The 139,250-nt window shown below is 45.6% G+C and overlaps 8 protein-coding genes, 2 non-coding genes and 1 pseudogene across 16 annotated transcripts in view; 7 read left to right on the top strand and 4 right to left on the bottom strand.

Annotated features, from left to right (window-relative positions):
- The window catches only part of Mrps17 (mitochondrial ribosomal protein S17), a 2,917-nt gene extending 1,138 nt beyond the window's left edge, over positions 1 to 1,779 (top strand). For 2 of the 3 annotated variants that reach the window (XM_041648967.1, XM_041648966.1), the window contains exons 2-3: positions 347 to 486; positions 1,402 to 1,779. In XM_041648967.1, the coding sequence (XP_041504901.1) occupies positions 364 to 486; positions 1,402 to 1,668 (390 nt within the window). In that variant the 5' untranslated portion in view covers positions 347 to 363 and the 3' untranslated portion in view covers positions 1,669 to 1,779. Of the gene's footprint in view, positions 1 to 91; positions 233 to 346; positions 487 to 1,401 lie in introns of those variants that run through there. The other variant, XM_041648968.1, reaches the window with a different exon arrangement.
- A 3,206-nt stretch (positions 1,780 to 4,985) lies between these two features.
- LOC121445915 lies at positions 4,986 to 6,551 on the bottom strand (annotated as a pseudogene).
- Positions 6,552 to 8,585: 2,034 nt separating this feature from the next.
- On the top strand, positions 8,586 to 39,265 carry Nipsnap2 (nipsnap homolog 2). The gene is made up of 10 exons (XM_041648952.1): positions 8,586 to 8,747; positions 18,941 to 19,080; positions 19,161 to 19,206; positions 23,475 to 23,569; positions 23,989 to 24,059; positions 25,897 to 26,037; positions 27,800 to 27,831; positions 32,715 to 32,809; positions 34,849 to 34,932; positions 38,041 to 39,265. The coding sequence occupies exons 1-10, from the start codon at positions 8,671 to 8,673 to the stop codon at positions 38,103 to 38,105; spliced, it is 846 nt and encodes a 281-aa protein (XP_041504886.1). The 5' UTR covers positions 8,586 to 8,670; the 3' UTR covers positions 38,106 to 39,265.
- A 6,561-nt stretch (positions 39,266 to 45,826) lies between these two features.
- Psph (phosphoserine phosphatase) lies at positions 45,827 to 67,380 on the bottom strand. Of its 4 annotated transcripts, XM_041648733.1 has the most exons (10): positions 67,310 to 67,380; positions 63,360 to 63,470; positions 62,423 to 62,478; positions 58,692 to 58,918; positions 55,172 to 55,295; positions 52,544 to 52,702; positions 51,474 to 51,608; positions 49,935 to 50,080; positions 46,870 to 47,018; positions 45,827 to 46,160 (listed from the first exon to the last, which is right to left on the bottom strand). In XM_041648733.1, exons 6-10 carry the CDS (start codon positions 52,681 to 52,683, stop codon positions 46,053 to 46,055), a joined length of 678 nt encoding a protein of 225 aa, XP_041504667.1. In that variant the 5' UTR covers positions 52,684 to 52,702; positions 55,172 to 55,295; positions 58,692 to 58,918; positions 62,423 to 62,478; positions 63,360 to 63,470; positions 67,310 to 67,380; the 3' UTR covers positions 45,827 to 46,052. The 4 variants fall into 4 exon arrangements, with proteins under 4 accessions (XP_041504667.1, XP_041504668.1, XP_041504669.1 ...); XM_041648734.1 differs by lacking the exon at positions 62,423 to 62,478; XM_041648735.1 differs by lacking the exons at positions 62,423 to 62,478; positions 63,360 to 63,470 and having other exon boundaries at positions 67,310 to 67,329.
- A 430-nt stretch (positions 67,381 to 67,810) lies between these two features.
- Cct6a (chaperonin containing TCP1 subunit 6A) lies at positions 67,811 to 80,012 on the top strand. The gene is made up of 13 exons (XM_041648041.1): positions 67,811 to 68,019; positions 68,629 to 68,692; positions 69,735 to 69,869; positions 70,484 to 70,657; positions 71,798 to 71,901; positions 72,068 to 72,178; positions 72,388 to 72,547; positions 72,624 to 72,706; positions 74,572 to 74,668; positions 76,648 to 76,795; positions 77,313 to 77,446; positions 78,145 to 78,247; positions 79,320 to 80,012. The coding sequence occupies exons 1-13, from the start codon at positions 67,883 to 67,885 to the stop codon at positions 79,463 to 79,465; spliced, it is 1,596 nt and encodes a 531-aa protein (XP_041503975.1). The 5' UTR covers positions 67,811 to 67,882; the 3' UTR covers positions 79,466 to 80,012.
- LOC121446678 lies at positions 70,229 to 70,362 on the top strand. The gene has a single exon (XR_005974109.1). It is a non-coding gene; the product is annotated as a small nucleolar RNA SNORA22 (small nucleolar RNA).
- Positions 76,844 to 76,973, top strand: LOC121446675. The gene has a single exon (XR_005974106.1). It is a non-coding gene; the product is annotated as a small nucleolar RNA SNORA15 (small nucleolar RNA).
- A 141-nt stretch (positions 80,013 to 80,153) lies between the features above and the next one.
- On the top strand, positions 80,154 to 94,998 carry Sumf2 (sulfatase modifying factor 2). Of its 2 annotated transcripts, none has more exons than XM_041648042.1 (9): positions 80,154 to 80,989; positions 83,509 to 83,665; positions 87,037 to 87,148; positions 88,058 to 88,102; positions 88,724 to 88,874; positions 89,931 to 89,986; positions 91,799 to 91,883; positions 92,011 to 92,155; positions 93,991 to 94,998. In XM_041648042.1, exons 1-9 carry the CDS (start codon positions 80,710 to 80,712, stop codon positions 94,466 to 94,468), a joined length of 1,509 nt encoding a protein of 502 aa, XP_041503976.1. In that variant the 5' UTR covers positions 80,154 to 80,709; the 3' UTR covers positions 94,469 to 94,998. The 2 variants fall into 2 exon arrangements, with proteins under 2 accessions (XP_041503976.1, XP_041503977.1); XM_041648043.1 differs by having other exon boundaries at positions 94,035 to 94,255.
- Positions 94,999 to 95,064: 66 nt separating this feature from the next.
- Phkg1 (phosphorylase kinase catalytic subunit gamma 1) lies at positions 95,065 to 108,736 on the bottom strand. The gene is made up of 10 exons (XM_041648044.1): positions 108,604 to 108,736; positions 106,381 to 106,497; positions 105,790 to 105,968; positions 105,364 to 105,418; positions 101,205 to 101,270; positions 99,093 to 99,256; positions 97,829 to 97,919; positions 97,536 to 97,689; positions 96,715 to 96,840; positions 95,065 to 96,343 (listed from the first exon to the last, which is right to left on the bottom strand). Exons 2-10 carry the CDS (start codon positions 106,461 to 106,463, stop codon positions 96,095 to 96,097), a joined length of 1,167 nt encoding a protein of 388 aa, XP_041503978.1. The 5' UTR covers positions 106,464 to 106,497; positions 108,604 to 108,736; the 3' UTR covers positions 95,065 to 96,094.
- Positions 108,737 to 111,814: 3,078 nt separating this feature from the next.
- Positions 111,815 to 119,583, bottom strand: LOC121446097 (coiled-coil-helix-coiled-coil-helix domain-containing protein 2). Its single transcript, XM_041648486.1, has 4 exons — positions 119,427 to 119,583; positions 114,336 to 114,588; positions 112,588 to 112,738; positions 111,815 to 112,042 (listed from the first exon to the last, which is right to left on the bottom strand). The coding sequence occupies exons 1-4, from the start codon at positions 119,474 to 119,476 to the stop codon at positions 112,032 to 112,034; spliced, it is 465 nt and encodes a 154-aa protein (XP_041504420.1). The 5' UTR covers positions 119,477 to 119,583; the 3' UTR covers positions 111,815 to 112,031.
- Positions 119,584 to 119,727: 144 nt separating this feature from the next.
- Positions 119,728 to 135,661, top strand: LOC121446098 (zinc finger BED domain-containing protein 5-like). The gene is made up of 4 exons (XM_041648487.1): positions 119,728 to 120,562; positions 130,396 to 130,648; positions 132,379 to 132,529; positions 133,177 to 135,661. Exons 1-4 carry the CDS (start codon positions 120,510 to 120,512, stop codon positions 134,994 to 134,996), a joined length of 2,277 nt encoding a protein of 758 aa, XP_041504421.1. The 5' UTR covers positions 119,728 to 120,509; the 3' UTR covers positions 134,997 to 135,661.
- The last annotated feature ends 3,589 nt before the right edge of the window (positions 135,662 to 139,250 follow it).

Genomic DNA, 139,250 nt, shown 5'->3' with positions numbered 1-139,250 from the left:
TCAAAGTTTAGATGATGTGTTGGAGCACTAGCCTTTGTGTAATTTCAGAGGATCCCCAGGAACTGGTCCTACAAAGGATTTCAGCCACCATGTGAGTGCTGGGAACTGAATCCAGGTCCTCTGGAAGAGCAGCCAATGCTTAGCTACTTGGTCATCTCTCCAGCCCAACTCAGGGGAGGCTAATATAGAAGGATCTTCCAGTTCAAGGTCATCCTGGGCTACAGCAGAAAAGGTAGACATCAGGGAGAAGAGGCAGAGCAATTGGTTTGTTAGATGAATAGGGAGGAAGACTGTCCTGACAATGTTAAGCTTTGGTGTTTTGGTTTTTTTTTTTTTTTCATGTTAGGTGCTCAGAGACACATAATGTCACTAATGCGTACATCCGTCCATGCCAAATGGGTCGTGGGAAAGGTGATTGGCACAGCCATGGTAAAAACTGCTAAAGTCAGAGCCACCAGACTTGTTTTGGATCCCTACTTGCTAAAGGTAAGGATCAGCACCTGGTTTAGGTGGCATTGGTAAGTTAGTAATGTGGTTTAGGGCCAAAGCAGAAAAGTGTCTCCAGATTGGTATCAGATAAGTTGAACCTCTGCAGCCGTCTTGACACTGCTGGGCTGTGGGTATAGCCTGTATCTTAGGAAGGTTTCAGGAACACGCCATTCATTTAAGTTCACTCTTTAGTCATGTGGGAAAGCAATGTGGGAACAGAGAGCAGGGCTCTTCATTCTTTCCTCTCAGATTGCTGTAAGAGAACATCTCAGTAAAGAGACATTTGCACTGACCCTCCAGTCAAATTCTCTTCCTGGACCAGGTGACGAGAAGTCACTCCAACTATGATGAATAGTTTGTGGTAGGGGGAGACACCTTTCGAGACAGGGTTACTCTGCGTAGCCCTGGCTGTCCTGGAACTAGCTCTGTAGATCAGGCTGGCCTCAAACTCACAAGAGATCGCCTGCCTCTGCCTCCTGAGTGCTGGGATTAAAGGTGTGTGCCACCACCACAGTCTTACTATAATGTTTAATTGTCTTAATAACTTTAGATCCGCTTTTTGTGGTGGGAAGAAACTGAGCCGGGAGTGGTTCCATGGCGCACAGCTAGTGGAGAGAGCTGTGTGTTTGTAGGCTGGAGTGGAGGCCTCGGCAGGAGGGTCAACATAGAGACGGGTAACCATTGATTTAGAGCCAGGATAGTTAAAGGAATGACTTCCATAGCTCAGAACTGTCTCTGGGAAAATCAGTGCTGGTTTTCAAAGATGAAGCTGCTAATCCCTTTGTACTAAAAGCTTCCAAAAGTATTTCTTCTCCCAGTGCCAAGCCCTGGCTGGTTTTCTGTACAGTATGTCTTTGCCCCACTGGGTCGCAGATGGGCGCTGCTGATTTGTTCCCCTCCTTCTCTCAACAGTACTTCAACAAGCGGAAAACCTACTTTGCTCACGACGCCCATCAGCAGTGCTCGGTCGGGGACATCGTGCTCCTCAGAGCCCTGCCGGTCGCGAGGTCAAAGCACGTGAAACATGAACTGGCTGAGATCGTTTTCAAAGTTGGCCGAGTTATCGACCCAATCACAGGAAAGCCCTGTGCGGGGACCGCCTTCCTAGAAAGTCCACTCAGTTCAGAAACTGCTAACCCAAGTAAAACTCCAGAAGAACTCAAGGCGTCTTCCACCTAGGGAAGAAGGAGCCAAAGGGATTTCTGTCTTTATGTCTCCTCTCTGACTTCCGTCACTAGCCGTCCAGTTTCTCTTGTGACATGAATGAAATAGTAAAGTAAATGAAACTAAGATCTTACAGTGTCCATAAAGGTTGATGTTATGTTTCAGATTCTCTGCATTGAACATACATTCCGGTTACACTGTCTGCCCAAGTATGCCGCATCTTTTTATGAGCTTTCTGTCCTAGAACATATGTTTTGTTTGTTTGTTCTGCTTTGCTTTTTGTTCACAGAAATCTTAGACTGATTCTAGTACTTTCATTTTGAAAGAAGAAAATCTTTTGATAAGAATACATAAGGTGCCAGGTTTGGTAGTGCACACCTTTAATTCCAGCACTAGGGCGGCAGAGGCAGGCAGATCTCTGAGTTCGAGGCCAGCCTGGTCTACAAGAGCTAGTTCCAGGACAGGCTCCAAAGCTACAGAGAAACCCTGTCTCGAAAAACCATAAAAAAAAAAAAAAACCATATAAGACTACACTCCATACTTTTATTATATGTGTGTCCATGATGCGTGTGGGAGTGCACATGTAGCCCGGGACACTGGTCAGAGGACACCTCTGTGGAGTCACTTCTCTGCTTCCACGTTTCCATGGTTTCCAGGTATCACACTCAGACTCCCAGGTTTGCACAGCTAGCACCTTTACCCATTGAGCCGTCCTGCTGGCACCAAGATTTAACAGTTTATATTCAAAGTGAATTTAATTTTTTTTTTCTCATTTCACCAACTCCCAAGGGGGACCCTTGTCAGTCTGAGCTGTATTCATAAGGATAGCATTGGGGACAGGAGAGATGGCTCAGCAGCACTGGCTGCTCTTCCAGAGGCCTTGAGTTCAATTCCCAGCAACCGTATGGTGGCTCACAACCAACTGTGATGAGATCTGGTGCCGCCTTCTGGCATTCAGACAGACTTGCAGGCAGAACACTATACATAATAAACAAATCCTATAAGAATAGCATTGACACGTAGAAAGTAAAAACTTCAGTTCTGAGTCATTACACCCAAGGCTATATGAGTTCTTAAGATTTGATAAACAGTCGCAGCCCTTTCTTCCGGGAGTTGAGAATGGGTCTCACATTTTAACCCAGGTTGGCTCAGACTTGCAGCAATCCTCCCTGTCAGTTCCCTGAGTGCTGGGACTGCAGGTGTAAGCCGCCATGCCCAGGATGTTGTAGGACTGTGCGTTTGAGGAGGAGGTTTCTGAGTTGCTCTTCACTAGTGTGATAACAGTAACACACACATTTTTTTAAAGCTTTATTTATTTATTTTGTATACAGTGTTCTGTCTGCATGTATGCCTGCAGGCCAGAAGAGGGTACCAGATTTCATTACAGATGGTTGTGAGCCACCATGTGGATGCTGGAAATTGAACTCAGGACCTCTGGAAGAACAATCAGTGCTCTTAACCTCTGAGCCATCTCTCCAGCCCCAACACACACATTTTAAATGCTGTAACTTAGATTCTTTGTTTCTTATTGCAGAAACTCTGGCCTTTGAATTTCAGTTTTCTGACTGCTAGAAAGAGTAAAACTTAGGGTATATCTCAATTTCTGCTATGATATATGTGTGTCTCTTTGGTTTTTTGGTTTGTTTTGTTGTTTGGAGATTGTGTCTCAGTTTATAGCCTAGGTGTGCCCTGAATTTACAGTCCTCCTACCTCTAGCCCCCGGGTAGCTGGGATGAGTAGATGGAAGCCACCAGGCTTAGCTTACGGATGTCAGGATGAGCACAGCCTTTGGTCATCAGGCTCACAAAGTGGGGAGGGATGCTAGGTGCCCTTGTGACAGATGGTACCCAGGGAGGGTAAGCAGCGAGGGACCAAATAACAGAGATGGGATAGTGCTAAAACTAAATTTTGAAGTCTGAAGACTAGTAAATGAGGTGGTATGGAGAGGACATCTCAAACAGAGGAAAAAGGTTAAACATCCTATGTAAAACCATGACCAGAGAGGCTGGAGAGATGGTTCAGTGGTTAGGAGCACTGGCTGCTTTTACCCAGGTTCAGTTCACAACACCCCGCATCCCACAACAGCTCAAAACTTTTAGGTTCAATTCCAGAGGATCTGGCGCCCTCTACTGGCCTCCATGAGCACTGCATGCCTGTGGTGCACAGGCATATATGCAAACTCACGTATTAATCTTTAAAAAAAAAACAGGAGTTCTTAAAACAGAAGAGAACTGCTGGGACATTTTGAACATAGGTAGATATCGGAGAAATAAGATAATGAATTATTTAAGGTTTTCAAAGAAAATTATGGTATTTGCATTGTTCTAAAGAACAGGATATATTATCAGATAAAGGGTTAGGAAACTGACTTTAAAAGGCTAATCCTGAGCCGGGCGATGGTGGCGCACGCCTTTAATCCCAGCACTCGGGAGGCAGAGGTAGGCAGATCTCTGTGAGTTCGAGACCAGCCTGGTCTACAGAGCTAGTTCCAGGACAGGCTCCAAAGCCACAGAGAATCCCTGTCTCGAAAAACCAAAAAAAAAAAAAAAAAGGCTAATACTGGGGCTGGAGAGATGGCTCAGTGGTTAAGAGCACTGGCTGCTCTTCCAGAGGTCCTGAGTTCAATTCCCAGCAACCACATGGTGGCTCACAGTCATCTATAATGAGATCTGAGGTGGATCTCTGTGGATTTGAGGCCTTCAAAATGGACAGGCTCCAAAGCTATACAGAGAAACCCTATCTCAAAAAAAAAAAAAAGACTAATCCTGCCACATGGTGGTGGTGCACGCCTTTAATCCCAGCACTCAGGAGGCAGAAGCAGATGACAGCCAGGGCTACACAGAGAAACCCTGTCTTGGAGTGAGAGGGGGCACACAGACGGGACTCCATGGTACTAATTCTAAAACGTAAACCTTGTACCAGGAAGTAGGATGGCTTATGTTCTTAAGGACGACTCTTGGCTTAATGCCAAGATATAGGATGGAACGTAGAGCCTGCACTACGGGACGGTACACGAGCCGGGAACTAAGCTGGGGACTTAAAAACACACGCACACGGGGACACGGGTCACCCTTGATACAAGAATGCCAACTTTATTGTGCTCAGGGGAAGCTTATATAGGGCTCTGGCCACAGCCCAGCTCTCGGGATCTTTCAGCTGCAAACTCATCAGAACCCACTCCCCTGCCATCAGGGTCTCGTGCTCAGAGCAGCTGCAGGCTGCTCAGAACACAGGAAAAAAAAACAGAAGTTCTTAAAACAGAAGAGAACTGCTGGGACATTTTGAACATAGGTAGCTATCAGAGAAATAAGATAATGAATTATTTAAGGTTTTCAAAGCAGAGTCGCAGCGAAGCGCACCCGAGGGAGGGCCGTGGGGTGTTCTCTTCCCCCACCCCCAGATGGCATCGACGCCAGCGATCCGGCTGGTGTCGAGGGCTGTAAGATGGTGTACTTGTTGGACCGGCACAGGAAGCTGTCTGAGCTCGGGGAGCGCACACTACAGGTCTCAGAGAGCGCAGGCTATGCGGGGGTTCTGCGCTTCTGTGGATCAGACAATTGTCATTTCATCTGAAGAAAAGTTCGTTATTACAACTACGAGCAGGAAAGATTACCTGTGGTAACTTTGATGAATCACTCTATACTTGCTACAGTCAGTTGACAATCACTAATAACAGCAACAGCCAGGTGGTGGCGGCGCAAACCTTTAATCCTAGAGCACGGGAGGCATAGGCAGGTGGATCTCTGTGAGTTCGAGGCCAGCCTGGTCTACAGAGCGAGTGCCAGGACAGGTTCCAAAGCTACACAGGGAAACCTTGCCTCGGGAAAAAAAGAAATCAGCAACAAAAGAAAGACTCGACTTCATACCTCACTATGACACTCTGGTTAAAAGTGTCATGTATGAATATTATGCAAGTGAAGAGATAATCCTTTGCCCTTTTGATGAGACACAAGGTCAATACCAGAAAAGGAATGACCTCTAAACAACTTGACAACTGGGCTGTGCGCAGGTTGTCAAAATTTACAAGAAAAGGCTGTGTGCCACCTGCAAGTTCTCCATCCTCAGGAGACAGCAGGTGTACCATCTTAAGGCATTCCGGATTGTCTCGAACTCACAGAGATCTTCCTGCCTCTGCCTCCCGAGTGCTGGGTAATCGCCCGGCCTCCGGATTGTCTTGAAAGAGCAGTCCAGCTTGTACTGTTTTACATAGGAAATTCTTAGATATAAGCGGAAGTCTGACATTTATCAACCATAAATGGCTGGCGATTAGGCGCATCATCAACCACCTCACTGTTGCATCGTAAGCCTGGTCATCCGCTCTAGCAGTCCGTGTCCCGGCTGAGAAGCTGTTACTCGCTTGACATCAAGTTGTAGAAATTCATCGGTTTTTTAAATTTTGGGAAAATGCTAGTTAATAAAGTCACCTGCTGCTACTTTCAGTTCGGGACAGCCCAGACACTCTGCACGCACCCTTATACCAAACAATCTGAAGCATCGATTTGTTCCTTCGAAAACCCAGCACACATTTTCTTCACGGGTTCAATCTGGTACCGATTTGCTGCCTCTAACAAAGATGGGACATTGTTGCTATTCCTGGAAATGCTAGCAGCATAAGCAAATTCCGCCAGTTGTTCAGTATCGGGCTCATCATCTTTGAGTTCTACTTCAAAGGACTTAGATTCCAGCGTGTTAGTTGTGGACATTAAGTTTAAAAGGGGGACTGGCTGCAGCAAGGCCAACACGGTGAGCGGGTATCTTCTTTCCGGGACCAATGTCCTCTGCTTTCTCATGTTGCTCATGACGTCTATGAAACCGGCGAGCAGCTTGGCTTCTGCAGGATCGGCAAGTCTCTTCTGGGTCTTCTTCTTGCTACTCTTCACCACACCGGAGGTGGTCATCCTCTTTTGCCCTCTGCATCTTCGCGACTTCACAGCAAGGGTTTGCCAGCTACATGCGAGGGTCGGGGCAGTGGCTCCCGGAACGCTACCAACTCCAGGGACTGCGGGACCGCCGGGTACTGCGGGATCGTCGTGGACTGTACATTACCGTGCTACAATTGAGCACACAACTTATTAAGCAGTCTATTACTTGACTAGTGATATAATGTTCACTTGGGGCATCCCAAATAAGTAATAGTTTATAATTAAATCATCTTATTTATTTAATATTAGAAATAATTAGGACTAATTAAATACTAAAATGACCAAAAACTACAGAGAAACCTTGTCTCGAAAAGAAAAAAAAAGAAAAAGAAAAAAATACTAAAATGTATGGTAGTGTATTATAGTACAAATGCCTGAATACTAACAGTGTGTTTTCCTTTGGGGGGGGGGGTAGAATTCAATTTTTGTTGACAGTCTTCCTTAACACACCATTCATTTCCTTAATATTTTATACAAATACTTTGAAACATAGAAAAAGATGAAATTCTATAGTGAATATACCCACCTGTGGGTCCTATCAGATGTTATTTTATGTGTATGGATGGGCCTTACTATGTCTATGTGTGTGTAGGTAGGTACCCATGGGCCCAGAAGAGAGACTCTGATCCCTTGGACTTGTCATTACAGATAGTTATGAACCATGTTCCGTTTCTAGTACCCATATATTCATATAAGAATATTGTATATATAGTGATATAATACTTGTGTTTTAATAAATAAAGCTTGCCTGAAGATCAGAGTTCAGAGCTAAGCCACTAGAGGGCAGGGAGTGGTGGCACACATCTTTAATCCCAGGACTCAAGGCCACCCTGGACTAAATGAGTTAAATCTGTCTAAAAAGAGAAGCAGAGTTCACACAAAGGTGATCCCAGCACTTGGGAGTCACAGGCCTTTAATCCCAGCACTAGGAAGGTGGAGACAGGAGAGATAGAGCTGGGCAGAGCCAGGAATAGAAGGCAGGAGGAGACAGGAGATCATTGCAATCTATAGCCTGCTGAGGACAGGATCAACCCTTCATCTGAGCCTTTGTAGAGGTAAGAACTCTCTAATGACTTGACTGATTTGCTTTTCTGACCTTCAGCTTAAAAAAGATAAAAGAAAAAAAAAGATTACAGGTGGTAGAGAACCAGGTCCATCCCACACCTCTTCTTTATTTCATGATCTCCTTCCATGCTCACTCCAGCCTGCGAAACGCTCCATTTTTAACTCTTGACACACTGATCTAATCGCGTCCCTAAACAGGGCCTCCCCATGGTCCACACCCAATGGATGCTTACTGTAAGAGTTCAGGTATCTGTCCACCCAGAGCCCATTTTAAAAAGTGTTAAATCGAGCAGGGCGGTGGTGGCTCTCGCCTTTAATCCCAGCACTAAGGAGGCAAAGACAGACAGATCTCTGAGTTTGAGGGCAGCCTGGTCTGCAGAGTAAGTTCCAGGACAGGCTCCAAAGCTACAGAGAAACCCTGTCTCGAAAAACAAAACAAAACAAACCACAAAATAATAGCCCGGTATGAGAGCTGTAATCCCAGCATGGAAGCTGAGAGGAGGGATTGCCATGGGTTTGAGGATAGCCTGGGCTACTGTGGGAAACCCTGTCTCAAATATGCACAAAGTATGTGTGCGTGTGTGTGTGTGTGTGTGTGTGTGTGTGTGTGTGTAATGAAAAGTGTTATTTTGGGGAAATGACATTTACCTGGTAAAAACTTCAAAAGTAGTTTGTAAAGAGTGGGTCCCTCCCATAGTTTCTGGATTCTCCTCTCCACAAACCTACTCCTTTCTTGGGGCTCTCCCGTGTCCACCCCAGCCAGCTCTGACCAGGTTCCTTTCTCACGTCCCTTTTCAGGACACTGAGCTCCCCTAAGGTTGTCTTCAGCCGCTGGCTGACGCGCCCCCTGGCGGCAGCACCGCGCGCTGCCGCAGCAGGACGCTGCTCCCCCTGGCGGCCGCACCCCCACACTACAGCGGCCTAGCGCCCTGCCCCGCCCTAGCCTGCTCTGCCCGGCCGGGGGAGGGGTCGCGGCGGCGGCGCCGTCAGCGGCACCCGGGCGCTGGGAGCTTCAGGCTCCGGAGCAAAGATGGCGGTACGGGTGCTGCTCGCGCGAGGAGGCCTGCTGCGGCCAGCCGCCCCTGGCAGCTTCCTGCCCGGGCTCCGGTGAGCAGCGCCGCCCTTTCCGGGGCCCGGCCGGGGAGGGGCCGCCGTGGGGCGAAGGACGCCGGGTCCCCCGGGGCGGGTGGAGGGCGCCGCGGGAGGGTGGGGGACGGCCGAGGGCCGGCGTGGCCGGAGCGCCTTTCCGGGCCCACGGGGCTCAAGGTCACGGTCCTGCCGCCGCCGCCCTTGCCGGAGCCTCCTCCCCGGCGCCGGCCTCGCGGGCCACGGCTGCCCGCAGCCTCCGCGCCCTGCGCTCCGCGGTCGCGGCGCTTCACCCCAGGTTGGGAAGAAGTGACAGGATGGCAGGTCCCCCGCCACCCTCCCGGGGAAGCTGCCCCGGGGTCCCGACTCGGAAAAGTCCTCTTTTGACTTAAATTTGAGAGCGGAGCGGATCGGAAAAGTAATCGACAGCGGCCAGCGGTGGTAGATGGCGGAGTTCACGTTCAAACTTTTTTTTCCCTTTCCCTAACCTCAGTGGATTCTGTGTTCAGTTGTCCGAATCTGTCACTGACATTTTGGCGAAATAGCCAAAAGCCGTCCTAATTTACCGGCAGATTCCTTGTCCCTTTCTTCCTTTGTATGGTTATTTTCTATTTAAGCGGCTTTTAGGGTTTGTTTTTATTTTGTGTGTATTAAGTGTTTGCCTGCGCGTATGTGCACCACGTATGTGCCCGGTGCCAGAAGAAGGTTTGGATTCCCCGGAACTGGAGTTACCGAGGGTTGTGAGCCGCCATGTGGGGGCTGGGAATTCTATCTGGGTCCTCTACAAGTGCAGCAAGTGCTCATATCCGCCGAGCCATCTCTCCCAGCCCCTAGTTATTTTTTGAGACAAAGTCTTGATACATGTATCCCTGGCTGGCCTGAACTTTCTGCAAACCGGTACCGGATTACAGATGTACACTACCAAGCCCACCCTTGGCTACTTGAAATGTTGCCTCTTTAAAACTTAGATTTATTTAGTGCACCTTTGTTTGCACGAGTGTGTAATTGGTTTTCTTCTACCATGTGGGTCTGGGAAATTGAACTTAGTTCATCAGACTTAGTTAGCAACCAGTGCCTTTACCCTTTACCAGCCCTGGAACAACAACGTCTTCTTTTTTAAGATTTGTGTGTGTGTGTGTATTTTTACTTGCACAATGCACATACCTGGTGCCTACAGGGGCGAGAAGAAAGCATCCCATCCTTTGGAACTAAAGTTACACAGGTGGTTGTGAGCCACTACATGGGTGCTGGGAATGGAACTCTGGTCCTCTGGGAAAGGAGCAACTGGTCTTAACCACTGAACCATCTCTCCATCCCTGTGTGAACGTTATATAATATGGCTTGTTTGTTTTAGTAGCAATCTTAAGTACGGGGCGTGTATTTCAGAAGATGGAGCCTCACAGAGACTTGGGAAAGTGTGAACTCTGGGTGTGGTGTCAGGCCTATTGCCTTTTCTAGGACAGATGCAATTTTTTTTTTCTTTGAGAGGGTTTCACTGTGTAGCCCTGGCTGTCCTAAAGCTTGCTCTGTAGACCAGGCTGGCCTCAAACTCACAGAGATCCACCTTCCTCTGCCCCCGAAGTGCTGATATTAAAAGCATGCACCGCCACTGTATGGAGGCAGATGCAACTTGTAGATGCAAATTACTTAAATCACGTGTAATGTATTTGCAAGTTGGATGAACAAGCAACTCTCACATCTGTGGCTACTGAGCAAGCCATCTGAGCCCCTAAAGTTTGTGTTTTGTCCCTTGGAAAACAGGTTTCAGGCAGCTGAAACTCAAGGTGTTCACGCAAGACCTAATGTAGAGTTGTAAAGCTGGTAACTTAAGAGATTTGGACCTACCAGGTACCCCTACTTCCTGCTGGAGCCAAATGCCCTGTAGTTCCTTGACACTTTCACCCTCCCCCCTCCCTTTCTGCCAGTCCTTTTTGGGAGCCATCCAGAGAGGAGGAAGGAGGGAGGATCCAGGGCAGTATAGAACCTTATAAAGTTTGAGGTGTTGGGCTGTTCAAATGGGAAAACCAAATGTCTGGGCTCAGGCAGCTGGTGAGAAATGTCAGCATATAGGAATGTGGATAGACACCTGGGTTCCATCATACCGTGCGTGTTTTTACTGAGTTTTTGTTTTCGGTGTTTTGTTTTTGAGCCACAGTGATGGATAGAATTGTTTTTAAAAAGACTCTGGCTAGGGCAGAAGCCGAGAAGCAAGCCCTAGTATGTGCCAACATTTGCGGGCTGATTGGGTCGTGGAGATTGAGCCAGCAAAGACAGGGAAAGAGCAGCCAGCACCGGCATTATGTGGCAGCTGTCGGGGGATTATTTATTGGACTGCTCAGCTGTGCCTGATATGGCTAAAAGGTTAAGATGACGTTAAAAAAAAAAAAAACCAACACAGATTTGCCTACAGAAATATTGGGGTGACCTTGCAGAGTGAGTTTCAGGAAGGAGTCAGGTCTGTGGGTTCCAGACTTGTGTTTTCTCCAGTTCATCTTATTTAGCTATGGTTTGTATTGGGCCCAGCGTTCTCAGCTGTCCACCAACAATCGCACTGATGCCTGAAGGCACTGGGAAAGGTTTATACCACCCAGGGTTTCATTCATGTCCCTCCCACAAAACTACTCTCCCTGGGCTGTGGCGGCGCACGCCTTTAATCCCAGCTCTTGGGAGGCCGAGGCAGATGGATCTCTGTGAGTTCGAGGCCAGTCTGGTCTACAGAGTAAGTTCCAGGACAGGCTCCAAAGCTACAGAGAAACCCTGTCTCGAAATTAAAAAAAAAAAAAGGAAAACTCTCTTCCCAGTAACGGAACGTCTCCCATTTTCCAAGCCAAAAATCAGGCCTTCTCCAAGCCTATGCTACCTCCCTCCCTGCCTTCTAATTGGTTGTCAGATCTGCTTCCAAATGTCTAGGCTCCACCGTCTCCGTTCCCATTACCCTTAACCAGCAGCAGCACTTGTCTGGATTCCTATGAAGAATGTGAACTTGATTCCATCATTGAAGGGGACAGATAAAAAAAATTCTAAGAGGACATTTTTCCCATTATAAAAAAAAAAAAAAAAAACACTAGCCAGGCTGTGGTGACTGGAGAGACGGCCCAGTGGTTGAGAGCGTGTACTATTGCAGAGGACCTGAGTTCAGATCCTAGCACCCACATCAAGCAGTTCATAAGCACCTCTAACTCTAGCTTCAGGGGAATCTGACCCCTCTAGGAAGCTGCACTCTCGTGCCCATCCCCCCATACATGTACACATAATTAAAAATAACTCTTTAAAAACCTGGTTACCATCAGGACTTGGGAAAGTGAGGTAAGAGGATTGAGACTCAGGCCAGACTGGACTATGTAATGAGACCCTGTCTCACCCTTCTGTATATGTATGCACACATTAGGATCCTAATCACCCCCTTCCTTCCCCAAGACCCCTCCCAAGAAAAGTAATAAGAGCCATTTGGAAGAGAATGGAAACATTTATTAGAGAGTGGGCATAGATGTTATGTTCCTCAGGTGTGATAACAGCATATGGACCTTTGTTCTCTAGAGATATATGTCAAAGTATTCATTTATTTGAGACAAGGTCTCATTGCATTGCTCCGGCTGGCCTGGAACTCTCAGTGTAGACCAGGCTGGTCTCAAACTCAGAGATCTGCCTACATCTGCCTCCTAAATGTTGGGATTAAAAATGTTTGCTACCGTGCCCAGTATATGCTGAAATATTAAGGTTTTATTATGTCTATACAGTTTTCAAATCTATAAAAGTTAAAAAGAACACATTTTACATGATCAAATTAATTTTTTTTTGATCTCCATGGAGTGCATAAGTTATCTTATTTCAATTTATCTGTGTTTGAAGTTTTTCTAAATGAAAAAATGGGGCCCGGCTGTGGTAGCGCATGCCTGTAATCCTAGCATGTGGGAGGTAGAGACAGGTGAGTTCGAGGCCATCCTGGTCTACAGAGAGTTCCAGGACAGGCTCCAAAACGACTCTAGCGGCAGATCAGGAGTTAGGTTTTGGGAGCATTGCTTTAATATGAAACTTCTTACAATAGATCTGCCCTGTCTCCTTCCCCCGCCTGTGCTTCCTCGCTGCAATATCTCCTCTTGGCCTTGGCCATTACTAGCTGTTTACAATGTTCTTTCTCCCGTGGCAAATGTCGTCTCATCCTCTACATCTTTAGCTCAATGGGTGCTTCTTCAGGTGCCTCTCATCTCCGGGCCAACCGAGACCCTGCCCTCCTTGTCTTTCCGCCCGTGCCTCTCTCTGTCCCAGAGCTCACGTCACACTGGCTGTGATCGTGTTTCCCTGCTCTCACTGCAGACTCAGCTCTGGCCAGGGCCAGGTTTGTTCCGCGTATCCTTCCACTCTGGCCCCACCCCTAACACGCTGTGCAGTTAGCAAACACTTGAGGGTCCCTGAGCAAGGCCCACTGCTGCTGCTGTGGCCTGAATGTTAAATGTGTCTCCTCTCTTCATTTTGCTCTGACTAAACCTTGGTGCTAGCTTCACCTGGCAAGATCCTCTCCACCTCAGGATTTTTTAGGTTTGGTTTTGTGAGGAGGTTTTGTTTTGTTTTGAAACAGGGTTTCACAGTATAGCTCTGGCAGACCAGGAGCTCAATACATGGATCAAACTAGCCTCAAACTCAGAGATCTGCCAGACTTTGCCCCTCCCACGTGCTAAGCGTCACACACTTGGCAGGATTGGTTTTTCCTCTAGTTCTGACCCCAGGCAGGACCTCACTCGTACTAGGTGTGCTTGCTCCCCTAGCTCTGCCTTAAGCTACGCCCCCAGTGCCAGGGGTATCTTTTGAAAATATTCTTTCTCTTCATCTCTGTATCAGACTGTCCTTTGTCCCACCCGCTGGGTATTTATTGCGTGCTACCTTCAACAGTAGAGTCCAGGAACTGCACTCCCTGCCTGTGTTGCTGGCTCAGTGCACCTCGGCTGCTTTCGGGCTTGTTTTGAGCCCCGGCTAGTACCACACCATGTCTAGGTGTAGCGCAGAAACTAGCCTCGTGTTGACCCCTTAAGCGGCTCTTGCTTCCCACTCTCTGCGCGCGTCTTTCTGAGCTCTTTGCTGTCCCAGAGTCCGTCCTCCGTTCCCATGACACTGTGTCCTGTACATGTTGTTCTGGCTAGGATGATCACCTGCCTTGTCCATCTGTCCTGCTTGGCCTCCGGGGCAGAGCTGCAGTATCGCTTCTGGATCCCTTGGGCTCCTGACTGCAAGCTGATGACTCATCCCCTTGAGCTCTGGCAGCCTGTGTCGGCTGTGGTATCTGTGTTCGTCCTGCCTGTTTTCCCCAGGAGACTGTATGGGCGTCTGCTTGAACTTGGTATCAACAGAGCCTAGTGCACAGACCTTATTCTAAAGTCCAGCATTTGGCAAAAAGTGGGGAACTCTGCAGCACACGCACACGTGCGCCCCTGTGTGTGTGTGTGTGTGTGTGTGTGTGTGTGTATGTGTATGTCTGTCTGGTTTTCAGTAAGAACCCAGGCCTTGCCTGGATCTTATCACTCCAGCAGCTCTTGGCATAGCCCTCTCCATATTTGGCTTATACAGTGAGATAGACTGGACAGTGTATCACACATCCTGTGCCCAGGACTGAACATTTTCTTTTTTTTTTAATTTTTTTATTATTTATTTAACTTTATTTTATGTACATTGGTGTGACAGTGTCAGATCTCTGGAACTGGAGTTACAGACAGTTGTTAGCTGTCATGTGGGTGCTGGGAATCGAACCTGGGTCCTCTGGAAGAGCAGTTAGTGCTCTTAACCACTGAGTCATCTCTTCAGCCCCATGGACTGAACATTTTCATACCAGCTTTAGTCAGCTGATAGCTGACACCCAAAGAAAGACTTCAAAGTTTGGCACACAAAGCCAGGCGCACACGCTCAGCCACAGAGATGCCTGTTTGGGAGGCATCCACGATTAGTAAAGACATTTTGAATGTTGTTTGTCCTTGCCACTTCTTAGCTCATCTTTTGGTCTCTCTAAGCCAGTCTTTTGCAAGACATACCTGGCTAAGTTGTTTTGAGGTTCTAGTGAACTGCCATAGGCAAATGACCTCAGCCAGTCCATGGAAAGAAATGTGGTCATTAGCTCTTAATACCCTTGAGCCCTAAGGAGAAAGAGAAAAGTGTCTCCGGGTTTTTCTACTCTATATTTAGCCTACAAATAGTTCTTTATTGGATTCACATATATAAAGTATTAAATGCAATAAGAATTAAATAGCCATGCATCTTTGCATTTCTGAAGGACACATTAAAAACAATTAGAGTGGAATTGGGGGCACATGCCTGCAATCTGAGCACCTAAGAGGCAGGGACCAGAAGGTTAAGAGTTCAAAGCTAGCCTTAGCTACATAGTGAATTTCAGGTCAGTCTGGGCTACATGAGACTGCTAGGCAGTTTGATTTTTTTTTTTTTTTTTTTTTTTTTTTAGATAAATAAAGGCCATGGGAAAAGCTAGCTGGTACTAAGCAAGCCTGTCTGGACTTCACCAGTGACAATCATGGCAAAAATCATAGATTTTGTGCTCTGTGTACAGTTCATAGAGGAATCCAGAAGAAGGAACTGGGGCTTTTGGTGCCAGAGGTCCCACCAAAGAGTGCTTTCCTCGAATATCCTACATAAAGATGAATGCAGGGGAGAGGGCTTGGGAAGAGACTAATACAGAAAGTTTTCGGGCACACTGATAGAACAGCTCATTCAGAGCAGACAGAAGGACCAGCAGAAGAAGGTGGAAAAATAGTACAAACTTTCCAAAGGGTGTAGGGGCAGGGACGGTCCCTAAGAAAGGAAAGAAATAGCGTAGTTTTTCTCTTCCAAACCCATCGGCATTACCTGGTGCAAGCGCAGGCAAGATGCAGTCAAGACTGATAACTCCAGTCAGCTCAACCACACAGTTTCTCACCCAGCTCCTTTGCTGGTGTGACTGCCCCGTGCTGCTTTCGGTGAGAAAGAACCATTGGAACAAGGGACTTCTCTGGCAAGAGTGACGTCAGGCCACCTGCCAATGAGCCGTCTTCCCAACTCTGGCCGCCTCTGGGTCTGAATGACCTACTGTATACTCTGAAGAATAGGAGAAACCGGTATTCACATGGCTTCATACATGTTTAAGAGACTTATATGTAACTAAATAAACAAGCTAAGGCTTAGAAAAAATATTTCAAAGATTTTATGTGTGTGTGTGTGCTTTGCCTACATATGTGTGTACCATTTGCATGCCTGGTGCCCATGGAGGCCAAAGGAAAGTGTCAGGTTCCCTCCCTGGAGCAGGAGTTACAACAGACAGTTGTGAGCTGGCATGTGGGCGCTAGAAATTGAACCCTAGTCCTCCAGAAAAGCAGCCAGTGCTCTTCACTGCTGAGCCATCTCTTGTCCAACTCATTAAAAAAATTTAATATGTGTTTAAAATATTTAAACATTGCCAAGCAGTGGTGGTACACGCCTTTAATTCCAGCACTCAGGAGGCAGAGGCAGGAAGATCTCTGAGTTCGAGGGCAGCTTGGTCTGCATAGCAAGTCCCAGGCCCCACCCAGAGAAACATAGTGAGACCCTGTGTCATATAACAACAATGAAACCAAGCTGGGCATAGTGGTTCACACCTAGATTCAGAAGACAGAAACTAGAGGATTGCCACAAATTTGAAGTCAGTCTGCATATACAGGGAGGCCCAGGCCATACAAAGATGCATAATGAGACTGTCTTTTTTTTTTAAAAAAAAAAAAAAAAAGTAAGTTCTGTAAATTAGCATTTTAAATTTTTCATTGAAATAAAATGTGCTATAATTCATTTAGAAATTCTTCAAAATAAGGTTTTTTTTTAATATTCAGAGAATGGGTTGATGACCAAAACAAAAACTATATGACGTTGAAGAAAAAGAATCTCTGTGTAGCCCAGGCTGCATCAAGCTCTCTGTCCTTCTGCCTTAGGCTCTGGAAGGTTGAGATCGTTAAGATTTATTGTTTACCATTTTTAGTTATGTGTCTGTGTTGGTATGTACCTGTGAGTGCAGTGCCCGCGGAGGTCAGAGCTGCGGGCTCCCCTGGAGCTGAAGTTACACAGTGGCCCACTGTGGACGCTGGGCCTGGGCTCAGGCCCTCTGCCAGCACAGCAGCACACACCTGCTCTACACTGGGGAGCCATCTCTCCACTCCCCAGAAGCAACGTCTAAGCCCTTTCTCGCTATCAGATGCTATTCTTAGTACTTTAAGTGTGTCATATAGAAGCATGTACGTTTTTGCACTTAAAAATGTACAAAAGCCGGGCGATGGTGGCGCACGCCTTTAATCCCAGCACTCGGGAGGCAGAGGCAGGCGGATCTCTGTGAGTTCGAGACCAGCCTGGTCTACAGAGCGAGTTCCAGGACAGGCTCCAAAGCCACAGAGAAACCCTGTCTCAAAAAAAAAAAAATGGGCTGGAGAGATGGCTCAGAGGGCTGGAGAGATGGCTCAGAAGTTAAGAGCATTGCCTGCTCTTCCAAAGGTCCTGAGTTCAATTCCCAGCAACCACATGGTGGCTCACAACCATCTGTAATGGGGTCTGGTGCCCTCTTCTGGCCTGCAGGTATACACACAGACAGAATATTGTATACTAAATAAATAAATATTTAAAAAAAAAAAAAAATGTACAAAAATGGGGGCAGCACGATAGCTCAGTGGGTAGAAGCGCTTACTACACAATCCTGATGACCTGAGTTCGACCCCCAATGCTCAACTTAAAAAAGTCAGCTGCAGGGATGGAGAGATGGTTCAGCGGTTAAGAACACTGGTTGTTCTTCCAGAGGTCCTAGGTTCGATTCCCAGCACCTACGTGGTAGCTCACAACCACCTGTAATGAGATCTGGTGCCCTCTCTGGTGTGCAGGCAGAACAGTGAATACATAATAAACAAACAAATAAATATGAAAAAAAAAAAAGACAGCTGCAGTGCTCCACAGCTGTAATCCCAGCCCACCTGTATTGAGATGGGAGGTGGAGACGGAAGTTTGAGGCCAGTTAGCCTGGAGGATGCAGTGTGTCAGAAAGGAGAGAAATGACTCTTGTCACTCTGCTCTCCACATGCTTGCTGCGGCACACACACCTATGCATAGACACACAGTATATACATTAAAAATAAAAATACAGCAAGTTAAAGTCCAGCCTGGCTTATACGAGCCCCTTTCTTGAAAGAAAGAAATGGACAGGCAAGATGGCTCAAAAAATCAAACAAAAAAAAAACACTTGCTGCTCAGGTCTGTCCCAAGTACCGGAACCACTGTGAAAGGAGAGAATTAACTCCCAAATTTGTTCCTCTAACCTCTGCACTTGTGAGTGAGACAGGAGGATTGCCCTGAGTTTTCTGCTAGCCTGGCCTACAGAATGATGGTGGCTAAAGTGCTCGCACAAGCAGCACAAAGAATGTATTTAAAGCTCCAAACCGCTCTTTTAAGTCAAGCCTCAGAAGGTTGAGTCTGAATCCTCAAAGCAAGCCTACTAGCTAGACTAGTCATATGGTGAGCTCTAGGTTTGCCGGAGAGACCCTTCCTCATTGAAGACGGGGGAAGCAGTCGGGGCAATTCGCACATCAGCCTCAGCCTCCAGGTGCACACCACAGGCATACATGAAAATGGAGGGGGACAGAAATCTTTCTTTCAAATTATGAAAAGTTTATATATGTAGAAAATTGTGTGTGTGTCTGTGGAGTTAGTTCAGTTAGAAAAGTCCTTGTAGAGGACTTGAATGTGATCTCCATTACCCACCCTCCCCTTCCCTCTCTCTCTCTCTCTTTCTCTCTCTCTCTGTTTTTCAAGACAGGGTTTCTCTGTGTAGCTCTGGCTGTCCTCACTCTTGAACAGACTGACCTCAGACTCAGATCTGCCTGCCTCTCCTTCTCAAGTACTGGAGTTAAAACTGTGCACCACCATGCCTCAGGAGGCGTGGCGGGGAGTGTTATGGAAAAAAACAGTGTGCTTCTGCAACTATGAAAGAAGTTAACGAACATTAAGGTTGTGAGAACATTCAGTCAGAATATTCTTTTCTTTCTTTCTTTTTTTTTTTTGAGACAGGGTTTTTCTGTAGCTTTGGAGCCTGTCCTGGAAGCAGCTCCTGTAGACCAGGCTGGCCTCGAACTCACAGAGATCTGCCTGCCTCTGCCTCTTGGGATTAAAGTGCTGGGATTAAAGGCGTGTGCCACCAGCGCCCGGCTCAGAGTACTGTTTTCATTCTTTCCTAGAAGAGTGACGTCCTCAAGTCACAGAGCTCGGGAAGACAGCTGGCTCAAGTCCTTATTTGTCAGGAAGGTGGATCCAAGAAAAGATGCGCACTCAAACCTCCTGGCCAAGAAGGAGACAAGCAGTCTGTACAAGTTACAGTGTGAGTATCGGCCAGCTGCTGTCCTTGTGCGTGGCTCTGTCTGTTCATACGCTCATCACTGCATTTTCTTTTCCTTTCAGTTCACAACGTTAAGCCGGAATGCCTAGACGCATACAACAAAATTTGGTGTGTATCTCAAACTGTCATTTCCTGGGGTGGTGGGAGGCACCTCTAATGATTTTCATGTGTTGGCTCAGCTAACACTCCATAGCAGAAGCGATATCTTTGATACCCCTAGAGCTGAGTGCTCAGAGGTTGGCCTGAGTTGGGGGGGCAGGCGTTTTGGTTCTGAGCACTCACAGCTCCCCCATCAGGACTCAGACGACCCTCCCATCTATCTGTGACTGACCTTGAGTCCCTTCAGGCCTTCCCGGCTGCCTGTGGTTAAAGATCTCCCTTTCTGGACAGCCTGGAGGGTTAGCAATTATAAGTGTGACCTCCACTGTGTAAGAAACTGGGGTGGCCTTGGTGACAAGGTCTGTATGCCAGCACATGAAAAGTGAACACAGAAAGATTAGGAGTTCCGAGTTGTTCTTGACCACATAGTGAGTTCCAGGCTGGATGGCAGCTTGGGCTGCAATGTGAAACTCTTTCTAAAACTTCAAAAAATTCAGCTAGACGTGGTGGTGCATGCCTTTAATGCCAGCACCCGGGAGGCCAAGAGAGGCCGATCTCTGTGAGTTCAAGGCCAGGTTGGTCTACACAGTGAGTTCCAGGCCAATTAGGAGTACATAATGACACCCTATCTGGCTAATTTTTTTTTTCCAGCAAGTTAAAAATAAAGAATCTGGAAGCATGGCTCAGTGGTTAAGAGCACTTACTGCTCCTGCAGAGGGACCTGGGTTCAGTTCCCAGCACTCACATGATGATAACTTAGTTACTTTTCTGTTGCTGTGCTGTAATGCCATGGCCAAGGCAACAGAAGAAACATTTTATTGGGGCTTCCCATTTCAGAGGGTGAGTCTGTGGCCATCATGGTGGGGAGGATGGCAGGCGGGCAGGTAGCTGGTAGAACAGTTGCCCCTAGCTTGCATCCTGATCCACAAGCATGAGGCAAAGAGAGGGAGGGAGCTAACTGGGAATGGCACTGACTTCTAAAACCTCAAAGTCTAACCCCCTCATGACACACCTCCTCCAACAAGGCCACACCTCCTCATTCTTCTCAAACAAAGTCCCACCAACTCAGGACCAAGCATTCGAATATATGAGCCTATGGGATCCTTTCTCATTTAAGCCCCACCAGGCCAATGGATATAGCGCCCTCTTCTGACTGCCACATAGTGCACAGGCAAAACTACATATACATATAAAATAAAAATAAATCTTTTTTAATATTTATTTATTTACTTATTATGTATACAGTGTTCTGTCTGTGTGTATGCCTGCAGGCCAGAAGAGGGCACCAGACCTCATTACAGATGGTTGTGAGCCACCATGTGGTTGCTGGGAATTGAACTCAGGACCTGTGGAAGAGCAGCCCCAAAATAAAAATAAATCTTGACTGCTTATGGTGGCGCATGGCTTTAAACCCAGCACCTGAGAGACAGAGGCAGGCGGATCTCTTGAGTTCGGTGCCAGTTTGGTCTACAAAGAGAGTACCAGGGATACAGAGAGAAACCCTGACTCAAAAAACACTAATAATAATAATAAACCTTTAAATAAATAAATATAACCAAAACCAAAAATGTTTATCTCTTAGTTTCTCCACACACACAAAATGACATTTTCTCTGTGCTTTTTCATTTGTTTTTTTCCTTTTCTTTAAAATTCTTAGCAGCACCTGATCCCATAACCTAACTGCTGCCTGGTCTTTAGGGGCCCCTGTCAAGAGCTCTGCCCAACCCACCCAGTTCTCAGTACAGATACCACCTGTCTCCCAGCGTCTGCTTAAATATGGCCTGGGCTTGTAAGAGCAATTTTGGGGCCCTGCACAAAGAACTGACTGATTTCCTATGTGGTTCCATGTAAATGAAAAGCTCCCCACTCCTACCACCCCGGACCTTTCCAGACCCCAGCTTGGTTGTCTGTGTTGATGCTGCTCCCCCACAGTAGCTATGCTGCACACATCAGGGCACAGAAAGAAACTCGTCCCAATTTATCCTCCCCACCCCAGATCTACATTATTTATGAACAGTCCTGGCTTATATATCAGGCATATTTAATACCATATCTCAAGTTTTTTTTTAAATCAATGTACACAAAAAAGTAAATGCCACCTCTCAAGAAATAGACTTGGGCTATCCTTGGTGCACGCCTGTGATTCTAAAATTCCAGAATCTGAGGCAGGATTGTGAGATCAAGGCCAGCCAGGAATATGTAGTAACAAGACCTTATCTCAAAAGCAACTATAAAGTTAGGTGGATGTGGTATCATGTAGCTCTAATCAAACACTGACATGCTGGGAGGGCAGTGGTCAGAGGCAGGAAACCAATGCAAGTTTGAAGCCTGTAGTTTACATAGCAAGTTCCAGGCTGGCTGGGGCTACAGAGTAAATCCTGTGTCAAAAACAAAACAAAACTCTGGGGGCTAGAGAGATGAATCCATGGTTAAGAGCACTGGCTGCTCCTCCAGAGGTCCTGAGTTCAATTCCCAGCAACTACGTGATGACTCAGAACCATCTATAATGGGATCTGATGCCCTCTCTGGCGTGCGGGCACACATGAAGACAGAGCACTCATGCCCCTCCCCCCCACACAAAAAACCCACAAAAAAACAAAACACTGAATAATAACATGTAGTGCCTGTCACCAACCACTGTAATTATGATGTATTGTCAGCAGATAAATGGAATCAGTAACATTTCTTTTTTTCTTTCAGGTTTTTTGAGACAAGGTCTAGTATTAATTTTCTATATAGCTAGGCAGGTAGCATATGCCTATAGTTTTTGGGAAAAATCAGTCCCGAGTTTAAAGTCATCAGCCACATGAGACCGTGTCTACATATAGGAAGGTTTCTGTGGAGTCAGGCTGGGATAAGACACCTGTTAAAAGTCACACATGGCTGTGTCAAGGCTCAGCACCAGCCCTGCTCTTGGTGGTCCTGAGTTGATTGGGTGTTCATTGTGATACTTCTGAGATCCCTGTAGCTGGCTGAATTATGTGGAACCCATTGTTGCTTCACGTGTATATTTTATTTTGATTCTTCCAGTTGTTAACCATGCTGGTGGCGTTGGGGACTTGGGGGTGCAGCTTGGTTCACATCACCACTATACCTGGCTGTCATCTTTCTTCCCAAAGGCCTTCCCACTGCTTTGCCCCACTGGGCAGCCAGTTGCTCACCTCTGGCTTGAATGCTTCTCCCCGCTTTCTGGTTTCTTCCATGATCTTGTATGTCATTCCCGACTTTCTTTCTTGATGGGAACCAGCAGAACTAACTTCTGTAAACATCGCATTCCTCAGCAGCTTTTTTCTCCTTTCTCCTGAAATAGCAAATAGAGCCCTGGCTCCTGGACTCTGGGACCTTGGTCCTTTGTAAACACCTTTATCACACCGCAGGAGTCTTGTAAATAATCTGGGGTTAAAACCTAAGCTGTTGGTAAGTGGGTGCTGACAGACAACGGAGGAATTTGGCTAACACTTCAGATCCAGACATGATCTTACAAAATGTTGTGGGGGACTGGAGCGATGACTCAGTAGTTTAGAGGATTTGTTACTCCAACAAAAGACTCTGTTTGACTCCTAGCACCCACACAGTGGTTCACAACCGTCTGTAACTCTAGTTACAGGGAATCCAGTGCTCTCTTCTGGCCTCTGTGGGCACCAGAGTTGTTGTAATAGGATCAGTGGGGCTGCGTCCCCAGCACCCTGGCCGCCTGCTAGCTTATGCCTTGAAATAATTACATGGACACTGTATTCTTTTAAACACTGCTTGGCCCATTAACTCTAGCCCTTACAGGCTAATTTTCATATCCCGATCAACCCATCTCTAATAATCTGTGTAGCATCAGTCTTACCGGGAAAGATTCTAGCCTACATCCATCCTGGGTCGGAGCTTCATCGATCGCGTCTGCCACAGAGAGCAGAGCTATCGCATCTGCCCGGGAGAGGGGAGCATGGCGTCTCTCTGAGGCGTCTTACCTCACTTCCTCTTCCTCCCAGCATTCTGTTCTGTTTACTCCTCCCACCTATGTTTTAACCTATGAGGCCAAGCAGTTTCTTTATTACTTAACCAATGACCTTCCTCCATCACAGAGTCACACATGGTACACAGACATACATGCAGACAAAACATTCATACACATGAAATAAATCTAAAACAAACAAAACATGTATGGATGGTACGGGCTCGGTTGCTAGAATACATAGGAAGTGGTTGTGTTTCAACTGACGCTCCCGTGCTGTCTACCGGGAAATCTCTCCCCAATTTAATCAGCATTGCTGTCTCTTCTCTTTAAGTCAAGAAGTATTACCAAAGATCCATGAAGGCAAGCAGTACCCTTGTACCTTGGTGGGGACATGGAACACGTGGTATGGCGAGCAGGATCAAGCCGGTAGGAAACAAAAGTCTTTGGGATAAATACCTTATTTTGTAAATGTGGTGCTTGTCTTTATAGTCCTTTTCAAGTTCCATTCTGGTTTTACGGATCAAGTGGTTTCTACAGTAACTCACTGTAAAAGTTACTTTTTTAATGTTCAAATCTGTTATGAAAACTTTGTAAAATAACTCAAGGGCAGATACAGGCACACTACAATGTTGTACTGTATTCCTGTGGTGGATACAAGGTGCACTACAATGTTGTAGTATGTTCATATGATAGATACAAGGTGCACTACAATGTACTATGTTCATGTGGTGGATACGAGGCACACACTACAATGCTGTACTGTATTCACGTGACATGCATTCTGTATTGTCAAGGTAAAAATGCTTCGAGACTCAATGTGTGCTATCTTTTAAAATGCATTTCAGTCCACCTCTGGAGGTACGAAGGAGGCTATCCAGCCCTCACGGAGGTCATGAATAAGCTCAAAGAAAACCAGGTAACAATTTGGGTGTGTGTGTATGTGTGTGTGGAGAGAGAGAGAGAGAGAGAGAGAGAGAGAGAGAGAGAGAATTTCTTGTGTAGTATAATGATTCAGGGTGTATTCACACAGAACTTCATAAAGACACCAGCTTGTTATAAACCGTTTAGTTTTCATAGTAGAAATTTCATCATATGAGTTCTTAAAATTGTATGTAAACATGAAATTACTAGTTTTTGTTGTTGATGTTTATTTGTTGGTTGGGGTTTTTTGTTTGTTAGGTCTTTGAGTTTTGTTGGGTTTTTTGTTTTGTCTTTTCAGAGTTTTGTTGTTTTGGGTTTGGGTTTGGTTTTTCGAGATAGGGTTTTCTCTCTGTAGTCCTGGCTGTCCTCACTTTGTAGACCAAGCTGGCCTCGAACTCACAGAGATCCACCTGCCTCTGCCCTCTGAGTGCTGGGATTAAAGGCGTGCGCCACCACCACACAGCCAAAACTACCAGTTTTAATACTATCACAATCAGAGCTCCTGCATGATAGCGCCTTGAAACTGACAAGCCTGGACTCTGACACTGGCCACGCTGCATGGTAAACTCAGCCCTGGATGACAAATAGAAGCTGTCAGCCACAGCATTGTTTGTTTTGTTTTTGAATGTTTGTTTGTTTGTTTGTTTGAGACAGACAGTTTCTTACAGCTTGGGCTAGCCTCAAACTCTTTATGTACCCAGGGATGTCCTTAAGTTTCTGATTTTCCTGGCTTTTCAAATGCTGGGCTCACAGGTGTGTGCCACTATCCCTGATTTAAGTGGCACTGTGGATCAAACTCCAGCTCAGTGTTTAGAGGACTTGTTGCTCTTCCAGAGGACTGTTGAGTTCCAGCATTCACATGGTGGTTCACAACCACCTGGAACTCCAGTTCCAGAGGACTGTTGAGTTCCAGCATTCACATGGTGGCTCACAACCACCTGGAACTCCAGTTCCAGAGGACTGTTGAGTTCCAGCATTCACATGGTGGTTCACAACCACCTGGAACTCCAGTTCCAGAGGACTGTTGAGTTCCAGCATTCACATGGTGGTTCACAACCACCTGGAACTCCAGTTCCAGAGGACTGTTGAGTTCCAGCATTCACATGGTGGTTCACAACCACCTGGAACTCCAGTTCCAGAGGACTGTTGAGTTCCAGCATTCACATGGTGGCTCACAACCACCTGGAACTCCAGTTCCAGAGGACTGTTGAGTTCCAGCATTCACATGGTGGTTCACAACCACCTGGAACTCCAGTTCCAGAGGACTGTTGAGTTCCAGCATTCACATGGTGGTTCACAACCACCTGGAACTCCAGTTCCAGAGGACTGTTGAGTTCCAGCATTCACATGGTGGTTCACAACCACCTGGAACTCCAGTTCCAGAGGACTGTTGAGTTCCAGCATTCACATGGTGGTTCACAACCACCTGGAACTCCAGTTCCAGAGGACTGTTGAGTTCCAGCATTCACATGGTGGCTCACAACCACCTGGAACTCCAGTTCCAGAGGACTGTTGAGTTCCAGCATTCACATGGTGGTTCACAACCACCTGGAACTCCAGTTCCAGAGGATCTGATGCCCTCTCTGACTTTCCAGGGCACCAAGCACTCATGTGGTGCACACACATACATGCAAAAATAAATAAATCTTTAAAAGAAAAAAAATTGGATACATTAGGAAGTGAGAGGGCACGCTCTATCCATTATTTCCATGCAGTAGATAAAAATTAAGATGGTCTTACTTATAACCGTGTTAGCCTTTGCAATTTGGTTGTTACTAAAGTCTATTTATAAGTATCCAAAGATTTCGTGAGCATTTTTTTTTCACCCAAAGGAATTTGTGAATTTCCGTAAAGCCAGAAGCGACATGCTTCTCTCCAGGAGAAATCAGCTGCTGTTGGAGTTCAGCTTCTGGAATGAGCCCGTGCCGAGATCAGGACCCAATATATACGAGCTCAGGTCCTACCAACTCCGAGTAAGTAGTGAATGCAGGCCAGGCCTCCCTGCACAGCTTCCGGATGCAGACAGTGAAATGGAAGTGAGCGTTTTGTTATGTATGTTTAGCATCTTACATATATTTTTCAGGGGTGGTGGCAGTGATTAGAAATAGGGTCTCCCATAGCCCCAGCTGGCCTTGAATTTGAGCTCCTGCAGCAGTCTCCCGAGCGCTGGCATTACAGATAGCCAGCATCACATCCGGCCTGTATTTTGATTTGACCTATTCTCTTCCAGTCTAGTCTTTTTGTTTTACTTTATTTTCTCTTTCTCATCTTTCTCATCCTTTTTCTTCTGCTAAATTCTTTTGTATTTATGGCATTATGTATAATGTTTATTACTTGATGTTTTTCCAAGCAATTTTCTTTTTTTTTAATTTATTTATTTTATATACAATGCTTTACCTGCGTGTGAAGGGGATTCTCAACCAATCACCTTGTTTGGGGGGCACCAGATCTCATTACAGGAGGTTGTGAGCTACCATGTAGTTGCTGGGAATTGAACTCAGGCTCTCTAGAATAACAACCAGTGCTCTTAACCTCTGAGCCATCTCTCCATCCCCCAAGTAATTTTCTTGAGGCTGACTTCAAACTTGGTATGTAGCCAGGGATAGCCCTGAGCTCTTGGTCCTCTTGCTTCTACCTCCTGAGCACGGGGATCAAATGTGTGCACCACCACACCTGATGTACACTGTGCTGACGGTCCAGCCTGGGGCTCTGTGTGTGCCAGGCAAACACTATTAACTGAGCTGTGTTACATCTCCAGCCCCAAACAACTTTCTGTTCAAGCGCAGAAAGCACAGATATGCAGCAACTGCCCTCGCTGAGGCAGGAGTGCCTCAGAAACCCTGAGTGCTGCACAGATTGTACAGCCCTGTCTGAGTGAGAACGAGAGGGAGCCAGGCCTGGCGGCGATGGCTTTTCATCCCAGCACTTGGAGGCAAAAGCAGGTAGATCCCTGTGAGCTCAAGTCACCCTGGTCTATATAGCAAGTTCCAGCCCTGGTCTATATATAACAAGTTCCAGGACAGCCACAGCTCCATAGAGAAATCCTCTCTCAAAAAAAGAAAATTAAATAAATAAATAAAATAAAATAAAAAAGGGGGCTGGAGAGATGTGAGGTTAAGAGCACTGATTGTTCTTCCAGAGGTCCTGAGTTCAATTCCCAGCAACCACATAGTGGTTCACAACCATCTGTAATGAAATCTTGTGCCCTCTTCTGGCCTGTAGGCATACATGTAGACAGAACACTGTAAACAAAGTAATAAATAAATCTTTTTAAAAAAAGATTAAAAAATGAGAATGTGGGTTTTTTTTTTTTTACAACTTTCTAGCTGTATCCCTTCTGTGACTAAAAGTAATGACCTAGATATAGCCCCATTTTTATTGGTACATTCTGGTTGTCCATCCAATAGAAAACATGGTTAATTATGTCCATTTACCATCTTCTTTCTATATACATCCTTCACCCTTGGCAGCCTCCAGTGGCAGCAGCATTACAAGGTGTACATCTCGGTGATGTAATGATCTCCTTTGTACTGGGGAAGGTGGAAAGAGGTCCTTCAGTGCATCAGGGGATGGACTGACCATGGTTTTATCATCGTTCGTGGATGATTACTCTTAGCGTATGTGTTGGTTGTTTTCTCAAATGACGCTACAGTGATTGCGTGGGAACACAGCAGATAATTATAGTTCCTAGTCTGTATTTTCATACAGCTAACCAAAATCTAAATTCCCTTTCAGCCAGGAACAATGATTGAATGGGGCAATTACTGGTGAGTATATTATTGTGTTGAGTCTGTATATCTCATTAATTATTTTAAGCCATGCCATGAATTATTTTTGTTTTGCCTTTTTGAGACAATCTCATGTCCCCGCCTACTTTCAAATTCACTGTGTAACCAAGACAGGCCTTGAACTCCTGATCCTTGTGCCTCCACCTCCCAGGTTCCTGGATTCCCAGGTGTGAACCACCACATCTGCCTCACACCATAATCCTTAGGTGAGAAACCATCAAATGCCTTGACTCAGTGCTGTGCTTTCTCAGAGTCTCACTGCTGCCAGGGCTGTCTTGAATGCTGGGCTCCAGTGCTCCTGCCTCCACCGCCAACAAACCTGGAAGTGCAGACACACACCACCGTCCTATTTTTAGGATTTAGTTTTCTTTTGTGTGTCTGGGCATTTTGTCTGCATGTATGTCTGTGTACTATGTGCATACAGTGCCCAGAGTCCAGGAGAGAGTGTTGGCTCCTCTGGAACTGGACTTTCAGGTGTTTGTTACCCACCGTGGATTGCCTAGGAGATGGGCAAGAGCCTTTAACTGCAGAGCCCGCTCTCCAGCCACCATGATTTGTCTTCTTTGTTCCCTTTGTCTTCTTCCTCCACTGTTGTTTGTTTATTGGTAGGGCCTGGTGCCTGAAGAGGTCAGAGGACAACTTCCTGGAGTTGCCTCTCTCTTCCTACGGCCTGGATCCCTAGGATGAAACTCAGGTCATCAGGTTTGGCTGCAAGTGCCTTTAACCCCTGAGTCATCTTGCTGGCCCCTGGTTTAGATGGCCTTTTTAAAATGCTTTTGTAAAAAATCTCAAACATGTACAAAACTAGAGAGAACGATACGATGGAGCCCCCATTCTATACTTATTTCTAAGTTTCCATAATTTTTTTAAAGTACTTTTTATTTTTATTTCATGAGCATTTATGTTTTGCCTACATGTATGTCTGTGTGAAGGTGTTGGATCCCCTGAAACTGGAGTTAAAGGCAGTTTATGAGCAACCATGTGGGTGCTGGAAATTTAACCCAGATCCTCTGGAAGAGTACCCAGTGCTCTTAAACACTGAGCCATCTCTCCAGCACTGCTTCTATAATTATTAACACAAGCCGAACATCATATAAAATTCTACCTCTTAGGAGGTTAAAGGACAATCACACGACACAGCAAGACCCTGTCTCAAGAAGCAAACAGACAACAAAAGAAAAATATGTACACAAAAGTAAATTACTAACACATGGCCAGTCGTGATTAGGTCTGACTCCTCCAGTTCAGCCTCTTAGGAATGACCAAGTCCACATGCTGTTTCATCCTTAACTGTTTCAGCATGCATCTCTCCAGAAAGGCTTGCTGACAAAATCCCAGTCCGAATGAATCCATTCTCTACTCTTCCTGAGGGGTAGCTCCTCGGAAACCTGGGGGTTTGTTACATTAGCAGGGCAGCTGGGATTGATGATGCAGCTGGTTTTTGTTTTTTGTTTTTCTGTAGTTTGAGTAGCAAAGCAGCAATGCAAGCTTAAATGGACACAGTAGGAAGACTGACAGTTCTCTCCGAGAGCCAGTACTTGAAGCCTAATGTTATGACTTATGCCTGTACTCCTAGCACTCAGGGAGGTCAAAGCAGGAAGATTTCCAAGGTTAGATGCAGGCTGGGATACAACGGAAGATGTCTTTAAACAAGTATAGTCTTGGCACATGGACAAACATATAATGTAGGTCAGTGGTCCAGAGCTGAAGGGCCAGAAGTTAACACTTGACTGCGTTTATGAGCAGGTGCTTTTTGAAAAATATGCCTTCAGTGAGGGAAGACAACTATTTCCTGGCATTGAAAGGTGCCAGGAAAACTGGGCATAGAAAAAAAAATGTTTGCACTCCTGGCTTATATTGTGTTTAAAAAAAAAAAAAAAAGAACCAACTCAAGGGCAGGAAAAGATGGCTCAGCAGTTAGTAGAGTACCTAGATTGGATTCTTTTTTTTTATTTTTTTATTTTTTACAAGACAGGATTTCTCTCTGTAGCCCTGGCTGTACTGGAACTCACTCTGTAGACCAGGCTGGCCTTGAACTCAAGAGACCTACCTGTCTTTATTTACCTCCTGAGTGCTGGGATTAAAGGCTAGTACCACCACACCCAGCATCAGGTTCGGTTCTTAACCATGACAGCTCACAACCATTTGTACTTCCAATTTCAGGGGGCTCTGATACCCTCTAATGGCCTCTAAGTGCACTGCATACACACAGTACACATACATGCACGCAGATGGACACTCATAAACATAAAATAAAAACAAACATTTTCTTTAAATGTAAGAAGTGAAACATGAAAAAAGCCCGGGGAAACTCTTTGTTAGTCTGAACTAGGCAAAAGTTCTTAGGTTCAGTACAAAAGCTCTAGCTAGCTAGGTATGGTAGCTTCCACTTCTCCCAACACAGGAGAGGGAGAGGGAGAGGTAGGAGGATCAGGAGATCAAGGCTATCCTCAGCTATATAGCAAGTTTGAGGCCAGCCTGGGCTACTGAGACTCTGCTTCAAGCAAACAAAAAAGAAATATATATTTGATTATATACTATAATAAGCACCTTTGTATCAAGGGGTTTTTATTTGTGCTTTTGGGCTGTTCGTGTTAGCTTATAGCAATTTAGATGTTTATACAACTAGGATGTTACTAATTAATTTTTTTTCACAGTGAATCTACAGGATATGTTGAGGTTACTCAGTTATTTTAAACTTTTCATATAGCCAGTTCAGCATTTGATTTGTATTCTGGTGTGTAGGTAACTGTTAAGATGGCGGTCTCCTCCGCAGCACACATTTCTGATTATTACCAGGCTACGGCAAGTATATTTTCTCTGCCTTCCATAACCAAATTAGAAAAGTCCAGAATGAAATTAATAATCCAGAATATTTTATCACAATCAATGAAAAACTCTTTCCTTCCTCCTCAGCAGTTACAGTGCACAGTTCAACTGATTTCCTTAATTCAAGACAATTGATCACATTTGTAATTTTTTGACGATATCGGTATAATTTGTGGGTAATCCATATGTGATTCACAACAGAGGAACCTGGAGGCCTTGGTGGGGGTCCCTGTGGATGAGAGTGGCGGCACACAAAGTGGTCCTCAGCAGCCTGGCCTCATCACTAACAGGGCAGGTTGCTGCTGTTTCTGAACCCAGTTAGGTGGAAGAGAACACACTGGTCAGGCCATCTGGAGAATCATACTCCTTCCTGGGCATAGTGACGCCTGCCTGTAGGTCTAGCATTCAGCAAGCTGAGGCAAGAGCATGATTTCAGGGCCAGCCTGGGCTAACATAGTAAGGCCCTATTTCAAAACACTTAAAGTATCGTGTCCCTTACTTGAGGGTTATTTTTTTCACTGTGGATATTCGTAGCTTATTTTTCAGGTTCTGATCATTTAAACAAATGAGGGTGAGTCTATCTCCCCAAATTTCATCAGTGCTAAGCCCTTCATGTGCCCGAAGCCAGGCCAGAGCACAGAAGTATTAATACAGACTTGCTGGGTAAACCATGGCGAGGACGCCCTTGGTAGACCCCAGCTTTGCTCTCCTGTGGGATGGGGTCTCTGTGTCATTGGAAACCCCTGCCTTCATTTCTATCCGGATGATAGAAAATTGGTTTGGGAAAAATTCATTTTAAACATTTTCAAGATTTCAGGTGATCTCACTAAATGTGAAGACAGAGTGCCTGGTCCCAGGAGAAGATGATGTTTAAGTTTAAAAAAACAAAACAAACAAAAAACCAAAAACCATGCTTTTTTGCAGTATTAAATCTTGAAAACGAAGAGGGGTTTTGTGTTTGGTGATTGGTTTTGGAAGGCTTTGGTTGTTTGTTTTTTTTTAATGATTGTTTTTAATCAAATTTTTATTGTTTCGGGTTTTTTTTGTTTTTTCAAAGCAGAGTTTCTTTGTATAACCCTGCTGTCCTGGAACTAGCTCTGCAGACCCGGCTGGCCTAGAATTCATGGAGATTCGCCTGCATGTTGACCAGTTGTGGGTCTCTGTGTTAGCTGCCGTTGCCAAGCAAAGCCCTGATGACGTTGTTAGGAGTCACTTTACTGCAGTGAATATTAGCAGCATGGTCACCGCAGGTATCCCCAGGGCATGTGATGTGTCTGTTCTCGGTGCTGGGCCTCGTTAGCAGTGTCTGGTATGGGGTCCATCTCATGGACGAGGCCTCAAATCCAACCGAACGTAGTTGATTTCCCCACTAGCGTTAGTGCCACCATCGCCCCAGTGGGCACATCTCATGAAGAAGTTATTGTGGGCTGCCCAGTTCACAGCCATGAAGCAGTTCCTTGTAAGTTCACAGGTCTCTTCCCTCCTATTTATTTCAAGAATCAGAAGTTTATATTTAAATTGAGGAGTAAGCAGAAGTGCAACCACATATCTTCATATTGCTGTTTTTGTTTTGAAAAGTCATAGTTAAATATTATCTACTTCTTATAAAAATAGTTAGCTTCCTTAGGAGGCTGAGGCAAGAAAATCACGAGTTTGAGGTCACCTGGCCTACATAGAATATTCTGAGCTAGCCTGGAGTATAGAATGAGATCCTAACTTCACACAAAAATAAAAATAAAAACTTGATTGTATATAATACTTTGATATGCGTTAAAAGAAAACAGTCTTCATTCCCAATAGCTGGCCCTGAGTTGAAGAAATACAGTCTGAGTCTTCGTGAAGAAAGGGTCTCACTATATAACATGGGCTAGCCTGGACTCACTGTGTAGCCCAGGCTGGTCTCTAACTTACTGCAGATCCTCCTGCCTTCCTTCGTCTCTGCCTTCCAAGTGCTGGGATTGCAGGTGTGCATCAGCATCCCCAGGCACCTCCTGACTCTCCTTAACTATCGGAACACTGCTTTTCTCTCATAGGGCCCGTGCCATCCGCTTTAGACAGGACAATAATGAGGCAGTTGGGGGATTCTTCTCTCAAATTGGGCAGCTATATATGGTGCATCATCTTTGGGGTATGTGTACTTTTCCTTCTTTTTTTTTTTTGTACTTTTCCTTCTTTTGAGACTTACTGGGATTGAAGACTTCATTACTAATGATGTAATAAACAGTGGGGTTAGTCTAGACTCAGTAACCTTAAACACAATAGCAGCCGCAAGCAACACAGGTGGATGGTGACTACTGGGCTAACTAGAACAAAAGAGGCCAGCAGCACGAAATCAGTGGGTCACTGGCCACAGGTCGGACCCAAGCCAGATAGATATGTTGGCACATGGCTGTAATCCCAGCACTCAGGAAGCCAAGGTAGGAGAACTGAGAATTCACTACCAGCAAGGGCTGCATGGAAGATTCCAGCCTTGAACTACAAAACAAGCCATGGACAAAAACAAAAACAAGCAAAAGAGGCTGTTGGGGAGGTTACTAAACATCGGAAGGGGGAGTGGGAGGATGGATAGAATTGTATTTATTTTATTGCATGCATGTACGTAAGTAAAAATTAAAACTGGGAAAACCACAGCAGTCAGGGTTTGGAAAGATGGCACAGCAATTAGAAATTCACTATTTTTCCAGAGAACCCGAGTTCAGTACCTCCAGCTTATGACATAAACATATATACCTACACATAAATAAATTAAAAATAGGGGCTGGAGAGATGGCTCAGCGGTTAAGAGCATTGCCTGCTCTTCCAAAGGTCCTGAGTTCAATTCCCAGCAACCACATGGTGGCTCACAACCGTCTGTAATGGGGTCTGGTGCCCTCTTCTGGCCTGCAGGCATACACACAGACAGAATATTGTATACATAATAAATAAATAAACATCTAAAAGTAAATTAAAAATAAAAAAAGGGTATGGCTGGGTAGTAGGACATGTGCAAGGCCCTGTGTTCAATCTTCATTAGAAAAAAAGATCCCCACAAATAGTGCAGACTGGTTACATAGTAGCATCTCGGCTAGGAAGCTAAGCCTCAGTGGTTACATTGAGGCAAAAAAGATAACTTCATCCCTGGCTTCCATCATCACTCCCAGAAATCCCTGCTACAGCCGGGCTCTTCTGCTCAGTGGAGCTTATGTAGAAACGGAAAGGCTGCACTAACAATACATTATAGCAGTGACCCTCCCTCTTCCTAGCGTCCACCAACAGCCTTGTCCTGGACAGTGTGTCATCTGGTGAGCTGAGATTTGGCTCCACAACGCATCTGCGTTTTCAAATGTTCAAATCAGAGTTTACGAAGAAATATAAAAAGCAGCAACAGGCCTGGAGAGTTGGCTCGGCAGTTAAGAGTGTTGCCTATTCTTCCAGAGGACCCAGATTCAGTTGCCAGCAGCCATGTGGCTGCTCACAACTGTCAGTAACTCCAGTTTCAGGAGATCTGACATCCTCACACAGACATACATGCAGGCAAAACACTGATGTGCATAAATAAATAAATAATAAATCATTAACAACAAAAGGTGTGTTCTACCGCTGGTGAAGTGATTGACTGGTTAACAGCCCTGGCCTATCTCACAGAGGACCCAGTCTGTTTCCCGCACCCACAGTGACTCACAGTCACTGTAACTCCAGTTCCAGAGGATCTGTGGCTCTCCTTTGGCCTCCATGACATGCACAGATACACATGCATACATACATACATGCAGGCAAACACATATACCTAAGATAAAAAATTAATTTTTAAAAAAAATCAAAATAAAAACATGTTCTATCCTGATCGTGTTGTACATGCCTGTAATCCCAGCACTTGGGAGAAAAAGGCAGGAGGAGTGTGAGTCTAAGGTTTTTCCAGTCTGAAGGTTCTCAGTCATAAATGGGCTGCTGTGTTATTGAAGAAGCTTCCTTGCCTTGTAGAGACAGCATGTGGTCACTGAAACCATGAGAGCAGGCAGCTTCACCGCTCCCAGAGGGCCGGCCATGGTTTCTCTCAGTCCATGCCCGCTCTTCCCCAAGTCAGTTACTGGGTGACCAAAACAGTGTCAGAAAGCAGGACAGCCACCTGAATGACTGTACTCCTAGAATGTGGGTGTTGTCTGATCGGGTCTTTTTCCTGTGTTTAAGCTTATAAAGATCTCCAGACCAGGGAGGACATACGGAACGCCGCGTGGCACAAGCATGGCTGGGAGGAGCTGGTGTACTACACGGGTAAGCTGCCAGAGACCGCTGACATCTCCCGCTTCGAGTCTTATTGTTAGAAATGCGATGTGACAGGAAGGTTAACAAGATGTTCTTTTCTCTTTCAATACTGACTTGGCTTTGTTTCAGATTAACAACCCTGATTCTGTAACCCAGGACGGTGCCTCATGACTAATCCCAGCTCTCTGGGAAGTTAATGCATTGAAAGTGTTGGGCCAGCCTAGGCTACAGTTAGACCCTGTCTGAAAAAAGCCAGAGAAGGGGCTGGAGATGGCCCACGAAACGGGCACTGGCTGCTCTCCCAGAGGACCTGGGTCTAATTCCCAGAACCTCACGGTGGCTCTCAGCTGCCTGGAACTCCTAGTCTAGGGAATCCAGTGCCTTTTTCTGGCCTCCGTGGGCACAACACATATAGTCATGCATGCAGATAAAACACCTCTATGCATATAATTAATAAATAAAATTATTTTTAAAGCAGAAGACAGACAAAATAAGAACATTGATTGTTTCAACTGTTATATTGCCTAGTAGAGGTTTTTTTTTTTTTCTTTTTTCTTTTTTAACTTCCAGTGCACTGGGGCCATATGTCAGAGGTCGGACTTCTGATATTCTGACAATGAAAGCAGGTTTTGAGTCTCTTCTTTTTTTTTTATTTATTATGTATACAGTATTCTGTATACATAATATTCTGTGTGCATGTATGTCTGCATGTATGTCTGCAAGCCAGAAGAGGGCACCAGACCTCATTACAGATGGTTGTGAGCCACCATGTGGTTGCTGGGAATTGAACTCAGGACCTTTAGAAGAGCAGGCAGTGCTCTTAACCACTGAGCCATCTCTCCAGCCCTCCTAGTAGAGTTTTGAGACTTGTGGGTAGCTTAATTTTTTTATTCAATTATTTTATTCCCTTGCTGTCCTGGAACTCACTATATAGAATGAGCTGGCTTCGAACTCACAGACAGAGATCCATCTGCCTCTGCTTCCCAAGTGCTGGGATCAAAGGCTTGCACCACCATGCTGAACTAGCTTAATTTTTTTTTAATTTATTTATTACGTATACATTATTTTCAGTATTCTGTCTGCATGTATGCCTGCAGGCCAGAAGAGGGCACCAGGTTTCATTACAGATGGTTGTGAGCCACCATGCGGTTGCTGGGAATTGAACTCAGGACCTTTGGAAGAGCAGGTAATGCTCTTAACCGCTGAGCCATCTCTCCAGTCCCTTTTTGTTTGTTTGTTTGTTTGTTTGTTTGTTTTTTCGAGACAGGGTTTCTCTGTGGTTTTGGAGCCTGTCCTGGAACTAGCTCTTGTAGACCAGGCTGGTCTCGAACTCACAAGATCTGCCTGCCTCTGCCTCCCGAGTGCTGGGATTAAAGGCGTGCGCCACCACCGCCCGGCCTAGCTCAATTTTTTAAAAATATTTTTTTAGTTAATTTGTTCTCTAAACGTTACAATTTTTTTCTAAATTCTTTTCATTAAAGCTATCACGTCCCCAAAATAATTAATACATCAATTAAAAAGAATATATTTGCAAATAGGTATGGTGGCAAACACATTTAAAAAGCTAAGGTTAAAAGAATGCCCCAAGGGGGGCTGGAGAGATGGCTCAGAGGTTAAGAGCATTGCCTGCTCTTCCAAAGGTCCTGAGTTCAATTCCCAGCAACCACATGGTGGCTCACAACTATCTGTAATGGGGCCTAGTGCCCTCTTCTGGTCTGCTAGCATACACACAAACAGAATATTGTATTCATAATAAATAAATAAATAAATATTTTTTTAAAAAAAAAGAATGCCCCAAAACGAACTGGGCTACAGAGTAACAAACAGCAGCAATAATAATAGTGACAATGATAATAACTTTGGGGTTGGGGATATGGCTCAACCCTGGGTTTGATCCACAGCACTAAAATTCAAGAGAAATATAAAGTTAATTTTTTTTTTAGTTGGTTGTTTTGCCAGACAGGGTCTCACTGTGTAGATCTGGTTGTCCTGGAACTTTCTATGTAGACCAGGCTGACCTCAAATTCATAGAGATCAGCATAAAGTTAAATTCGATGGCTATTTAAGCTGCATTCTGAGTAAGAAAATGAGATAGCAACCCAGAACATAGCTTGTTTTAGTTAAAAAAAAAAAAAAATCAGTCAACAGGCAGGCAGATCTCAGTGAGTTCAAGGCCAGTCTGGTCTACAAGAGCTAGTTCCAGGACAGACTCCAAAAGCTACAGAGAAACCCTGTCTCCAAAAGAAAAAAAAAAAAAACCCACATAAAAACAAAACACACACACACAATTGGGCCAGGACTATGCCAGGAAGTGCAAGTAGGATGGTCCCAGCTAAAGGTCTTTCTTGGCTACATAGGGAGTGTACACCAGTCACAAAAGAAACAAAATCCTGTAATTTTGTGTGTTATTCTGTTGTTTCGGTACACTCTCTCTCTGTTTTAAACTTGGCGACAAACTTGAGGGAGTCCTCCTGCCTGGGCCTCCCGCATGCTAGGATTACAGGTGTGGATCACCATGCCTGTTTGTAATTTCCACTTAGATTTACCGGTTCCCAGAATGAGTCTTAGTCCACAGAAGTGGTTTTTACAAAATTTTTAAATGGGAAAAAAATTTCTTTTGCATTGATTTCCATGAGCGCTATTGTTCCACTGGGGGTGGGCCGCCACAGCACACTTCACACATGTGTCTGTGGGCCGTTTGTGGGAGTCAGGTCTCTCTTCCGCCATGGTGGCTTCATGGATTCAACGCAGGTCTTCAGGCTTGGTGACAGGTGCTGTCACCCACTGAGCCATATCACTTTTCCTTTCTATGGGATACATCTCGATCCAGTATGATTTGAATTTTTGTTTGTTTTAGTTTAAAGAACCTTTTGAGAAAGCGCTATTTTTCACAACCGAGACTTTCCCATCAAGCCGCGCTCTCCAGTGGACTCTTTCAGTTTCGCTAACATCCTAGTCGGGGCTGTCACAGATTTCGGCCCTGGTAACCGCTCTCTTTTCTAGTGCTCCCCTGCCTTCAAACAGCATATGTCTGTGGTCTGAGCAGGCGCCTTGGTCATGTGTCTTTACCCCAGTGCGTTTAGAAAGTCAGCCAAGTAACCCCCGCCTTGTTTCCAGTCCCTCTCATTCAGGAAATGGAGTCCAGAATCATGATCCCGCTCAAGACCTCGCCCCTCCAGTGAAGCTTCCATGTGCCTACACGGATCTCCGTGACGAATATATGTCATGAATTCATTTCAGCCGTTCATCAAGTGAAAAAGAAACCGAGGTGTAAACTGCTGTACATAGCTTATAAATCTCTTTTCTTTAAGATTTGCATAATCACGAAGGGAAATCGGGGTTGGACTACGTGCAGCATCAACCTGCCACATCTCTGCTTACCAAATGTTACTTAAGCCTCCAGCCCCTCAGGAAAATATGATAGCCGGGGGTGGTAGCTTGGCATTCAGGGAGTCGAGGCAGGAAAACTACAGTAAGTCCTAGGTCAATCTGGGCTAAATAGAAAGTTTCAGACCAGCTTGGACCCCTGGGCTTGCATTGTGAGACCCTGTCTCTAAAACCAAAATTCAAATTCAAATCATCTCTGAGGAAAATTCCAGCTCTGAAAAAGAATTAGCTGTTGCTTTCTATTTTCAAAAATCTGTTTTATGTTTACAGATTCCTACAAATTTCCTTCCTTCAGGAAGAAATACAAATTACATCGTGTTTCCCAAGCAGTTTTTTTTTGTTTTGTTTTGAACAAATTATGAGTGTACCCAATGGCTGAAAATGTTCTGATTTTGTGACTCTTGGCCAGTCAGCAGGCTGAGCGGTGCGGGTGGTCACGGTGTACCTGACCAGAAATGCCAGAAATGTAGGCTCCACCAGGCACTGTGTCCGAAGGGCTTGGCACGAACCAGTGCACCACATGCGATTTGGGAGTAAACACCTCAAATAGCTCTAATTTTATTTGTAATATTTTTCTATGAAACAAGTAGCTCTTGGAAAAGAGGTTTTATTTTGTAAACCACCCTTTGTGACCTCTGACCTCTGGTTCTATTTTGGTAAGCTCACAGCAGACACTTCCAAGATCATGTATGAAGGGCAGAGCACGCTGGGTCTCAGTTGGCATAAAGCTTCATATTCTGTCTGTCTCCGTTTGGTTTTGTTTTTTAATATAGTGTGCCAATTCTGTGACTGTAATCATGTGGAAGTCCCATTGAACTGAAGAATTATGTCTGCCCTACAAATTGATATGTATAAAATAAAGTATGACTAAAACTCCTATCAGATGCCTAATTTTTACATGTGAATGGTTTTCTCTAAGAACATATAAAAGTAAATAAAATCCTCTTAATTTCCACATTTTGCATGATTGAAACCTTTTTGGGTTTGTTTTTGTTGTCATTGTTTTGTTTTTTTCAAGAAAGGGTTTCTGTGTGTAATAACACTAACCTTCCTGGAACTCACTGATTGACCAGGTTGGTCTTGAACTCACAGAAATCCTCCTGCTTCTGTCTCCCGAGTGCTGGGGTTAAAGGTGTACACTGTCACAGCCCGGCTCTCCCCCACCCCCCACAGAGTCTCACTCTATAGCCCATGTTGTCCCAGAGCCTTCAGAATCCTCCAGTCTTTCCTTTCCCAGGTGCAGGGATTGTATATATTAGCCGCCACACCATTAAAAAAAAACACATGCCTTTAATCCCAGCACTTAGGAAGAAGAGGCAGGTGGATCTCTGTAAGGGCAGCCTGGTCTACAGAGCGAGTTCCAGGACAGGCTCCAAAGCTCCAGAGAAACCCTGTCTCAAAAAACAAAAGAAAATGAAGAAGCCGGGGAGTGGTGGTACATGTCTTTGATACCAGCACTCGGGAGGCAGAAGTAGGCCAATCTCTGTTAGTTTGAGGCCAGCATGGTCTAAAAGTGAATTCCAAGCCAGGCAGTGGTGATCCCAGCACTCGGGAGGCAGAGGCAGGTGGATCTCTATGAGTTCAAGGCCAACCTGGCCTAACAAGAGCTAGTTCCAGGACAGGCTCCAAAGCAACACAGAGAAACCCTGTCTCGAACAAAAAAAAAAAAAAAAAAAGAAAGAAAGAAAAAGGGCCAGGGCTGACGATGCAGCTCACTTGATAGAGTGTTCACGCACAAGCTCTACTAGGTTCAGTCAGTCCCCAGCACCATACATATCCGTATATGGGTACAGTGGCAGGCGCTCTAATCCCAGCACGTGTGAGGTGAAGGCAGGAGGAGGACCAGGAATATAAGGTCATCCTCAGCTACTTAATAGTTTGAGGCCATCTTGAGCTCCGTGAAACCCTGTCTCCAAAAAAAAAAAAAAGGCAAAATCAAACAAAAAGCATGACATGCCTCCTGTCAGTGTTCCAGTCCGACTCATTCTCTGGGTAAACTGCTATTCTAGTGGATCTGTACAGGTAAGTATCTCTCCGTGAAAGGGAAGGAGACCCCCAAAGCAGCAGCAGTGAGTGAGGGTCCAGAGATTCAAGGAGCCACCTTAGTGGTAGTGGAGATAGGATAGGGTGGTTTTTGTTTTGTTTTGTTTCTTTGTTTTTGTTTTTGCCTCTACAGCCCTCAGGATCTTTTTTGTTTATTTATTCATAGTTTGGGTCCCCCCTACCCCAGACAGGGTTTCTCTGTGTAGCCCCTGCTACACTCTGTAGACCAGGCTGGCCTCAAACTCACAGAGATCCGCCTGCCTCTGATTCCCAAGTGCTGGGATTAAAGCCAAGCACCACCACCGCCTGGCAGGCCTCAGAATCTTAATTAATGGTCAATTTCATCTGGACAAGCGAGTGACCTGTCCACAGTCACGAGTCCTGTCCACAACCTCCAAAGTGTTTTCCCCGTCTCTCCTCATGCAGTTCCTCCAAGCCTGAGGTCAGCAGTACCAGAACTGCTGTCTTCAACAGATAGATCACCAGGTCACGTCCAGAGCTGGGGCCATTTCCACAGCATTCTGTATCTAATGCATTACTAAGGTTAACAATTGGCCTAAACTAGGCCCTTCCACCCTGGCCTACTACTTATTAACACTGGGTCCAGCATTAGCAATGTTAATACAGCCCAGGAAATCTTGCTCCCTAAGGCTCTGACTCTGTGATGAACAGTGCCAGGAAGACGGGCCTGTGCAAACACACCTGGTGATCTGTGGCGCTGGGGACGGACCCCTAGGGCCTCCTGCAAACTAGGCAAGCACTCTGCCAACTAGCTCCTCCAGCTCTTCACCCTGTGTGAGCCTGTCTACGAGTGCACGTGCCACGACATGCATGACACCAGAGGAAACCTTGCAAGAGTCTCTTCTCTCCTCCTATCATGTGGGTCCTGGGACTCAAACTCGGTGTCAGGCTTGTCAGCAAGAGCCTTTACCCACCGAGCTATCTCTGTGGCCCCCTTTTCTTTTTAATTATATTTTGTGGGTGTGTGTATGTAGGAATCAAACTCAAGTTGTCCTCAGGATTGACAGCAAGAGCCTTTACAAGTCCAGCCATCACACTGGTCCTCACCACCCTTTCCTTGTTTTGTTTTGTTTGGTTTTTGCTTTTCTGTGTAGCCCTGGCTATTCTGGAACTTTTTAAGACCAGTCTGGGCCTCGAACTCAGAGATCTACCTGCCTCTGCCTCCCAAGTGCTGGGATTAAAGGAGTGTTCACCACCACCACCGGGCCCTTTCTTCCTTTATAATATTTTATGTGTGTGTGTAGATGTGCCTAAGTGTAGGTATATGCAGGTGCCCGCGGGCCAGAAGAGAGTAGTGGATCTCCTGGAACTGGACTTATAGGGGTAAGCCACCCTGTGTGGATCCTAGGAACCAGGTCATCTTCAAGAGCAGTAACTACTCTTACCTAAATTCTCTCTAGCACTCCCAAAAGTTTATTATTAGTTTTACTCACATGTGCTCATGTGTGTGTGTGTGTGTGTGTGTGTGTGTGTGTGTGTGTATGCGCGCGCGCGTGCTATGAGATGGGGGGAGATCAGAAGACAGTCTTGTGAAGTGGCTTCTCTCCACCTTTATGTGGATTCTGGGGTTCGAACCCGGTTGCCTGGGAAGCACCTTTTCCCACCGAGCAATCTCACTGCCCAGTTGTTTTGAGACAGGGTCTCCTGCAGATCAGGCAGGCTGGCTTCAATCTCTCTCTGTACCCAGGGTGGGCCTTAATGCCCTGATCATCCGGCTTTGCTGGGGTCACAGGCAGGCACCACTGTTCCCCGCCTGCTTCGTTTCTTGGATACAGAATCATGCTGTAAAATCCGTTCTCCAAGCCGGGCGATGGTGGCGCACGCCTTTAATCCCAGCACTCGGGAGGCAGAGGCAGGCGGATCTCTGTGAGTTAGAGACCAGCCTGGTCTACAAGAGCTAGTTCCAGGACAGGCTCCAAAACCACAGAAAAACCCTGTCTCGAAAAACCAAAAAAAAAAAAAAAATCCGTTCTCCGGCCTCAGACCCCAGAGTGCTAGGATTACAAGTGTATGCCACTATAGCCAGCTATAAAGGCTTGTATTGCTTCAACTTCCTACCAGGACGAGCTTCAATTCCTTGACTTCCTCTGGTTATAGAAGCAGTTTTTATAGGTTGAAAAAATGGCACTCCCAAGCAGGAGCTACCACTCAGGGAACCCCCACCCCACTGTACCCATAGATGTCGCCTCTGAGAGGAACCCCAACTGTTTCCACCCAGTCTACAATTAGAAAACCATGAAAGAGGTCATTACAGCTCTTGCCTCATTCATATTCACCCCCCTGACACAACAAAGAGGAGATTGTAGTACCGTGGGGTGGTGAGCTCAGAGCCAGTGGCCTATGGCCCACAGAACTGTTGGTAGCATTGTAAGCTGTTCTCTATCAGAATCTCAATCCGCACCCTTATCAGATTCCTCCGGGGCCAATTTGGCGTTGCACCTGTGCAGGCTGCCATCCTGTTGAAGCAAGCTCTCCTAACCAACTAGGGGTTGGCCATCTCCTCCACCTCTGTTTGGGCTTGTGTGCCCTAGGTGGTCATGAGAACTAAGACATTTTGTAGCAGCGCTCTGCTGAGTCCCAGCAAGCCTGGTCCTGCCCATTTTGCTCTGATGAAAAGTGCAAAGCCACAAAGCGACATCTAGGAGAGCTGCCAGGAAGCATTTACAACTATGGGACAACAGCCTTGTTGTTTGGGAGCCCATGTGAGCTCTGCCAACACACTCCTCCGTGCCTTTCCTCCAAAACCTAAGGTTTTTGCTTTGTTTTGGTTTTCAGGATTTTTTTTTTCCTTTGATTTTTCAAGACAGGGCTTCTCTGTGTGTAATCCTGGCTGTCTTGGAACTTGCTCTGTAGACCAGGCTGGCCACAAACCCAGAGATCTGCCTGCCTCTTCCTCCTGGTGCTGGGATTAAAGGCTTGTTTTTTCGTAATTTGTTTATTGTTTGTTTTTGAGCCAGGGTCTCTCTATAGCCCAGGCTGGCCTGGAAATTATGGTCTTCCTGCCTCAGCCTCTTTTTGCTTGTTTTTGTTGTTGTTGTTGTTTCAAGACTGGGTTTCTCTGTGTAGCTTTGGCTATCCTGAAACTCACTCTGTAGAGCAGGCCTCTAACTCACAGAGATCCTCCTGCCTCTGCCTCCTGAGTGCTGGCATTAATGTGTGCACTACCACTGCCCGGCTGCTAAGTTATAAATGTTTCATATACTTTACACTAATCAAACATTGGGCAATAAAGGCTCGGGCTGGGGTAGAAGGCTTGCCTAGCATGCGTGAAGCCTTGCTATTCGGTCCTCAGCACTGAATAACCCAGACATGATGGTGTACACCTGGGACCCCAGCACTTGGGAGGTGGGGGCAAGGTGAGCAGGAGTTCAAGGTCATCCTCATGCACAGAGCTGAGCTGGGTAAGACCCTATCATTACAAATAAATTAAAAAAAAAAAACTTGGGGTAGAAAGAGTACTTACCTCAAATGTGCAAATCCCTAGCCTCCATCCCCAGCACCACTCTCTCTCTCTCTCTCTCTCTCTCTCTCTCTCTCTCTCTCTCTCACACACACACACACACACACACACACTAAAACCCAATATCTGTATGATCTATAGTCTTCCCTATTTAATGATCCAGTGGTCGCTACCACTTGTGTCCTCTGAACCCATGTCCTTCCCCTCCGACAATAAGCAAGGAGGGTAAGCAATCTCATCCTTTAAAGCATTGTCCCCCTCTTGGTAGTGGGAACCTTCAGGTCTTTCTTCCCAAGTCATCTGTGGAAAAGAACTCGGTATGTGTGCCTGCGTGCTCATGTGCATGTGTGGTTTACACATGCCACAAAACACACGTAGAGGTTAGAAGACAACTTTTGAGAGAGTTGTCTCCTCTGTGACGAGTTCCAGAAATTGAACTTGCATGGCAAGGCTTTTGCAGTGAGCCCTTTTACCCAGTGAGCCATCTCTTTAGGCCCAAGAACTGTGCAATCGTTAGGAAAAGGCTGCTTTCTTTCGTGATTTGTAAACCATACATATTAGCTGTAACTTTCAAAAATAAATGTGTTATTTCCTTTCTTTGTTTTGTTTTTGTTTGTTTGTTTGCTTGCTTTTTCAAGACAGGGTTTCTCTTTATCTTTGGAACCTATCCTGGAACTAGCTCTTGTAGACCAGGCTGGCCTCGAACTCACAGGGGTTTACCTGCCTCTGCCTCCCGAGTGCTGGGATTAAAGGCGTGCACCACCACCACCCGGTCTTAACTAGTATTTTTATTTAAGCTTCCATTGTTACTTTTTAAAATATTTGTTTTTATCCTTTTCAATTATGTGTGTTTCTGCATGTGGGTGGGTACACATGAATGCCCGTGCCTAAGGAGCTACAGAAAGTTTTGAACCATCCGTTGTGGGTGCTGGGAACTAACCTCAGATCTTCTATATGAACAGCAAGTTTTCTTAACCATCATCTCTCCAGCTCTGTTACTTCTTGGCTTTAAAATTTATATGTTTATTTTACATGTGTGTTTTGCCTGCATGTATGTGCACCACATGCATGTCCAGTACCCATGGAGGCCAGAAGAGGGCATTAGATACCCTGAAACTGTAGTTTCAGTTTTCCGGGAATAGTCATATGCTGGGAACCAAATCCAAGTCCTCTTTGAGAATGGCAAGGGCTCTTACTTTCTTAAAACCTTTGTGACATTTAAAACACAACACATCTTTTTTCTTTATATCCTTTTTCTAGAGACAGGCTCTTATTCTGGCTGGCTTGGGAGTTTCCATCCCCCTGCCTCAGCATTCCAAGTGCTGGGATTATATGTGTGCACCACCCACCATACCCAGCCACACAAAACAAAGTCGGGTGAGAAAAGTGTTCCCACTCCTCTGTGCCAGGGCTTCCTGTAACGAGGTAGGGACAGGGACTCTGCACGCAGAATGGAGAAACCTCAACCCTCTTCTTGGCACGGGGGTTGTTTGTACCTGCATACTCACGGTCACTGAAACACTAGACACAGGCATGCCTAAGAGGCTGAATAAATTGCCGGGCAGTGGTGGCAGACATCTTTAATTCCAGCACTCGGTAGGCAGAGACAAGAGGATCTCTGAATCTGAGTACAGCCTACTCTAGAAAGTGAGTTCCGGGACAGCCAGGACTGTTACATAGAGAAACCCTCTCTTGAAAAACAAAACAAAACAAAAAGACAATTGAACAAATCAGCTGGCTGTGGTTACATACACCTTTGATCCTAGCACTCGGGAGGCAGAGGCAAGAGGATCTCTGAGTTCAAGGCTAGCTCTGGTCTACAGAGTTAGCTCCAGGACAGCCAGGGCTACACTGTAAAACCCTGTCTCAAAAACAACAACAAAAATAAATAAATAGGAAAAAAGAAAACTGAACAGGCCTGTTCAGGTATACAAACATTCTTTTTATACCTAAGAGAAACCCCATACTCACTGAAGACTACTGAGTCCATGCTGCAAGAGTAAAAGCATTTAATTTACCACACACCTCAGAAAGCTCCAGGTAAGATATAGGTAGGAATATACACAAAGAATTCAGAGTATAAAACTCTCCAGGTAATTAGTAGTCATATTAATATTGGAACTGCAGTAGACAAAACTAGCTACCTCCTGGACTGTACCAGGAGCCTGACTGTAGCTCTGAGAGACTGGAGGTGTTCTGAGTGGGCAGGAAGCTGAGACTATTCTTCCAGTTCTCCCAAGAGCTCAACAAAGTCAGTGATGTACCACTTGGCATTGCTCTTGACTTGTTGCCTGATCACATTTCCTCCAAACCCAATGAAAGCATCCTAGAAAGGAAAGTGGGGAGGGGTTAACATCTTTTCAAATGGCACACCCAGAAACATATAAAATAAACAAAATATATTTAAGTGAAAATTTATGTACATACTTAACAAACATGTGTATATATATATATATGTGTGTGTGTGTGTGTGTGTGTATGTATGGGTATGTATTGCTATTTATATGTATATATGTGTATGTATCTATATATACCCAGTATTGTTCTCTCTGCTTCCAATTGCTGATAGAATGTAAGCCATCAGCTATTGCTCCAGCACCCCACCTGCCTGCCTGCCACCATGCTCCCCACCATGATGATAACAGAGTAACCTTCTGAAACTGTAAGCAAGCTCCCTATCAGATGCTTTCTCTGGCTGTCCTAGAACTCACTCTGTAGTCCAGGCTGGCCTCGAACTCCCAGAGATCCGCCTCCCTCTGCCTCCCGAGTGCTGGGATTAAAGGTGTGTGCACCACTGCCCGGCTCAAATGCTTTCTTTGATGAGTTGCCTTGGTCACGGTGTCTCTTCACAGCAATGGAACAGTGACTAAGACACCTCATGCATGTTCCTAGGCTGAATGTCTTTTGGTTGCTTTGTGTTCTTATCATGATATTTAGCTGTTTTAGTTTAACTTCTGCTGTTAACTTCATAGGGTTTTCAGCAAGACATAGAAAAAAAAACAGAAAACAAAAATCCAGCACCCTTGAGTACTTACAGCGGGAGGGCAGGCTTCCATGTCTGTAGCTCCATCTCCAATCATGATTATTTTCTTAAAGTGGAATTTTTCCTTTAAAAATCGAATAACCTTTCCTTTCCCACCAGACTCGGCTGTTGGCTGCATCTCATCGAAACCTGCGTATTCACCTTCAGAGGACAGTGAGAAGATGTTAGGTCCACAGCTTGTTCGTACAGATGATGCCAAACTTAAGTGTTAAGTCTAAAACAGCCCTGAGTTGGTCACACAGCATGGGACCTGACCCATATTCCCGAGGAGGTGGCTCTAGTGGGTCACCTGGGTTGAACTAGCTGCATCTCCTCAACTTCTGATGTAGCCGTTTTAAGCCTTGTTGAGATATCAGATCACCATTATATTATATATTATACATAATATATTACATGTAATACATTGATTTATCACATGAATATAGTAACATTATCTAAAGGAATTAACCAACTTTCCTTACTTTTTTGAAGATAGGAGCTCCTGTAGAGCAGGTTATCCTTGAACTTACTGTGAATCCTAGGATGACCTTCTCTCTCTCTCTCTCTCTCTCTCTCTCTCTCTCTCTCTCTCTTCCACACCAGAGCCATCACAGGTGTGTAGGCGACCTCATGCCTGGTGTGTACAGTGCTGGGGATGGAACCCAGGGATTCTGCATGTTAGGCAAGTGATCTACCAACTAGATCCCTTGCTCTGGATCTATTTCTACTATACAGAAACGGGCACACTCATTAGTGGGGGCTGGGACTTGTTTGGTGTGTTTAGACGGGGTCACTTTGTAGCTCAGGCTGGTATTGAACTTGAAGAAATTCTTCCACCTCGGCCTCCCAAGTGTTAAGAGCGAGTCCCCAGGCCTGGTTCACTCATTTGTTTTGTTTGTTGGCTTAGTTAGTTTTGTTTTTATTTTTAAAAATGGAGTCTAAGTAGCCAAATATGACCTTTAATTCCTGATCCCCTGGCGCTGCTTCCCAAATGCTGAGATTACATAGGTATTCTCTTCCCCAGCTTCCCAAATGCTGAGATTACATAGGTATTCTCTTCCCCAGCTTCCCAAATGCTGAGATTACATAGGTATTCTCTTCCCCAGCTTCCCAAATGCTGAGATTACATAGGTATTCTCTTCCCCAGCTTCCCAAATGCTGAGATTACATAGGTATTCTCTTCCCCCGCTTCCCAAATGCTGAGATTACATAGGTATTCTCTTCCCCAGCTTCCCAAATGCTGGGATTACATAGGTATTCTCTTCCCCAGCTTCCCAAATGCTGAGATTACATAGGTATTCTCTTCCCCAGCTTCCCAAATGCTGAGATTACATAGGTATTCTCTTCCCCAGCTTCATACTTTTTTTTCTCTGTGTAGCCCTGGCTGTCCTGAAACTCACTCTGTAGACCAGGCTGGCCTCGAACTCAGAGATCCTCCTGCTTCTGCCTCCAGAGTGCTGGGATGAAAGGCGTGCGCCACCAAAGCTTGGCTAACTCAATCAGTGGGAAGGGACTTGCATACTATGGCACCTGTGTGAAGGTTGGCAGACAACTTTGTGGGGTCCGTTCTCTCCTTCCACCTTTATGTGGGTTCCAGGAACTGAATTCAAGTCAGGCTTCTTGGGTGAGCTCTTTTACCTGCTGAGCCCTCACTGGCCCTCATGGGGTTTCAAGACTACTCGCTACCTGTACTATGACATAACTACAGAGCTTCTGCTTCTTTTGTAACAGGGTTTCATACAGCCCAGGCTATCCTAGAACTTACTGTGTGTCCTAAGATGACCCTGAACGCCGGATCTTCCTGCTTCCACCTGGGAGTATAGGTCGGTTTAAGTGCCAGCCAGTGCTTTAGGCAGGCTGGGCAAACGCTCTACCAAGGGACCCCACCCTAGCCCAAGAGCACTCTGTTTGCTGTCTATTTTGTTTTCCATTATTTATTATGTTTTATTTGCGCACGTGCGTGCGTGCGTGCGTGCGTGCGTGTGTGTGTGTGTGTAGGCTGTACATGTGGGGTGAAGGTATGTGGAATCTGGGCTATTGTGAGTTGAAACCAACACTCTGGGAACAAACGCAGGTCCAATGACAGCCTGTACTCAATTAACTGCCGAGCCGTCGCTCATCCTGTTTTTAAGAGACTAGGTTTTGTTCTGTAGTCCACACTGGACTCCAACTTGAAATACTCCTGCCTCAGCACCTCAAGAGCCCAGCATCACTGGAGCCCTCTTGAGATGATGTAAATTGTAGCTGTGACCCCAGGTGTCCCAAGGGCAATGGAAATGCAGCAACTCATTAACCAAACTCCTTCTTGGGTCTACATTGCTCCAGACACAGTAAAACAAACAACCAGCCCTCAACTGCAGCATCACAAAATAAGCCAGCAGGCTAACATTTTAGATTGGTGGCAGCATGAATATGCAAAATCAAGCAGGGTGGATGACCTCAGCCTGTTTTGCAGAGTGAAGAACACCAAAGTGCAGAGGCTATCAGTCAACAGAGCCTTTCCCACAGGGCTGAAGAGATGGCTAAGCAGCTCAGGGTGCAAACCGCTCCTGCAGAGGACCCGGGTTCAGTTCTCAGCACCCGAGCCAGGTCTCACAATAGCCGGTAACTCCAGCTGCAGGAGTAAGCTCTTCTGGCCTCCAAGGGCACTTGTATGACACAGACACGCACACACACGCACACACACACACACACACACACACACACACATGGATTTTTCTTAAAGATTTGTTTTATTTATGTGTGTGGATGTTTTGCCTGAGTGCTTGTTTGTGCACCACACGAGTGCCTGGTGCCCTTGCAGAAGAGGGAGTTGGATTTCCTGGAACTGGAGTTACATTGCTGTGGATCGTCCAATGTGGGTGCTAGGAACTGAACCCAGGTCCTCTGGAAGAGTGCCTAGTGCTTTTAACCCCTAAGCCACCTCTCCAGTCCCCAAACTCTTAACCCTAGAACCACCACTCTTTTAAGTTACATTTCAATAGACACTAACTAGAATATTAAATAACAGAACAGATAAGAAAGGAACTATATTACCATTAAAATCTTACCATTAGCCAGGTGGTTAAAAAATCTTACCATTGAAGTAGAATTTCAGCCTATTGGCAAATACATTGGCTGTTGGGATATTGAGCTTCGCAGCAACATGCTCCACGATACTCCTAAAGCCACCAGATATGAGGAACACCTGCACATTGCGCTCCTGTAGGCGACTGACCAGTTCCCTACAAAATAAACACAAGATACACAACAGCAGTTAATACAAAAAGGAAACATGAAAAAGGTGCCCTTTCTTTTATTATTTTTTCTTAGCTCCAATGCTGGAAGTCCATCTATAAAGATAATGCCTATGGGATTAACATTTTGTATGTTTGAGGAGGGGCTGGTGAGGTGGTGTTCGTTTGGGTTGTGTGTGTGTGTGTGTGTTTTTTTTAAAGATATATTTATGTATTTATTATGTATACAACTTTCTGCCTCCATGTATACCCACATGCCAGAGGAGGGCATCAGATCTCATTACAGTTGGTTGTGAGCCACCATGTGGTTGCTAGGAATTGAACTCATGACCTCTGGAAGAGCAGACAGTGCTCTTAACCACTGAGCCATCTCTCCAGCCCCTGGGCTGTGTGTTTTTGAATAAAGTCTCTTTATTGAACTTCTATCTGGTCTGAGTGGCCATTCGGAAGCCATGAGTCTCTCTGCTGAGGCTTGGCCCTTTTCCTAACAAGTACATTTTTCTTCATGTGTCCACTTTTGTGTTCTTCTGTTGTGAGATTGTTGTCTTTTTCATTGTTCTTTGTTTGTTTCTTTGTTGTTGTTTGTTTTGTTTTGTTTTTCGAGACAGGTTTCTCTGTAGCTTTGGAACCTATCCTGGAACTAGCTCTTGTAGACCAGGCTGGCCTTGAACTCACAGAGATCCGCCTGCCTCTGTCTCCCGAGTGCTGGGTTAAAGACCTGTGCCACCACTGCCCAGCTTGTTGTTGTTTTTGAGACAAACTCTTGCTATGTAGCCAGACTGGCTTTGAACTCACAAGAGCAATCCTGCCTGAGCTACCTCTGTACTAGTATTTTAGTACAGAGGTAGTATTCAGATGTGAACCAACACCTGTTCTTAGCTTTTTTGTTTATCTGTTTTGCTGGCTGATTTTGAGATAGGATCTCCTGTGTCTGTGGATTATTTTGACCTTTTGATCACCTGCCCCCACCTCCTATGTCTTAGGGTTAGAAGGGTATGCTACACAGACACCCAGCCTGTGTGTGTGTTCTGAGACAAAGTCTCAATGTGTAACCCCGGTTAGCTTTGAACTCAAGACCCTCCTGTCTCAGCTTCCTGAGAATTATGAAATGTGTTTTTGAGATGTGCTTAGAAATTAATGGGTGGGACTTCTCTGCTTCTGGAAACCATTGCACTAACGTTAAGATAAAGAACTCCTAGAGAAGCCTGGTGAAAGCATGAAGTCAAACATACATGAGACCAGAGAGTAAGATAAGAGCAGATGTAAGTACCAAGAGAGCCCTGCAGAAGGCAACAGCAACAGATACTCTCTGGAGGAAGGAGTTCCACAAATCTCCAAGCTCACAGCAAGACAGTATGCCAAGGGCCAAGACTGTGCTTACCTTATCCCGGGGGTCAGGTGTGGAGGGTGCTCAGCTAGGAGCCTTTGCACCTGCTCCCTGGAGGGCTGGATCAGTGCCAGGCGTTCAGTGAGCGCATCTTTGAAAGGCAATGCTCCTCCCATGGCTTTCCGTGTCCTAGGAGAAAGACCCACAATCAGGCCAGCCGGGTTAGCTGTCCTTGAGGTCAACATGCCTTCCTATGCCAGGACTTCATGATAACCATGAGGAAGGTGTTGCCACGAGCCCAACTCTACAATAGGCATGCTGCATGCCGCCTACAGGAGGGGGTCTGCTTGGGAATCACACAGGGACTCTGACACCATGGACTGTGCATCCACAGACGGGACAGAAACCCTCACATCCCAAACACAAGCACCTTGCTTACAAACCATAACCTCGAAAGAAACCAAAGGCTGAAAGCTCCTGTATCAAATGCAGCCATAGCTCAGGAAGGTATCGCTGTGGCAGAGTGGGGAGGGCAAAGGGAAGAGACAGAGCTTCTGGCCTGGCATCTCTCTCCACTGAGGCAGTAGGGTTGCACTTTTAACCTTGACCAGGGGCACTGAATACTTAGAGCCCCAGGCTACCTTCTTGGATTAATCATTTTCCCAGCCTGCCTAAGAATGCGTCTCCTCTGCAGAGACATTCATGTTTTGCTCCCTTTGTTTGTAATGGAATATTTCCAGATGGACAGATGAAGACAGCACTCTACCACTGGGGGGGGGGGGGGGTGCGGTAATCTGAAGTTTTGTTTTAGCACTGGGCCAAAACCAGAACCTAGGAACTGAGACCTTAGCCTTTCATCCAGTCTTTTTGTTGCTGTTGTTTGTTTGTGGTTGGTTGGTTTTTGTTTTGTTTTTTGAGACAGGGTTTCTCTGTGTAACAGCCCTGGCTCTTCTGGAACTCGCTCTATAGACCAGGCTGGCCTCAAACTCACAAAGATCTGCCTGCTTCTGCCTCCCTGAGTGCCGGGATTAAAGGTGTGCGCTACCAGGCCCAGTTGGCCATTGCTTTTTAAAGACGTGGTGACTTCTTTAGCATCTCCTAAAGGGAATAAAGACAGCTCATACATTTCAGACACAGCCGCCTCCACACCACAGAATTTGGCCAGCTCATCAATGCCTTCCTCTCGGATGACTGTGCTGTCGACGTCAAAACACACCGCATCTGCTGAGCAGATGAGTTCCCTCAGCTCGGAGTGGGAGACCATTCTGGGAAGAACGTTCCTCCTAGAAAAGAGAGAGAAGTGTGCTTAAAGATGTCAGGGGGCGAGGGGTGCGGCTCAGCAGGAGTTTGTTCAACATTCACGAAGCCCCAAGTTTCGCCTAAGCCAGGTGTAGTGATGTATGCCTGGGATCCCAGCTCTTTGGAGGTGGAAGCAGGAGGATCAAGAGTTTAAGATTGGGGCTGAAGGCCAGGTGGTGGTGGCGCACTCCTTTAATCCCAGCACTCGGGAGGTGGAGGCAGGTGGATCTCAGTGAACTTGAGGCCAGCCTGGTCTACCAAGCAAGTTCCAGGACTGTTACACAGAGAAACCCTGTCTTGAAAAACAAAAAAACAAAAACAAAACAAAACAAAAAAAAAAGGATTGGGGCTGAAGAGATGGTTCAGTAGTTAAAGTGCTTGTTGCTCTTTCAAGGGACCCAAATTCATTTGCCAGAACCCTCATCTGACTGCTCACAACTACCTGTAACTCCAGCTCCAGGAGACCCATCACCCTCTCTGGCACATGCACACACACACAACTAAAAATAGCAATAATAATTTTTTTAAAAAGAGAGAGTTGCTGGGTAGTGGTGACATATACCTTTAATCCCAGCACTCAGGTAGCAGAGGCAGGTAGATCTCGGTGGGTTTAAGGCCAACCTGTTCTACAGAGTGAGTTCTAGGACAGTCAGGGCTACACAGAGAAACCTTGTCTCAAAAAAAACAAAGGAGAGTGAGAGAGTTAGTTTAAGACCACCCTTAGCTCCATAGCAAATTTGAGGCCAGTCTGGACTACATAAGACCCTGTTTCCAGTAAAATGGTAACAGGGAGATGGCTCAATAGGTAAAAATGCCTGCTGCCAAACCTCCATCCCTGGAAGCCACACTGCAGAAGTGAAGAATCATGAAAAGTTGTCCTATGACCTCTGTGCTCACACAGAAAAGAAATAAAGCTTGTTCCGTAAATATATCATGTGATTCGACGGGGCAGGACCATGAGGCACAGGTGAAGGGAAAGCTAGCCAGGAAGGCAAATTATGTAAGAGCTAAAACGAGATGATGACAGAATAACCGACGGGCCCGCAGGGCCTCAAAACTAGTGAAAAGACAAATCCAGGCCAGGCACCTGGCATGGAACCTGTCAGCAACCGTGTCCTGCAGAGGCTCCCAGTGTTTCAGAGATGTTGGGCAGCATGGCGGTGCATGTTTGTGCTCGCAATCTCAGCCCTAGGGAGGGGAGGAGAGGGCAGGAGGATGGGGGCTAAAGGTCATCCTTGGGTACGCACTGGGTTTGAGTAATAGGGTCAAGGCAATCCTGGGCTAGAGATCCTATCTCTAAATCAATAAATAGTGGGGATGGGTGGTGGTGCACACCCGTGTTCCCAGCACTCAGGAGGCTGAGGCAGGAGGATCGCAAGCGCCAAGCTGGTGCTACATAGTGAGCCTGGTCTAAAAAACACCTTGAAAAACCTTGGCGATAGGGGAAAACCAAGGTCGGCTGCTTCCAAGTAAATTGTGTACATTAGACATCCACAGAGAGAAAGAAAAATCACTGCTGGGAAACGGACTCTGGAACTTTACATGGGGCTTTTGGGGGAAGGGAAGCCCAGAGATGAGGAGCTGGAGAGAGTGCCAGGAGAAAGGACTGTGTCCACACAGAGGCCCAGGCCCACCCACTGCCTTCAGGGGTGCAGACTGGGGCTCCGGCTCAGCAGTGAAGCCCACCTGACTTTGTTCTTAAGTTTGTGCTGACAAGCCCTTCTTCACCGGAGCTCCAAAGTGAAGAAAGGGGTTTCCCTTCGGGGCTTAGATTTAGGAGGCCCAGATTGGGGTAAGAGGAAGAAAATCTCCTTGCTTAAACAGATAGAAGCTCTTCCATCTAGTATCTTATGCGAGGCACCTAAGGTTACAGGAGCTCTTTCCATTTGTATCCGCGGTGCACAGATATGCATATAGGAAAAGCACCCATACACATATAACAAAAATGTAATTTTAAAAAAAGAAATAGGGGCTGGAGAGATGGCTCAGAGGTTAAGAGCACTGACTGCTCTTCCAGAGGTCCTGAGTTCAATTCCCAGCAACCACATGATTCCCCACAGCCATCTATAATGAGATCTTGTGCCTTCTTATGACATGTATATAATAAATAAATAAACTTAAAAAAAGAAATAAAGTTCTTATAAACAGAAGTGACATGCATATAACATGTTATGACAGACAATGCTTCTTCTCCTCCTCCTTCTTTTCAAAGACAGATCTCCTATATCCTACCTGGTGTCAAACCTGCTACATAGCCAAGGGTAACCTTGAACTCCTGATCCTCCCACCTCCTGAGTGCTGAGATGCCAGGCATGAACATTACACCTACTTTATATGGTGGAACCCAGGGCTTTGAGCACAGTAAGCCACATCCTCAAACCAACAGATGCTGCTTTTCACTCAATGAGGTTAGCTCACAGGCAAATCTAATGCCTGGACATACTAGTACTCACGATTGTCCAGAGCTGGATTCCTGGGTGACAGTGTCTTTCTCTTCCCCTTTGAAGGTAAAAATGCACCATAAACCTCAGGTTAGAGTTTTGTTTTTAAAGAAATATCTGTGGGTTTTGCAAGAGCCTAAAAAAAACAAACAAAGAGAGAGAGAGAGAAAATGAACAACCAGGAACAGAATTATGGCAAAGAAGGAGGTAGAAGGGCTGGGGTTTTGGCTCAATTGGTAAAGTACTTGTCCGGCATACAGCAAGCCTGGAGTTTCACCCTCAGAAGTTCATAAGCCAGGGTTGATGACCTACACCTATAACCCCAGCACTCAAGGGACAGAATCAGTCCAAAGGATCAGAAGTTCAAGGTGATCTAAGGAGTTAACGGTTCAAGGCAAGCCTGGGTTATATAAGACCCAGTCACAAACAGAAGGGTCGGGAGTGTGAGGGAAGGAAGACTGATAGACCTCCTAGTAAGATTGTTCCAACAAAAATTGCTTCCCCTGGGCGATGTTCAAACAGAGCAGAGAAGTAGTTCCAGCGTTGTCCATGGCTTCTACTCTGCCTGATGAACAGAACACAAAGAGGACCCGCAGGGAGAACAACATACAGATACAGAATGAAGAGACTTGAGCAGAGGGTAGACCCAACAGTCCTTACTTTCTTCAAATATGGCACACGTGTGTGTGTGTGTGTGTGTGCTGCCTCATGCCTGTAATTTCAACATTTGAAGGGCTAAGGAAGCCTGAGGCAGGAGGATGGCTCTGAGTTTTAATCCTGTCTCAGAAGGGAAAAGAAATAAATAATGGGGAGCTAGAAACGCAGGTGTGGCTCAGCGGTAGAGTGCCCTGGCCTGCCCTCCATGCTCAATACTACAAAACCACGCAATCGATCAGTTAGTTACAAGTCAGGGAAACAAAGCCAAGAGCAACAGTGAAGGAGTCAGAACGATTCAGGGACTGGCAAGATGGCTCGGCAGATAGAGATGCTCACCTTGAAACCCTGATGGACCTGGATCATTCCCTGGAGCCCTTGGTAAAAGAGGAGAACTGGTTCCTGAGTTAACCTCTGACCTCTACAGAGGCACCATGGCATATGTGTGTCCACAACCATACTCGCAGTAATAATATATATATACAGATATTTAAAGGAATTCTGGCGCTAACCTCAAGGGAGCAAAGCTAACAACTGTAAATTGTGATTTCCATCACTAACACCAGGGAAGTACTCAGTGGCAAAGAGTTACTTAGTGGGTACCAGGTTCCATTCTCAGCACCACAAAAAGTTATTTAAAAAAATTAAGTAGAAGAAACAACAACAATAGAAAACATTAAAATGGAACTAGAAGTTGCAGAGAAAATGGCTCTGCAGTTAAGAACACTTGCTGTTCTTGCAAAGGACCTAGGTTCAAGTCCCAGGACCCAGATGTTATATCATAATCCTCTGTAGCTCCAGCTCCAGGGGATCTGATACCCTCTCCCTCTTCTGACCTCTGGGAGGCACCAGGCGCACTTATGGTGCACAGACATACACACAAGTAAAACATTTCACAAACATAAAATAAGTAAGTCTTTAAAAAATAAAACTGCACCAGGCGGTGGTGGCACACACCTTTAATCCCAGCACTCGGGAGGCAAAGGCAGGAGGATCTCTGTGAATTTGAGGCCAGCCTGGTCTACAAGAGCTAGTTCCAGGACAGGTTCCAAAGCTACAGAGAAATCCTGTCTTGAAAAAAAACAAAAAACAAAATAAAACAAAACTAAATAACTAACATCCTGATACACACCCATAATCTCAGTGCTCAGGAGAATAAGGCACAAGGTTTTAAATTTGAAGTCAGGCTCTACTACATAGCAAGAGCCAGCCTCAAAAAAAAAAAAAAATTCAAGGCGGTGGGTGCCAGGAAAACAGCTCACACAGTAGGGTCCAACCTAAGTTCAATCACTAGAACGGTGTTTTTAAAAATGCCAGGGGATGGTCAAATGTCTTGGTGGGTAAAAACCCTTACCGTGCAAACCTGAGTTCAATTCCCAGAACCTAGAGTAGCCTAGAAAAAGGAAAAACCGATTCCAAAAAGTTGTATTCTGACCTCCACCAGAGCACTTGCACACCCCCACACTCACACACACAACATTTGGTCCAGCACATGCACGAGTGTGCCCTCAGGTTCACAAGTGTCTCTCTCTCTCTCTCTCTCTCTCTCTCTCCCAATAAACATTAAAAAAAAAAAAAAAAAAGGTAGACACACCTGAGGAATAACACCCAAATTCCCAGATTTGTCCTCTGGCCTATACACACACACACACACACACACACACACACACTTTGAATGTAAGTGTAGTAAATGAAGGTGCTAAAGCTCAGGGGGAAAAAAAGAAGATAAGCAGGAACAGTTAAGAACTGAGCCAAAAGCCAGGCCTGCTGGCTGGTGGCCATAATCCTGGCACCTGGGAAGCTAAGGCAGGAGGATCACTGCAAGTACACACCAGCGTGGCCAGAGACTACACCCTTCAGAAAGAGCAGTGTAGTAAACTGGTAGAAAGAATGAGCAAAGCTGTTGTGAAGATAAACATACTGAGGACGTGGCCCAGCGGGGACTCTCATGTGCTGGGGGGTGGAGGATGGGAATTAAGCACATTGCTTGTAGATTAAAGATAGAGTTACAAACCCCAGCAGCCCCTGCTTTCAGAGATTCATACAAGAAAAGGGAAGGTGGATGGGAGAGAAACATTTTCATGAGCTGTGTTTGTGGGTGATTGCCCAAATGTCCACCAACAGATAAGCTTTAAACTCTTGGAAAATGGAAGCATGAGGATCAGGAGTTCAAGGCCAGCCTGTGCTAACGCATACACACACACACACACACACACACACACGAGACTAACTATAATATGCAAGACTCATATATAGAAAATATAATTGTCACTAGAGAGATTGCTTAATGGTTAAGAGTGCTTGTTGTTCTTGCAGAAAAAGGAGGTTGGTTTCCAGCACCCACATGGGTCACAGGGGTCAGTTCACAATCTCCTGTGACTCCAGCTACTGCATTCGGTTTTGACACCTTTGGCCTCTGAAGGTACAGATCCACACATACAAATATTTAAAGAAAAAGAACAAATCTAATGAATGAAAGATTTAACACCCAAATTAAAGCTATTCCTTTATAATTGTCTGTTTGTGTGTACATATATATATATATATGTGTGTTTATGTGTACTATATATGTATTTCAAATTCTATATCTAATGGAAATGATGGCAAAGTCAAGACACTTCAGTTTGGAGAATGTTCATGTCTTCTACAGATGAGTCTCCTGGGCCAGATTGCATCATTCATTCATGCTGTTTGTCTTGGAGAATGAAAAAAAAGTGAAGCTGCCCAAAATATGAACTAACGAAAGGAAAGCCTTGGAGTCCTAGGAGATAATCTACCTACCCAGCAAAGAATCAGAGAGGTCACAGCTGTGGGGAAGAGAGGACCGGTGCATCTGAAAGCTGCTCTGTGACTAGACAGGCGTGAGCGGGGAACTCACCGCGGTTCCTGGGCCGCGCTCGTCTTCACGGTTCCTGTGCCTATAACTTTCCGGTAGCGACGGGGTCTGGAGCTGCTGTGACGCGCGAGTGCTGTGTCTTAAGGGAGGTGATCCGTGCAGGAGATCACAGTCCTCGCCTAAGGCTCGTCTGGGATCTTCTGATGAATCCGGTGGCTTCAGAAGAGTTTCTCATGTGCGTTTCCAACTGGAGACGGCAGATCTCGGCTCTGCAAAACCGGGTTGGAAGGCCGCCTCGGTCCAGCCCCCCAGGGGAGGGGCTTCGCGGTCCCGCCCCCCACCCCTTCCCTTCCTAGGGGTTCTGCGCCGACAGAGCCGCCTTGAGAGCTCTGTGACCTCCAGTTTGTTGAGATAGTCCGAAAGAGCTCCCGACTTTCAGACGCCGTGCCCCAGTGCAGGGTTCCTGCACACGAGGGAAACGAGAGACCTCTGCACTGATTTTGCAATGCACAAAGCCCCTTGTGAGCCCTTTCTGAAACCCCTGTTAATTACAAAATCTACACAGACCCGCTGGCAAAGTAACTCACTTGGCAGAGTATTTGCCTGGCGTGCAAGAATAGGGTTCCATCCCTAGCACCACATAAACGCCACAGTGTGAAATGCTTGAAACTCCAGCACTCAGGAGGTGGAGACAGGATTGGAAGTTCAAAATCATCCTGACGACATAATGAATTTGCGACAAGCCTGAACCACAGGAAAGACCTTGTCTAAAAATAAAGATACTCTGTTCATACTTAAAGTGAAGAAGAAAAAAGCCAAAAATCTTTTGCTGGGCTGGAGAAAGGCCCAGGAGTTAACTGTCCTTACTGCTATAACAGAAAACCCAGGTTTGGGTCCCAGCACCTCCATCAGGTGGCTCACCACCTGTGGCTCCAGTTCCAGGAGATCCAGTGCCTGCTGGCCTCGAGGGCACCAGCACACGTGCAGGCACATACATACACATGAATAAAAATAATTTTTTATTTAAAATTTTTATTTATTTAATATGTATGGGTGTTTCATCTACATATAAATCTGGCACTTCGTGCATGTGTGGTACCTGCTGAGGCCAGAAAGAGACATTGGATTCTCTGGGGCAGGTTGTGAGCCATCATGTGGGTGCTGGCAATCAAACCTAAGTCCTCTGGAAAAGCAGCCACTGCTCTTAACCACTGAGCCATCTCTCCACCTCCTATCTTTTTTTTTTTTAATATGAAACTTTTTGTTAAGATTTATTTATTAAGTATACAGCGGTCTGCCTGCATATGTCTCTGCAGGCCAGAAGAGGGCAGCAGATCTCATTACAGATGGTTGTGAACTACCATGTGGTTGCTGGGAATTGAACTCAGGACCTTTGGAAGTGCAGCCAGTGCTCTTAACCTCTGAGCCATCTCTCCAGCCCCCCTCCTATCTTTTTTAATCTTTGCAATTTTTTTCCTCATGTGTATATTTGAGTGGTGTGCATACATGTTTTCTTGTGAGTGATGGGTGCTTGTGTGTGTACCTGGAGACCCAAGGTTGGTAGCAGGTGTCTTCCTCAATTGCTTTCCACCTTGTTCATTAAGGTAGGATCTCTCCATCGAACTCAGAGTTGCTGCATAAAGCTATTCTACCTGGGGCTGGAGAGATGGCTCAATGGCTAAGAGCAATGGTTGCTCTTCCAGACGTCCTGAGTTCAGTTCCCAGCACCTACATGATGGCTCACAACCATCTATGTATAATAGGATCTGACGCTCTCTTCTGGCATGCAGGTGTACATGCAGAGAACTTATACATTAAAATATAAATTTAAAACAAAACAGAAAACTATTTTACCCAGCCAGCTTACTTTGAGGATCACATTTCTGCCTTCCCAGTGCTGGAATTTCACAGGCTTACATTCCCACGTTTATGTGAGTCCCATGAATCTAAACTCTCAAATCTTGGGCTTGTATGGCAAGTATTTCAGCCGCTGAGCCAACTTCTCAGAACATGTGCTTGTTTTGTTTTATCCGTCCATTTTATTGATTTAGGGGTTTTGTTTCTTGGAATTGTGAGTGTGTGAGTGTGTGTGTGTATGTGCATGTGCACTCATGCATGTGTGTGTATGTACTTGGAATTGTGAACCTAGGGCTTTACACATACTAGTCAAATGTTCTATTCGTGAGTATTATAGCCTTATGTAGCTCTCATTTTAATTCGTAATTTGAAAATGAGTCTAAGTTGCCCAAGCTGGACTTCAACTCACTTTGTATCCCTGTCAGTCCTTGAACTTGTGCTCCCTCTGCCTCAGTCTCTTGAAAGGCTGGAATGACAGGCCCAGATCCACCAGGTCCAGCATGTACCTGCTTTCTTCTTTTCCCTTCCAGATGTCACTTGTTCAGCTATTATTTTAGGATAACCAGTAAGAAGTGTTGTTCCCGAAAATTCACATTGCAGGAAGCTGCCTGCAATTAGGCAATGAAGTCCAACTGAAGACAACTTGAAGTATCTAGCTGATCATCTGCTTTGCCAAGTAGAGAAAATGCCAAGGCTAAGGCAGGCCTTTAGCCACGACAACCATGACCTTAAGCCAGAGAAACTCTCAAGAATACCCAATTCAGGAAGGTGGTACAAGTCTTTAAACTCAGAACTCAAGAGGGAGGCAGAGACAAGTGGATCTCTGTGAGTTCAAGGCCAGACAGCTCTACATAGTGAGTTCCAGACTAACTTACAGCTATGTAGTAAGACCATCTCAAAACAAACAAACAAAAAAAAAATTATAAAATTCAACCCAGTAACACAAGTCCCCAATCTCTTTGATCAGACATGACTTTGAAGTTTATCATTCCCAGAATTCACTAGTTGAAAAATGGCTGTAAACATGGGGCGTCCACTGGAGATGGGAATCTCTTAGGTTACATTTATTTAATCACTGTGGGGGAGGTTCTACAGTGTGCACATGGAACTCAGGCCAACTTTGTGAAGTCAGTTTTCTCCTTCCGCTATGGGTGTCTTGGGGATCAAATTCATGTCATTAGGCTTAGTGGCAAATGCCTTTACCAGCTGAGCCGTCTAGCCAGCCTCAGAGATGGTTGTGATGAGGTAGAGGGCTGCCTAAGTAAACCCCAAGAGCACATGAAAAAATAGGCAAATTAAGAGTTTTAAAAATATCAATCTAGTCAATAACACATATGTGCTTCGTAGTAACTTTAAAATTAGTATAACAAAAGATGCAAGATGTTAAACAATAAACATGCATTTAAGTATAGACAGCAATGAAAATTTTTATTTGAAAAGCTTAACTACTATAAATATGAATGACTACAAGAGCTCGTTTGTGCTATTATCCCTATATTACCTATTCATAAAAATTTCAGCTATTGGGGCTGGAGAGATGGCTCAGTGGTTAAGAGCATTGCCTGCTCTTCCAAAGGTCCTGAGTTCAATTCCCAGCAACCACATGGTGGCTCACAACCATCTGGAATGAGGTCTGGTGTCCTCTTCTGGCCTGCGGACATACACACAGACAGAACATTGTATACATAATAAATAAATAAATATTTTTAAAAAAAATTTCAGCTATTTAAATCAAATCTGCCGGCTGTTCCTGGTCCTTTGAGAGCCCTCATCGCACACCTGTACAAGGTTTGGGCACAAGGTGGCAGTGTTGACGCTCAGCAAAAGTACATATCCATCTAAAAACTGAGTCAGGGCTGGAGAGATGGCTCAGTGGCTAAGAGTTTAATTCCCTGCACCCACAACAGGAAACTCACAACTGCCTGTGAACTCAGCTCCAGTGGGATCTGATAGCTCAGGCCTCTTCAAGCACCTGCAACCACACACAAAGACAAACATAAAATTAAAAGAAAAAGTATTAGTGTATTAGAAAAACAGGTGTAGTGGCTCACACTTTTTTTTCTTCTGATTTTTTGAGACAGGGTTTCTCTGTATAGCTTGGGAGCCTGTCCTAGAACTCACTTTATAGACCAGGCTGGCCTTGAACTCACAGAGATTCTCCTGCCTCTACCTTTTGAGTGCTGGGTTTATTTTTTTTTTTTCTTTTCTTCTCTTTTTTTTTTTTTTTTTGGTAAGTGCTGGGTTTAAAGGCATGGGCCACCCTGCCCGGTATGGCTCGCACTTTTAATTCCAACACTTGGGAAACAGAGGCAGGCAATCTTTTTGAGTTCAGAATCAGGCAGGACTACACAGTGAGACATAGTGAGACTGTATCAATAAACAGCAAACAAACATACAAAAATACACAAGTCTCATAAAAATAGCAATAACACTGGGCAGTGGGGGCACATGCCTTTAATCTCAGCACTCTGGAGGCAGAGGCAGGCGGATCTCTGTGAGTTCAAGGGCTGCCTGGTGCCTGGTCCACAGAGCAAGTTCCCAGGCTTCAAAGATACAGAGAAAACAAAAACAAAACAAAACAAAACAACAAAACAAGGATATTTATAGAAATACTGACTGAATACAGAGAGCAAATTTAAAGATTTATTTTTAATTATTTTCTTTTTTTTTTGGTTTTTCGAGACAGGGTTTCTCTGTAGCTTTGGAGCCTGTCCTGGAACTCCCTTTGTAGACCAGGCTGGCCTCGAACTCACAGAGATCCGACTGCCTCTGCCTCCCGAGTGCTGAGATTACAGGTGTGCACCACCACCGCCCGGCTTTTATTATTTTTTAATTATGCATAGGACTATGTACCTGCATGGAGGTGTGTGCCAGAGGTGTCAGATTCCAAGGGGCTGGAGTTACGGATACTCAGGTCTTCTAGAAGAGCAGTAGCAAGGGCCCTTAACTGCTGAGCCGTCTGCCCTGCAGATGCCCCCAAGAGAAAAGTTAAGACTTTAGAGTAACCCGGCAACTTTCAAATAAATGATCAAAGTTAATAAAACTACCAATGGGATAAACCGGAATCACATGACTTTTCTTAAGCTGCAATAAGCACACGTCATCCCTGTGATATTTCTTGCCAAAACGAATTTAGTCATTAGGTAACATCAAATTACACCAAATAAAACTAAAATAACTCAAAGATGCCAAGATCAAAGCAGGGGAGTGCTAGAGGTCTGTTAATCCCAGCAACCTAGACCATGAGGTAAGAGGGTTGTCAGGATGAGACCAGCCTGAGCTACACAATAAGTGTCAGGTCATCTTGAGCTACACAGTAAGCCTGTCTCAGAACAAAACCAGGTATGGTGGTACATAACCATACTTACAACACTCTGGAAACTGAGGCAAAAGAATCAGTTCAAGGTCATCCTGAGCTCATATTGAGTGTGAGGCCAGCGTGGACAACATGAGACCCTGTTAGCTTTTTGTTTTGTTTTAAGATATAAATAAATTAAAGAGAGAACCAACTCTTAAAAGTTGTCCTATCATGGGGCAGTGATGGCGCATGCCTTTAATCCCAGCACTCTGGAGGCAGAGGCAGGTGGATCTCTGTGAGTTCAAGGCCAGCCTGGTTTATAGAGTGAGTTCCAGGACAATGTGAGCTGTTACACAGAGAAACCTTGTCTCAAACAAACAAAAACAAGCGGGCTGAAGAGATGGCTCAGAGGTTAAGAGCATTGCCTGCTCTTGCAAAGGTCCTGAGTTCAATTCCCAGCAACCACACGGTGGCTCACAACCATCTATAATGGGGTCTGGTGCCCTCTTCTGGCCTTCAGGCATACACACAAGACAGAATATTGTATACATAATAAATAAATAAATAAATATTAAAAATTTGGTCTTAAAAAACAAAAACAAAACAAACAAAAAAAGTTGTTCTCTGACCTCTCTATATATGCTCTGGCACAGATGAAAGATGTAAACACGTACATGTTACATGTATACACGCACATATATACAAACAAGTGTAATAAAACCTTTTGAGAATTTGTCTCGAACAACAACAAAACTCTTTTTAAAAGATTGGGAACCGGGGCTGGAGAGGCGGCTCAGCAGTTAAGAGAACTAACTGCTCTTCCAGAGGTCCTGAGTTAAATTCCCAGCAACCATTATAATAGCTCACAACCATTCAAAATGAGATCTGGTGCCCTCTTCTGGCCAACAGATATACATGTAGGCAGAATGCTATATACATAATAAATAAATCTTTAAAAAAAAAAAAGACTGGAAGCCGGGCTATGGTGGCGCACGCCTTTAATCCCAGCACTCGGGAGGCAGAGGCAGGCTGATCTCTGTGAGTTCGAGACCAGCCTGGTCTACAGAGCTAGTTCCAGGACAGGCTCCAAAGCCACAGAGAAACCCTGTCTCGAAAAACCAAAAAAAAAAAAAAAAAAAAAAGACTGGAAAACAGAAGTCATTACATCCTGTGGTGGTGGAAGTAGACCACAGCATGTGACAGCCTCAAATGTAGCTTCTATCATATATGTGAACTGTCATAGAGATTTTTAATAGCAAAATATCAGAATAAATGTAACCCAGGGGAAGGTTGGTGAAATAAATTGTGATGCAGTCGTTCAATGAATTATGTTAAAAACATAACAAAAGCCAGGCGGTGGTGGCGCACGCCTTTAATCCCAGCACTCGAGAGGCAGAGGCAGGCGGATCTCTATGAGTTCGAGGCCAGCCTGGTCTACAAGAGCTAGTTCCAGGACAGGAACCAAATATCTACGGAGAAACCCTGTCTGGAAAATAAATAAATAAATAAATATTAAAAAAAAACATAACAAAACACAAAACCCTTAGCTAGAAGTGGTGATGCTGTGTGATATCCACTGTGAGAAAGACACATTGCTGGGACTGTGGTTCAGAGGAAAAGCACTTGCCCTGCATACGTAAGCCAGGGGTGGTGGTGCATGCCTGTAATGCCTGAACTTAGGAGCCAGGCAGATGGGGATAGAGAGATGGCTCAGTGGTTTAGAGCACTGGCTGCTCTTCCTTTCCAACATACACATGGGATCTGATGCCTTTTTCTAGGGTGCAGACGCATGTGCATACAAAATACCCATAAAAATAAATAAGTAGAGAGGAGGTGGGTAGAGGCAGGATTGCATAGTAAGACCTATCTCAAAAATAAAACAAACCACAAGTTAAAAATAAAAAGAAGACACCTCCAATATTTCTTCCCCCCCTTTTTTTTTGTTGTTGTTGCTGCTGGTTGTTTTTTTTTTTTTTTTTTTTTTTTTTTTTGGTTTTTCGAGACAGGGTTTCTCTGTGGCTTTGGAGCCTGTCCTGGAACTAGCTCTGTAGACCAGGCTGGTCTCGAACTCACAGAGATCCGCCTGCCTCTGCCTCCCAAGTGCTGGGATTAAAGGCGTGCGCCACCATCGCCCGGCCTTGCTGTTGTTGTTTTGCTTTGCTTTTTGAGACAGGATTTCTCTGTGAAACAGTCCTGGCTGTCCTGGAACACACTCTCTAGACCAGTCTGGCCTTAAACTCAGAGATCCACCTGCCTCTGCCTCCCAAGTCCTGGGACTAAAAGCATGCACCATCACTATCCCATTCTTTTTTCTTTTTTGAGACAGAGTTTCACTATGTAGCCATGGCTGGCCTGCAACTTGCTATGTAGATAATTTGCCTTAAACCCACATTAATCTGCCTGCCTGCCTAGTGCTGGGATTAAAATGTGTGCCACTATGCCTGGTTTTGTTTCATTCTTGCAGTAAGTATCAGACAGATACTGAAGAGCATGAGAATTTATTTCAATTAAAATAGCAAAACCTCCAGTATAGACCAGTATAATATATTCAATGGTGTCATGAATTGTCATCTTTGTGAAGTAATTTCTATTGATATACATGTTTATAAATTCAGGTAACAGCTTAAAAATTGAGCACAAAAAAAGAGCATATACACCTAAGTGCTCAGGCATACAGGTAGAGAAAACGCCCGTACATATTAACACACACATACACACAACACACACAAACGGCAGGTAGTGGTGGCGCACGCCTTTAATCCCAGCACTCGGAAGGCAGAGGCAGGTGGATCTCTGTGAGTTCGAGGCCAGGCTGGTCTACAGAGCGAGTTCCAGGACAAGCTCCAAAGCTACAGAGAAACCCTGTCTCAAAACAACAACAAACAAACAAAAAAAGCTAAACGGGTATGGAGAGATGGTTCAGCGCTTGTTCTTCCAGAGGACCCAGGTCCAATTCCTAGCACCCACGTGGCAGTTTCCCAACTGTTTGTAACTCCAGTTCCAGGGGATCTGATACTTTCACACCAATGCAAATAAAATAAAGCTAAGTTAAAAACTTTTTTTTTTCAAGTTAAAGGAGTCCTTTCAAAGCCTGGGTACCACTGTCCAGGTAAGTTTGAGCTTTTAGCAGGCATAGTAGCTCACACCATTTTGTAAGTTAAAACAGAAGACTGTTGCGAGTTAGCTACCTGTCCAGACTACACAGTGGGTAGTTTATCTAGGGCCAGAGTGAGATCTTGTATCACATACAAAAATAAAAATAAAAGCCGGGCGGTTGGGGAGCATGTCTTTAATCCCAGCACTCTGGAGGCAGAGGGTCTACAGAGCGACTTCCAGGACAGCCAAGGCTACACAGAAATAGCATCTCGAAAAAAACAACCCAACAAACCCTGAGTCTGCAAATCCGCCTCAGTGGCCCGGGCCCTAAGAATGAACCGACTCTTGAGTCTCCTCAACGCCCATCGCACCAATCTAGTCGCCTCTAAAGCCATCTAGGAACTTCTACCTGGCATTACACGTTTCTTCCCAGGGTTTAAACCACCAGGGTACTGGGGAAGCGTCCTTCTTCTGTGTTCCCACATGTATGGATAAAACAAGCAAGGAAAATGAATCTGGGAAACCTCGCGAGAGGGTAAGGGGCCCATCCCGGAACCCAGAGTCCGGGAGCTACAGACACCACGCAAAGCGAAGCCGATGCCTCTGCTTCCTGTCACGCCCAGAGGAGTGCTGAGGCTGAAGCATCCCTCAGACACGATCTATAGGACGTTCTTGCCTGCGCTTCAGGATTTAAATCGCGGATCGACGACAACGTGCTGCGACCATAACGGAACCTTAAGATTCGGAGCGCCGATTGCCAGAGAACAAGTTTCTCGGTGGCGCAATGACGCCGCAACTGGGCGAGATGGGCGGAGCCTCGAGAGACTAGCGTCCGTCTGAGCCAATCAGCGGGCAGCAGCCGAGCCGCAGCCCAATGGAGATGCCCTGTGAGCACGCTGGGGGCGGGCCCGGTGCGTAAGACTTTTCGAGAAGACCCGCATAGAGCACGTTGTTCTCGGCCTCTCCCTAAGCTAGGCCAACCATGGCGGCGGTGAAGACCCTCAACCCTAAAGCCGAGGTGGCCCGGGCGCAGGCAGCGCTGGCAGTGAACATCAGCGCGGCACGGGGCCTGCAGGATGTTCTGAGGACCAACTTGGGGCCTAAGGGAACCATGAAGATGTAAGGCCGGGATGGCGGGAGGACGGGCCTGGCGGGCCAGTGTCCGCAAACTCGAGCCGCCGCCTTCGGGCCTTCGCTGGGACGTTTTCTACCATGTCTGTGCGGCCTCCCATCCAAAACGCCCAGTTCGCGCCTTTCGGGTAGACAGTCGCACCCACTTCCTTTGGAGGTAGAGGGTGGCGTGTGCACCTTTCTTTACCCAGACCCGTGGCCCCGAGCTTACTAGGATGTGGGAGTAAGGTCCAGATTTCATGGGATTTGTTTTTGTTACCTTATAGTTGGTAAATTAATGAAATTCACTGGGACGTAGCGCTTTACTTTGCTTTTAATCACCCCCGCGCCCTTTTCCTTTTTTTGTACCCGCTTCCCAAAAAGCGCCAGCCTTCGTGTGCTATATTCCGGTATGGCCTTTGTGGGACTTTTCATTATGTATTTATTCGGGTTCTGACTGATCTACTCAGGCTGGCCTCGAACTCCCAGTGGTTCACTTGTCTCAAAAGAGGACAAAAAAAGAGACATCAGCAACACTTGGCTTCTTTATGGAATTCTTAGTTGGGTTTCCATTGAGAGAAATCACCTCTTGCTCATCAGTTTCTGCCCATTTGACAGGCTTGTTTCTGGTGCTGGAGACATCAAGCTTACCAAAGATGGCAATGTGCTGCTTCACGAAATGGTAAGAGGTTGCCAGTGTAGGTAAAAAAAAAAAAAATCTCGACTTCCTCTTTGTTAGTGTTACTGTGTTCACTCCTGAGGTGGCTCATATCTTTCAGACAGAAACAGAGAAAAAGTATGTTGGGTGAAGGGCTTGGAGTCTGACACTTGTATTTAGGTCCCTGCTTTTTCTTGAAGAGGGAGCTACTTTTGTAGTCTAGGCTAAAAGATTGTTTTATTAAAAGAGAAAAAGTCCAAGTGGTGGTGATACGATTTAATCCCAGCACTCAGGAGGCGAGACAGGAGGATCTCTGGATTTAAAGACAGTCTGGTCTACAGAGCAATTTCCAGGACAGCCAGGGGCAGTTACAGAGAAACCCTGTCTCGAAAAACCAGAAACGCAACAAGAAAAATCAAAGCCAGGCAGGACTGTATAGTGAGATCCTCCCTCAAAAACAGGACAAGTGGGGAAGAGAAACCAAAATAAATCCTCACCTTTCCATTCAACTACAGGAGAGATGAAAATTTTCTTACTTTGATTTTTTTCCTTTTTTTTAATATTTATTTATTTATTATGTATACAATATTTTGTCTGTGTGTATGCCTGCAGGCCAGAAGAGGGCACCAGACCCCTCTACAGATGGTTGTGAGCCACCATGTGGTTGCTGGGAATTGAACTCAGGACCTTTGGAAGAGCAGGCAATGCTCTTAACCTCTGAGCCATCTCTCCAGCCCGATTTTTTTCCTTTAAGCCAGGATTTCACTATGCCCTGACTGGCCTTGAACTCACAGCGGTAACCTGCTTCTACCTCCTGAATAGTGGGGTTAAAACTGTACACCTTCGCACCTAACTAATTATATTTTACTATAATTATTTTTGTCCCAAGGGTCAGATGAAATTGGTCCAACAGTTCAAATCCTAAAAAAGAAAATGACTTGATAATCTAAACAACGTAGCCAAGCCGGACAGTTTAAGTAGATGGCTTTAATTAAAAGAAGTCTGTCTTATGTTTTACCTTAGGTAACGTTTTAAGTCATTTAAATAGTTCTTTTTCTACTTTCAGCAAATTCAACACCCAACAGCCTCTTTAATAGCGAAAGTAGCTACAGCCCAGGATGACATAACAGGTGATGGCACCACATCCAATGTCCTTATCATTGGGGAGCTGCTGAAACAGGCCGACCTCTACATCTCTGAGGTACACGTGATAATTGTTTCTGTGGTGTGTTGTTTGGTGGGCTCTTGGTGCTGATTGATGTGATTCTACCTGAGAGCACACCATAGAATCTGAGATCAAGATGCTTAAATCTGGGAGCCTTTGCGTGTCTTTATCTTGGTCCAACATGAAGAAAAAGTCAACTATATATAAATGACTATGTATTTATATTTAATAGGCTAGCCTCAAATTCATAGAGCTCTGACTGCTTCTGGCCTAGTCTCTTCTTTTTTTAAAAAATATTTCAAAATAGTGTGAATTAGTTGAGATTGCCTAAAGGCAAGATAAGCATTTACTGAGAGCAGAATTTTAGGAGCCTGTTTTAGGTTTGGTGTTGTGGTTTGCACAGTGAACACCCAAGTGTGCTTTGTGGTTCCCTTGGCCTTGACTCTGTGCTAGAGTAAAGTCTGTTCTTTTCCTCTGCATTGAAAGGAGTACTGTGTCCTTTAAATGTATTCAAAAAATCAGCACATCATGTTACCTTGATTGTGTTAAGTATGAATGAATGGCCCTGGTGTCCCTTCCAGTGGTCCTGAACTTAGTGAATTATCGTTTATACAAATGTTGGCAGTGGTTTTTAACTGTTTTGTTTATAGGGTCTTCACCCCAGGATAATAACTGAAGGCTTTGAAGCTGCAAAGGAAAGGGCACTCCAGTTTTTGGAACAAGTGAAAGTAAGCAGAGAGATGGACAGAGAAACACTCGTCGATGTGGCCAGAACATCTCTGCGAACTAAAGTTCATGCTGAACTTGCAGATGTCTTAACAGAGGTGTGTGATTAGCATGGCCTGTGCATGTGATGTATTGCACAGAGAAAATCTCCTATAAGTGTCTATTCTTAGTGTTGCACACATAGGGTCTTCACAGGAATGCTGTGTAAAGTAAGGCGTTTGGGTTGTTCCCTAGGCATTAATGAAGTAATCTGTCTTCAAAGTGGAAAGATTGGGAGAATAACTGAAACTTTCAAAAAAAATTATAGAGACTTAGTTTTTAGAAATAGATTGGTTCTGTTTCCACATACACACTGCATACATTTATGGGAACTGATAGTTTGATGTTTCTCGTGGTCTAATCAGAATTTGATTTTGTTATTTGTTTAATGAGACAAGGTTTCTCTGTAGTTCTATAATCTGTCCTGGAACTAGCTCTTGTATCTGGCCTCAAAGGCTCAGATATCCGCCTGTCTCTGAGATCAAAGGTGTGCGCCACCACTGCCTGGCTAATCAGGGTAATTATCAATTCTTTTTTTGTTTTGTTTTTGTTTTTCAAGACAGGGTTTCTCTTGTCTTGGAGCCTATCCTGGAACTAGCTCTTGTAGACTAGTCTTGTAGAGACATCTGCCTCTGCTGGGATTAAAGGCATGTGTCACCACCGCTCAGCTTTCAATTTTTTCCAATACTTTGGAGCACTTTTCAAACTCGTTTGCTAGTTCTCTATAAATTTATTATAAAAAATACATTGTAGGCTAGGCGGTGGTAGTGCATGCTATTAATCACAGCACTTGGGAGGCAGAGGCAGGAGGATCTCTGTGAGTTCCAGGCTAGTCTGGTCTGCAAGAGTGAATTCCAGCACAGCCAGGGATGTTACACAAAGAAACTCTGTCTTGAAAAACAAAACAAAAAATAAATTGTTATAAGGTGTGGTTGTGCTTTTTTAGGGATAGAGTGTTTGAGACTTTTTTCCTAATCTTAACCCCAGTCCTTTTGCCTTTTCTGAAGGGCTGAGACTTGAGGTCTGTACCACAGACTGTGCCCATAAGTTACTTGTGTTTGCAGTAATTGGAAGGATGATAATTTTTAGACGATTGCAAGTTAGGGTTTTAGAGATATAAATGTCTTTACTCTTGTATAAAGGTCAACTAAAGTGTGTCATCCTCTAAAAATTAAAGTCATCTAATGGTTATCTCATAGGCTGTGGTAGACTCCATTTTGGCCATTAAGAAAAAAGATGAACCCATTGACCTCTTCATGGTTGAGATCATGGAGATGAAACATAAATCTGAAACTGATACAAGGTAGGTAACCTGATACCTTGACATGTTTTCTAACCAAAAGTTTAACTGAAAAGTTACCGAGATGTTACAGAAATTAGTTGGCTTGTATAAAAGTTTATTGGTGTGTGTGTGTGTCTCTCGCCTAGTGTATGTAAATAGGAGTGGTGTAAATTTTCCTGTTTTATAGCTTAATCAGAGGACTTGTTTTGGATCATGGAGCACGGCATCCTGATATGAAGAAAAGGGTAGAGAATGCCTACATCCTCACATGCAATGTGTCTTTGGAGTATGAGAAAACGTGAGTTTATAGCATAACCCTTCAGGGTAGGAGGACATTGACATTTCCCCCTCTGTAAAGACAGAAAGAGGAATGGGTTATATGTAGCTTGGTGGTAGAGCACTTGGCCTAGAATGTGTCTGTCCGAATGCAGTCCCCTTACTCCCATTAAAACTGAGGAAAAAATGGAAATCTCCCCCTTTCTATATGGCTTTTTTTTTCTTTTGTAGAGAAGTGAATTCTGGGTTCTTTTATAAGAGTGCGGAAGAGAGAGAAAAGCTAGTAAAAGCTGAAAGGAAGTTCATTGAAGACAGGGTTAAAAAGATAATAGAGCTGAAAAAGAAAGTCTGTGGTGACTCAGATAAGGGATTTGTCGTCATTAATCAAAAGGTAAGAATTTCACATTTTGAATTAGTCTTGTTTGTTTTCAAGGTGAAGGCTATTGAAATGTTTTGTTTTTATTCAGGGGATTGACCCCTTTTCCTTAGATGCCCTTGCAAAAGAAGGCATTGTGGCTCTGCGTCGGGCCAAGAGGAGAAACATGGAGAGGTGAGTGGAGCCAGCTTCATGCTTTTTAAGGGATTTAGGATTATTCCTTTTGCGTGTCTGCTTGCTTTTGCATTTTGTTAGCTTATATTAATTGAACAAAATCATTGATTTCATTACGATATACCACATTATATAATAAGCATAAATTCAGCTTGCAGTAGTCAGTTCTGTCTTAACATGTGGGTCCCAGGGATTATACTCATTGAAGGACCTAGCCTTTAGTTTAAGGCCCTGTCATGGGCCTCCAAATTTATCTTTTAATCTCGCTTTTGACAATCCTCAGCCTCCGAAGTGCATGGCTACAGATAGCACCTCAAGTGCCAACCAGCAGGGTGCTGGAGGAAATGGCTGTTTTCAGAAATACTTAATGTTCTTACAGAGGACCTGAGTTCAGTTAGCAGCATCTACATAGGTTCATCTGCAATTTTGGTTTCAGAGGATCAAGTCCCTCTTTTGGCTCTCTTGGGCTTCTATGTGCTCAGAGAAAAATATAAAAAGTGAAATCATTGGCATTGACTACATTCACTACCACTGTGATCATCATCACTGCCTGTTATCTTCTGTTCATTCTTTTTACGTCCCCCAGCATTTGACACTAAGTGGATTAAGGATAATTGTTCTTTTCCACATCTTTTTAATTTTTTTAAAATTTTATTTTTAAGTCAGGCTCAGCTAGCCTCAAACTCAGAAGAGATCTGAGTGATGGGATTAAAGGCGTGTGTCACTGTCCCATCTATATTTTACGTGTATGTATTGTGAGCATGCATTGGAACCCCTAGAACTGGGGAGTTATAGGCACTCAATCAACGTGTGTGCTGTGGGTTCACTTGGGTGCTATGCAAGAGACACTTAAGTGCTCAGTGATGTGCTGTCATCCCTGTGTGCTCCCCTCCTTTATTAGTTTTAGAGAAAGTAGTTGAAAATGGAAAGTACATATTTGGGGTGGGGATGTACAGACTTAGGAGCAGCAGCTTGATGTATTTTATTTAATTGGTATATCTTGTAACATGAATCAAACTCTAAAGCTGGCTGTTGTTTCCTTGGGTGTATGTTGTCCCATCTGCCTGTGAGTGTACTGGTTGTGTGGGTGTACTGGTTGCTCTCACCTGAGATTTTACATGTGTTATTTTGAGACAGTCTCACTATGAACACACAAGGTTGGCCTCGTTCATAGACCTCAACCTGCCTGCCTCCTGAACACTTAATTAAAGGCATGAACCACTATGCCCAGCCACATGATTTATTTTTAACCATGACATCAACAAGACTTGCTTCTTTTATCTAGAGAAATTAGGAAAATAGTGTGTTAGGTGTGATTGCATACAAACTTGTAACACTGACACTTGGGGAGAGGAGGCAGCCTACTGGTCTGCATACATATCTCAGCTATGTTTTTAAAATAAGAACAAGAGAGAAGGAAGGTTCCTGAGAAATATTCTCCCCACAGAATCCCATCCATATTCTGGTTTCCTTGTGTTTTGACAGCCTTGGTGGGGAGGTTTAAATGGAGATTTAAAAGCTCAGTTACCAACTGAGTTACAGTAAATGGGAAGGGATTTGATTTAAAATGCAGTTTCTTCTAGAATAACCTGAGCTCTTACGCAGAGAAAGCCTGTCTTGAAAAACCAAAATAAATAAAATAATAGACTTTCTTCAGCTGGGCAGTGGTGGTGTATGCCTTTCATCCCAGTACTTAGGAGGGAAGAGGCAGATCTCTGGGTTCGAGGCCGGCCAGGACTGATAGAGAAGGAAGCTCTGACTCGAACAAAGCAACAAAATACACTTTCATGGTGTCATTCTGAACATTCTTGAACATAACCGACATGGCTTACTATATTTTTGCATAATGTGCTTCATTGTTACAGGCTGACACTTGCTTGTGGTGGGGTGGCTCTGAATTCCTTTGATGACCTGAATCCTGAATGTTTGGGACATGCGGGTCTTGTCTATGAGTATACCTTGGTAAGTATTTTCCTAAAGACAAGAGTATTGTGTTTATCAGTGGTTAGGTAGAAAACTACAAACTCAAAATCTGATTTTTTTCCTAATAAATTTTGTTTGGTTGGTTTTTTTTTGTTGTTTATTAATTTTTATTGAGTTTTACATTTTTCTCTGCTCCCCTCCCTGCGTCTCCTCTCCCCCTTCAATCCTCCCCCAAGGTCCCCATGCTCCCAATTTACTCTGGAGATCTTGTCTTTTTCTACCTCCCATGTAGATTAGATCTACATAAGTCTCTTAGTGTTTTGATTTGCATTTCTCTGATGACTAAGGATGTTGGACATTTCCTTAAGTGTCTTTCAGGCATTTTTTTTAAAAAAATTTATTATGTATGCAATATTCTGTCTGTGTGTATGCCTGCAGGCCAGAAGAGGGTACCAGACCCCATTACAGATGGTTGTGAGCCACCATGTGGTTGCTGGGAATTGAACTCAGGACCTTTGGAAGATCAGGCAATGTTCTTAACCTCTGAGCCATCTCTCCAGCCCCCTCTTTCAGCCATTTTAGATTCCTCCGTTGAGAATTCTCTGTTTATGTCTGTACTCCATTTTTTTTTTTATTGGATTATGTGATCTTTTGGTGTCCAGTTTCTTGAGTTCTTTGTATATTTTGGAGATCAGACCTCTGTCTGTGGGGTTAGTGAAGATCTTTTCCCATTCTGTAGGCTGTCATTTTGTCTTGTTGACCGTGTCCTTTGCATTACAGAAGCTTTTCAGTTTCAGGAGGTCCCATTCATTAATTGTTTCTCTCAGTGTCTGTGCTGCTGGGGTTATGTTTGGTTGGTTTTTGAGACAGTTTCTCTGTATCAGTTCTGGCTGCCCTGATAGAGATCTGCCTTCCTCTGCTTCCCAAGTGCTGGAATTAAAGGTGTGTGCCACTACCGCCCAGCTCTCCTGGCTTTTCTTAACAATTTCATGTATTTGTTTTGAGACAGGTTCTCCCTATATTGCCTGGGCTGGACTAGAACTCACTAGGGCTTTTTGACTTCTCAAGATAGGGTTTTTTTGTGTAGCCCTGGCTGTCCTGAAACTTGCTTTGAAGACCAGATTGGCCTCAAACTTAGAAATCCTCCTGCCTCTGCCACCCAATGGCTGGGACTAAAGGCATGCACCACCACCACCCGACTTGTGTAGAACTCTTTCACTGAATTTGTTGCAGGTTGCTTGCATGAGGGTTATTTACCGAACCTGAGCAACTTAACAGTGGTTATACCATTTTGATAAAAATGACTTCCTCAGGCTGGAAAGATGGCTCAGAGGGTAAGAGTGCTGGCTATTCTTCCAGAGGTCCTGAGTTCAATTATCAGCAATCACATGGTGGCTTACAACCATCTGTAATGAGATCTGGTACCCACTTTTGGGCTACAGGAATGCCTGCAGACAGAACAGTATATATACATAATAAATCTTTGAAAAAATTATTTCCTGATATATCTTGGTGCTTTATATGTAATATGACTTTAAATTTTTAATTTCTTTTGCACCTGTGATCATTTCCCCCTTTCAAATTTTCTATAATTGGAATAATGACTGTCCTATTAATCTTCCATATACTCGATCCTGTATTTGCATGCTACTCTGTTTTTACTTTCTTATGTGTTGGTTTTTTAAGGCAATGTTTTACCGTGTATGCTTGGATTACCTGGACGTCATACAGACCTGTCTGCCTCTACCTTTTTTTTTTTTTTTTTTTTTTTTTTTTTTTTTTTTTTGGTTTTTCGAGACAGGGTTTTTCTGTGGTTTTGGAGCCTGTCCTGGAACTAGCTCTTGTAGACCAGGCTGGTCTCGAACTCACAGAGATCCGCCTGCCTCTGCCTCCCGAGTGCTGGGATTAAAGGTGTGCGCCACCACGGCCCGGCCTGCCTCTACCTTTTAAGTTCTGGGATTAATGCTATGCACCACCATGCCTGGGGTAACCTGTTTTGACAATTTCTCTTCTCCCAGGGTGAAGAGAAGTTCACCTTTATTGAGAAATGTAATAATCCCCGTTCTGTCACATTGCTGGTTAAAGGACCAAATAAGCACACACTGACTCAAATCAAGGATGCTATAAGAGATGGCTTGAGGGCTGTCAAAAATGCCATCGATGATGGTAAGAACCACACTATATTCGCATTGTGTTTTGTTAAAAGTCTAAAAGGCATGGCTGAATACTGTGTTCTTTAGTCTGTAATTTACACAGCCAGACACCATGCAAAAGTAACGTCTTCCTTTAAAATGATTGGTATGCTGTTTTTTATGGTATATCATTATTAAAAGTGAGTACAAGTGAGTGATTAAAATTGGTGGCTCTTGAGATATCAATTACTGAGTTATGGTTAGGTAGGACCATTTTGCTATTGGTTTTGATGCTTAAGAGGCGGGTCTGTGCTGAGGTATTGCCTCTTGGTATGGCACATACCTAGCATATATGAGATTTGCATTTACATCTCTAGTCCTGCAGGAACGGGTGAACTGCATATTACTAACTAATCACAGGTGAAGTGAAGTCATAAGAAGTTAAGTGCTTAATGTGTGTGTTTCTCCTTACAATGAGCTCTAAACTTGGTGTTTACTGGGTTTTCTCTCTTTTTCTCCATAACTTAGCATTTCCTTTCCTTGTCCAACAGGCTGTGTTGTCCCCGGTGCTGGTGCAGTAGAAGTGGCAATGGCAGAGGCTCTGATTAAATACAAGCCTAGTGTGAAGGGCAGGGCTCAGCTTGGAGTGCAGGCATTTGCGGACGCCTTGCTCATTATTCCCAAGGTTAGAATATTTACCTTAGTTTTATTTGCTGACAGCCTTTGGGCTAGAGTCGGTTGTAAATGTTAGTTTCCTAAACTATCTATGTCAGGCAAGGCAGGGTGGCACATGCCTTTAGTCCTAGCACCTGTGAGGCAGGGCAGGCTGATCTTGGCCAACTGATGTACATAGCATTTCAGGCCAGCCAGCAGTGTTTGTAGAGTTTAGAAGAATACCCACCCTACCACACCCCATGACAGACAAGCTGAAAATCTCTGCAGCTGTGCAGAGAAGAGTGGAGAAAAAAAAGGGGTAAAGCCAGCATGGAGGTCTGTCACAACGTAAGGACCAGTAGCCACATGGCAGGGAGGGAGGCTAAGTGGACAGATGACAGCTGCGTGGCGCCAGCCTGGGAAGCCGTTGTCTGTATGGGTTGTGCAAGGATGGGCATCAGTCTCTGAGGTACGTATTTATGGTGAGGGTTTATGACCAGTGCTTTGTTTTGCTGGGCTTGAGGTGTATTGGAAAGTCAGTCAACAACACCTGCCTGTCCCCTGGATGAGAACGTGGATGGTTCTGACCCCGTGCATGCAAACCACCACCTCAGTTATTGGTAGGGGGGACAGCTAGGGTTTTTATTTAATTCAAAATACTGTTGGTTTATTGTAGGCTTAACATTCGATTCTCAGTTTGTCTTTTCAAGAATTAAATCTGTTTGCTAGGTTCTTGCGCAGAACTCTGGTTTTGACCTTCAGGAAACACTAGTCAAAGTTCAAGCTGAGCATTCAGAATCGGGTCAACTAGTGGGTGTGGACTTGAACACAGGTGAGAATGCACCTTATTGTGGGGGTGGAGCTGGATGGAGTAAATGACAGACTGAAGAGTCTTAGTATTCTTCTGGTTGGGTACCAGTGACACATAACTGGACTGACTAGATTCAGGCATAGAGTGGATATTTTAATTGGTGGAGTAAAGCTAGTGGCATGGTTGTATCCCTGCTTTTAGTCCCTGTAACACAAATATGCACATATAAGAGGCCTACCGTCCATACTGTCACTTAGTAGAAGGTATTGCTGAAATGAGGAGTCAAAAGCCCATTTAGTGTAGGTCAACAGGAACGTATCAAGAACAAGAATATCGGGCTGGAGAGATGGCTCAGAGGTTAAGAACATTGCCTGCTCTTCCAAAGGTCCTGAGTTCAATTCCCAGCAACCACATGGTGGCTCACAACCATCTGTAATAGGGTCTGGTGCCCTCTTCTGACCTGCAGGCATACACACAGAATATTGTATACATAATAAATAATAAATAAATATTTAAAAAAAAAGAACAAGAATATCCAGATGTTTGGTAAGCAGTGAATACTTTGTAAATCATTTTTAAAGAGAGAGATCAAGCACACACCAAAGATACTTTGGAGAGGAGCAGTGATTGGGGGAATCTGGTGCTTTCTAATGGATGAGTAGTCAATGATAAGATTCTGAGGTTGACATGATGCAGCCTGTGATCCCAGAGCGGAAGTGCAGGAACAGAGCCTGAAAGCCGTCTTGGCTACATAGCAAAACACTGCCTAAAAATACTCTAAATTGGCCCTTGTTTCCTATTCTAGAATTGGCAGGGTTTGTTTATAAAATAGAATGGTTTCTTGAAAAAGACATTTGATGGGGGCTGGAAAGAGATGACTTGCGGTGTCTTAGAGCACTGGCTGCTCTTTTAGAGGTCCCAGATTCAATTCCCAGCACCATATGACAGCTCAGAACTGCCTATAACTCCAGTTCCAGGGGATCTGACACCCTCAAACAGACCAACATGCAGGCAGAACACAAAAGTGCATGTGATTTTTATTTTTAAAAAGGGGATCTGATAATACGTAGTTTCAAGGTGTGGTCTTTTGCAGGTGAGCCGATGGTGGCGGCAGAGATGGGTGTGTGGGATAACTACTGTGTGAAGAAACAGCTGCTTCACTCCTGTACTGTGATTGCCACCAACATTCTCCTGGTGGATGAGATCATGAGAGCCGGGATGTCCTCCCTGAAAGGTTGAAGAAGTCTCCCTTGTTGCTGCATCTGCAATAAATACTACAGGATGACATGGGGAAATAGTCGTTTTTATCCAAGCTTCAAGTGATTTGGAAAAGAAATATTCTCGTCCCGGTTGAAGAAAGGGAACAGGACATTTGGCACCTATTCAAATTATAATACTGTAAAAAAAATTTCAGAGTGTACGCATAAAGCAGACACTGAATAAGAAGTTTCAGCTACAATGATACAAAATTACATATTAAGATAAGTGTGTTATCTACCTTGTTCCTTAAATGTTATTTGAAAAATTGTAATGGTTTTCTCCTAAACAAGGCATAGTGGAGCTGTAAGCCTAGCACTTTGGGGAAAAAAAAAAATGGTCAGGGCATTCTGCTCTAACTCAGGCTGCAGGAGACCCCCCAGCTCAAAAGATTTTTTTTTAGCGGATGGATGTATTATAAATTATCCAACTAACTCTGTTAAACATGTAAGATTCTTACCAGTGCAAAACACAAGTGGTTAATTTATGGTTTTCATAGTGTCTCTAATAAATACTTAAAGGTACTGGATCATTCACACTTCTGAAGTAACTGCTAAAAAATGCTTCCCTCAGAAAAATGAATTTGAGGTTATCACTTGGAGCCTGGGGCAGGGATAACAATTCTGAAGCCCCCTTGCAAACAGCTTGATAACGCTAGCGACCGAAATGGTTACAAGAATCACAGCCAGAATATGGGTGAAATATAGCGATTTTTAGGCTGTTTCCAAACCTTTTAAGTTTTAGATTTTCCCATCATACCTTTCACAAGTTTTGACAACTTTTTCTCATCTAAATACTCTTGGTTTCCGTGTATTTATATGTTCGGTTATATATGCCATCTTCCCAAGTGGAGTGTTGTGGTGAGGATCCTCAGTATTCTCTACAATGAGTGAAATAAAAAGGTGAAACCTGGCTGGGCAGTGGTGGCACACGCCTTTAATCATAGCGGGAGGGAGATGCTCCAATGCTACAGAGAAACCCTGTCTAGAAAAACAGCCCCAAAAAAGGTTGATCCGGCACACCTTTAATCCCAACAGAGGCAGGCAATATCTGTGAGTTTGAGGTCAGCGTGGTCTTGAGGTAGTGCCAGGACAGCTAGGGCGCTATTTAGAAGTGTTCTACTGCTCATGCTCAGTTCCCAGCAGTCAGACTGGGCTGCTGCATCTCTAGCAACGTGGGTACGCACGCACTTCTTAGCATTACGTTGACAAAATATTTCACAATATATGAATTTAGTTCAAATGGATAAGCTAGTGTTTAATTCATTCATGGGCCGTTCCCGCGGGCGATGTACCAAGGAGCGCCACCTGGGTCTCCCAACAGCTCCGCCATTGGTCAAAGAGAACAGGGTGCTCACCCTCAAGCAAGTGCGCATGCGTGAGAAAGTCAACGCAGAGACCGGTTTCGAGCAGCGCATGCGTGTTGATTCCTGGCTCGTCAGCATGGATACCTCGTTCCATCTCTGGTCTCTGCTGTGGTTCCTGTCCAGTCCCAGACTTCAGCTAGGTCAGTGTTCGGCCCAGTGCCTGTTTACCCCATTCCTGAGCACCCGAAAAGGGATGGCACCTAACCTTTCAGATGCAGCCTCCGCCTCGGAGGGCTTTTGCGGGATCTCGGGTCGCTTGCTGGGGGCTGCCCACCATGAAACTGTGAAGCAGGGTCTGTCTGGTGTGCAGCTCTGCCTGCACGCTGGTTTTCCTGTCCTCCCGATCCCACTTCCCTATCTTGAGCTGGTGCACTCACGTGTGATGCATAGCTTTTATTTGTAGAAAGTCAGCTTTAAAAAGTCAAGATCACAAAGTCACACAGAAATCCGATGCCACTTCCCACTTTACAACTAACAGTACCGTACCGTCTGTTTAAATACACCTTTTTTTTCTCTAGTTACTGGTTGCATTGAACTTTTATTGTTTTGTTTTGATTTTCTAGACAGAGTTTCTCTGTGTAACAGCTCTGACTGTCCTGGAAATCGCTTTGTAGACCAGGCTGGCTTCGAACTCACAGAGATCCAACTGCCTCTGCCTGCCAAATGCTGGGATTAAAGGTGTGCACCTTTAAGGGCTTGGACTGAACTTTCTGAGTGTTTTGCCTCTATGTATGTTTGTGCACCATGAGTGTGCCTGGTGCTCACGGAGGTCGGAAGAAAAGTGGTAGGATCCCTGGAACTGAAGAAACATGGTTATAAACCACTGATGGGGTGCAGGAACGTGGGGTGTCCGCAAGAGCAACAGGTGTCCTTACATGCGGAGCCGTTCCCCTAGCACCCTGTTTTATCTTTGAGGCAGAGTAACTACGGCTCCCTGTCTGGCCTGGAACTCTATGTAGTAGAAGACCAAGCGAACCTCGAATTCATGGATGCCACAGGTTTCTTAGAGCTGGGATTATAGGCATTAAAAAAAAAAAATGGTCTTAGGTTTTATTTTGTTGTGTTTTGAGACAGGGTCTTACTATGTAGCTCTGAGTGGCCTGAAACTCACAGAATCCACTTGCCTCTGCCTCCCATGTGCTGGAATTGAAGGTGTGTGCCACCATCCATTCGTTATTTTATTTCATTTTTGAAACAGTCTCTGTTAGGTTGGGAGCGGAGGTCCCAGCCCCCAGGCCTGATCTGGACTTCAAATCCCAGCAGGCCAGGTCCTGACCCCTCCCTGGGGTACTTAAGTGATCCCCCAAAAGACGAACACGTGGTCCCCCTTTCTTCCTCCCGGGAATCGCTTTTCTGCAGCTTCCCGTTTCCCCCTCGGGGCCACCCGAGAGCGCAGATCTCCCATTAAACCTGGATATTTTTTAATTCGGCCTGTTTTGATTTGGCTTGATTGGGAATTTTTGTGTCGTCAGAGAGCTCACTTAGGAAATATTCCTAACAGTCTCACTCTATAGCCAAGGCTAGCCTCAAACTCAAGGTCCTCCTACCCCAGCCTCTCAATTCTTTTTTTTTTTTTAATTTATTTATTTATTAAAGATTTCTGTCTCTTCCCAGCCACCGCCTCCCATTTCCCTCCCCCTCCCCTAATTCAGCCTCTCAATTCTTAAGTGCTGGGATTACAGGTGAGTCACCCCAACTGTCTTTTTGTTTTTGTTTTTGTTTTTTTTCTAGACAGGGTTTCTCATGTAGCCCTGGCTGTGCCGCAGCTCTTGGCCTTGAACTCACAGAGATCCACCTGCCTCTGTTCTCTGGGTACTGGGATTAAAGATGTGTGCCACCATTGCCTCACACCCCCATATGTCTTTTTAAAACTTTTTTTCTCTTGAGACAGGTCTTACTTTGTAGTCCTGGCTGACCTCACTGTGTAGACCAGACTGGCCTCAAAATCACAAATATCTATGTCTCCAGCTCCAAATGCTAGGATTAGAGGTTGTATACCTCATCAGTGGACTTTAAAAGGGGGGAGGCTTTTTTTCCTCTGTGTATATGTGTACCATGTGTGTACAGATATTGGCCTGGTCCCTGAAACTATTTTTAAAATTTTAGTTTGCTTGTTTATATTGTAATTGTTGGATATTTAATTCCATTTAATTTGATATTTCCCTACTTACTCATTTTGACCCCTTGGAATTATTCCTGAAATGGATAGAATTGTGTCAGAATGAGAAGAGGGCTAGATACAGCACCCTGAAAGTCTGGGTGTGGTCACTCATCCCTTTAATTCCCGAGAGGCAAGGGTAGGCAGATCTCTGTGCATTCTAAGCCAGCCCAGGGTTGAAGGGAAGGTGGGGACCCAGTGCCTTCTCGCCTCTGTGGGTACCAGGCACACACACACAGAGTACACTTATATGCATGCAGACGAACACTCATAAGATAAAATATTTTTTAAAAAGCTGGGTATGTTGGAGCGCATCTTCAGTCTGAGCACTCAGGAGGCAGGAGCTAGTGAAACTCTGTGAGTCTGGGGCCAGCCCAGTCTACATAGTGAGTCCCAGATGCGCCAGGTCTGCAGAGGCCCCATCTCAACAAAGGCTTTAAAGGCAAATGGTGAGGTGGTAAGATGTATGCACGCATTGCTCCTACCTGTCCTGTTCTGCAGGAAGTGCTCAGGCTCCTGCCATGGTGCAGCTGCCAGGTGGACAATTTTTGATGGGGACCGATGCTCCAGATGGCAGAGACGGCGAAGGGCCTGCCCGGGAAGTGACAGTCAAATCCTTCGCCATTGACGTGTTTCCCGTCACCAATAAAGATTTCAGGTATTTCAAGTTTTGGTGTTTTTTTTGTTTTGTTTGCAGGGGAGGTAAAAGTCTTTTCTAATTCCAATCTTCATGTCTCAAAAATAAATAAAGTTTGATACAAGAGATAGCTGTAAGACATTGAATAGAAGCTGGGTGGTAGTGGCGCACACCTTTAATCCCAGCATTCAGGAGGCAGACGTAGGTGGATCTCTTGAGTCTGTCTGGGTTTGAGTCCAGTCTGGTCTACAGAGTGAGTTCCAGCTACTCAACCAGTGAAATCCTGTCTCCAAAAACCAAAAAAGAAAGAATATATGTTAAATAGAAAAGTATCTTACTAATCACAAAAAATATTACCTCATTTGTTATTTTTTAAATTCTGTACATGAGTGTTTTGCTTGTATGTGCACCCTCATGCTTGCCTGGCACCCTCAGACGTGAGAAGAGGAAGCCAGATTCTCAGGAACAGGAAGTATGGAAGGTTGTGAGTTGCCATGCACGTGTTGGGAATCCAACCTGGCTCCTCTTTTTTTTTTTTTTTTTTTTTTTTTTTTTGGTTTTTCCAGACAGGGTTTCTCTGTGGCTTTGGAGCCTGTCCTGGAACTAGCTCTGTAGACCAGGCTGGTCTCGAACTCACAGAGATCCGCCTGCCTCTGCCTCCCGAGTCTGGCTCCTCTTTAAGAACAACAAATGCAGCTGGGCATGGTGGCACACGCCATTAATCCCCACACTCAGGAGGCAAAGACAGGTGGATCTCTGAGATTGAGGCCAGCCTGGTCTACAAAACAAGTTCCGGGACAGCCAGGGCTACACCGAAAGACCCTGCCCCCCCAAAAATCAATGAGTAAGTAAATAAAAGCAAAACATACTGATACCGAAAAAAAAAAAAACCAAAGCATAAGTAAATCTGATGCACAGTGCTAGTCAAGAAGAGCCAGAGCCAGACTCTGCTGTCCAGCTCCATGTGGCACCTTTGGAGCGGTGAGTGGTGGTGCCAGGCTAGAATCCCCGTGCCGGGGAGACTAAGGCACAACTGTGCGGTGAAGATGAGATTGGTTGTGTTTCAGGCTAGCCTGATCTATAGAGAAGGCCTGACTCAAAAAATAAATAAGCCAAAAGGACATTTTCAGAAAGAAAATGCCATAAAAACAAATGATTGCAGAGACAGTCGGAAATTTTGGAAGTGATTGATACAATTGTCTTTTGAGTTATAGTATCATCGCAAATGTATACTTTCTTGGTTTGTTTTAGTGACAGTCTCTTGTTTTAGCTCAGGCTGGTCTGGAACTCAAGGTCAGTTTCTTTCTCAGCCTCTTTTTTTTTTTTTTTGATTTTTCGAGACATGGTTTCTCTGTAGCTTTGGTGCCTGCCCGTGCTGGAACTAGCTCTGTAGACCAGGCTGGCCTTGAACTCCCAGAGATCCGCCTGCCTCTGCCTCCCGAGTGCTGGGATTAAAGGCGTGCACCACCGCCCGGCTTTTCTCAGCCTCTTGATTGCTGGGGCTACAGGTGTGTAGATGTGATTACATGCTTTTATTTATTTTGTAAAGTCCGAGAAAACGCTGAAGTCCGCCTGCCTCTGCCTCCCAAGTGCTGGGATTAAAGGCGTGCGCCACCACCGCCTGGCTGACAGGGTTGTTTATCTGCACAAAATAGTGACGATGACCGAGAGGAGTGTGCAGGCTCCTTTTAATCTTAGTTAGGGGAATTTCAGGGATGGTTAGGTCATCTCAAACACAATTGATTATGCAGGCAGCCGTTATATTAGTATATTTTTAATTGGTTGAGGCTTTATCTTTGGACATACTTGGGTAAGTTTTAAGGGGGTTGTAGGAATTGTCCTTGAGACATTGTGGGGCTGACTCAGGCCTTGTTTGTGTTCTCTCTCTCGTCCCTGTTGTCAGGAGTGTTTTGATTAACAGCCCTTTGTTTAAATAACTGAAATTTAGGCCTAGTTTGTGAAGTGGAGGAATTTTAGACCTCTCTATTTATTATACAGGGGAGTAAGCCTAGGGCTTCACCCCTGCTAAGCGAACATTCGAAGAATGAGTTGTCATCTTCAGCCCAGTATGTTGTATTAAAACTCACAGAACTATGCCGGGTGTGGTGGTGGCACACACCTTTAATCCCAGCACTGCCAGGCAGAGGCAGGCGAATCTCTGTGATTCGAGGCTAGCCTGGTCTAAAAAAGTGAGTTTCAGGATAATCAAAGATACACAGAGAAACCCTGTCTTCAAAAACAACAATAAAAACAAACAAAAAACTCTCAGACTTGCGTTCTGGAGAGATGGATCAGTGGTTAAGGTCACTTGCTCTTCTTGCTGAGGACCAGGGTTCAATTCCCAGCACCCACATGGCAGCTCACAACTACCTGTAATTCTAGTTCCAGGGGATCAGATGCCTTTTTCTGGCCTCCTTGAACACAAGACAAAAAAGTCTTGCATATACATACATGCAGGCAAAATATGCATACACATTAATAAAAATGAATATATCTTTTTAAAAAGCTCACAGAACTAGAAGTAGAGGATTCAGGCTTGGTGGTGTACCCCTTTAATCCCAGGAGAGGCAGGAGGATTTCTGTGAGTTATGGTGTACATAATGAGTTCTAGGACAGCCAGGACTACATAGAAAGACTCGAAATAACAACAACAACACACTAGATGTAGAGAGATGTCTCAGCAGTTAGGAGTGCTTCCTGCTCTTCCAGAGCCAAGCTCAGTTCCCAGCACCCAGGTCAGGTAGCTGGGAACTTCAGTTCCAGGGAATCTCAAGCCTGTCTGGCCTTCATGGGCACTGCTTGGATACGGTGCATATCCTGCCGCTCCACACCCATAAATGAAACTAATGAGACGAAATATTTTTTTAAACTTAAAAAAAAAAAAACCTCCCAGAACTAAGCCAGGCATAGTGGCATATGCCCTACATCCCAGGAAGGAAGAGGCATAGATGTCTGTGAGTTCAAGGCTAGCCTGCTCTACCTAGTGAGTCCCAGTCCAGCCAACATTACAAAATGAGACCCTGTCTAAAACAATGAAACTCTCAGACTAGAGTTGGTTGTGGAATTACACTCCGGTTATCACAACACTCTGGCAGGAGAATTTTAGGAGTTCAAGACCATCTTGGACTATATAAGGAAATCCTATTTTATTCGTTTATTTTTAGTTTTTCGAGACAGGCATAACTAACTCCTTTAATAGAAAGAAAAAGAAAAACTATCTTTGATTGAAAAAGCAAAAACGAGAAAAGTAGCTTTCATAGACAAAAGAGAAAAGAAACTTTCTCACAGGTGCCAGGCTAATTTCGTGAAGCTTGTGAACAAGGCTCCCTAGAGCGGAGGACAGTAGGGAAGGGCGCGGAGCCCTAGCTGCCAAGTGAACTGTCTCTTCCCAGGGAATTTGCCCGAGAGAAAAAGTTCCGGACCGAGGCAGAGACCTTCGGGTGGAGTTTCGTCTTTGAGGATTTTGTGCCCCCTGAGCTTAGAAATCAAGCAAATCAGATGCCGGTGAGAGAGAACCTGGTCACGGGACGGGGGCGGAAGGGGGTGTGCAGAGTCTTCTGAGGGAAGCGGGAGGGGTCAGCTGGGTGCCGTGGTGGAGGCCGAGTGGAAGCCAGAGAGAATGAATACACACTTAACCTGAGCAGCCAGGGTGGTAACTGCCAGGCCTTATGGTGAATGCCTGGAAGCGCAGTTACTTGGGATGCTGAGGCAGGGTAATAAGGTCAAAGGCAGCCTGAGTGTTCAGGGAGACCTTGTCTCAAAATGGAATCTTTAAAAAGGGGTTAGATGTAGCTCAGGGGCAGAGGGCTCGCCTACTAGCTTGTGCAAATAGGTGGGTCCAGTACTTGGGGGGGGGGGGGGGAGACTGACTCTCCTTACCTTGGCTTTGCTTGGGGGTGTTTTGTTTTGTTTGTTTGCTTTTTAAGACAAGGTCTCACTATGTAGATGGCCTGGAGCTCAAGCTGTAGACCAGGTTGATCTTGAACTCGCAGAGATTCTCCTGCCTCTGCCCCTAAGTGCTGGATGACAGGTGTGCACTACCATACTGGGTTTACGCAGTACTGGTGATCGAACCCAGGGCTTTGGGCATGCTGGGCAAGCGCTCTGCCCACTGAGCTGTGTACCCAACCCCAGAGTATCATTTGAAAAAGATTCCATCCATAGCCAGGTGTTGTGGAGTACGCATTCAATCCCAGACTCAGGATCTCTGAGTTTGTGGCCACCCTGGTCTACATAGTGAGTGCCAGTTCTGGTCCATCCAGGGCTACATTAGTGAGGCCTGTCTCAAAACAAGAGAACAACAACAAAAAGAGTCCATCCACAGCCCACAGTCTGTGTTCTACTTTGGCGAGTTGAGAAGGGTCCTTAGCTGGGTCAGATCGTCTAGCCCTCATTCTGTTTCTGTCTCTGCAGTCTGTTCTCTGGTGGCTGCCAGTGCAGAGGGCGTTTTGGAGGCAGGTGAGTATTGGTTTCTTTGCCTCATTTTCTGCGACTACTGAGTTTCATTCTTGGAAATTTGGTTTCCCTGAACCCCTAGTCCCTAAAAACACCAAGGATACCGGGGTGCTTTCATCTGTTTGGTTTTTGAGACAGGGTCTCACTGTGTAGCCCTGACTGGCCTGGAACCCGCTATGTAGGTCAGGCTGGCCTCAGACTCAGAGCTCTGCCTGCCTCTTCCTCTGAGTGCGGGGAGTAAGGTGTGCACCACCGTGCCTGGTCAGCCAGGAGTGCTGTTTTAAAGAGTGACTAGGACATTTCAGGAGTAGCCCTGTTCCTTCTGCACTAATTCTTTTCCATGTTTTCTGCTGCTCTCTTTGCTAACGAATCTGTTTTTTTGGCCCCCTTCTTCATCCTCTCATGACATCTCACTCTGTAGCCAGGTTCCCCCTCCCTCACCCTTCTGGGTGCCGGAATGGCAGGTGTGTGCAGCCACGGTCCTGTTTCTCACTCACTGAGTCATCATTCCTGACTTCCTCCCGCTACCTCGTGCAAAAGCTGAACCAAGGCACCGCAAGCGAAACCTTTGTCAGCCTTTCCCCTAGATCCCGGAAGTCCGTCTCACTTCGCCTTGACTGTCAGCCTGCAGGTCCCGGCTCTGGCATCCGAGAAAAACTGGAGCTTCCGGTGGTACATGTGAGCTGGAATGATGCTGTCGCTTACTGTGCATGGCGGGGAAAGCGGTTGCCCACAGAGGAGGAGTGGGAGTTTGCGGCCCGAGGGGGCTTGAAGGGTACGTGGATGCCAAGGCCATTCTCTCATCTTCCTGCCCTGCCCTGCACTGGGGCTAGAAAGGATGGAGAGGGTCCCAAGTTCCCCCAGTAATGATTTCTTTTCTTTTTTTTTTTTAATATTTATTTATTTATTATGTATACAATATCCTGTCTGTGTGTATGCCTGCAGGCCAGAAGAGGGCACCAGACCTCATTACAGATGGTTGTGAGCCACCATGTGGTTGCTGGGAATTGAACTCAGGACCTTTGGAAGAGCAGGCAATGCTCTTAACCACTGAGCCATCTCTCCAGCACCCACAGTAATGATTTCTAACACCGGTGAGGGCAATAGCTGTTCTGTGGTTTCATCTCTGATCCAATTTAGACCAGTCACCTGCAACGCGACATAAAGGGACTTACAGATGGGCATACCAGGAACTGAACTCAAGTTCTCTGGAAAAGCAGCAAGAATGCTTATCTGACTGGGCAGTGGTGGTGCACACCTTTAATCCCAGCACTCGGGAGGCAGAGGCAGGTGGATCTCTGTGAGTTCGAGGCCAGCCTGATCTACAGAGTGAGTTCCAGGACAGGATCCAAAGCTACAGAGAAACCCTGTCTTGAAAAAACAAAACAAACAAACAAACAAAAAAAGAATGTTCATCTACTCAGCCATCTTGAAGCCCTAAAATATTTTCTTAGAAAGCCGAGCATAGGAGCTCTCTCTCTCTCTCTTTCTCTCTCTCTCTCTATATATATAGGCCAATAGTTTTCAAATATAACAGGTGAGGTTGCTTCCTACCTGTTTGTGATTGCATTTTAAGCCCAGCTAAGAAGTTTCTCATGCCATCCCTTGTTGTCTGTGTCCCTCCGCCACACTAAGAACTGCAGGGCTGTGGTGTCCAGCAGTGTAATGGGATTCTATCTGTTGCTCCCCGGGTCGGGGAAGGACTCTGAATGAAAGGAAGGAAGTGAAGTCAGTCTCCCTTTCTCTCCACCTCCTCCTTTCCTTCTGGCTTCCTCATTCTTTTTGTCTTTCCACCCAGTTCTTTCTTTTTTGTATCTTTGCTGTCTTGCAGGCCAGGTTTATCCATGGGGGAACAAGTTCCAGCCAAACCGCACCAATTTGTGGCAGGTAAGCCCTGCCTTCCTCTTTCTCCAAGCCTTGCTGGAGCCCTGCAGAGGCACCGTTTCAGTCCCTGGTGGGACTTAGTGCTGTATGGAGCACTGCTAAAGCCATGGGCACAGACGACAGGGCCTAGCAGCACCTGGTGAGACAAGTTTGTCCTCCCAGGAGGAATCACAAGTTCAAGGCCTTACCAAGCAGCTAACACAAAATTTAAAAATGGATCACTGGGCAAGGGTGGCGCATGCCTTTAATCCCAGCACTCAGGAGGCAGGGGCCGGCAGATCTCTGAGTTCCAGGCCAGCTTGGTCTACAGAGTCTGTTCTGGGACAGGCAGGGCTACATGGGGAAACCCTGTCTTAAAAAAAATTTTTTTTAATGAATGTACAGAAGCAAGACCCTGTCTCAATAAAATAAAATAAAACAAGATAAAAAAGTAAAGATAGGGCTGGAGAGATGGCTCAGTGGTTAAGAGCATTGCCTGCTCTTCCAAAGGTCCTGAGTTCAATTCCCGGCAACCACATGGTGGCTCACAACCATCTGTAAAGAGGTCTGGTGCCCTCTTCTGGCCTGCAGACATACACACAGACAGAATATTGTATACTTAATAAATAAATAAATAAATATTAAAAAAAAAAAAAAAAAAAAAAAAGTAAAGATATATGTGGGCATGCCATGGCACACCTGTAGAAGTCAGAGGACAACTTATGTGAATTGATTCTCTCCTTCCATGCCTGTCGGGGGATTGAACTCAGGCCCTCAGCCTTGGCAGCAAATGCCTGCATCTCACCAACACCCTTACAACACTGTTAAACACTCACTTACTAAAAGAGATCATGCAACAGACTGTCATATATTGTCGAGCTAATGAGAGCCTTGTGAAGGAGGAGCCTCTCTAGTCTAGTTTGTTGGGCATATGTGTGGTCTGTGCATGTGTGTGCAGGTGTATCATGTGTGGTGTCCTCCTCAGCTGCTTGTCCACACTGCATTTTTAGCACTTAAAAATTTTTAAATTAGCTGGGTGGTGGTGGCGCACGCCTTTAATCCCAGCACTCGGGAGGCAGATGCAGGCGGATCTTTGAGTTAAAGGGCAGCCTAGTCTACAAAGTAAGTTCCAGGACCAGTGCTGGGAACAGAACTCAGGTTTTCTTGGGCCCTCTACAAGAACAGTGGCATGGTGCATGCAATTTTTTTTTAAAGACTTATCTATTTTTTTTTAAAGACTTTTGTGTATTTGTGTTTTATCTACATTTATGTCTGTGTCAGATCCCCTGGAACTTGAGTTACAGACAGTTGTGAGCTGCCATGTGGCTGCTGGGAATTGAACCCGGGTCCTCTGGAATGGCTGTCAGTGCTGCTGAGCCATATGGAACTCAGCATTTCAGCTAGACTGCCTAGCCAAGCAGTCCCCCAGAACCGGAGTGGCAGATGCATGCCCTATGCCCAGCTTTTTATATGGGTTCTCAGGATATGAACCTGTTCCTCATGCTTACATGGCAAATGCCAGCTCCAGTTTTGATAGGAATAACAATGAAGTTGAACAATCACGTCAATAAACACAGGTGGTGTATTTCTATTTAACAAAAGCAGGAGCTATGTGACAGTATGGGCTCCAGGGCTTCTGTCCCAGGCTGGGGATGCAGGGCATAGACGGTTAGTTAGAAACAGCACGGCTCTTTCCAAAGCTCCATGTAAGGAAACCTGAGGTCACCGTCCTTCCCCCACACTGCAGAGTAAAATGACTGTTGTTTTCCTCTGGGTGGACAGGGCACCTGCCTCTGGACAGGCTAATAAATCTTACACTTTCATTCTTCTTGTCAGGGAAAGTTCCCCAAGGGTGACAGAGCTGAAGACGGTTTTCATGGACTGTCACCAGTGAGCGCTTTCCCCCCTCAGAACAACTATGGTGAGACCTCCTATTGTACAGTGTCTGACAAGGTGGCCGAGAAAAATCTTCCCCGGCCTCCCCCGGGCATCTGGTGGGTGGAGAGAATCCCCTACTCCCCATCTAATGACCCACTGCTACGTTGAAGGACTATACGACCTCATGGGCAATGTGTGGGAATGGACGGCGTCCACATACCAATCTGCTGGCCAGGATATGCGTGTCCTCCGGGGGGCGTCATGGATCGATACCGCTGATGGCTCAGCCAATCACCGGGCTCGGGTCACCACCAGGTAAAGATCTTAGGTCAGGGCACCACAAGTCTCTGTAGCCATGGCTGAGGGTATGGATGCTGGGCTCCTGGGTCCAAGTGGCCGGGAGCTGGCACGGATGCAGCTTCTGCACCCCATCCCATCTCTTCAATTCTTTCCTCACCCACCTCTTTCAGTATTGCAGGTCACACCCCTCACCCCTTCTTGCACCTCCTGCCTCCACTGAAAGTTCTAAGAGAAACAAGCCAGTACTGCTGACCATGGAAAGTAAACATGGGTCCCCAAGACAGCCTGGGGACCCCTTCCTGAGACTCAGCAGCAGTAAGGGAACCTTCCGGCAACCTCACACTGTGGGGTCTCCTCACATGGAGCAGGGCAGAGGGAAGGAGACGGAATTGCACATGAGTAGATCATGGCCAGGAGGCATGAGTTAACACACTCATTGAGCTGCTGCAGGCACAAAAAGTCACTGCTTAGAGTCATTTGTCAGGGAGGTGTTGGGACTGCTCATCTCATGTGGTGCGGTCATTGGTGGCTCCCCCAGCACTGAATTCCAGCCTTCAGGGCTTTTGCTTTACACACTGTAGGTTTGGTTTGTTCAGCCTTGGACAAGACTCCTCAGGCTTTGTAGTTTCAGGGTTTAGAAGATGGTGAGGCCCTGCCTGCCAGAGCCAACTGCGTGTATCAGTCAGGAATTCTAGAGAAACATGAAATGAATCGCTATCTATCTATCGCTATATAAAGGGAATTTTTTAGAATGACTTACACACTGTGGTCCGGCTAATCCAATAATGGCCACCTGCACAGAAGGTTTAAGAATCCGGTAATTAATTGTCCAGTCCATGAGACTGAATGTTGCAACTGGTCTTCAGTACACACTGGAATCCCAAAGAAGTCAGCTCTCATGCCAGTGAGGGAATGGACTTGCTAGCAAAAGTAAGCAAGCAGGCAGGGAACAAAAGCTTCCTTCTTCCATGACCTTATATAGGCTTCCAGCAGAAGGCATGGCTCGGAATAGAGGTGGGTCTTCCCACCTTAAAGATTCAGATGAGAAGTGGATCTTTCCACTTCAAATTAAGCAAAAATCCCTCACAGCTGTGCCCCTCCATTTCTGAGTTTTAGTTAATTCCAGACGGAGTCAAATTGACAACCAAGAATAGCCACCTGCTGTGAAACTCATTTCTCACCTACAAGTGCATTGAGCTTAGAGTAGGAGCTACTTACCCATCAGTGGTCATTAAGATCATCTTCCAGCCGGGCGGAGGTGGCGCACACCTTTAATCCCAGCACTCGGGAGGCTGAGGCAGGCAGATCTCTGTGAGTTCAAGACCAGCCTGGTCTACAAGAGCTAGTTCCAGGACAGGCTCCAAAGCCACAGAGAAACCCTGTCTCGAAAAACAAAAAAAGATCATCTTCTATTGCAATCCTTTGTGGCCGCTCAGCTCCCTTACCCGTCATAGCACACTGGCTGGACTTGTCTTCAGAACAACTGCGTTAGTTGCTATTTGGCTGCTGTGCAGAGACACCATGACCAAGACAACTCTTGTGAATAGAAGCATTTAATTGAAGGCTTGGTTACAGTTTTAGAGTCTTAGTCCATGATCATTGTGGCCAGAAGCAGACAGGCATAGCACTGGAGCAGTAGCTGAGAGCTTGACATCCTAATCTGCAGGCAGAGAAAGGAGAGACCCTGGGCCTGTTGTGGACTTGTGAAACCTCAAAGCCACCTGCTAGTGACACACTTCCAAGGAGGCTACACCTACTCCAATCCTCCTTAGATAGTTCCACTCCCTGGGGACAGGGCATTCAAATAGATGAGCCTATGGGGGCCACCACACCGCCTCTCTTTCCAGCAGACCCCATCCCCAACAGTATGCACACTCTCCCTGTTCTGCCACAGGATGGGCAACACTCCAGATTCCGCCTCAGACAACCTGGGCTTCCGCTGCGCCTCCAGCACAGGCCAACGGAAGGAGGATTTGTAAGCACCCAGGCAGGGATGGAGAAGGCTGCCCTCAGTACTGTGTCTCCCTGCCCACGTTCCAGAGGCATCGGATACCACGTTCCTTGTCAGCCTGCAGGTGGCCTCCCTCCGAGCCCCTTCTCTCTGGCAGATGTCTCCTAAGGGCAAAAGAACACTCAACCCCAAGAGGGGACTACTATAGCCTGCAAGAGGAGGGCCTGGATGATCATGGCTGGGAGCTGTGTGTTTCTCTGAAGTGCAGGATTATGGACAAAGGACCCCAGTGCTCTGGTATCTGGAGCAGTTCTCCAAAAGACAACAGTCTGAAAATGGCTCCCTCTCAGGCAGGCCGTGGTGGCACACACCTTTAATCCAGGCCCTGGGAAAGCAGAGGCAGGCAGGTCTCTGTGAGTTCATGACCAGTCTGGTATACAGAGTGAGTTCCAGGACAGCAGCAAAAAAAAAAAAAAAAAAAAAAAAAAAACTCTTCCTTTTCTTTCTTCCTCTCTGATTCAGTTTTTAGTTCTCCTGGAAAAGTTTGTAGAAGGAAAATGCTTTCTTTATGTGATGGTGCCCAAAGCCTCCCTGTCTGTTGTTTGCAACAGGGTACTCTCAGTCCTCTGACCTCAGCTTCCTGAGTGCTGCAGTTATACACAGGGTCCAGTATTAAAACACTCTAGTAGAGCAAATAATTTACCAGGTGAAGCTGTGCATTGTGGGAGTAACAAGTTTCGAGCTCTCCTAGGAGGGCAAATGCCATAAACTTCTCCTCTGGGTGTTAGTCATGTAGGGGCTTCCATGTACCTCTGCAAACATGCAAACAGTCTCTGGAGAAGCACTGGTTCCCATGGTGTCGATGGATATCATGAAGTCAATAAACTCTGCATTTGTGTATCGGAAAGGTTTGATTCTTTGTTTGTTTGGGTTTTTTTTGTTTTTGTTTTTTGGGTTTTTTGTTTTGTTTTGTTTTTTTTTTTGGTTTTTCGAGATAGGGTTTCTCTGAAGCTTTGGAGCCTGTCCTGGAACTCACTCTGTAGACCAGGCTGGCCTTGAACTCAAAGAGATTTGCCTGACTCTGGCCTCCCGAGTTCTTGGATCAAAGGTGTGCGCCACCACTGCCCAGTGAAGTCCACTTTTTAAAATTGTTTGAGATAGATAGGGTCTCATGTAGTGCAGGCTGGCCTCAAACTCCTTGTGTAGCCAAGAATGGCCTTGAGCTCCTCCTGATCATCCTGCCTCCACTTCCTCAATTATCAGTAACCTTGGGCCCCTAAAGAAACTGAGACAGGAGCTGGAGAGATGGCTTAGCATTTAAGAGAAGTTGTGCTTGCAGAAGAGAGGTTCAGTTCCTACCACTCACATGGTGGTTCCCAACTATCCCAAACTTCAGTTTCAGGGCATCTGATACCCTCTTCTGACCTCCACAGGTACTGCAGATAGGGGGTGCACATAATAAACAGCTGGATGAAGCACACACAAAATACAGAAGTCTAAAAAAGGAGAAAGAACCCAAGACCATGGTGAAGGTGCACAGTAGAGAAGCCAGGAGGCCTCTAGCTCCCAAAGCACATGTGCTCTCTGCCCTCCCACTCCTGCCTGGCATGGCCTCTGCTGCATTGGATCGATCTATTATCAATCTATCATCTATCTATCACCTATCTATTAATCTATCTGTCTGTCTTCTATCTATCTATCCATCCATCCATCTATCTACTTTTGTCATACCAGGGGTTGAACTTGGGGCCTTACATTCACCACAGAGTTACATTCCCAGCCCTGTTTTTATTTTGAAGCAACCATCACTAGGCTGTCCTGGAACCTGGGATCCTATTGCCTCAGGACAACAGGCACAGGCCACCACACCCAGCCCTAGCTATAATTACTGCTCTTTAATGGGAACACCCTGTGCTTTTAGTGGGGTGCACAGAGTAGGGCCACCTGCAATGACTCAGAGAACTCTTTGGGGACTCCACAGTTCTGAGATGTCCTACTACCCCTCAGAAGTCCTCCTCCTCGGCCAAGGAGAGGAGCACTGCCTTGGGTGTGTTCTCGAAGAGGGCGGCTCTATTCTGCTGCTGCCCTTTCTTCACCCAGTGACCGTAGATTCGGAAAGCGTAGGCGTCGATGAGCTTACGGAGAGGCTTCAGGGCGTAGGGGTCGCGGATGACAATCTCCCTGGTTATGGGCTTCAACCGACGGTACTGGTAGTAGATCTTTACCGAGGCCAGCACAGTTAGGCAGATCACCTGCAGGGGGCAGCACCGAGAACCCTCAGCCCGCAGCTTAGCTTGTCAGAAAGCTCATGATGGATTTCGGGATGCTATTCATGATGCCCCCTGTTACTAGACCCCAAGTATCTACAGGGATTTAGGCTAACAGGGTCACTTAGCTGACATTCCCGGCAACCAGAAACTGAATTGGTACAGTGGGTACAAGAAGAGGACCAATTTGCCCAGTGGTGGTGGTACACACCTTTAATTCCAGCACTTAAGAGGTAGAGGCAAGCGGATCTCTGAGTCCGAAGCCAGCCTGGTCTACAGAGTGAGTTCCAGGACAGAGTACCCCAGGAGCCAACAGCAAAATCCCCCAAGACCACTGAGCCAAGTTAAGTCTCTACCTTGAACTTCCCTCGGGGACTGAAGTGCCGCACTTCCTCCACCACGTACTGCTGGAAGAACGGGTGCGCCAAAGCCTCTTCTGCTGAGCAGCGGTCCTGGGGTTTCACCACCAAGAAGCGAGACACCTGTGAGTACAGAAGGGCACTGAGGCTCCCAGCAGCGTTTCGGAAGACACAGGATGTGATGGTCAGTTCTTACTGTCAACTTGATAGAATTTAGAGCCACCATGAAAACAAATTTCTGGGCGTCTGTGAGGGATTATTTAGATAGGTGGAGGTGGGAAGCTGCACCCTCAGTGTGGGTGGCAACATTCCCTAGGCTGGGATCTTGGCCTGAATGAAAAGGAGAAAGTGAGCTGAGCACCAGCATCTGTCTCTCTCTGCTTCCTGACTGTGGATGTGTGACCAGTGTCCTCACACACCTGGAGCCATAAAGCATGAGCCAGAATTAACCCTTCCTTCCTTAAGTTGCAAAAAAAAAAAAAAAAAAAAAAGATTTATTTATTTAGTACGCTGCGTGCACGTATGCCTATATGCCAGAAGAGGGCACCAGATCTCATTATAGATGACTGTGAGCCACCATGTGGTTCCTGGGAATTGACCTCAAGACCTCTGGAAGAGCAGCCAGTGCTCTTAACCTCTGAGCCACCTCTCCAGCTCCTTAAGTAGATTTTGCTAGGTATTTTTTTTTTTTTTAGCAGCAATGAGACAAATACAGAGGGGTCCCTCCTTGAGATTCCTCCACTCTGGGGTATGCTCCCTGTATTGGGGTGTTTTTCTCTTCCTTGAGATCTGGGGAGATGGTGGGCGTGGCCTCTCACCAAGTCTTTCACTGTATCTGAGTAGTCATCCCATTCGGGTGAGCCAAACTGGTATTTGCCATCCACGATCATCCTCAACATCAGCATCTGCTTCCGGTGCCAGAAGGGTGGGGAGCCAGCCAGGAGCGTGTACATGATGACGCCAGTGCTCCACCTGGAGGTTGGTAGGGAGTCAGGTCACTCTAAGCCGGATGGGTAAGGGAGGCATGCAGGAGTGGAGGGCCGTGGTTCCTAGTTTCACTGGGGTCCGGCTAGAGTTGTGAACCCCCCCCCCATCTACTCAGGTCACTCACATGTCCACCTCCTTCCCATAGCCAGGATGGCTGTCGTCCATGGAGCACTGGATGATTTCAGGGGCCAGATAAATGGGGGTCCCGCAGACCTCTGCAGGAACAGTCATTTATCAGGACAGGTCGACGGGGGCCCTTGGGAGAGGTTACCCAAGGCAGCCAAGGGATGGGCGAGAAGAGGGCTTGGCAGGGCTCGCTATTTCACACACACGTAGCATCATGGTACACAGACTCGCAAGGCCACCCCGTGGATTCCTCGGTCCTTCTGGGCACCCTGGCATGAAGCTCAAGCTGGGGGAAACCTAGGTCCGTGGAGTCCTAGGAAGAGGACTTGACTCAAGAGCCATCTAGCCTCTGAAGTAGGATATTTTTTAGGTTTATTTTTATTATACGTTGTGTGCGTGTATCTGTATGAGGGTAGGTGCACATAGTAAAAATCCTCAGCTGTCAGAAGAGTCTGATCCCCTAGAACTGGAGTTATAGGTGACTCTGAAAGTCTCCCTATGTGGGTGCTGGGAACTGAAACTTGGGTCTTCTACATAAGAAATGCATGTTCTTAATCCCAGCACTCAGTAGGCAGAGGCAGGCAGATCTCTGTGAGTTCAAGACCAGCCTGGTCTACAGAGCAAGAACCAGGACAGGCTCCAAAGCCACAGAGAAACCCTGCCTCAAACCCCCCCCCCAAAAAAAAAAACAAAAAAAAAAGCATGTTCTTTTTCTTTTTTTGAAATTCACGTATTTGGATGTCTTGCCTGTATCCTATCTGTGTATCATATGGGCCTGAGGCCCAAGGAAGCGAGAAGAAGGTGTGGGATCCCCTGGAATTGAAGTTACAGACGTTCTGATCAGCAATGTGGATGCTGGGACTCGAACCTAGGTCCTCTGAAAGAGCAGCCCATGCTCTTGACTGCTGAGTCATTTCTGGGATGTGTGTGTGTGTGGTGAAAGCTGGAAGTTAATGTCGGGTGTCTTCCTTGATTGCTCTCTATCTTGTTTTTGAGGCAGGGTCTCTCCCTGGCCTGGAGCTGGCTGATTCGGGTAAACTAACTGGCTAGCGATCCCCAGGTGTTGCTCTCAGCCGCCTGTCCAGTGCTGGAGTTACATGGGCTCTGGGGATTCAAACTCAGGTCCTCATGCTTATGTGTCCCATTTTACCCACTGAACCATCTCCTCAGCCACTGAGGGGGCAGAGTTTTTATTCCGGGAAGACATTCAAGCCATTTCCATCCCTGATGCCCCTCTATGGGCCAAGGCCATGGTACCAGACCTCGGAGCCTCTCTCCTGGCTGCAGCTGGCAGGAAAACCCGAAGTCTGTGAGCTTGATGTTCATGTCATCATCTAGAAGGATGTTCTCCGGCTTCAGGTCCCGGTGGACAATGTTGAGTTTGTGCAGGGTGCAAATCACCTCCAGCAGGGCTCGCATGATCTTTCTGAGGAGGCAGATACATGGCGATGGTTTATTTTTACATTCTTTAATTTCTTATTGATTTTTTAAAAATATTTATTTATTATGTATACAATATTCTGTCTGTGTGTATGCCTGCAGGCCAGAAGAGGACACCAGACCCCATTACAGATGGTTGTGAGCCACCATGTGGTTGCTGGGAATTGAACTCAGGACCTTTGGAAGAGGAGGCAATGCTCTTAACCTCTGAGTCATCTCTCCAGCCCTTGATTTTTTTTTTTGAGACAGTGTTTCTCTGTGTAACCCTGGCTTTCCTGAAACTCACTCTGTAGACCAGGCTGGCCTTGAATTCAGAGATCTGCCTGCCTCTGCATCTTGAGTGCTGGGATTAAAGTCTAGCACCACCATGCCTGAATGTTTTTTTGTTTTGTTTTGTATTTGAGACAGAGTTCTCTGTGCAGCTTTGCCTGTCCTTGAATTAGCTCTTGTAGACCTTGTAGACCAGGCTGGCCTCAAACTCACAGAGATCTGTCTGCCTCCCAAGTGCTGGGATTAAAGGCGTGCGCCACCACCACCCAGCTCTGGCTGCCCTCTAACCTACAGGTAGCTGGGGATGATCTTGAATGCTTGAACTTCCTGCTTCCATCTACCAGGTGCTAGGATTAGAGGTTATGTGTCACCATGGCCAGTTTATGCTTCCTGCACGCTAGGTAAACACTCTGGTAGCTGAACTATGGCCTAACTTTGTTTTACTTTTTGAAACAAGGCGTCACCTGCACCTCATGTAGGCCTTGAACTCGTGATCCTCCTGCCTGAGCCTCCATATTATTGAGATTACAGATATTCATCACCAGTTTTAATTTTTTGTTTTGTATTTTACCCCAAGTACCAGGGATGGGAATCAGGGCTTTAAACATGCTAGGTAAACACTATTCTAATGAGACACACATTCAGCCCATTGGTTTTTGTTCTTTCTGTTTTTGTTTCCAGACAGGGTTTCTGTGTCGTTGGCTTCCTGGTACTTGCTCTGTAGACCAGGCTGGCCTAAAACTAAGAGATCTGCCTGCCTCTGCCTCACAAGTGCTGGAATTAAAGGCGTGCACCACCATCAGCTGGCTTTTTTTTTTCAAGACAGGGTTTCTTTGTGTAACAGCCCTAATTGTCCTGGAACTAACTCTTGTATACCAGGCTAGCCTTGAACTCACAGAGATCCACCTGCCTCTGTCTCCTAAGAGCTGGGATTAAAGGTGGGCACCACCATTGGCCAGCGGTCTATTTTTTTTAATGTGTGTGTGTATGTATTATTTAATGTGTGTGTGTATGACTGAGTGTACATATATGCACCACATTCATAGAGTGCCCAGGGTAGTCAGAAGACATCAGATACTTTAGAACTAGAATCACAGACATCTGAGCCACTGGTATGGGCTACTGGGAACCAAACCTAGATCCTCTGAGAGAATAGCAAGTGTGCCAAGAGTGCTGGTGCAAGTGTTTAATGTCAACACTCTGCAGGCAGAGAGGAGGCAGATCTCTGTGAGTTCAAGACCACCCTGGTCTTCATTCATATCAAGTTCCAGGTCAGACAGGGCTATATAGTGAGTCCCTGTCTCAAGAAACAAAAGCAAGAATAGCAAGTGCTCTTCACTGCTAAGCTATCTCTCCAGACACATTGGCTTAATTTTCGATTCTAGAATTGGACAAACCTTTTCCACACAACAGAAGTGCGTGTTCCCCTACACATTACTCTCCACTCATCAGGGATAAGAGGCGGGGAGGCCAAAGCCCACAGACCAACCTCACTGCGTGCAATGGGGGATCCAGGATGGGCTGGGACAGTCTAGGTTCTAGTCTGTAGATGAGCCAAAGAGCTGGGCGATCACAGAAGCCAGCATGACCTCAGCTAAACATGCGCACCAGGCCTCCTGCCAGACCACTGACGGAGAACGGGTAGAGATGGCACACATCCTTACCTGGTTTCCTTCTCAGTCAAGGTGACCTTCTCAGTGAGGTAGTCAAAGAGTTCCCCTCTCTTCATCCTGTGGGAACAAAGTGTTCCTTACCTGCCCCCAGAACTGTGTTCCCACCTTGATGCCATCAAAGACAAGGTGGGCTGTTCCTCTGAGGGCAGGAGCCCCAGGGAAGGAGTGGAGGGCTCTCTGGGAAGAACTGAAAGAAAAGCAAAAGCCTGAGAAAATGTGATGTCCCTACTTATGGAAATGCATGGCACCCTGGGAATTCGTCAGTACCGGGAGTGGGAGACAGGCATCAGAGTCTCTGGCTCAGGACCCCAGATCAAGAGGACTTGGGAACGTTTTTTTGCCAGGAAGCAAATGGAAAGAAATCAACAGTGTAAGTGTCGGAGAAGCCAAGTTTGCCCATTATATGCAAAGAGCCAGCTGTGGCAGCATAAACATGTAACCCTTGTACTTGGTAAATGGCAGAAGGAGAATCAATTAGGAGTTCAAGACCAGCCTCAGCTACATAGTGACTTGGAGGCCAGCTTGGGCTACATGGAACTCTGTCTCAAAAAATAGAGGGGCAGGGGCTGGAGAGATGACTCAGAAGTTAAGAACACTTACTGTTCTTCCGGAGGAGCTGGGTTTGGTTCCCAGCACCCATGTCAAGCCACTCACAATTGTCTATAACTCTAGCTCCAGGGGATTCAGAATAGCCTCTGGCCTCCACAGGCACGTGCACTCGCTTGCACATACCCACATGCAGACACACACACACACAGACACACACACATACCCTCACCTAATTTTTTTAAAGGTTTATTTATTAATTATGTATACAGCATCTGCCTACATGTATACCTGAAGGCCAGAAGAGGGCCCCAGATCTTATTACAGATGGTTGTGAGCCACCGTGTGGTTGCTGGGAATTGAACTCGGGACCGCTGGAAGACTGATCAGTGCTCTTAACCCCTGAGCCATCTCTCAGCCCCACACCCTCATCTAATTAAAGATTATATAAATAAATGGTTTAAGCTAGGCAGTGGTGGCACATGCCTTAATCCCAGCACTTGGGAGGCAGAGACAGGTGAATCTCAGTGAGTTCGAGGCCAGCCTGGTCTACAAAGTGAGTTCCAAGCCGGGCGGTGGTGGCGCACGCCTTTAATCCCAGCACTCGGGAGGCAGAGGCAGGTGGATCTCTGTGAGTTCGAGACCAGCCTGGTCTACAAGAGCTAGTTCCAGGACAGGCTCCAAAACCACAGAGAAACCCTGTCTTGAAAAACCAAAAAAAAAAAAAACAGTGAGTTCCAGGACAGTTAAGACTGTTACACAGAGAAACCCTGTCTTGAAAAACCAAATTAAATAAATAAATAAATAAATAAATAATGGTTTAAATAATGGAGGAACAGGCCAGTCCTGGTGGCGAAGGCCTTTAACCCCAGCCCTTGAAAATGCCCTATTGGCTTACCTACAGCTGGACCTTATGGAGGTATTTTCTCAATTGAGGCTCTGTCCTCTCCAGGGACTGTAGTTTGTGTCAAGTTGACATAAAACTACCTAGCACAGGGTACCCTCTCTGTACATCACAGCTAATGTAAGGAAAGGATTTGCTTGAGACAACTGACAGCCTTGTAGTGTTGAAACATTTCCTATTGTAGCTGCTGAATTCTTCAATACTTTGTTTCCTCTCGTCTCTCATTATATAAGAAAAATTTGAGACAGGGACCCACACTGTTGCCTAAGCTAACCTTAAAGCCATACCAGTAATCCTCCTGCTTCATCCTCCTGCGTGCTTGGATTACAGGACTGTGCCGCTGAGCCCAGTTTTATCTTCTATTTAACCACAGGATGGGCTGCTAGGCCCCTCTCCTGCCCTGCTGTAACCATCCCTGCTGTATTCACAGGGCCCTGTCCTGAGTAACCTCTGGGGGCAGCTCAAATATCTTTAACCTTTAGAGAGGTGGCTTGGAGAAGCTATTTTTACTGGTGTCCCAAGGAGCCCTACAGGGTAAAACCAGATTGCTCTAGCAGTGACCACATTCTAGGTCAGAAAGCTAAAGACTGAACTGAATTTTTTTTTTGGTTTTTGTTTCCTGAGATGAGGTGTGGCTATGTCGCACAAGCTGGAGTCAAACTTTTGATCCTCTGGTCTCAGCCTCCTAAGAGCTGGTATTGCAGATATGTGCCACCAAGCCCGGTTTTGAAAAGCAAGCTGTTCCTCTCCTCCCCTCTCCTTTTCCATCCTCTTATCCTTCCCCTCCCACCCACTCCCTTCTTTCCTTTGTTTGTTTTTGAGACAGGGTCTCAGTATATACTCTGAATGGCCGACTCACTATGTAAATCAGACAGGCCCCAAACTCACCGAGATTCACCGTCTTCTGCCTTCCAAGTGCTGGGATTAAAGGCATGTACCACCATGCCCAGAGGAAAATTTTATTTCCTCCCTCCCTCCCTTCCTTCATCATCATAATTATTATTTTTTTAAATATTTATTTATTTATTATGTATACAATATTCTGTCTGTGTGTATGCCTGCAGGCCAGAAGAGGACACCAGACCACATTACAGATGGTTGTGAGCCACCATGTGGTTGCTGGGAATTGAACTCAGGACCTTTGGAAGAGCAGGCAATGCTCTTAACCGCTGAGCCATCTCTCCAGCCCCTCTATTTGGTGTTTTTCAAGACAGATTTTTTTTTCTCTGTGTCTTGGAACTCACTCTGTAGTCCAGCTGGCCTCAAACTCAGAGATTTTCCTGTCTCTGCCTCCCAAAGGCGTATATCACCACCACCTGGCAATTATTAAGTCTCCAGTGCACAGTTCCCATGCACTTTGTGTGGTTATCATTGTTCCCTTTTGTTTTTTGAGACAGGGTCTTGTCCAGGGTGGTCGATACTCAGCATGTATCCCTGGAATGGCCATGAACTTGAAGTAATTCCTGTCTCAGTTTCTGAGAGCTGAGATTACAAGCATGTGCCACTAGCCTAGCAGTGGTGGTGCACACTTTTAATCCCAGCACTTGGGAGGCAGAGGCAGGCGGATCTCTGTGAGTTCAAGGCCAGCCTGGTCTATGGAAATAGTTCCAGGACAGCCAGGGCTATACAGAGAAACCCTGTCTCATCCTGTCTCAGAAAACCAAATAAAAGAAAAACCCAAGCGCGTGCCAGCATGTCAGGTTTTGTGTTGCTTATATTTGATGCTTAGTGTTAAAGACCTCCTCTCTCATCCTGTTGGTGCAAACACAGAGTGATGACACTGGTCTTTGAACAACACCCGAAATGTCATCTCAACCACGGGCTTCTCTCTCATATTCCCTTTTCTACCACCCAGCTGCTCTTTCCGCTCTTTCCTCCCTTAACTCATCCCCAGAGACCAACTAGTACCAGGAGTGGAGGTCACACCTGTAATTTCAGCACTCTAGGGGTTGAAGCAGGAGGATCATGAGTTCAAGTTCAGTCTGGGCTAAGTATGGCCTTCATAAAGAGGTGTTGCCTCCAACAGAAAAAAAAAAAGAAGAAGAAAGGCCTGGGCAGTGGTGGTGCACTCCTTTGATCCCTGGGAGGCAGAAGATCTCTGTGGGTTTGAGGCCAGCCTGATCTAGAGAGTTCCAAGACAGCCAGAGCTACACAGAGAAACCCTGTCTCGAAATACCCAAACCAAACAAAAAAACATATAATTAAATTGAAGCCAGGCATGGTGGCAATGCCTTTTACCACAGCACTTGGGAGTCAGGTGCAGGTGTATCTCTGTGAATTCAAGGCCAACGTGGTCTACAGGGCTACAGAGCTACCCAAAAGGACCCTGTCTAAAAGAATTTTTTTTTAATATTTATTTATTTATTTATTATGTATACAATATTCTGTCTGTGCGTATGCCTGCAGGCCAGAAGAGGGCACCAGACCTCATCACAGATGGCTGTGAGCCACCATGTGGTTGCTGGGAATCGAACCCAGGACCTTTGGAAGAGCAGGCAATGCTCTTAACCTCTGAGCCATCTCTCCAGCCCTAAAAGAAATTTTTTAATTAAGAAAATATATAACCCATCCATAAGTGGTACTCTAGGTTTCAAAAACTGTCGATTTTGCCTGGTGTTTCATCATGGGGGTTGGGGGTTGATGCTGGCCCCCTGACAGCCTGGTGGGGACCCATGGAGAGCTCCAGGGTTGGGTACTTACAGATCAAATACCAAGAAGAAGAAAGTGTTGGTCTCGTAAGTGTCCTTCAGCTGTACTGAAATGGAAAAGGCTAGCTGGTCTCAAGGAGCAGAGGAGCCTTGGCATGGACCATGGGGCACAGAGACCAGGCAGGCTGGCTCCAGAGGCAGGAGGAGGGCAATCACTGAGGTGTACCCCTTCCTCACCTGCACCCACTCCCAACCCTGTCTGTCCCCATCCTGTCTGAGTAGGAAGGTGGCACCTGTGACCTCGCGCCCCAACAATGGGCTGGCAGAGTCACTGAACACAAGGTGAAGATGGACGAGTATGGCTGATCACGAGATGGCTCTCATGCCCTGACTTGGGTGGGTGATTAGGGCAGAAGCACCAAAAAGCACAGGGCTATGGCTTGTGCCAGGGGTGGTGGGGCAGGAAGGAGCCACTCACTGATGTTGGGGTGTCCAGAGACCTTCTGCAGGATGTCCACCTCCTTCAGTGTGGCTTCCCGAAGCTCCTGTATCTCCTTGGAGCTGAAGCTGCCTCCGCCTGTGATGTCGATGATTTTGACTGCATATTCCTGGCAGGTAGGTTTGTGGATACAGCGCCTGACCACACTGCTGACTCCCCTGTGAGGAGAGAACAGATGGCCTTGGTGCCCCACACTCCAGGGGAGCCCCTTACTAAAGGCAGTTCTGGGACTAGAGGAAGGTCTGTAATTAAGAGCACTTGCTGCTCTTTCAGAGGCAGTTCCCACATAGCTACAAAAAACCGTCTGTAACTCTAAGGGATCTGACACCCACTTCTGACCTCTAAGGACACCAGACATGCACAGAGTACACAAACATACTGGTGAAACACTCATATTCAGAAAACAAAATGAAAATCAATCAGTCAGTCAAAGGCACAGATGTTCCGCCCTGTGTTGTAACACATACTTCTCACCCTAAGCAGAGGAACAAAAGGGACAGAAATGGGGCCAGGGCTGAGGGTGGCACCAATCTTTCCCATCATAGGTAAAGCACAGGGTCTGGGCCTTACCTGCCCAAGATCTCCTTGGGCTCATAGTTCTCATAGAAGGTCTGTGCAGAATGGGAGTCAGGGAGGGCCTCATCCCGGGTCATGCTCAGGTAGGTCTCAGGGGGACCTCAAGGGCCTCTGAAAGGGGTGCAGAAAGAAGTGGTCAACTCCCCACTCCTCCCACTTTTTCTTTCTTTCCTTTCTCTTTTATTCGTTATTTTATTTATTTATTTGTTTGTTTGTTTGTTTATTTGAGACACGGTTTCTCTGTGTAGCACTGGCTGTCCTGGAATTCACTTTGTAGACCAAATTGGTCTTGAACTCAGATATTCGCCTGCCTAATTCCCAAGTTCTGAGATTAAAAGCATGGACCAGTAAGGCCTCTCTTTTTCTTTCTTTGTTTTTGTTTTTATTTTTCAAGACAGGATTTCTATGTAACTGCCCTAGCTGTTCTGGAACTAGCTCTTGACCACCAGGCTGGCCTCAAATTTACAGAGATCTATCCAGTCTGCCTCCCGAGTACTGGGATTAAGGGAGTGCACCACCACTGCCCGGCTCCTTCTTTCTTTCCTTTCTTTTTTTTCCCTTTATTCCTTTCTCTTTCTCTCTTTTTCTTTTTTTCAACTTATTTATTTAGTATGTATACCATGTTCTATCTGCATGTGTTCCTGCAGGCCAGAAGAGGGCACCAGATCTCCTTACAGGTGGTTGTGAACCACCATGTGGTTGCTGGAAATTGAACTCAGGACCTCTGGGAGAAGAGTCAGGCTCTTAACCGCTGAACCACCTCTCCAGCCCCCTTTTTCTTTTTCTTTTCTTTTTTTTTTAATATTTATTTATTATTATGTATACAATATTCTGTCTGTGTGTATGTCTGCAGGCCAGGAGAGGTCATCAGACGTCATTACAGATGGTTGTGAGCCACCATGTGGTTGCCGAGAATTGAACTCAGGACCTTTGGAAGAGCAGGCAATGCTCTTAACCACTGAGCCATCTCTCCAGCCCCCCTTTTTCTTTTTTAAGATTTTTTTAAAAAAGCATATAGGGCTGGGCTGTGGTGGTCCATGCCCTTAATCCTTTTTTTATTGATACAAAGTCTCATATAGCCCTGGCTGACCTAGAGCTTGCTATGTAGACCAGGCTGGCCACTGGCCTGTTTCTTTGTTTGTTTGGGTTTTACTCTGTAGGCCAGACTGGCCTCAAACTCACAAAGATCCGCCTGCCTCTGGAGTGCTGGGATTAAAGTTGTGCACCACCACTTCCTGGCTCTTGTTTTTATTTTTAGGTGCTGGGGGATAGAACCCAGAGCATTGCACATGCCAGGCAAGTGCTCAAACACTGAGCTACACGCTCAGCCCAGAGTCAGGGTGGTCAGGTTGGATGTGGAGAAGCTAAGCTGACCCATCTTGTCCCAGGAACACAGAGGTTCCTACCAGCAAACTGAACTCCTGCTCCAGACCAAGGGTTTGAGAAAGGCAGAATATCACCCAGCAATAGGAAGAGGCAAGCAGGCAACAGCATATGCTTCCAGTCCACTTGTGGGAGCCCCAGAAAGCCTGGTGTCCCAAGGGGCCCAATTTGCTGACCAAACACGCAGCAGTCCTGGCTGCCTCAAGCTGACTGTTGCTGGAAGCCTGGTGTCCCAGATACTGGGTGCCTGGTTACCAAGAGAAGGTTTAGAATAACAACTGTCTTCTTTGCCAATAACAGGAACCTGGCCTGTTGCACATAACAGCCAGCAGAACCTGAAGATGTTTGTTCCCCTCAACAACCAGCCTGTTTGCTGAAAGGTCATTCTAAAACTCCAAGATGGGCATTTGTGAACACCACATCCCTTGCAGAAGCATAGAGCAATTCTGGGCCCACACCGGACCAAGATGCCATCCTGAGCCAGGCTGGCTACACTCACATTTTCTGATAATGTATGTGTCCATCTCCCCGGGTTCCTAGGGCTTGACTGGAGCCGACAATGGTTCTCTATTTACTGCTTCATTAGCCCTTTACACTTGTTCTTAGCCTCACTGTAAAGGGGAGCATTCTAAAGAAAAGTAGGTGGTCCAAAGTTTTGAAACCTGCTATTCCTCCCAGAAAGCTAGTCAACGGGCAGAACCAGCTGTGTGCCCAACAGGTGTTCTGAGAACCCGTGGTCTCCCAGGTCTGAAGAGAAATGGGTCAAACAGATTTGAGGAGTTATGTCCTTGCCTCAAAACCCCACCACTCCCTGACTGCTGCCTCGCTACTCACCGTTATGTCCTGTAGGCTCCTAAATGAAGATAACAAGAATTCCAAGGTCCTGGAGGCCTTTGGAGACTGGGATCGTGAAGGACTGAAGCAGTGTCGCGAGCAACCACTTATGCTTGGAGTTGCTATCTTTTTCTACTTCTGCGGCTTGGTACTTGGTGATGGAAGGCTGGCCTGCCAAAAATAAACCACAACTGCAAACCCGGGATGCAGGCCAAGGTCCAGGAGGGAGAGGACTGGGGCAAAACAGTATCAGGGCCACCACCTGGTGGAGGCTAGGGGAAGCTCGGGTGGCTTGGCATCAGCAAAGCCTTTAATTTTGTGTATTTGCGCACATGGATGATGTGCCCAGAGGGCAGAGGTGCTGGATTTCCCTGGGGCTGGAGTTATAGATTGTTGTAGCTACCTGATGTGGGTGCTGGAAATCAAATTCTGGAGAAGCAGCGTACGACCTTATTGGATGAACCAGTTCTCCTGCTGCTTTTTGTCGTTTTGAAGATTTATGTGTATGGTGCCAGGTGGTGGTGGTGCACACCTTTAATCCCAGCACTCAGAAGGCAGAGGCAGGAGGATCTCTGAGTTCGAGGCCAGTCTGGCCTACAAAGCGAGTTCCAGGACAGTCAGAGCTACACAGAGAAATTTTTTTTTTTTTTTTTTTGGTTTTTCAAGACAGGGTTTCTCTGTGGTTTTGGAGCCTGTCCTCGAACTAGCTCTTGTAGACCAGGCTAGTCTCGAACTCACAGAGATCCGCCTGCCTCTGCCTCCCGAGTGCTGGGATTAAAGGCATGCGCCACCACCGCCCGGCTACACAGAGAAATATTGTCTCAAAAAACAAACCAACAAATGGTGTGTATGGATCTTTGGCTGGCAGTGTGTATGTGCACCACAGGAATGTCTTACACCCTCAGAGGTCAGAAAAGGGCACTGGATCCCCTGGACCTGGAGTTATAGACTCTTTTGAGTCAGTATGAGTCTGGGAAACTGAACGCTGGTCCTCTGAAAGAGCAGCAAGTGTTCAACATGAGCCATCCATCTCTCCATCTCTAGGGCCTGGAAACACCAACTCGGAAAGGACCACACTGTTGTTGTTGTTGTTTTTTTTTTTTTTTTGAGACAGGGTTTCTCTGTGGTTTTGGAGCCTGTCCTGGAACTAGCTCTTGTAGACCACGCTGTTTTTTAAAGTCTTGCTACACAGCCCTGACTATCCTCAATCTGCACGCCTGACTCTGCCTTCCTGTGTTGGGATTACTGGTAGATATCACCAAGCACGGCAATGACCTTTTACTTTTCCTCGGATTGAGTGCTACTTTTGACTCAGCCACATGTGAGACAGACTGGCTCAAACTTGTTCCAGTCTTCTTGCCTGCTTCCTAAGTACTGGGATTACATGGACCACCATGCCCAGTCTGGTTTAAACCTGGAGCAATCCCTGAAGAATAAGGCTAGAGCTTGGAGCAGCACTGGGATGAGCTTTCCCGAGGAGCTGGGTTTAATACCAAGCGTAAAGGGTGTGTGGGTTTAGCCTAATTTTGCAAGTAGAAATATCCAAACAGAGAAAATACTTGTACAGAGGATGGCAGCACAGGTCTCTAATCCCAGCACTTGGAAGGTGGATGCTGGATAGTCAGGCCGATTTGGACTACATAGGGAAAACCCTATCTCAAAGGGAAACAAAACAAAAAGGCTTCAATGTGTGTGTGGGTGGAGTGTGCGCCTTTATTTCCAGCACTCGGGAGGCAGAGACAGGCAGATCTTTTTGGGTTCAAGGTCTACAGAGCTAGTTCCAGGACAGCCAGGGCTGTTACAGAGAAATCCTGACTAGGAAAAAAATGGGGGGGAGGGGGTTTCTTAGTGCAGTGACACACACAGGAGGCCCACCCAGTAGTATGTCTTGCTTAGCACTTACCCACTTGACCTGTTGACATGGCTGAAGATAGGCCCCAGGGACCAGTGAATGCTAGGAAAGCATGCTGTCACCAAGTGTCACACACATTCCCTAACATATCATTACTGCGTGCTAAAGGTTCACAAAAATGTACCCTTCCATTAAAGGGTTAAGTAAGATTCCACACAGACAGAACTTTAGTCCCAGTATTCAAAGAGGAAGATGCAGGCAGATCTGTGAGTTAAGACAGTCAAGGCCCCCATTACATACCTTTGCCTTGAAAAAAACAAAAGGATGCCGCATGAAAACATGGGGGGGGGGCTAAAGACAGGGTTCAGTGGTTAGGAGCACCGCCTCCTTTCGAGCACTCAGGACATTTCAACTGTATGCACTCCAGTTCCAGGAAGAACTAGTTCTCTAAGGATACTACACACAAGGCACACTTATATACATCCAAACAAACATTCATACACAAACAAATAACTTGCAAATGAGCCATTTGGCAGGGAAAAAAAAAAACCCTTGAGGATCAGTACCTTTTGAAATGAAGAAAAAAATGAGCTCAATGTTGTACCCTTCTCTCAAAAGCTGTATGCTGTGCCAACTGCTTAAGAGTGTGAAGCTGGGGACTGGGGAGTTGGTTCAGTGGTTAAGAGCACTGGCTGCTCTTCCAGAGGTCCTGAGTTCAATTCCCAGCAACCACATGGTGGTTCACAACCAACTGTAATGAGATCTGGTGCCCTCTTCTGGCCTGCATGTCTACCTGCAGGCAGAACACTGTATACATAATAAATAAATTTAAAAAAAGAAAAAAAAGAGTGTGAAGCTGGGCAGTGGTGGATCTCTGTGAATTCGAGGCCAGCCTGGGCTACAGAGTGAGTTCCAGGACAGTCTCCACAACTACAGAGAACCCGTCTCTAACCACCCCACCCTAAGCAGTGTAAGGCCATGCTCTGTCTGACCAGTGAGGCACAGGATGTCTTTGCCATAGTAATAAAAAAAGTGATCCTCGATGGGTGTGCTTGCCTGCAGGATTTCACATTGCTACGCACCAAGTACAAGTTTATGGGACCCTGGAAGAGCTAAAACCATAAATGAGCAGCATGATTGACAATGAGCTTTATGAAGTAGCAGCTGAATTAATCTTATGCCTGGGGGTCTCCATAACATAAGGAAGTGTACTGAAGGGTCCAGCATTAGGAGGGTTGAGAACCACTAGACTAGACAAATCAAAAGACGTGCTGATATAGTTGTGTCCTTGTACAAACTCTATTATGTTGAGCAAGCACACGAAACCCATGACCCCACAATAAGGACAACTACCACACCTCAGAATAAAAGTTTTATTTTCGTTAACTCACAAAAAACCAATACAGTTGGTTCAAGGAGGCCAACACTTGCCCAATCCCCAACACTATGAGCCTCAGGGAATAATATCTATACAGTTAGAACTCCTAATGGAGCTGTTAGGAATAAGTTTGCTCAGGGTCCACACATGCACTATTATGTAGGGCCCACTTGAATTTCTTCAGTTTAAACTTCTTGATTACATTAAACCTGTTAAAAGAAAAGGTTAAGTCAGACGACAACCAACAATGCCCAGATACACTGTTTACCTTTCCAAGACAATTAAGTTTTCCTTCAATCAAACCTCAATCCCAGCCTTACCACGATGAAGATTGGTGTATGTATTTTTAGAGAAAAGGCCTGAAGCAGAAATTTAGCTAAAGAGTTCTAATCATCTCAGCACTCAAAGAGGCAGAGGCAGGGGGATCTCTGTGAATTAGAGGCCAGACTGGTCTACAAGAGCTAGTTCCAGGAGAGGCTCCAAAGCTACAGTGAAACCCTGTCTCAAAAAAAACCAAAAAAATAAAAAATTAAAAAAAAAAAAAGAGTTCTAATTTTGGACAAGCATCACCTCTCTCCCCCATTGTCTGGGAAAACGAAACCAAGCACTGTAGTGAGTCAGGGAACTGCTAAAATTACGAGGGAAACTACAGAACCACTGTGGCTGCCAACCCTCCAGTTATTCCAATCAGGAGCTCTACTTGGAGTCTTCACTCCACAACTATCAACCTCGGGGAAGATGACAGGTCACCTACCATTTGCAATTCTGCACTGCCTCAGCACTTCGTTGAAGCCCTCGCAGAGTTTGACGTCACTCTGGTTCTGGGCACACTCCAGGAACTGTTTGATCTCAAGAGAGCAAGGTCCAAAAGACTGCTGGTTCATCACCTGGGCTCCCTGAGGCTCCTGCCAAGACACAACATTAGGTATGAGAAGTTGGCTTGGTACACACAAGGCTCTGGACTTGATCCTAACACTGTAAACACAAAAAAGAAAAAACTAAACCAAACCAAACCAGAGCCAGGAGGTGGTAGTGTACAACTTTAATCCCAGCACTCAGAGGTATAGACAGGTGGATCTCTGAGTTCTAGATCAACCTGTCCTACAGAACTAGTTACAGGACACCAAAGGTCACACACACACAAACAAGTTCTTTTAGCGACTGCACTACAGTATGGAGTGAGTCGGGCAAGGGGTTGGAGGTTGAAATACACACACACACACAGACTCAGGTCATCCTTGAAATAAGAATGGCCCCTTTATTGTGCTCAGGGGCAGCTTATATAGTGCTCTGGCCGCAGCCCAGCTCTCGGGACCTTTCAGTTGCCGACCCACCAGAAACCACGCCCCTGCCGTCAGGCTTGTACTCTAAGCAGCTGCAAGCATAGGAAAGACAAGCTGATTACTCTGGCACAGGAAATTCAGAATCTGGGGGTCCACAGTCCCCAACAAGTTTTATCAAAACAAACAACAAACCTGGCTAGGAACCTAATAGTATGTGTGCTTTGCCCAGGGACTGAACCCCAACACCACAACATACAAAAAAAAGGCCATTCTTAAAGAAAAATAGGATCATTACTGGAAAGACATGGACGAGAACTTCAAGTGCACCAGATTTCAAGAGATTACATGCTTCTTAGTACACACAAAATCCACAGATCCACAAGAGGGCAAAAACTATCAGGTCAGGGGTCACAGGCCGTCAACAGGACTTGTGATTATGTAACAGAGACTGAACTGAAAGGCAAGGCCTCATGGCTGTAACTCCAATCCTTGAGAAGCCAACCAAGGAGACAGCTACAAGCTTGGAGCCAGCTTCGGTCACACACTGAAGACTGTCTCCAAGTGAAGCATAGGAATCCAGTGTAGCCAAGATAAACTCTTAATGCCAAGGCAGGATTGCTGTAAGTTCAAGGTCATCTTGAGTCAGATTCTCTCAAAAACAAAATCACCTAGAGGGAAAATGGCCATCTTACCAGTAAGTTGGGCTGGACTGTTATATAATTCCAGTCTGCTCTACTTACTGGTGCTCGCCTAAGGGTCTAACTCAAACCACACTATGTGTGTGATGCTCGCACACGAGTGTGTGAATGGGTGTGCCCACAGGAGCCCAATCAAGACATGGGTTCTTCCCTCTACCACTCTCCATCCTACTGCCCTGAGACAGAGCTCTCACTGAAACCCGTCATTTCATCTCAACTGCCAGCTGCCAAGCTGTGGATCTGCTCATCTCCCTCCACAATGCAGGAGATGCAGATATGCATGGCTATGCCTGACTCTGTGGGTTCACGGGCTTTGAACTCAGGTCCGCACGGCTTCAGAGTAAGTGCTTACTCACTGAACCATAGCCCAGCAAACCCCTACTTTAAAGGGGGTGGGGAAGCACCACTTTGTACTGCATTCCTAAAATTAAACACAGGGCACTACGTAAAAGATGTTTACCAGCTGCCAAGTTCTCTCCGAAGACACAAGCACACAGAGGAAAAGCAGCCCCAGATCCTACCTGGTAAGTGATGTCAGGCCTCGCAGGCTCAGCACTGCCACCTCCACTGAAGGCCCCAGTGACGGCATGACCCAGGGTGTGGCCCACTGCAGAGCCCACAGCCACACCGGCTGCAGTGGTCGCCATCTGGGCCATCAGGCCTGGCTGCCGGGGTGCAGCAGCAGGTGAGCCAACTGCAGATGGTGCAGTCGCTGTTGCTGGAGGATGAGCTGCAGGCGCTTGTCTGGGAGCAGGTCTCATCTGAGGGGCCCGGCTAGGAAAGAAAAGAACCAAACTCATCAGCTCCCAGTTCCAAATGGCTCTGGAAGTTACTGAAGAAGTGAACCAAGCCAGGTTCTGAGGCACACACCTGTAATGCCAGCACCGGGATGGAAGAGACAGAAAAATCAACAGGCCAAGGTCACCCTACACAGTCATTTCTCCTCCTTCTACATTATTATTTTTTCAAAGAATAAAAACTGCAACACTCCCCTCTTTTCTTTCCCCCCTCCCATATGCCCCTCCTTGACTGACTGCAAACTTTTTTCATTAACTGTTATTAGATGCGTTTATGTGTATACACATACATTCTTTTTGTTTGTTTTTGGTTTTTTAAGACAGGGTCTCTTTGTAGCTTTGGAGCCTGTCCTGGAACTCTCTCTGCAGACCAGGCTGGCCTTGAACTCCTGCTCTGGGCATTCCTCAGTTGCTGGTAGCTCCTGCTGTAGGCTGAGCCTTCGGGTTTTCACCATACTTTGGCATATCTACTGTCATCCTTGTTCTACAGCGTGATTTTAAAGGATACTCTCCTCTCAAAAAATAAAAACAAAAACCAACCAACCAAAAATTAAATAAATGCCCTAGCCAAAACAAGAGTGAGCTCTACCTACGAATCCTATACCAGCCTCACCTAGTACTGGGATTACAAGCATTTTCACCCTGCCTCGCTTCATTTTAAATCTTATTTTATAATTGTTTACATGCATGTATGTCTGTGTACCACTTGTATGCCAGAAGAGGCCTTTAGATCACCTGGACCTAGAGTTACAGATGGTTTTGAGGGGTCATGTGGGTGCTGGGCATCAAACCTGTGTCCTCTGGAAGGTCACTCAGTTCTCTTAACTGTAAAGACAACTTTCCAGCCTCATTTTAAATCTCTAACCCGACATACCAAACCCACGCAGGAAGGCTACAGAAACTGTTTCCAATTGCTGCATATAAACACTGATGTACCTCTTTAATCTTCTGTTAAGGTTTTAACAACCAAGCATATACTATTTTGTCCTTTTTGTAACGATTTTCATGTATCCACATGGCTCACAGTATCTTTTAAAAAGTTATTACAATACTTCATAAAATCAAAAACCTTAAGAGTTAGAAAGGGCTGTGGTGGTGCACTTTAATCCCAGCACTCATGAGGCAGAGGCAGGAGGATCTCTGCGTTCACAGCCAGCCTGGTCTATAGGGTGAGTTCCAAGACAACAAATGCCACACAGAGAAGCCCTATCTTAAAAAACAAAACAAAACAAAAAAAAAGGGTTAAAAAGTAAGACGGAGGGATTGCTCAAGAGTTAAGACTTGCACGCTGTTCTTCCACAGAGCACAAGTTCAGTTCCCAGTAACTCTTTTTTTTCGTAGACCAGGTTGGTCTCGAACTCACAGAGATCCGCCTGCCTCTGCCTCCCAAGTGCTGGAATTAAAGGCGTGCGCCACCGCCGCCCGGCTTCCCAGCAACTCTTAACTGCCCACAGTGAAACTCAGATCTAAGCCACCTGACACCTCTGGCCTTCCAAGGCTCACATCCCTATTTCATTTGGACATACCCATTCACAGGCAATAGCTGCCTGAAAGATTATTCAAATATTAAACAGCTGCTGCTTGTACAACAGTATTTCAGGCTGGGCGGTAGTGGCTGACCTCTTGGTATTGGGTAACTAAAGGGTGTGTCCTCGCTAGGGAAGACTTATCTCTCCTGCTCTGGGCATTCCTCAGTTGCTGGTAGCTCTTGCTGTAGGCTGAGCCTTCGGGTTTTCACCATACTTTGGTATATCTTCTGTCATCCTTGCTCTACAATGTGATTTTAAAGGATATTCTCCTCTCAAAAAATAAAAACAAAAACCAACCAACCAAAAATTAAATAAATGCCCTAGCCAAAACAAGAGCAAGCTCTACCTAGGAATCCTATACCAGCCTCACCCAGTACTGGGATTACAAGGATTTTCACCCTGCCTCGCTTCATTTTAAATCTATCTTATTTTATGATTGTTTACATGCATGTATGTCTGTGTACCACCTGCGTGCCAAAAGAGTTTTCAATCACTTGGACCTAGAGTTGCTGGGAATCAAACCTGGGTCCTGAGAAAGATCATCAGCCAGTGTTCTTAACGATAAAGCCAACCTTCCAGCCTTTAAATCATTTTTTGTTTGTTTTTTTTGACAGGTTTTGTGTGTGGCCCTGGCTGTCCTGGAACTCATCTTCTCTCCCAGTCGCTGGAGTTTAAATCTGTGTGCTACAACTGCCTGGCATCATTTGAAACCTTTAACTCTCCACACCATCCACATGCGAGAAGACTACAGAAACTTGTTCTCATTAACACTGTGCCTCTCATGTACATATAGAAGCAACACTGTGCCTCTCATGTACATACTGTGTACTCTTTTTTGAAAAAAAAATTTATTTATTTATTATGTATACAATATTCTGTCTGTCTGTATGCCTGCAAGCCGGAAGAGGGTACCAGACCCCATTACAAATGGTTGTGCGCCACCATGTGGTTGCTGGGAATTGAACTCAGGACCTTTGGAAGAGCAGGCAGTGCTCTTAACCTCTGAGCCATCTCTCCAGCCCAAAACTGTGCCTCTTATATATACATATACAACATTTTGTCTCTTTAATCTTTTGGGTAAGGTCCATCGTCCCATTTTGTCACCCTCCCCCAAGACAGGGTTTTCTTTGTGTAACCTGGTTGTTCTAGAATTGGCTCTGTAGACGAGGCTGGCCTCAAACTCATAAGATCCATCTTCCCCCTCCTCTGGAGTGCTGGGATCAGAAGTGTGCACCACCACCAGGATTGTAGAAGTTTTAAAAACCAAGTATAAACTATTTTGTCCTTTTTTAAAAAAAATATTTTCATATATACACATGGTTCACAGTATCTTTAAAGAACAGTTATTCCAATACTCCTAAAACATCAGCTTTAAGTTGGAAAGGGAGAGAACTGCCTCGCCTCAACAGTTAAACTCTTCTTCCACAAGCCCAAGTTCGGTTCCCAGCAGCTCTTAACCACCCACTGCAAATCCTAGCTCCAGGTCATCTGACAGCTCTGACCTCCCAAGGCTCACAAACTCACTTAACAAAAAAGAAGGGGGCTGGAGAGATGGCTCAGAGGTTAAGAGCACTGATTGCTCTTCCAGAGGTCCTGAGTTCAATTCCCAGCAACCACATGGTAGCTCACAACCATCTATAATGAGATCTGGAGCCCTCTTCTGGCATACAAACATACATTGCAGGAATGTTGTATACATAATAAATAAATAAATCTTTAAAAAAAAAAAGAAAAAAAGAAAAGAAAAACAAAAAGATTTAGAATTTAAGCCAGATGTGGTAGTGCACACCTTTAATTCCAGCACTCTGAAGGCAGAGGCAGGTGGATTTCTCTAGTTCTAGGCCAACCTAGTCTACATAGTGAGTTCCAGGACAACCAGCGCACAGAGAAACTCTGTGCCAGAAAATAAAGAAAATAAATAAATAAATAAAGAAAGAAAGAAAGAAAGAAAGAAAGAGAGCTTGAGAGCTGATGAAATACTTCCAGGTGAAAGGTGCTTGCTGCCATGCCTGCCAACCTCAGTTCAATTCCTGGAGTCCACAAGGAAGGAAATAAGCAACTCCCACAAGTTGCCCTGTGACCTTCACACAGGCACACAAACAGATTTAGATTTAGAATTTGGGTTAACAAACATTTTCCTAGCAGGCATGAGACCCTGGTTGACTAAAGTAGGAAGAGAAAATATATAGAAAGCAAATAATCCCTAATCCAGCGAGGGGACAAGATCATTAGCACATGACTTTAGGGCCAGCTTGGACAATATAGAAAGACAGCCAAAAGTCAACAAAATCCACGACAGTCATGAGGTAATGTTTAGAATGTACATCAAGGCCTTCATTTTACCAATCAAAAAAGATGAAAGCTGCTGGGTATGGCAAAGATCGTGGCCCATACCTTTAATCCCAGTATTCAGGAGGCAGAGGCAGGTGTATCTCTGTGAGTTCCAGGACAGCCAGGGCCACAGTGAAACCAATCCAAATCAAAGAGAAAGATTCAGGTGAAGTGACCTATCTTAACGGCAACTTTTATCAACCTAATTCCTCTTAGTTCTTGGAGACAGGGTTTCTTCATGGGTAGCCTTGAACTGGTGACAACTCATGTCTTTGGGGAGACAGTGGTTTGGGGGACGATCTTGGTGGGACGGGGCATTTCCCTACCATATAGACAGACCTCAGGTTCCTCCTAGTAAGGCAACAATTGTTAATTTTCTACGATTTTATTCCCTAAAAATCTGGAAGTTGTCAACAATTTCCTACTTATTTTCACGTGGGCCGCGGAGCTGTCTCAATTGAGCGATTACCACTAAGTGTAAAATATTCTGGTTCAAAGTGGTGGAAGGAGAGAACTCTGAATATTCGGCTCACCACACGAGGGCCCGTACATTGACAAAATTTATTTATTTATTTTTCTAAAGACCAGCCGTCGGGAAGCGGAGTCAAGAAAATCAAGGAACGCCAGCCAGGCCCACATGAAGTCCAAGGTTAGCCCGAGGACCTCAAAAACACAGTAAAACAAAACCACCTCAGGACCTTCACATAAATAAATTTTTCCTCGCCTCTTTGTTGACTATGTCTTCTAAGGCCTTTGCCGCAAGCAGTCTAGGGCAAAGGTCGGGCCTTAGCGTCCTCTTCCGTAATGCAGAGAGCGCGTCCCCGTTCTCGAGGCGCCCTCTTCCCCAGGAGCGGATCCCTGCCCGAACGCTCGCACCGTCTCACCACCCGCCGGCCGCCCACTACCTACGCCCTGGCGGCCCGCGTTCAGTCCCCACCCCTAAGGAGGGTCTCACCTGGCCGGAGGGGCCACCCGGGAAGAGCGGCTTCGGCTTCCACGCGGCATCTTAGGTGCTCACACACTCGGAGTCCAAAGACTATGAACTGCGAAACGCCGACGAGCGTCCAGCAACTTCTCTACCAAGGAGAGCGGAAGAGGGGAGGCGGGTTCTCAGAGGGAAACCAATCAGCGCTCCGGAGGTGCAGGAGCGCTGAAAGTCATTGGAAGATCCAGACGTCAGTAACGGGAAACGCCAGGGTGCTGCGTCACACGCCGGGAAGTCAAGAGGTTGGCGACCAGGCCCTGTAGGTAACCGGAAGTTCCTCGGGTTGCCTTCTCAAATCTCGTCCCCAGATTCTCTGCTGGATGGTTAGGTTTTTGCTTCCGGTGGACGACTGGCTTCCCCCACAACTCAGGCTGACTTTCATTTTCAGATCCTACTGCCTCAGCCACTCGAGGAAACTGGACTGGGGATTACAGGCACGTCGCCATGCCTACTATGTTAACGGGGTTAAATGCAACCTTAAGTGAGTCATCCTTGCCTTTTCTACCAGAGGGCCTTGGATTGTTTACCTAACCCTTCTCAGATTTTCTTTTGCAACAAGGCCTCACCTATCGGACGTTGGCCTGGAACTCGCTCTTCTCATGACTCAGTCTCCTAGTGCTGGTGATGCAGGAGAAGCTCATAGTAAAATGGTGTTATAAAGGATTTACTAATAAACTTGCTTGGAATTTAGCTAAAGGAGCCCTGCCTCCAGTGTGACTGGAAGATGGTGTACTAACCAGGCTTTATTAGAAACTGTGGGAAAGAAAATTCTGTAACATAACTGAAGTTTTGGGTAGCCAAGAAATGCTTGTCAACCTGTGGGTCTTGAACCTGAATTGAGACGCCGCCTCCATCTATCTCCGTGTGGGCCAGCTCACATGCGAATATGCCCACATTTGTACCCGGAACAGTATTAAAGTATCACAGCATTAAGAAGGTTGTGAACCTCTGAATCTAGACCCTCAGTCATGGCTACAGAAAACATGTGGTGCCCTGACCTAAGATCTTTACCTGGTGGTGACCCGAGCCAGGTGATTGGCTGAGCCATCAGCGATGTCGATCCATGACGCCCCCCGGAGGACACGCATATCCTGGCCAGCAGATTGGTATGTGGACGCCGTCCATTCCTACACATTGCCCATGAGGTCGTATAGTCCTTCAGTGTAGCAGTGGGTCATTAGATGGGGGAGTAGGGGACTCTCTCCACCCACCAGATGCCCGGGGGAGGCCGGGGAAGATTTTTCTCGGCCACCTTGTCAGACACTGTACAATAGGAGGTCTCACCATAGTTGTTCTGTGGGGGAAAAGCGCTCACTGGTGACAGTCCATGAAAACCGTCTTCAGCTCTGTCACCCTTGGGGAACTTTCCCTGACAAGAAGAATGAAAGTGTAAGATTTATTAGCCTGTCCTGAGGCAGGTGCCCTGTCCACCCAGAGGAAAACAACAGTCATTTTACTCTGCAGTGTGGGGGAAGGACGGTGACCTCAGGTTCCCTTACATGGAGCTTTGGAAAGAGCCGTGCTGTTTCTAACTAACCGTCTATGCCCTGCATCCCCAGCCTGGGACAGAAGCCCTGGAACCCATACTGTCACATAGCTCCTGCTTTTGTTAAATAGAAATACACCACCTGTGTTTATTGATGTGATTGTTCAACTTCATTGTTATTCCTATCAAAACTGGGGTTCAGGAGCTGGGGAGATGGCTCAGTGGGTAATGCATTTGCTATGTAAGCATGAGGAATGAGTTCATATCCTGAGAACCCATATAAAAGCTGGGCATAGTGCATACATCTGCAACTCCGGTTCTGGGGGGCAGAGACAGACAGATCCGGGGCCTGCTTGGCTAGGCAGTCTAGCTGAAATGCTGAGTTCCATCTCCCACTGAGAAGTCCTGTCCCCAGCAATGCTGTGGAGTGGCTGGAGGGATGGCTCAGCAGCTAAGAGCCTGCACTCTGCTTGCTGAGTACCCAAAAGGACCCGAATTTAATTCTGAGCACCCATGTCAGATAGCTAAAAACTCTAACTCCGGCTCCAGGGGCATCCAATACTTTGAGCACTCATGCATATTCAAAAACACACACAATATACACAATTTAATTTTCTTTTCGAAACAAGTTTTCTCTGTGTAGCCCTGTCTATGCTGGAATTTCCTCTGTTGACTAGGCTGGTCTCCAGCTCACAGAAATCCATCTGCCTCTGTCTCCTGAGTGCTGGGAATAAAGGCATGAGTCGCTATACCTAGTTTTGTAATTTAATTTTTTTTTCAAGACAAGATTTCTCTGTATAACAGTCTTGGCTGACCTGGGATTTATTTTGTAGACTAGGTTGGCCTCAAACTCACAGAGATCTGCCTGTCTTTGCCCTCTAAGTGCTGGGATTAAAGTTGTGTCACCACTGTCCAGCTTTTAAATTTTTATCTTTTTAAATACTATTTTTTTGGGCTGGAGAGATGGTTCAGTGGTTAAGAGCACTAGCTTCTCTTTCAGAGGACCCAGGTTCAATTCTCAGCACCCACATGGCAGCTCACAACTGTCTGTAATTTCAGTTTCAGAGTGTCTAATACCTTCATTCAGACACACACACAGTCAAAACACCAATGTACATAAGATAAAAATAAATCATTAAAAATATTTTTGTCTTGTATGGTTCATGCAAGTGTGTGTACATGTGTGTATGCAAATGTGATACAGAGGTCATATCATAAGTCTTTCTTTTTTTTTAAGATTTTTATTTATTATGCATACAGTGTTCTTCCTGCATCTATGCCTGCACACCAGAAGAGGGCACCAGATCTCATTACAGGTGGTTGTGAGCCACCCTGTGGTTGCTGGGAATTGAACTCAGGACCTCTGGAAGAGCAGCCAGTGCTCTTAACCTCTGAGCCATCTCTCCAGCCCCTTAAATTTTTTTAATCCTAAAAATTATGAAGTGGAGGAGCAGAGGATACCACACATGAACATACCCCCCCCCACATGCATAGATCACACATATGCCCAATAAACAAACTACAGTTTAGTTATCTTTACACTAGGGAGGTTCCTCTTCCTTGTGGGACATGACTGGTCTGTTGTTTGCTCAACAGTATATGACAGTCTATTGCATTATCTCTCAGTGAATGTTCAACAATGTTGCAAGGGTGTTAGTGAGAAGAAGGCATCAACTGCCAAGGCTGAGGACCTGAGTTAGATCCCCTGACAGACATGGAAGGAGAGAATCCACTCCCATGAGTTGTTCTTTGACTTCTAACAGGAAAAGAGGTGGATTGTGACTGAACATGCCTCATTAAAAATTAAAAATTCTAAGATTTCTGATCGTTCCTACTTTGTAGGTGCCTTTGATTGTTATGATTGCTCTCTCGATAACAATTATGCTCCAATTTGCCCTGGAATCATGATCCTGTCTTTATTTTATTTTATTTTTATTTTGGTTTTTTAGAGACAGGGAGCTATGGAGCCTGTCCTGGAACTCACTCTGTAGACCAGGCTGGCCTTGAACTCAGAGATTCACCTGCCTTTGCCTCCTGAATACTGGGATTAAAGGTATGTGCCACCATCCCCCGGCTATGATCCTTTCTTTTAACTGGGGAGGGGGGATAGAAGGTACACTTGTTACAGAAATACTTTAATATTAATTTGTAAGGCTTTTCCCACCCACCAGGTCCCATTGTTTTGCTGAAGGAAGGAAAACAAATCATTTTTACCCAAATGGAAGGAGGGCAACTGGGATGTGAGGAGGCCTGACTTGACATCAGTGCAGCCATGACAGGCTGCAGATGAACAATAGTGGGACTAGGCTCACCCTTACAATAAATAACCAGGAAAAGCTACAGACTGTACCTGCGGGGGACCAATCAGGACTGAGACAAACAAGTACTAGATGCTCCAGAATATTACGAATAGCTTACCTAACTTCTATATAAGTTGCCAATTTCCAGCACCACCAGTACCAATCCCTGTTTGACAAGACTTCTGTTACTCCACTCCTACCCAATCACAAGTTCAACCCCCATCTGAATCCAGAATTCCCCTTCCCCATCCTTTATCCCTTAAAAACCACGCCATAGCTGAGCTCTATGCTCTCCCCGATCCAATGGACAGAGAGCCCAAGCTTGCTTGCACTTGCAATAAAGGCTCTTTGCTTCTGCCTATGAACCTGGACTCCTGGGGGAGCTCATTACGTGGGCATAACAGGATAAATTAATTTGACCGACCGGTCCCAATGTAACAATCCAGACTTGATCATAATTAAATATTCTTTAACAATATCTGTTAATGGACATTACAAATGTATTAAGACGAAAAACGGAAAACAGTACTTAGTCATTTCTGTCTAAATTAACATACGTAGTAGATTGGATACCAGTTTTTAGCTCCACCTAGGGTCAAATAGCAGACAGACAAATTCCTTTTGTGTCTAAGGGGATCTTGCAATTCTTGGGCTTTTGGGAAAAACAAAAACAAAACAAAACAAAAAACAAGGAGACACGTTGAACACGCCTCTGTAAACATATTTCCAAGGTTATCGCGATATTTTTGTAAATGGTGCCTTTTTTCCTTCACTGACTAGGTTTTGATTGTACTGACGTTCCTCCCCACCTCAACCCTATTTCCAATCATGCTCTCCCTGAGGGAAAACTTTTTTTGTGTGTGACAATAACACTTAGTCTGCCTTCCATGAAGGCTGTAAGAGCACGCATGGGCTAGGACACGTCACACCTATTTCATTCAGTCGTCTCTACAATCTGCTAATAGGATTATGACGTCAGGGAACTGAAAACTCTGCTGATTCCTTACATCTGCTGGAACCCACCTCGATGGCAGTCCCAGCTGCCTTTGTATTGCCTCTGCCTGGCTTGGTTGTGGGGATGCAAAAGGAGATCTCTAAAATCCCCTGCTGAATAGCTTAAGATACCGGCAAAAATTAATCACGAAATGGGAGCGTTAAGAACAACAGTCTTACAAAATAGAGCTGCATGAGGCTATCTATTGGTCAAGCATAATCTTGGATATCAGCAATTACCCCCCCCCCATGTGTTGTTTCAATGTATCAGGTTTCTCCCACACCACTGATAACCAAATCAATGACTTGCATAGAGAATGCACAGGTTGATTAGCACCTCCTGGCTAAGCAGGTTCTTTCCCTTCATTGGCTCTCTGATAGTTCTCTCAATCATAATATTTGGGCCCCGTGTTTTTCAGTGTACTACTAGCCTTATCACACGCAAGATATTCAATGCCAGAATACTGTTTAACCGACAACAGGCAATGCTGCTCCCATGTCAAAGATTTGGAAGGGTAACATAGGCCAACGGGGGGATGTGAGACCAAAACAGGAGCAACATACCTAGCAAATTAAGGCCATTATATTAAGCCCCCAGACTTTACAAAAAAATTTTTTTTTGTTTTTTTTGAGACAAGGTTTACTCTGTAGCTTTGGAGCCTGTCCTGGAACTAGCTCTTCTTCTTTTTTTTTTTTAAATTTATTTATTATGTATACAATATTCGGTCTGTGTGTATGCCTGCAGGCCAGAAGAGGGCACTAGACCCCATTACTGATGGTTGTGAGCCACCATGTGGTTGCTGGGAATTGAACTCAGGACCTTTGGAAGAGCAGGCAATGCTCTTAACCTCTGAACCATCTCTCCAGCCCTGGAACTAGCTCTTGTAGACCAGGCTGGCCTCGAACTCACAGACATCTGCCTGCCTCTGCCTCCTGAGTACTGGGATTAAAGGTGTGTGCCAGTACCGCTCGGCAAAAATAGGTTTCTTTTCATGAATAAGGTTGCTTCTTAAATCTGATGTGTGATCCCATTAACAAGATATTTATACCCTTGTCTTCCTCTTTCATTATATTTTTCTAACAATCTCTAACAGCCAATTCTCTTGTGTCTATAAACACACAGCTATTTTCTATTAATATATCTTTCCCCCATAAAAGAGGCCACAAAAGTCCAGTACGGGGTTGCTTTTTAAATGCCGACGTATGTTAGACAGCCGGCTGGCCAGTACCGAGTGAACCTCTAAATCAATGCTTGCTTTGAGTAGACAATCATGACTTAGTCTTTCTCCTCGCAAGTTTCAGGTTTAACACTTAAATACAGTAGACAGGGCGACACATACCTGTAATGCCCCAATCAAGTTTACTTGAAAGGCTGAGGCAGGAGAATCTCAAAATCAAGGACAGCCTGAGTAGTGGAGGAAGCCAATTGTCTATTGGAAGCAAAAACCTCAGCATCCCTCACAGAATCTAAGAACAAGCTTTGACAGAGCAATCCCAAGAACTTCTGGTTAGCTACAAAGCGCCGTCGCCAAGCAACTTTCCGGAGTGGGCGTGCAGCCGCTGCCCGTTACTGACGTCTCGCTCTTCCAATGACCTTCAGCATCCATGCTCCTCCTGGGCTCTGATTGGCTAAGATTTGAGGCTCCGCCTCCCACCTTCCTCTCTTTGCTGGTCGATGGTGGGCGTTTCGGAGTTTGCTGTGTCTGGATGTTGAATTGTTGAATATACAAACACCTAGGATGCCGCGCGGAAGCTGCTCTTCCCGGGTGGCCCCTTCCGTCAGGTGAGACCCTCTTTAGGGGTAGGGACTGAGTCGGGTGGCCAGGGCGTAGGTAGGGGGAAGCTGGCGGGTGGTGAGGCGGTGCGTGCAGTCGGGAAGGGATCCGCTCCTGGGGAAGGGAGCTCCCCAAGAACGAGGACGCGCTCTCTGCATTACGGTAGAGGACCCTAAAGCCTGACCTTTGTCCTAGACTGCTTGCGGCAAAGGCCTTAGAGGACATAGTCAACGAAGAGGCGAGGAAAAATTTATTTATGTGAAGGTCTTGAGGTGGTTTTGTTTTACAGTGTTTATGAGGTCCTCGGGCTAACCTTGGACTTCATATAGGCCTGGCTGGCCTTCCTTGATTTTCCTATCTCTGCTTCCCCATGGCTGGGATTACAGGCTTTAAAGGTCATTAGAAAGAAAAAAATTAAAAAAAAATTCATGTACGTGTTTCCGTGTGGAGAGCGGGGAATTTAGAGTTCTCTCTTTCCACCACTTCAGTCCAGGAGACCTAACATTGAGCGATAAATTCTTTATTGCAGGGGATCTCAACCTTCCGATTGCTGTGACCCCTTAATATAGTTAGTTCACCATGTAGTGCTGACCACCGACAATAAAATTATTCTCATTGCTACTTCATAACTGTCATTTTGCTACTATTATAAATCGTAATGTAACTATCTGATGTGCAGGATGGTCTTTTAGGCGACCCCTTTGAAAAAGACCTGCAGAGGGGAAACAACCACGGATTAAGCCCTGCTGCCCTATTGAGGCATATCACCAGCCCATGGGAAGATAAGTAGGAAGTTGCTGACAGCATCCAGATTCCAGGTGTTCCGTTTGGGGGAATACAATCGTAGGAAGTTAAAAATTGTGGTCCTGCTGGGAGGGGACCTGAGGACTGTCTATGTGGTAGGGGAATGAATGCCCCATCTACCAAGATCGTCCAACATGCCTCTGTCTCCCCAAAGACAAGAGTTGCCACCAATTCAAGGCTAGTAGGGCTACCCATGGAGAGACCCTGTCTCCAAAAACTAAAATCAAGTAAGATTAATAAAAGTTGCAGTTCAACAGGTCACTTTCCCTAAATTTTTCTTTTTGATTTTTGAGTTGGTGGTTTGTTTGTTTGAAGCAGGGTTTCATTGTGGCCCTGGCTGTCCTAGAACTCACAGACATCCGCCTGCCTCTGCCTCCTGAATGCTGGGATTAAAGGTGTGGGCCACCATCCATACCATACCCAGCTGCCATCATCTTTTTTGATTGGTAAGATGAAGGCCTTGATCTACATTCTAAACATTACCTCATGACTGTCTTGGATTTTGTTGACTTTTGGGCCATCTTTCTCCATTGTCCAAGGATTACAGCTAGGCGGTAACTCCAGGAGAGGCCTGAGAAGTGGCAGTTCGCTACTTGCTAGTTCTCTGGCCAACAGAAATTCTGTCACAATTGCTTCCTATATATTTTCTCTTTCTTGTTTAGTCAACCCAGGGTCTTATGCCTGTTGGAAAATGTTTGTTAACCCAAGCTCTAAATCTTTGTATGTTTCTGTGTGTGTGTGTGTGTGTGTGCATGTGTGCATGTGTGCGTGTGTACCTTGGAGCCTGTGTGAAGGCCGAGGGCATCTTTTTTTAGTTGTTTCCTTTCATCTTGTAGATTCCAGGGATCGAACTCAGATTGTCAGGCTTGGCAGCAAGCCCCACTCTCCAGGGAGACATTTCATTAGCCATCTCCCCTCCCCTCAATCTCTGAATCTTATTTCAGAAGTCAGCTAGGTTAGGGAGACTCCTTGATTGTCCTAAAGTTTTAGTACACCTTGACAACCATTCTTTTTTTTTAAAAAAATATTTATTTATTATGTATACAATATTCTGTCTGCAGGCCAGAAGAGGGCACAGATGGTTGTGAGCCACCATGTGGTTGCTGGGATTTGAACTCAGGACCTTTGGAAGAACAAGCAATGTTCTTAACCGCTGAGCCATCTCTCCAGCCCTTGGCAACCATTCTTAACCTTTGAGTCAGGACCCGGTTAACCAGCTTCTCTCTCCAAACATATATACATTGCAATCGTAACAGTAGCAAAATTATAGTTATGAAGTAGCAACAAAAATAATTTTATTCTTGGGGGTCACCACAAGAAACTGTATTAAAACGTCGAAGCATTAGGAAGGCTGAGACGCACTAGATTCTATAGCGATAGCTGTATGATATTTCTTTAATCCGATGACATTTAATTTGAAACTGATAGAGTAATAAAATGAAAGCCGTTTGCTCCCTCTCTAGTTCTTGCTGTCCTAAACTCACTCTGTGTACTGGAACAGCCTTGAGTTTACAGAGATCTGCCGTCTCTGCCTCCTGAGTATTGGGATTAAAGACATGGGCCACTACCGCCCAGCCTGAAATACTGTTGTACAAGCAGCAGCTGTTTAATATTTAAATAATCTTTCAGGCAGCTATTGCCTGTGAATGGGTATGTGCAAATGAAGTAGGGATGTGAGCCTAGGAAGGCCAGAGGTGTCAGGTGGCTTAGATCTGAGTTTCACTGTGGGCAGTTAAGAGTTGCTGGGAAGCTGGGCAGCGGTGGCGCACGCCTTTAATCCCAGCACTTGGGAGGCAGAGGCAGAGGCAGGCGGATCTCTGTGAGTTTGAGACCAGCCTGGTCTACAAAAAAAAAAGAGTTGCTGGGAACTGAACTTGTGCTCTGTGGAAGAATAGTGTGCAAGTCTTAACTCTTGAGCAATCTCTCCGTCTTACTTTTTTTTTTTTTTTTTTTTTGGTTTTTCGAGACGGTTTCTATGTGGCTTTGGAGCCTGTCCTGGAACTAGCTCTGTAGACCAGGCTGGTCTCGAACTCACAGAGATCCACCTGCCTCTGCCTTCTGAGTGCTGGGATTAAAGGTGTGCGCCAGGGGCTGGAGAGATGGCTCAGTGGTTAAGAGCACTGACTGCTCTTCCAGAGGACCCGGGTTCAATTCCCAGCACCCACATGGCAGCTCACAACTGTCTGAAGATCAGTTCCAGGGGATCTGACACTTCACACCAATGCACATAAAATAAAGTTAAATAAACCATAAAAATATTAAAAAAATAAAAAAATAAAAATAAAGGTGTGCGCCACCATCGCCCGGCTCCGTCTTACTTTTTAACTCTTTTTTTGTTTTTTTTTAAGATAGGGCTTCTCTGTGTGGCATTTGTTGTCTTGGAACTCACCCTATAGACCAGGCTGGCTGTGAACGCAGAGATCCTCCTGCCTCTGCCTCATGAGTGCTGGGATTAAAGTGCACCACCACAGCCCTTTCTAACTCTTAAGGTTTTTGATTTTATGAAGTATTGTAATAACTTTTTAAAAGATACTGTGAGCCATGTGGATACATGAAAATCGTTACAAAAAGGACAAAATAGTATATGCTTGGTTGTTAAAACCTTAACAGAAGATTAAAGAGGTACATCAGTGTTTATATGCAGCAATTGGAAACAGTTTCTGTAGCCTTCCTGCGTGGGTTTGGTATGTCGGGTTAGAGATTTAAAATGAGGCTGGAAAGTTGTCTTTACAGTTAAGAGAACTGAGTGACCTTCCAGAGGACACAGGTTTGATGCCCAGCACCCACATGACCCCTCAAAACCATCTGTAACTCTAGGTCCAGGTGATCTAAAGGCCTCTTCTGGCATACAAGTGGTACACAGACATACATGCATGTAAACAATTATAAAATAAGATTTAAAATGAAGCGAGGCAGGGTGAAAATGCTTGTAATCCCAGTACTAGGTGAGGCTGGTATAGGATTCGTAGGTAGAGCTCACTCTTGTTTTGGCTAGGGCATTTATTTAATTTTTGGTTGGTTGGTTTTTGTTTTTATTTTTTGAGAGGAGAGTATCCTTTAAAATCACGCTGTAGAACAAGGATGACAGTAGATATGCCAAAGTATGGTGAAAACCCGAAGGCTCAGCCTACAGCAGGAGCTACCAGCAACTGAGGAATGCCCAGAGCAGGAGTTCAAGGCCAGCCTGGTCTGCAGAGAGAGTTCCAGGACAGGCTCCAAAGCTACAAAGAGACCCTGTCTTAAAAAACCAAAAACAAACAAAAAGAATGTATGTGTATACACATAAACGCATCTAATAACAGTTAATGAAAAAAGTTTGCAGTCAGTCAAGGAGGGGCATATGGGAGGGGGGAAAGAAAAGAGGGGAGTGTTGCAGTTTTTATTCTTTGAAAAAATAATAATGTAGAAGGAGGAGAAATGACTGTGTAGGGTGACCTTGGCCTGTTGATTTTTCTGTCTCTTCCATCCCGGTGCTGGCATTACAGGTGTGTGCCTCAGAACCTGGCTTGGTTCACTTCTTCAGTAACTTCCAGAGCCATTTGGAACTGGGAGCTGATGAGTTTGGTTCTTTTCTTTCCTAGCCGGGCCCCTCAGATGAGACCTGCTCCCAGACAAGCGCCTGCAGCTCATCCTCCAGCAACAGCGACTGCACCATCTGCAGTTGGCTCACCTGCTGCTGCACCCCGGCAGCCAGGCCTGATGGCCCAGATGGCGACCACTGCAGCCGGTGTGGCTGTGGGCTCTGCAGTGGGCCACACCCTGGGTCATGCCGTCACTGGGGCCTTCAGTGGAGGTGGCAGTGCTGAGCCTGCGAGGCCTGACATCACTTACCAGGTAGGATCTGGGGCTGCTTTTCCTCTGTGTGCTTGTGTCTTCGGAGAGAACTTGGCAGCTGGTAAACATCTTTTACGTAGTGCCCTGTGTTTAATTTTAGGAATGCAGTACAAAGTGGTGCTTCCCCACCCCCTTTAAAGTAGGGGTTTGCTGGGCTATGGTTCAGTGAGTAAGCACTTACTCTGAAGCCGTGCGGACCTGAGTTCAAAGCCCGTGAACCCACAGAGTCAGGCATAGCCATGCATATCTGCATCTCCTGCATTGTGGAGGGAGATGAGCAGATCCACAGCTTGGCAGCTGGCAGTTGAGATGAAATGACGGGTTTCAGTGAGAGCTCTGTCTCAGGGCAGTAGGATGGAGAGTGGTAGAGGGAAGAACCCATGTCTTGATTGGGCTCCTGTGGGCACACCCATTCACACACTCGTGTGCGAGCATCACACACATAGTGTGGTTTGAGTTAGACCCTTAGGCGAGCACCAGTAAGTAGAGCAGACTGGAATTATAACAGTCCAGCCCAACTTACTGGTAAGATGGCCATTTTCCCTCTAGGTGATTTTGTTTTTGAGAGAATCTGACTCAAGATGACCTTGAACTTACAGCAATCCTGCCTTGGCATTAAGAGTTTATCTTGGCTACACTGGATTCCTATGCTTCACTTGGAGACAGAGTCTTCAGTGTGTGACCGAAGCTGGCTCCAAGCTTGTAGCTGTCTCCTTGGTTGGCTTCTCAAGGATTGGAGTTACAGCCATGAGGCCTTGCCTTTCAGTTCAGTCTCTGTTACATAATCACAAGTCCTGTTGACGGCCTGTGACCCCTGACCTGATAGTTTTTGCCCTCTTGTGGATCTGAGGATTTTGTGTTTACTAAGGAACATGTAATCTCTTGAAAGGTGGTGTAGCTAAAGTTCTTGTCCATTTCTTTCCAATAATAGCCCTATTTTCCTTAAGAATGTGTCATTGTATTTTTTTTTCTGAGACAGGGTTTCTCTGTAGCTTTGGAACCTGTCCTGGAACTAGCTCTTGTAGACCAGGCTGGCCTCGAATTCACAGAGATCCGCCTGCCTCTGTCTCCCAAGTGATGGGATTAAAGACGTGCGCCACCACTGTCCAGTTTGAGTGGTTCACTTTTTTGTGTTTCTATTTGTGATTCTGGGGTTCAAATCCAAGGTAAACTAGACAGACTTATTATTGGACTCCTACCCTGGTTTGTTGTTTTGGTTTTGTGTTTTTGTTGTTGTTGTTTTCCAAGACACGATTTCTTTGTGTAGGCTATCCTGGACCTGGCTTTGTAAAGGTGCTCTTAGTCAGAGACCTGCCTGCCTCAGCCTCCTGAGTGCAGGGATTAAAGGTATGCACTGCCATCCTCAGCTTCCCTAGCCAGATTTTAATGTTTTGATTTTATATTTACAGTGTTGGGGTGAAGTCCATAGCTTGTGTATACTGAGCAAAGCCTTCGTAGAACCACTCCCCCGTTCATACTCCGGTGGCCTGGTTTGCCATTTGTTTGTTTCCTGGTTTGCCATTTGTTTGTTTTCTGAATTGGAGGGTATCTTTGGTTTTTAACGTTAACGTTTTTTTTGTTTTGCTTTCTACCTTTAAATGGTTTTCACTACCATATTACTGGATGGATAACTAAGTTTTCATCTTTGTTTTCCCAGCTAAGAGTCTGTGAATGCTACTCTTGTGTGCACCTACACTTTCTCAGGAGTACCTAATGTTGTGTCTTGGCAGGAGCCCCGGGGAGCCCAGCTGCTGGCCCAGCAGTCTCCTGGACCTTGCTTTCTTGAGATCAAACAGTTTCTGGAGTGTGCCCAGAACCAGAGTGACGTCAAGCTCTGCGAGGGCTTCAATGAGGTGTTGTGGCAGTGCAGAATTGCAAATGGTAGGTGACCTGTCATCTGCTTAGAGAGATTGATAATCCTCACCCCTGTGGGGTAGCTGTTCTCAACCTGCAAGTTGTCGTGACCCCTTTGGGGTCATCTAGGACATGGGAAAACACATATTTGTGATCATCTTAGGTACTGATTCCCTGCTCTGCTGTTGTCTCCGGGCTGGGCTGCCTACATGCAGATAAGTCAAGTCCACATAGGGGTACCAGTGATGACATCATTGTGCCAACCCCATCACATACACCCTGTGCAAATGCAGGTGTATGTGACAGGGTTGGTGCCAAAATATAGTTATGCAGACCAGGCACACATGTGTAGCAAGCAGCTATGGTGTTGAAAGCAGCAAACAACACTTCATGAATTATAATTACCGGGTAAGTGTCAAATCGTGTACTGTAAAGTCATCAACTACTGTAGAAAAAAGTATGGATTATGGGAACTATTTGTTTGTTTGTTTTTAAGACAGGGTTTCTTTGTGTAACAGCTGTCCTGGAACTAGCTCTTGCAGACCAGGCTGGCCTCGAACTCATAGAGATTCAACTGCCTCTGACTCCAGAGTGCTGGGATTAAGGGCGTGCGCCACCACCACTTGGTCATCTTCTGTATTATTAAAGCTACTGTCGTGTATTATTTTCATTAGAGGGCCATCCCCCAAGAGTGGACCGTGTAGAGAAGAAGGTTAAGAATAGAAGATACAGTGAAGAATTCTTACGGTATGGTTTTACCTCAAAAACGACAGCAGGCGTTGAGAAACCGCAGTGTGTTATTTGTGGGGACGTTCTCTCAGCGGAGTCTATGAAACCAAACAAACTGAAACGCCATTTTGACAGCAAGCACCTGAGCTTTGCCGACAAGGATATCAACTATTTTAGAAGCAAAGCTGATGAGCTCAAGAAAGCCAGGCTTGACACTGGCAGCAAATACCCCAAACAGAATGTCATAGCCGTTGAGTTTTCCTACTTGGTGGCGCTCAGAATCGCCAGGACTATGAAGCCTCACAGCTTTGCTGAGGATTTACTGTTGCCAGCGGCCAAAGACAGTGTTCGAGTTCTGATCGGAAAGGAATTTGGTATGCAGCTGAGCGCGGTTTCCTTATCTAATGACACTGTCCGCAGAAGAATAAATGACATGTCTGCCGATATTCTTAACCAGGTCATCCAGGAAATTAAATCTGCTCCACTTCCAATATTCAGTATCCAGCTCGATGAATCTACAGATGTCACAAACTGTTCCCAGTTACTGGTTTACGTGAGGTACATTAACGACGGCGACTTCAAAGATGAATTCCTCTTTTGCAAACCTCTTGAAACAACAGCCACTGCACATGATGTATTTGACAGAGTTGGTTCATTTCTGAAGGAGCACAAGCTCTCATGGGAAATGGTTTGTGGGGTTTGCACCGACGGTGCTCCGGCTATGCTAGGATGTCAGTCTGGATTTCAGCGTTTGGTCCTGAACGAGTCACCGGAAGTCATCGGAACTCACTGTATGGTTCATCTGCATGCGTTAGCAATGAAGACACTGCCACAAGACTTAAAAGAAGTCATGCAAAGCGTCATCGGTTCTGTCAATCTTGTCAAGGCGAACACGTTAAACAGTCGGCTGTTTTCGCAACTGTGCAACGAGTTTGACGCACCCAACAAAGCTCTGCTATTTCACACCGAAGGGAGGTGGTTGTCCAAAGGAACCGTTTTAAAATGTGTTTTTGAGCTTCGTGATGAACTCAGAATATTTTTTAGTCAGAAAGCAAGACCACAGTTCGTAGCACTTTTCAGTGATCAATGTGAATTGCAGAAAATAGCTTACTTGGTCGACATCTTTGCTGTCTTGCGTGAATTAAGTTTATCACTGCAAGGACCAAATGCAACATGCCTCGATTTGTCTGAAAAGATCCAGTCATTCCAAATGAAGCTTCAGCTTTGGCAAAAAGAGCTGGAAGAAAATAAAATCCACATGTTGCCTACCCTCTCTGCTTTCTTTGAGGAACATGACATTAAACCCTCCGGAAGGACTTCAGTGATCGTTTCCGTGAAAGAGCACTTGCACGTGCTTGCCGAAGAAATTTCCTGGTACGTTCCAAGTCTACCTGCCGTCCCATTTGCCCTTGCTAGAAGTCCGTTCACAGTCAGAGTTGAAGATGTCCCTGAGACGGCACAAGAGGAGTTTGTCAGACTTATTAACAGCGAAGCAGTGAGAGCTGACTTCTCTGCATTGCCACTTTCACGTTTCTGGGTCAAGTGTTTGCAGTCCTACCCTGTTCTGTCTGAGACCGTGTTGCGCCTCCTCCTTCCATTTCCAACAACATATCTTTGTGAGACAGGGTTTTCCAACTTGTTGGTTATCAAGTCCAAATACAGACGTAGGCTCGCTGTGGAAAATGATCTCCGTTGTGCTCTTGCAAAGACTGCCCCGAGAATTTCTGATCTAGTGAGAAAGAAGCAGTCTCAACCTTCACACTGATGTTGGCATTGACTTTTTGCTTTTTATGTGTGTGTGTTTGTTTGTTTGTTTTGTTTTTTGTTTTTCGAGTCAGGCTTTCTCTGTTGGAGCCCGTCCTGGAACTGGCTCTGTAGACCAGGCTGGCTTCGAACTCATAGAGATCCACCTGTCTCTGCCTCCCAAGTGCTGGGATTAAAGGTGTATACCACCACTGCCTGGCTGAAGTTGGCATTTTACAGATACTATTACAAAATGTAGCAAGTTGTTCTGGGTTTTGTTTCATTCTTTATTTTGTTTTGTTGGGAGATAGGGTTTGTCTTTGTAGCCTGGCTGTCCTGGAACTTGCATTGTATACCATGCTGACCTCAAACTCATAGAGATTCTCCTATCTCTACCTCCCAAGAGCTGGAATTAAAGTCGCCACCCAGGTACTGATGTTATATTAAGACTGTTACCTAGGAGAGGTGGCTTCGAGGTTAATAGTACTGGCTGAATTAATTCCTGAGTTCAATTCCCAGCAACCACATGGTGGCTACAGCCATCAATAATGAGATCTGGTGTCCTCTTCTGGCCTGCAGGCAGAACATTGTATACACAATAAAAAAAGACTTACCCATGATACTACACCATGATTCAAGACAAAATTTCATTATTTATAACTGGAAATAAATATTTAACAATAAATACATACTGTTTTTTTTTGGAGAATTAATCACTATGCTTTAATAATGTTCAATTTGTAACAGTGAAAATAAATTCTATGCCAGGTAGTGGTGGTAGTACACGCTATAAATTCCAGCACTTGGGAGGCAGAGGCAGGTGGATCTCTGTGAGATTGAGGCCAGCCTGGCCTACAGAGTGAGTTCCAGGACAGCCAGGGCTACACAGAGAAACTTTGTCTAGAAAAACCGAAAAAAGAAAGAAAAAATAAATCCTACATATCAGATGTTTACATTACAAGCCATAACAGTAGCAAAATTACAGTTATGAAGTAGCAATGAAATAATTTTATTGTTGGGTCATTACAACATGAGGAACTGTGTTAAAGGGTCACAGCAATAGGAGGTCGAGAAGACTTGATCCACAATGAACAGTTTCAGGGGATCTGATTTTTTAAAATACTTCCATCAGATTGCCTGTAGGAAAGTCTGTAGGGCTTTTTTTTTATTTAAAAAGTAAGATTTATGCCGGGCGGTGGTGGCGCATGCCTCTAATCCCAGCACTCAGGAGGCAGAGGCAGGCGGATCTCTGTGAGTTCGAGACCAGCCTGGTCTACAAGAGCTAGTTCCAGGACAGGCTCCAAAACCACAGAGAAACCCTGTCTCGAAAAAAAAAAAAAAAGTAAGATTTATTTATGTGTATCAGTGTTTTGGTCACCATCCTCGGGCACCAGGCAAAACACTGATGTACATAAACAACTAAATCTTCTTCTTATTATTCAAATCAAACTACCACTCACAATAAATGAGTGAGAAAGGAGAGAGAGAGAGAGATCTGGTCATCCGATCTCTTTATTTTTTATTTATTTTTTTTTAAAGGTTTATTTATTTATTAAGTATACAGGCCAGAAGAGGGCACCAGATCTCATTACAGGTGGTTGTGAACCACCATGTGGTTGCTGGGAATTGAACTCAGGACCTTTGGAAGAGCAGGCAGTGCTCTAAACCACGGAACCATCTCTCCAGCCCCATCCGATCTCTTTATTTTTTTTTTATTTTTTATTTTTTTTTAAATTTATTTATTTGTTAAGGATTTCTGCCTCGTCCCCACAACCGCTTCCCATTTCCCTCCCCCTCCCCCGATCAAGTCCCCCCCCCTCATCTGCTTGAAGAGCAATCAGGGTTCCCTGACCTGTGGGAAGCCCAAGGACTGCCCACCTCTATCCAGGTCTCGTAAGGTGAGCATTCAAACTGCCTAGGCTCCCACAAAGCCAGTACGTGCAGTAGGATCAAAAACCCACTGCAATTGTTCTTGAATTCTCAGTATTCCTCATTGTCCGCTATGTTCAGCTAGTCCGGATTTATCCCATGCTTTTTCAGACCTAGGCCAGCTGGCCTTGGTGAGATCCCAATAGAACATCCCCATTGTCTTAGTGTGTGGATCCATATCTATCACCATGCACAAAACTCAAATCCAAATGGATTAAAGACCTCAATATCAGTCCGAACACACTGAACCTGATAGAAGAGAAAGTGGGAAGTACTCTACAGCACATGGGCACAGGAGACCACTTCCTATGTATAACCCCAGCAGCACAGACACTAAGGGCATCATTGAATAAATGGGACTTCCTGAGGCTGAGAAGCTTCTGTAAAGCAAAGGACACTGTCACTAAGACAAAAAGACAACCCACTGACTGGGAGAAGATCTTCACCAACCCTGCAACTGACAAAGGTTTGATCTCCAAAATATATAAAGAACTCAAGAAACTAGACCGTAAAAGGCTAATCAACCCAATTATAAAATGGGGCACTGATCTGAACAGAGAATTCTCAACAGAAGAACTTCAAATGGCCAAAAGACACTTAAGATCATGCTCAACTTCCTTAGCGATCAGGGAAATGCAAATCAAGACAACTTTAAGATACCACCTTACACCTGTCAGAATGGCTAAAATAAAAAACACCAGGTGTTGCGGGAGGTCCTCCCACTCCTCCAGCCTATCACCGCTGAGGTACCAGCCCACTGGGGCGTGGTTTCTCTCCCTTTAAAAAAGCGGCCACTTCCCTCTTCTCTCTCTCTTCACTTCCTGCTCCGCCTGCGACTAGACTCCTTTCCTGGTTGCGAAGAGGGCTGTTGCCTGGGACAGTGATCTGTAAGTTTTACAGATAGCCTTTGCTGGAGAGGTTGTGGAGAAAGGGGTACACTCACCCATTGCTGGTGGGAATGCAAACTTGTGCAACCACTCTGGAAAGCAGTGTTTCGGTCCATCGATCTCTTTAGAAGTGCTATCTGTTGAGCCATCTTGTTAGCCCTTGAACGGCTACTTTTATTTTTGTTCTTGCTTGGTTCTCTGTGTGTGTGTGAAAGCACACACATACATGCACACATGCTCTTATATTCCATTCATTCGTACACAGAATGATGGAGGATGTTGAGTGTTTTTCTCTATTGCTCTTCCTATTCCCTAGAGATAGGGTCTCTCACTGAATCTGTCCTGTTTTGGCTAGACTGGCTGGCCAGCAAGCCCCACTGAGTCTCTCCTGCCTCTCTTGGTAGTCCCTCTACAGGAATGAGGGGAAAGGCCTATGCAGCCACACCTGGCTTTTTATGTGCATGGTGGGAACCCAAACTCAAGTCCCTGTGCTTGAATAATAAATGCTCTTGGGCTGGAGAAATGGCTCAGTGGTTAAGAGTATTGTCTGCTCTTCCAAAGGTCCTGAGTTCAATTCCCGGCAACCACATGGTGGCTCACAACCATCTATAATGAGGTCTGGTGCCCTCTTCTGGCCCACAGACATACACACAGAATATTGTATACAAAATAAATAAATAAATAAGCAAACAAATGCTCTTAGCAGGCCGTGGTGGCGCACGCCTTTAATCCCAGCACTTGGGAGGCAGAGGCAGGTGAGTCTCTGAGTTTGAGGCCAGCCTGGTCTACAGAGTTAGTTCCAGGACAGGCTCCAAAGCTACAATAGAGGAACCCTGTCTTGAAAAGCCAAAAACAACAACAACAAAACAAAACAAAAACAAACTATCCAGTCCCTCCGTTCCAGCTTGGGATGGTCAGTAGGTCTGTCTTCTCAATTTATGAGGCATGCTTTTAGGTGTATCCGTTGAGGAAGTTTCCAGAGATTATAGACTGAGAAGGGGCAACCCACCCTGAATGTAGATCACACCATACAGTGGGCTGGGGACTCAAAATGGAGGGGGGGGGGAGAGAAAGCAAACAAGGCGCTAGAATTCCCCTTTCTTTTACTTCCTGATTGACCAATGCAGGTATGAACAAATAGCCTCATCATCCTGCCCACTATGCCTTCCCATCTGATTGTATGTATTCTCAAACTGTGAGCCAAAATACACCCTCTTCTAAACTGATTCTTGCCAAGTATTTGGCTGTAACAATGAAAAAGTAATGTTGAAGACAATAATCATGTCACATAAAGAAACTCACGAACCAAGCGAAAGTGATTCCGCAAGCCTATTTCCTTTTGCAAAAATAAACCCAAACTGAGCTAGCCAATACATTCGGCCGGAAGGGCCCCCATCTTTTATCTCCGTGCTGGAATTACAGGTGTACCCAACCACACTAGATTTATACAGTGCTGGGGT

This window comes from Microtus oregoni, unplaced genomic scaffold, assembly GCF_018167655.1.
Source record: "Microtus oregoni isolate MIOR12 unplaced genomic scaffold, Mior012 000003F_ref0000135, whole genome shotgun sequence".
Taxonomy (NCBI): domain Eukaryota; kingdom Metazoa; phylum Chordata; class Mammalia; order Rodentia; family Cricetidae; genus Microtus; species Microtus oregoni.
Note: the sequence above shows the minus strand (reverse complement) of the source record. Positions and strands in the feature narration are given on the sequence as shown.

Excerpts from the sequence above, each read along its gene's own strand:
- Nipsnap2 (XM_041648952.1), top strand. The coding sequence starts at position 8,671 with ATGGCGGTACGGGTGCTGCTCGCGCGAGGAGGCCTGCTGCGGCCAGCC. Across the intron at positions 32,810-34,848 it reads TATGGTGCATCATCTTTGGG|CTTATAAAGATCTCCAGACC; the intron begins GTATGTGTACTT and ends CCTGTGTTTAAG. Across the intron at positions 34,933-38,040 it reads GGAGCTGGTGTACTACACGG|TCCCTCTCATTCAGGAAATG; the intron begins GTAAGCTGCCAG and ends CCTTGTTTCCAG.
- Psph (XM_041648733.1), bottom strand. The coding sequence starts at position 52,683 with ATGGTCTCCCACTCCGAGCTGAGGGAACTCATCTGCTCAGCAGATGCG. Across the intron at positions 51,609-52,543 it reads GAGGCGGCTGTGTCTGAAAT|GACACGGAAAGCCATGGGAG; the intron begins GTATGAGCTGTC and ends TCTTTCTCCTAG. Across the intron at positions 47,019-49,934 it reads GCTGAAATTCTACTTCAATG|GTGAATACGCAGGTTTCGAT; the intron begins GTAAGATTTTTT and ends TGTCCTCTGAAG.
- Cct6a (XM_041648041.1), top strand. The coding sequence starts at position 67,883 with ATGGCGGCGGTGAAGACCCTCAACCCTAAAGCCGAGGTGGCCCGGGCG. Across the intron at positions 74,669-76,647 it reads TTGTCTATGAGTATACCTTG|GGTGAAGAGAAGTTCACCTT; the intron begins GTAAGTATTTTC and ends CTCTTCTCCCAG. Across the intron at positions 76,796-77,312 it reads CAAAAATGCCATCGATGATG|GCTGTGTTGTCCCCGGTGCT; the intron begins GTAAGAACCACA and ends CTTGTCCAACAG.
- Sumf2 (XM_041648042.1), top strand. The coding sequence starts at position 80,710 with ATGAATTTAGTTCAAATGGATAAGCTAGTGTTTAATTCATTCATGGGC. Across the intron at positions 83,666-87,036 it reads GTCACCAATAAAGATTTCAG|GGAATTTGCCCGAGAGAAAA; the intron begins GTATTTCAAGTT and ends GTCTCTTCCCAG. Across the intron at positions 87,149-88,057 it reads ATCAAGCAAATCAGATGCCG|TCTGTTCTCTGGTGGCTGCC; the intron begins GTGAGAGAGAAC and ends CTGTCTCTGCAG.
- Phkg1 (XM_041648044.1), bottom strand. The coding sequence starts at position 106,463 with ATGACCCGGGATGAGGCCCTCCCTGACTCCCATTCTGCACAGACCTTC. Across the intron at positions 97,920-99,092 it reads GCCAGGAGAGAGGCTCCGAG|AGGTCTGCGGGACCCCCATT; the intron begins GTCTGGTACCAT and ends CTGTTCCTGCAG. Across the intron at positions 97,690-97,828 it reads TATGGGAAGGAGGTGGACAT|GTGGAGCACTGGCGTCATCA; the intron begins GTGAGTGACCTG and ends ACCAACCTCCAG.
- LOC121446097 (XM_041648486.1), bottom strand. The coding sequence starts at position 119,476 with ATGCCGCGTGGAAGCCGAAGCCGCTCTTCCCGGGTGGCCCCTCCGGCC. Across the intron at positions 114,589-119,426 it reads CGGGTGGCCCCTCCGGCCAG|CCGGGCCCCTCAGATGAGAC; the intron begins GTGAGACCCTCC and ends TTTCTTTCCTAG. Across the intron at positions 112,739-114,335 it reads GGCCTGACATCACTTACCAG|GAGCCTCAGGGAGCCCAGGT; the intron begins GTAGGATCTGGG and ends GTGTCTTGGCAG.
- LOC121446098 (XM_041648487.1), top strand. The coding sequence starts at position 120,510 with ATGTCGATCCATGACGCCCCCCGGAGGACACGCATATCCTGGCCAGCA. Across the intron at positions 120,563-130,395 it reads ATATCCTGGCCAGCAGATTG|CCGGGCCCCTCAGATGAGAC; the intron begins GTATGTGGACGC and ends TTTCTTTCCTAG. Across the intron at positions 132,530-133,176 it reads GCAGTGCAGAATTGCAAATG|AGGGCCATCCCCCAAGAGTG; the intron begins GTAGGTGACCTG and ends TATTTTCATTAG.